This window comes from Ranitomeya variabilis, chromosome 1 (genome assembly GCF_051348905.1).
Source record: "Ranitomeya variabilis isolate aRanVar5 chromosome 1, aRanVar5.hap1, whole genome shotgun sequence".
NCBI classification, from domain to species: Eukaryota; Metazoa; Chordata; class Amphibia; order Anura; family Dendrobatidae; genus Ranitomeya; species Ranitomeya variabilis.
The window spans coordinates 751,135,580-751,278,835 of NC_135232.1; the positions used below are offsets into that span (position 1 = coordinate 751,135,580).

The 143,256-nt window shown below is 45.4% G+C and overlaps 1 protein-coding gene across 1 annotated transcript; it reads left to right on the plus strand.

The window, feature by feature from the left end:
* The first annotated feature begins 44,179 nt into the window (after window positions 1–44,179).
* Window positions 44,180–115,195, plus strand: LOC143782746 (acetylgalactosaminyl-O-glycosyl-glycoprotein beta-1,3-N-acetylglucosaminyltransferase-like). Its single transcript, XM_077270553.1, has 2 exons — window positions 44,180–44,200; window positions 113,604–115,195. The coding sequence occupies exons 1-2, from the start codon at window positions 44,198–44,200 to the stop codon at window positions 114,765–114,767; spliced, it is 1,167 nt and encodes a 388-aa protein (XP_077126668.1). The 5' UTR covers window positions 44,180–44,197; the 3' UTR covers window positions 114,768–115,195.
* Window positions 115,196–143,256: the final 28,061 nt, after the last annotated feature.

Consider the following 143,256-nt stretch of genomic DNA (forward strand, 5'->3'; position numbering starts at 1 on the left):
GAAGCGTCGACCTCAACCTGAAAAGGAAGAGCAACATCAGGCTGACGCAACACTGGGGCGGAAGAAAAGCGGCGCTTGAGCTCCCGAAAGGCCTCCACAGCATCAGGGGACCAATCAGCAACATCAGCACCCTTCTTAGTCAAATCAGTCAATGGTTTTACAACATCAGAAAAACCAGCAATAAATCGACGATAAAAGTTAGCAAAGCCCAAAAATTTCTGAAGACTCTTAAGAGAAGAGGGTTGCGTCCAATCACCAATAGCCTGAACCTTGACAGGATCCATCTCGATGGAAGAGGGGGAAAAAATGTATCCCAAGAAGGAAATCTTTTGAACCCCAAAAACACACTTAGAACCCTTCACACACAAGGAATTAGACCGCAAAACCTGAAAAACCCTCCTGACCTGCTGGACATGAGAGTCCCAGTCATCCGAAAAAATCAGAATATCATCCAGATACACAATCATAAATTTATCCAAATAATCGCGGAAAATGTCATGCATAAAGGACTGGAAGACTGAAGGGGCATTTGAAAGACCAAAAGGCATCACCAAATACTCAAAATGGCCCTCGGGCGTATTAAATGCGGTTTTCCACTCATCCCCCTGCTTGATTCGCACCAAATTATACGCCCCACGGAGATCAATCTTAGAGAACCACTTGGCCCCCTTTATACGAGCAAACAAATCAGTAAGCAGTGGTAACGGATATTGATATTTAACCGTGATTTTATTCAAAAGTCGATAATCAATACACGGCCTCAAAGAGCCGTCTTTCTTAGACACAAAGAAAAAACCGGCTCCTAAGGGAGATGACGAAGGACGAATATGTCCCTTTTCCAAGGACTCCTTTATATATTCTCGCATAGCCGCGTGTTCAGGCACAGACAGATTAAATAAACGACCCTTAGGGTATTTACTACCCGGGATCAAGTCTATGGCACAATCGCACTCCCGGTGCGGAGGTAGTGAACCAACCTTGGGTTCTTCAAAAACGTCACGAAAGTCAGACAAGAATTCAGGAATCTCAGAGGGAATAGATGATGAAATGGAAACCAAAGGTACGTCCCCATGAGTTCCTTTACATCCCCAGCTTAACACAGACATAGCTCTCCAGTCGAGGACTGGGTTATGAGATTGCAGCCATGGCAATCTCAGCACCAAAACATCATGTAGATTATACAGCACCAGAAAGCGAATAACCTCCTGGTGATCCGGATTAACACGCATAGTCACTTGTGTCCAGTATTGTGGTTTATTACTAGCCAATGGGGTGGAGTCAATCCCTTTCAGAGGTATCGGAGCCTCCAATGGCTCCAAATCATACCCACAGCGTTTGGCAAAGGACCAATCCATAAGACTCAAAGCAGCGCCAGAGTCGACATAGGCGTCCGCGGTAATAGATGACAAAGAACAAATCAGGGTCACAGATAGAATAAACTTAGACTGTAAAGTGCTAATTGAAACAGACTTGTCAGGCTTCTTAGTACGCTTAAAGCATGCTGATATAACATGAGTTGAATCACCACAATAGAAGCACAACCCATTTTTTCGTCTAAAATTCTGCCGCTCGCTTCTGGACAGAATTCTATCACATTGCATATTTTCTGGCGTTTTCTCAGTAGACACCGCCAAATGGTGCACAGGTTTGCGCTCCCGCAGACGCCTATCGATCTGAATAGCCATCGTCATGGACTCATTCAGACTCGCAGGCACAGGGAACCCCACCATAACATCCTTAATGGCATCAGAGAGACCTTCTCTGAAAATCGCCGCCAGGGCGCACTCATTCCACTGAGTAAGCACAGACCATTTGCGGAATTTTTGGCAGTATATTTCAGCTTCATCTTGCCCCTGAGACAAGGACATCAAGGCCTTTTCCGCCTGAAGCTCTAAATGAGGTTCCTCATAAAGCAACCCCAAGGCCAGAAAAAACGCATCCACATTGAGCAACGCAGGATCCCCTGGTGCCAATGCAAAAGCCCAGTCTTGAGGGTCGCCCCGGAGCAAGGAAATTACAATCCTGACCTGCTGTGCAGGGTCTCCGGCAGAGCGAGACTTCAGGGACAAAAACAATTTGCAATTATTTTTAAAATTTTGAAAGTGAGATCTATTCCCCGAGAAGAATTCAGGCAAAGGAATTCTAGGCTCAGACATAGGTGCATGAACAACAAAATCTTGCAAATTTTGTACCTTTGTGGCGAGATTATTCAAACCTGTAGCTACACTCTGAAGATCCATTTGAAACAGGTGAACACAGAGCCATTCAAGGATTAGAAGGAGAGAAAGAGAGGAAGGCTGCAGTATAGGCAGACTAGCAAGTGATTCAATTAAGAGCACACTCAGAACTAGAGGAAAAAAAAAAAAATTGTAGCAGACTTCTTTTTTCTCTCCTTTCTCAGCCAGTAATTTAACCCTTTTTTTTGGGCCGGTCAAACTGTCATGATTCTCAATGGCGAGAGAACATAGCCCAGCATATATGAGAACTAGCTCTTGGAAGATGGAAACTATACTGACCATGAACTAAACCTGCCGCACAACTAGAAGTGGCCGGGTAGCATGCCTACGTTTTTTTTATCCCTAGATGCCCAGCGCCAGCCGGAGAACTACCTAATCCTAGCAGAGGAAAAGACAGTCCTGGCTCACCTCTAGAGAAATTTTCCCAAAAGGCAGACAGAGGCCCCCACATATATTGGCGGTGATTTTAGATGAAATGACAAACGTAGTATGAAAATAGGTTTAGCAAAAATCGAGGTCCGCTTACTAGATAGCAAGAAGACAGAAAGGGCACTTTCATGGTCAGCAGAAAACTCTATCAAAACACCATCCAGAAATTACTTTAAGACTCTAGCATTAACTCATAACACCAGAGTGGCAATTTCCGCTCACAAGAGCTTTCCAGACACAGTAACGAAACAGCAGCTGTGAACAGGAACAAAATGCAAAAACACACAAGGACAAAAGTCCAACTTAGCTGGGAGTTGTCTAGTAGCAGGAACATGCACAGAAAGGCTTCTGATTACATTGTTGACCGGCATGAAACTGACAGAGGAGCAAGGTTAAATAGCGACTCCCACATCCTGATAGGAGCAGGTGAACAGAGGGGATGATGCACACAAGTATAATTCCACAAGTGGCCACCGGGGGAGCCCAGAATCCAATTTCACAACAGTTCTTGGTTGGATTTGGTTCTCTCCTTGGATTTCTCATATGGCCTGTCCTTGTCAGCAAAAGATAAGTTTTTGCTAGTTTTGTTTGTCCATTTGCTTGGACTCTATTGCTCTGCAAATATGTCTCTTTTTGTCCAGCTTGTCACTATGTCATATTCAGGCTAGCTGGAAGCTCTGGGAAAGCCGATTTGCCCCTCCACACCGTGAGTCGGTGTGGAGTTCATTTTTGTAAACTCTGCGTGGATTTTGTAGTTTTTCATACTGACCGCACAGTATCCTTTTCTCTCTGTCTATCAAGTTAGTATTGGCCTCCTTTGCTGAAATCTGATTTCATTTCTGTGTACGTCATTTCCCTCTTCACAGTCAATATTTGTGGGAGGCTGTCTTTCCTTTTGGGGTTTTCTCTGAGGCAAGATAGCTTTCTATTTCCTTCTTTAGGGGTAGTTAGTTCTTAGGCTGTGAAGAGGTGTCTAGGGAGAGTCAGGAACATCCCACGGCTATTACTAGTGTTGTTGTTAGGATTAGGGACTGCGGTCAGTAGAGATACCACCTTCTCAGAGCTCGTCCCATGTTGCGTTTTAGCCACCAGGTCATATCAGTGTGGCCTCTTAACCACCAGGTCATAACAGGAAGGGTCCTCTGCGGGTTCTCCCGCAGTGGATTTGATAAATCTGCAGGGCAAAACAGCTGCGGTTATCCCTGCAGATTTATCGCGGTTTGTCTTGCGGTTTCCGCTGCGGGTTTACTCCTGCACTTGTTTTACTATTGATGCTGCATATGCAGCATCAATAGTAATGCTAAAAATAAAAAAATGGTTATACTCACCCTCCGACATCCCGATCTCTTCGGCGCTGCACGCGGCGGTCCGGTTCCAAAGATGTTATGCGAGAAGGACCTTCGTGACGTCACAGTCATGTGACCACGATGTCATCGCAGGTCCTGCTCGCATAGCAACCCTGCGACCGGATGGCCGCGTGCAGCGCTGAGAGGTGAGTATATCATTATTTTTTATTTTAATTCTTTTTTTTTACACAAATATGGTTCCCAGGGCCTGGAGGAGAGTCTCCTCTCCTCCACCCCGGGTACCATCCGCACATGATCCGCTTACTTCCCGCATGGTTGGCATAGCCCAATGCGGGAAGTAAGCGGATCAATGCATTCCTATGTGTGCAGAATCGCCGCAATTCCGCACAAAGAAGTGACATGCTGCGGATTGTAAACCGCTGCGTTCCCGCGCATGTGCACAGCGTTTTCGGTTTCCCATAGGTTTACATTGAACTGTAAACTCATGGGAAACTGCTGCGGACCCGCAGCTGCAGAAACGCTGCAGATCCGCAGCAAAATCCGCAACGTGTGCACATACCCTTAGGCTAGTTTCACATTAGCGTTTAAATCCGCAGCGTTTAATCCGCATACGCAAGTGGTGGAAAAAACGCATATAAACGCGTACAAACGCGGCGTTTTTTAGACGCATGCGTTACCGCATGCGGTTAAAAAAACGCAGCGTTTGTACACGTTTATATGCATTTTTTCATGCGTTTGCGTTTTTGGTGCGCATGATGAGAAATTTCACAAGAGAAAAATCAAGATAACGAGACACCGCCAATGGGACTACAGAGGGCATGTATTATGGGATTTCTTTATATAGACCCCTGAACAGCTGGAATCTTCAGATTTTGCTCCTGTATCCTGTGTCATGATGGATCTTCGCATGGAGAGCTTTTATTTCAACCTGGATTTAAGCATCAAGCTGTTTCTTGCCTGTGCTTTAGCTTGGGAGCAAGACAGAATCGCGAAAGATGGAGAAGGAGACAACGTAGGCGTTTTTGGAGACACCCCATTATCGAACTACGTGAGAGCCGTGGAGCCTATCACACGCTGTATGGCGAGCTTAATGCCAACCCGGAGAAATTCCATGAATATACAAGGATGTCGCAAGACTCGTTCCGGGATTTGCTTGCTCATGTCCAAGGAGCCATACGGAGACAGGACACCCAGCTCTGTAGAGCGATTCCACCAGAGGAACGTCTGCTGGTTACATTAAGGTACGTTCCAAATCTAAAACAATGACAGTCCAAATTTTGTGTTTTCTGACATGTATGTTTTGGGTATTTTCCTTTCTTTCTTTAGCGTAACCACACCATAAATAGAATAGTTTGTAATTTTTGGGGGGTTTCTTTTTCTTACAGATTTCTGGCAACCGGAGAGAGTTTATCATCCCTCCACTTCCAATACCGGCTTGGAATATCCACCCTGTCCGGAATAGTTGCAGACACCTGTCGGGCTTTGTGGAATGTACCCTGGGATGAGTTTATACCCCTACCCACCGTCGACATGTGGCTTGAAATTTCGGAAAAATTCTGGAGTGTGTGTGATTTCCCCAACTGTTTAGGAGCGGTGGATGGAAAGCACATCCGCATTATCAAACCTGCCAGAACAGGATCGGAGTATTTCAACTATAAAAAATATTTTTCTGTTGCGCTCATGGCAATAGCTGATGCGAACTGTCGCTTCATCGCCGTGGACATTGGAGCTTTTGGCCGTGGCAACGATTCCCAGACTTTCAAGAACTCGGATATGGGCCACCGTGTGTATGGCAAAAATTTCAATTTTCCCCCGCCACAACCTTTCCCCAACACTCAAGGTCCACCGATGCCATTTGTTATGGTTGGGGATGAGGCCTTTCAGATGTGTGAAAACCTACTGAAGCCCTATTCCAGTCAGGACTTGAACCACACTAGAAGGATCTTTAACTACAGACTGACCAGGGCCCGAAGAACAGTAGAGTGTACCTTTGGCATTCTGGTCTCTAAATGGCGCATTCTTCCATCAGCCATAAATCTAAAAGTGGAAATAGTTGACGAGGTGGTCAAAGCCTGTGTGGTTCTGCATAATTATATATTGGCTAAGGAGCAACCCAACATTGAACTGGATGAACCAGTTGCACACCCACTGCCCGATTTCCAGCATCACCCGCTGCGGTCAACAGCAGCAGTTGGTCACATGCGGAACCAATTTGCTGCCTTTTTTGATTCAGATATTGGACGTGTGTCATGGCAGGATAATGTTGTGTAAATGTCCTGTTGTAATTCGATCTGTACCAGTAATTTCCTGAAATAATAATATTTCTCATTAATAAACTTTAGTTTTGGTTGTGTTGACCGTGTCTCCTATGTTTTTCCTCTACAAACCAAGGCTGTCCTAAAACTAGCAGTATTTGGTCGGTATTTAATATCAGTATTTGTAATCCAAAACCAGGAGTGGGTGATAAAGGCAGAGGTGCTAGTTATTATGTTAATATCATAATTTACTTATTGTTCCACTCCTTGTTTTGGCTTACAAATACTGATATAAAACACTGGCCACATACTGCTAGTCAGGGCCAGTTTTAGGCAAAGTGGGGCCCTAGGCAAAAGTTTAAAATGGGGCCCCAAATACTAACATATTGCACATCACACAGAAACATTTTGGTTGTAGCTACATGCGCTGATTTCAGGCCACTAAACGAGTGTGATCAACAATATTAAAGTCATTCGCCACTTGTTTCCCAGCCTCTTTACACTGGCTGAGGAATAATGATGGGGACAGAATGATCACTAGTAAATAAATCATCTTAGCAGCATATCTGCAGTTTTCACTGGGCGATGTGCTGATGAGAACAATGATTTTTGTTCCGGCATAACCAATCCAATTACTTGATGAATATCCTGAATTTTGCACTCCCTCTAGTCCTCCATATAGTATAATACACCCCCATAGTCCTCCATATAGTATAGTGCACCCCCATAGTCTTCTATATAGTATAATATACTCCCCCTAGTCCTCCACATAGTATAATACACTCACCATAGTCCTCCATATAGTATAATAGAATCCCCATAGTCCTCCATATAGTATAATGTACTCCCCCTAGTCCTCCATATAGTATAATACACTCGCCATAGTCCTCCATATAGTATAATACACTCACCATAGTCCTCCATATAGTATAATAGACTCCCCCTAGACCTCCATATAGTATAGTATAGTCTCCGCTAAGTCATCTGGGTAATTTCGCAATGCATCACTGGGAACGGAAGCTGGCGGCAGCATCGCACGCATCGGTGGATGTCGGAAGGTGAGAATAGCACAATTTTTTATTTTTTTTAAATTATTTTTAACATTATATCTTTTTACTATTGATGCTGCATAGGCAGCATCAATAGTAAAAAGTTGGTCCGGGATGGGGCGACACACTGGCACTGACTGGAGGGGAGTAGGGAGGGGGCACTGACTGGAGGGGAGTAGGGAGGGGCCAATTCGCGGACTAAGCTTGTCGCTGATTGGTCGCGCCCGGCTGGCCGCGACCCATCAGCGACGTGGGATTTCCGTTACGGAAGTTACAGAGAAAGAGACGGAAGTACCCCTTAGACAATTATATATAGAGATTACATAACCACGATATGTCTGGTATCTGCTCTACATATACTGTACAAACATACACACATATACCGTACATACATACACTGTACATACACACAGATACACATACAAATACAGTATATGCAAACACATACATATACCATACATACACACAGATACACATACATATACCGTCATACATACACATACCGTACATACACACATGCATATACCGTACATTCACACACATGCCGTACATACATATACCGTACATACACAGATACACATACATATACCATACATACATATACATACATATACCTTACATGCATACATACATATACCGTACATACATACAGAAACACATACACGTACTGTACATACACACATACAGTTATATACACATATTGTATACACATACCTTACATACATATACCATACATACACACAAATACACATACATACAGTATACCGTACATACATATACCGTGCATACACACAGATACACACACATACTGTATACCGTACATACATACAGATACACATACACGTACCGTACACACACATACAGTATATACACATATAGTATAAACATACCGCGCACACATATACATACACATATACTGTAGGTACATGCACATAAACATACATACATACACATATACTGTACATACATACACACAGCCATACAAATATACCATACATACACACATATACCGTACATACATACACAGATACACACAGATAGAAACATACACATAGATACACTCATACACAGATGCACACATACGTACATACATAAACATACAAGCATATACATATACAAATCTATGATATCAGGTGATCAGATGAGCCCTGGATGAGGTCACATAGTTCAGCTGCAGAGGGCTGCAGAACTCACTGTGGGGGATGGGGCACAGAGCAGGCAGGACTGATATCAGCCCCCTGGTGCTGCCATGCTGTCCTGTGCAGTGAGCTCCTCCCCCATCTCTTCTCTGTGAGGAGACGCTGCAGCCTGCTCTGAAGAGAACAGTGGAGGGAGCAGAGGACACACTGTAAGTCCTGCTGTTCCTCCACTGATGTCTCTATTTGCTGTGCCCTGGGGCCCCTGACTGTAGATGAGCACTCACCATTGGGATGCGCCATGCAGCAGGACAGATGTCAGCCAGTGAGCGCTCTCCTCAGTCTAGTGAGGAAAGCGCTCATTGGCCAGCGTCTCTCCCTGCATGACGCGCCCCCTTTTTGATCTCCTGCACTTCGCTCCCCGCTCTCTACCCGGCACCCGGTGTTCCATGATTACAGGAGGGAGTGAGAGGGGCCCGATCCTGCATGATACCGGGCCTGCCTGCAGGGGCCCCCCTACACCTCTGGGCCCTGGAGCAGTGCCATCAGCAATATGTCCACCACTGGCTGGGGGCCCCTAGGGCAGCGGGGGCCCTAGGCAGCTGCCTAGTCTGCCTGCCCCTAACGCCGGCCCTGCTGCTAGTGTTATGGCAGCCATGTTGCTTTATTGGTAAGCTTGTTGACGTCATTGCATTCTGATTCTGTTCTGCTGTATCCATTGGACAGAGACTGACGAGACAATGACTGTCACACTAAAGAGATCATCAAGTCTGGTGTCAGAAATAATGAATTCATGATGCACATACAGCTTCATGAATTCCCTACTTCTGACACCTGTGCAGGAGAGCATAGATATGCCATGTGTGATCACCATCGTCCCTTCAATTTGTGTGTAATAGATTATGTACACAGAAGAGAAAATGGAGGTTATACAAGGCAGTTCTCTACTCACCAGGTCAGGTGTCCTAACTAATGAGTTTTTTGACACCTGACCTGTTCAGTAGAGTTCTGCACTGTATGTCCGCCATTTTCTCTTTTGACTGCAACACTAGTCACAGACAAAGTAGAAAGAAGAGATTATGGATATAATACAAGTATACATTTTTTGGCCCACCTCATATCTTTATACTAAAGACACACAAAACTGCAGTCTTTTTTTTTTATAACTACTGGAGATATGATGTGGCCAAAAAATAAAGTGTGTGGCGAAGTTTCTTATTTGGCGCATGGTGTGTGTTGCCGGCGGCGGAAGACACAATAAACCAAACATAATTGGGGCAAATCAATTTTTTTTTATTTTTTAACAACCAAAACATTTATTTAACTGCGCCGGCTTGGGGTAGAGTGATGTAAATGGGGGTGTGAAGCACTGAGGCCTGGCTAACCGTGGACGACACAGAGGTGGCAGGAGAAGGGGCAATGAAACTAGTAGGGTCTGGAAGTTCAGGGATGGGGCTTGACACATGAGAGGCTTGAGACGCACTGGAAGGGTGAGACAAACCTGACATTACAGACACATTGGGAGGTGAAGGGGGAGGAATACTAAGAGTCCTCTGTTTTTTGAGGGGTTTTTTTGGGGGGTTTGCCGGGTTCTGGGAAGCCTTGGTGGGCTCATATGGCGTGGCGTAGTAGTGGGTGACCTGTCAAGGTCCAGCTGCACCATGCCAGAGTCCATAGTGCTCGTAGAGCGTGCAGCCATGCCAGAGTCCATAGTGCTCATAGAGCGTGCAGCAGTGCCAGAGTCCATAGTGCTTGTAGAGCGTAAGGCCATGCCAGAGTCCATAGTGCTCGTAGAGCATAAGGCCATGCCAGAGTCCATAGTGCTCATAGAACTTGCAGCCATGCCAGAGTCCATAGCGCTTGTTGAGCGTAAGGCCATGCCAGGGACCTGCTGCATCGTGGTGGTGGCGGTACGCAAGGCCATGCCAGGGTCCTGCTGCATCGTGGTGGTGGCAGTACAGAAAGCCATGCCAGGGTCCTGCTGCATCGTGGTGGTGGCGGTATGGAAAGCCATGCCAGGGTCCTGCTGCATCGTGGTGTGGCGGTACGGAAGGCCATGCCAGGGTCCTGCTGCATCGTGGTGTCAGTGGAGGAGGTCCAAGCAGGAGCAGCGGTTGTCATAGTGGTGGCGGTGGGATGTCCAACTGCACTCGGCATGTTGGTGGTGCTGTAGTGGTGTCCGGCAATGCTAGGAATTGAGGTGGCCGTGCAGTGGTATGCAGCAGAGGTCGGCATTGAGGTTAATCATGACAGTGAAGGCACAGGTGGATATGCTGACACTGTCTGCTGGAAATACCGACTCTGCTGCATAGCCTGCACATAAGCAGCATTGCAGGCCTGCATGACACTCAGCTAGAGATCAGGAGTAAGGTGTTCCGATATGCCCTGCTCAATTTGGTTAAAAAAATGATGTGCTGGCCTCTGGAGGTTGGCTTTCACTTGGTCAAGGCTTTTGGTGACCTCCTGGATACGTGCATTCAAGAGGTTATGTGAAATATCCATTCGGTCACTCAAAGCCTTGATTGCGTCGTGTAAAACTGAACTCAAGTGCAAAAACTCAGGCATGAGTGACCTGTCCGATGCCCTCTGCCACGAGGAGCCCCCAAAAAAAGGGGCAGTGGAAGAGGACTGTGAAAGGGGAAGACCTGATGGACCAGCTCCCTGGTCTCCAGTTAGTGTGGAAGGCCCACTTGCTGCAGCGCTGCTGGATGGCTGGGACGGGTCTGTGGCTGTCGGATGAAGGACCGCTCCAGAACCTGGGCCAACAGTTGTGCTCCATGTGCTGTGAAAAAAAGGAAAAAGAAAATTAATACCAAAAATTAACCAGACGCAAAATCCTGTGGAATAGAAATATACAGGTTATGGCAATACAATACAACCTAATGCAAGGGAAAAATACTTACGTTCTCTGGGCAAGGACCGGTCTTAAAAATGCCAGAACGCGATGGTATTTGTATTTTCTGATCCTTGCTCCTGAACCACTGGGAACACGGCTCTCTTGACGCAGGTCCTTGTTGAAGCGGTCCTTCATCAAACGCCAACGTGTTTTGACTTTGGCCACTGTTAAAAAAAAAAAAAATGGTCAGAAAATGGACTTTTGGCCGTGCTCACACAACTGTGTGTGATGAGAGAAACTCCTGAGAGTTTTTTTCATCACACACAGTTGTGTGAGCACGGCCAAGGTCTCTGCTGCTTCACACTGCAGTGCAATACTTACCAAATGCATTTTGGACCCGAGTCGGGGCGTTGTCCCAGCCATCCCACATCTCTTTGGCCACCTCATTCTATAGGCACCGGATCGTGACGTTGTTTGAGTGCAGTGGATCCCGGGTGTCCCACAACGGGACTCGCTCCTGGACCAGGGAGATGAGGAGGTCATTTTCAATTAGGTCATCCTCCCGTTGTGGAACCTAAAAATTAAATAAAGTCATTAAAGTTTAGTGAATTAACATAAGGAAAAAAAAGAAAAAAGATGCTGAGAAATGGCATGAATAGGAAAGTCAACATACAAAAGGATTCCAGAAGAAAAAGTTAAGAAATAGGAATGGAAAGAAATCAAGATTCAAGAATATTAGACTGAGGATACAGTAAACAGTCGGCCTTGTATACGTACCCGCTGCCATCTTTCCCCCCGACCTTGAGTCCGCTGCTCCTGCCCAGTTTGTGCCGCAGTTGAAGAAGAGCTCTAAAAAAAATGAAAAATTCAAATTGTCACATGTGTAGATGTGACAGTGAATACTTACCAGGACGAAACTCCTCATCAGAAGAAGCAGAAGACATTCTGATGCGTGCAGAAAGAAAGAAATGCAAGAAATTAGGACATGTAGAGACAGAAAATAGAAAATAAAGGCATTGGATAGGATATACTCACATTGTTCAGGGTCTTGTTTTCCTCCAAGATGTAGCCTGTGTCTCGTCACGAACGCAAGCAAACGCTTGTGCTTGTGAACGCATGCGTTCATATAGACAGCAATGCGTTTTTTTGCCGTAATCCTTGCTCAATCGACCGCATGCGTTTCCAGGCGGCAAATTGATGCCTCTAAAAATTACTACATGTTGCATTTCCGTGCCAAGTCGAAAACGACTAAACGATGCATGCGTCGTCAAATGCGGCAAAACGCGAAACGCGGATATATGCGGTAGAAAAGCTGCAGACACAACCGCAAATGTGAAACCAGCCAGACGTGCGTCTTTGGTAACATATTTTAGTCTAACATGTGCATCTGTTACACAGATCTTCTGACGGGCATGAAACACATTATGGTAATTAGTGGTGGCTAAACGACTAATCATTGGAGGCTGTATCCTGGATCTCATACCTCCCATAGCCACCGCTGTTATTAATCATGTATGTTCCCATTCCTGTCATCACCATGCCCCTTTTCCTGATCACTTCATCTAACGATTCGTCCTCCATATTTTTAGTAAATAGCTGAACCTTCCCAGCAGCAACTGTGTAGGAAACCAACTTACAGTTTTGCAAGGTGTTTATAAATGATGATGCCCGTTAACAAATTTTTGTACAAAATTCACTCCCATGGGGAAATGTTTCACAGCCCATGCACTTAGTCTATGGACATTACAAGTGTAGGAGACCCGCTCCTTTACATTGGGAATAGGTTTTAATGAGGCCTCCCACCACCTCTCATCATTCTCCACCACTACATCACCATGCTTCACATGTTCCGTGCTGCTAAAGACAGTCAATTTTTGGGCAAGGGTGTCTATGATCCCCATGAAATATTTCTTAAACATTTACCCCCCATGAGCAATTGCTTCTCAGGCCATGCACTCCATTACAAGTGTCAGACACCACACCCCTACATTGGGCCTACTTCTTAACCTGTCTCCTGCAATGTCTCCTTTAACTGCCACTAGATGACCATGTTGAACATGCTCTGAACTGTTATAGGCCAGTGAATTTTGGGCAAGGAGGCTGTGATGGCACTATTTTAATAAGTCCAAAAAGGACCCCACATTGGGGAATTGGGCATGGCATTCATTGGGCCTACTTCTTAACGCTGTCTCCTGCAATGTGTCCTTTAACTGCCACTAGATCACCAGTCTTGACGTGCTCTGTACTCTTATAGGCCACAGAATTTTGGCCTAGGGGGGCTGTGATGGCACTATTTTAATAAGTCCAAAAAGGACCCCACATTGGGGAATTGGGCATGGCATTCCATTAGGCCTACTTCTTAACTCTGTCTCCTGCAATGTGTCCTTTAACTGCAACTAGATCACCAGGGTGAACATGCTCTGTACTGTTATAGGCCAGTGAATTTTGGGCAAGGGGCCTGCGATGGCACTAGTATATTTTTAAAAAAGGTACCCCACATTGGTGAAAACACATCCTTGTTGGCAAAGACTTCATAACATTTGTGTACGTTAAAGAGCTCCCTTGCAAAGCTCCTTTTTGTGTTGCTTGGTTGCTCACATTGGACACAATACACTTCATATAAATTTGATAAAGCAATGCTGTTAGTTTGGCTCAGTAGTTCATTACAAATATTTCTTTGTCGACTACATTAGTTTCTCTCCTTGAGAGCCATAACTTTGGCGGCCTGAAATGTACAAATGGCAAATATACAAATGGTGATTTGTAACCAAGATTTAAAGACTGTATACCGAATGCATTTACATTTACAGATGTGACAGACAATGCTCATAGTGACACAATCTTGATAAATATTTGTTTATTCACTTCACAAACGATTCTAAGCCTCTATATGTTTGCTGTTTGTCATTGTAAATCTTAAGGTTTACTGAAACTATACCTGTGGTGGTTTGATCTAAATCCTTGTGGCTTTTATTTTCTAGGGGTTTATGGCCCCTCGTCTGATGACTCCATGATATCTCAGTTTAATCCATCCTTGAAAGTGGCCACTTGAAGGTCTGGGTGAAACTAGAGTTACTACATAGTTTAAATCACTATATAAGACCAGAGAAACATGACTAAGACAGATGCCAAAACTGGGGTACCTTTTCATGTACAGTGTGCTGATACCTGTACAATTGGGGACCCCCATGCAGTGTAGGTAATCTCCCAGGGGTTCTCTGTCTTGGTGGTACTTCTCTGATATTCCAGACGGATGATGTTTAAAAGCCTTTTGGTGATGATCTAACTATACTGTATGTAGTTAATCTTCATATATATGTAATCACTATATTTATTTATTCCTTATATGTACTTATTAATGTTTGTATGTTAACATAGACAAGTGTACACACTCACACTATTCAATCATACTATTCCTTGAATTTTGTTGTTAGCAATAAAATTGTGTTGTATTGCAAGTATTAGCCTTTTTTAAAGCCGTGTCTGAACCTTAGTGTTAACAACATGGCAAATAAAATTGCCAAATTCTCTAGTAAATAATTGTGCAAAGAGGGAACCATCATACCATTACAAAACACAAGTGGATTTTCACGGGCCCGTCCTCTATGTGGGTCCCAAGGCCTAATGGGGTGCATATGACTGACTATGCAGCAGGGCTCGCCTTCCTGCCAATGTGTAAAACAAAGGAGTATGGGAGTACAAAATGAATATTGTGAAGTGGATTTTCATGGGCACATCCACTATGTGGGTTCCAAGGCCTAATGGGGTGCATATGACTATGGAGCAGGGCTCGCCTTCCTGCCAATGTGTAAAACAAAGGAGTATGGGAGTACAAAATGCATATTGTGAAGTGGATTTTCCTGGGCACATCCAATATGTGGGTTCCAAGGCCTAATGGGGTGCATATGACTGACTATGCAGCAGGGCTGACCTTGCCGCCAATGTGTAAAACAAAGGAGTGCGGAGTACAAAATGCATATTGTGAAGAGGATTTTCATGGGCCCATCCACAATGTGAGTTCAAAGGCTTATTGGGGTGCATATTAATTGGTAGCACAGCAGGCCCTGAATTCAATGCAACACTTTTTCAGGAGTCCCCCTGGATATCTTATGACAGAGGTATTGTGGTGCGTTGTAATTCTTGGCAGCCCATCCACACACAGCATAGGCTACAACAGCTTACACACACCACATGGCAAGCTAGGGGTGTTAAATGTTACAATGACATTTCCCAGTGAATACATTTGTAGTGGTTGAAAGCAATGTTAAAGTTGAAAAACGCTTCAAAAACGCTGCGTCTGAACTAAACCTAAGTGGAAGAGGAAATGTTCGGTCTGGGGTTAAATATTTGGCCTTACAGGCAAGTCATTAACCTGCAAAGGATGTACCTTGACATATTTCCAAGCAAAACCCGTTTGGTTTCGTTTTCATGTGTTTTTTGTGGCACCGGGAAAAATGGCATGAATCTCAGAAAAAAATGATTAAGGCTGTGAACTAGGAGTCAGGAATGCTTCCAGGGGCGATCCCCATGAGGTTCATGTGTCATTTGAGCAGTGTTTCTATCATTTTGAGATGTTTTTAGACTTAAAAAGGACCCCCGGGGGGGATCGCAGTAAAAATACTCGGGTCTCCCATAGACTTACATTGGGCTCGTTGTTCTGGCCGAGTACCCGAGTATTCCAATTTGCTCGACCTGAGCAACGAGAACCCGAGCATTTTAGTGCTAGCCCATCACTACTAGCCAATCATCTGGTAATGTATGAGGCACTTGTTCCTGAGTATATTTCCACATACCTTCTCTTATGAGCAGCATATTCACCTTGAATTTCCAAGACTTGTAGTTCTGGTTAGTGAGGCTTGGCACTAAAAACTTGACAGGATTGCTGCTAGTGGACATCTTTTCTGTTGCTCTGTGCTGTTTTTGCTTTGGTCTTCTGTTGCTGTGTTACTCTGGGGTTCTGTGTCACTCTGGGACCATAACCTGTTAGCAGAGGATTATTCAGGATACTCTCCAAGCTTGTGACAACAGACCTTCTTTATTCAGGAACAATCAGGAACAATATTCAGCTCTGGCAAAAATTAAGAGACCACCACATCAAAACCCTGTTATGGGCAACACAATTTCCAGACCTGAACCCCATTGAAAACCTCTGGAATGTAATCAAGAGGATGATGGATAGTCACAAGCCATCAAACAAAGAAGAACTGCTTACATTTTTGCGCCAGAAGCAGTGTGAAAGACTAGTGGAAAGCATGCCAAGACACATGAAAGCTGTGATTAAAAATCATGGTTATTCCACAAAATATTGATTTCTGAACTCTTCCTGAGTTGAAACATTAGTATTGCTGTTTCTAAATGATTATGAACTTGTTTTATTTGCATTATTTGAGGTCTGAAAGCACTGTTTTTTTGTAATTTTGACCACTTTTCAGAAAAAAAATAAAAAATTTATTGCTTGGAAATTCAGAGACATTTTGTTAGCAATTTATAGAATAAATAAAAAATATACATTTTACTCAAAAATACTGATAAAGAGAAAAATCAGACAAACTGAACATCTTGCAGTGGTCTCTTAATTTTTGCCAGAGCTGTTTAAGCTTGAGGGTATGTGCACACGTTGCAGATTTGCCTGCAGAATTTTCTGCACAGAATCTGCACCTCTTGGCAGAAAATGCAGGTAAAAATCCACCCTTTTTTAATTAGTTTTTTTATGCGGATTTGATTTTTCTTGCAGCTTTGTATACGTTTTTGTAACCTAAATAAAGATCTATTATTTAAAAAAAAAAAGAATTGTGATGTAATTTCTTTGTCCAACCTCTTATTTTACATACTCCATGGAAGAATAGTGTTTACACACACACACAGACAGCCAGATAGATAGATAAACAGAGATAGATAGCTAGATAGATAGACAGAAAAAATGGTACATAAATAGTTAAAGACACACACACACAAAAAATCTACACGCAATATCTTTAATTTAAAAAAAAATGGAATGGGCTCCCCCGTAATTTTATGAGCCAGAGAGGGAAAGCCGTTGGCCGATATTTGTAGCCTGGGAAGGGGTTAATACCCATGGAGCTTCCCAGGCTATGAATCTCAGCCCGCAGCTGTATATTTAGTCTTTACTGGCTATTAAAATAGGGGGACCTCCCCCAAAAAATGAAGTGGAGTCCCCCTATAATTTATAGCCAGAAAGGCTACGCAGACAGCTGTGGGCTGATATTCATAGCCTAGAAAGGGGCCATGGATATTGCCCCCCCCCGGCTAAAAATACCAGCACCCAGCCGACCCAGAATTGGTGCACCTGTACGATGCACCAATTCTGGCACTTAGCCTCTCTCTTCCCAAAACCATGTAGCGGTGGCATATGGGGTAATAAGGAGTTAATGTCACCGTTGATTGTAAGGTGACATTAAGCCTGGTTAATAATGGAGAGGTGTCAATAATATCCATTATTAATCCTATAGTTATTAATGGATTAAAAAAAGACACAGACAGAAAAAAGTATTTTAATGAAATAAAACACTGCACGTTTTCATAATTTTTATTCTACGCCTAATCCAATCGAAGCCATCGATCACATTAAAAAAAAAAAATAAATAAACAAACACAATACTCCCTGTTCCGACGTAGTCCCTCTTTAATAACAACAGATGTGACCGCTCTATAGGGCCTCCGATGACACACTGACCAGAGATACCCCTCCCTGTTGTGAAATTGGATTTTGGGCTCCCCCGGTGGCCACTGGTGGAATTGAACTGGTGTGCATCATCCTCTCTGTTCACCTGTTTCCATCAGGATGTGGGAGTCGCTATTTAGCCTTGCTCCTCTGTCACTTCCATGCCGGTCAACATTGTAATCTGAAGCCTTTCTGTGCATGTTCCTGCTGCTAGACAACTCCCAGCTAAGTTGGACTTTTGTCCTTGTTTGTTTTTGCATTTTGTTCCAGTTCACAGCTGTAGTTTCGTTTCTGTGTCTGGAAAGCTCTTGTGATCTGAAATTGCCACTCTGATGTTATGAGTTAATACTAGAGTCTTAAAGTAATTTCAGGATGGAGTTTTGATAGGGTTTTCAGCTGACCATGAAAGTGCCCTTTCTGTCTTTCTGCTATCTAGTAAGCGGACCTCAATTTTGCTAAACCTATTTTCATACTACGTTTGTCATTTCATCTAAAATCACCGCCAATATTTGTGGGGGCCTCTGTCTGCCTTTCGGGGAAATTTCTCTAGAGGTGAGCCAGGACTATATTTTCCTCTGCCAGGATTAGTTAGTCCTCCGGCCGGCGCTGGGCGTCTAGGGATAAAACGCAGGCTACGCTACCCGGCTACTGTTAGTTGTGCGGCAGGTTTAGTTCATGGTCAGTTTAGTTTCCATCCTTCCAAGAGCTAGTTCTTATGTTTGCTGGGCTATGTTCTCTTGCCATTGAGAACCATAACAGTTTGACCGGCCCAAAAGGGTTAAATTAATTACAGAGAAAGGAGAGAAAAGAGAAGTCTGCTGAAGATTTTTTTTTTTTTTTCCCTTCAGTTCTGAGTGTGCTAGTAATTGAATCTCTTGCAGGTCTGCCTATATTGCAGCCTTTCTCTCTCTCTCTCCTTCTAATCCTGGAATGGCTCTGAGTTCACCTGTTTAAAATGGATATTCAGAGTTTAGCTGAAGGTTTGAATAATCTCACCACGAAAGTTCAAAATTTACAAGATTTTGTTGTTCATGTTCCTATATCTGAACCTAGAATTCCTTTGCCTGAATTTTTCTCGGGGAATAGATCTTGCTTTCAAAATTTCAAAAATAATTGCAAGTTGTTTTTGTCCCTGAAATCTCGCTCTGCTGGAGATCCTGCTCAGCAGGTCAGGATTGTGATTTCCTTGCTCCGGGGCGACCCTCAGGATTGGGCTTTTGCATTGGCTCCAGGGGATCCTGCGTTGCTCAATGTGGATGCGTTTTTTCTGGCCTTGGGGTTGCTTTATGAGGAACCTCAGTTAGAACTTCAGGCGGAAAAGGCCTTGATGTCCCTATCTCAGGGGCAAGACGAAGCTGAAATATACTGCCAGAAATTCCGTAAATGGGCTGTGCTTACTCAGTGGAATGAGTGCGCCCTGGCGGCGAATTTCAGAGAGGGTCTCTCTGATGCCATTAAGGATGTTATGGTGGGGTTCCCTGTGCCTGCGGGTCTGAATGAGTCCATGACAATGGCTATCCAGATCGATAGGCGTCTGCGGGAGCGCAAACCTGTGCACCATTTGGCGGTGTCTACTGAGAAGACGCCAGAGAATATGCAATGTGATAGAATTCTGTCCAGAAGTGAACGGCAGAATTTTAGACGAAAAAATGGGTTGTGCTTCTATTGTGGTGATTCAACTCATGTTATATCAGCATGCTCTAAGCGTACTAAGAAGCTTGATAAGTCTGTTTCAATTGGCACTTTACAGTCTAAGTTTATTCTATCTGTGACCCTGATTTGTTCTTTATCATCTATTACCGCGGATGCCTATGTCGACTCTGGCGCTGCTTTGAGTCTTATGGATTGGTCCTTTGCCAAACGCTGTGGGTATGATTTGGAGCCTCTTGAAACTCCTATACCCCTGAAGGGGATTGACTCCACCCCATTGGCTAGCAATAAACCACAATACTGGACACAAGTAACTATGCGGATTAATCCGGATCACCAGGAGATTATTCGCTTTCTTGTGCTGTATAACCTACATGATGTGTTGGTGCTTGGATTGCCATGGCTGCAATCTCATAACCCAGTCCTTGACTGGAAAGCTATGTCTGTGTTAAGCTGGGGATGTAAGGGGACGCATGGGGACGTACCTGTGGTTTCCATTTCATCATCTATTCCCTCTGAGATTCCTGAATTCTTGACTGAATATCGTGACGTTTTTGAAGAACCTAAGCTTGGTTCATTACCTCCGCACCGGGAGTGCGATTGTGCCATAGATTTGATTCCGGGTAGTAAATACCCTAAGGGTCGTTTATTTAATCTGTCTGTGCCTGAACATGCTGCTATGCGAGAATATATAAAGGAGTCCTTGGAAAAGGGACATATTCGTCCTTCGTCATCTCCCTTAGGAGCCGGTTTTTTCTTTGTGGCTAAGAAAGATGGCTCTTTGAGGCCGTGCATTGATTATCGGCTTTTGAATAAAATCACGGTTAAATATCAATATCCGTTGCCACTGCTGACTGATTTGTTTGCTCGCATAAAGGGGGCCAAGTGGTTCTCTAAGATAGATCTCCGTGGGGCGTATAATTTGGTGCGAATTAAGCAGGGGGATGAGTGGAAAACCGCATTTAATACGCCCGAGGGCCACTTTGAGTATTTGGTGATGCCTTTTGGTCTTTCAAATGCCCCTTCAGTCTTTCAGTCCTTTATGCATGACATTTTCCGTGATTATTTGGATAAATTTATGATTGTGTATCTGGATGATATTTTGATTTTTTCGGATGACTGGGACTCTCATGTCCAGCAGGTCAGGAGGGTTTTTCAGGTTTTGCGGTCTAATTCCTTGTGTGTGAAGGGTTCTAAGTGCGTTTTTGGGGTTCAAAAGATTTCCTTTTTGGGATATATTTTTTCCCCCTCTTCCATCGAGATGGATCCTGTCAAGGTTCAGGCTATTTGTGATTGGACGCAACCCTCTTCTCTTAAGAGTCTTCAGAAATTTTTGGGCTTTGCTAACTTTTATCGTCGATTTATTGCTGGTTTTTCTGATGTTGTTAAACCATTGACTGATTTGACTAAGAAGGGTGCTGATGTTGCTGATTGGTCCCCTGCTGCTGTGGAGGCCTTTCGGGAGCTTAAGCGCCGCTTTTCTTCCGCCCCTGTGTTGCGTCAGCCTGATGTTGCTCTTCCTTTTCAGGTTGAGGTCGACGCTTCTGAAATCGGAGCTGGGGCGGTTTTGTCGCAGAGAAGTTCCGATTGCTCCGTGATGAGACCTTGTGCTTTTTTCTCGCGTAAATTTTCGCCCGCCGAGCGGAATTATGATGTTGGGAATCGGGAGCTTTTGGCCATGAAGTGGGCTTTTGAGGAGTGGCGTCATTGGCTTGAGGGGGCTAGACATCAGGTGGTGGTATTGACTGACCACAAAAATCTAATTTATCTTGAGTCCGCCAGACGCCTGAATCCTAGACAGGCGCGCTGGTCGTTGTTTTTCTCTCGGTTTAATTTTGTGGTGTCCTACCTGCCGGGTTCTAAGAATGTTAAGGCGGATGCCCTTTCTAGGAGTTTTGAGCCTGACTCCCCTGGTAATTCTGAACCTACAGGTATCCTTAAGGATGGAGTGATATTGTCTGCCGTTTCTCCAGACCTGCGGCGGGCCTTGCAGGAGTTTCAGGCGGATAGACCTGATCGTTGCCCACCTGGTAGACTGTTTGTTCCTGATGATTGGACCAGTAAAGTCATTTCTGAGGTTCATTCTTCTGCGTTGGCAGGTCATCCTGGAATCTTTGGTACCAGGGATTTGGTGGCAAGGTCCTTCTGGTGGCCTTCCCTGTCTCGAGATGTGCGAGGCTTTGTGCAGTCTTGTGACGTTTGTGCTCGGGCCAAGCCTTGTTGTTCTCGGGCTAGTGGATTGTTGTTGCCCTTGCCTATCCCGAAGAGGCCCTGGACGCACATCTCGATGGATTTTATTTCGGATCTTCCTGTTTCTCAGAAGATGTCTGTCATCTGGGTGGTGTGTGATCGTTTCTCTAAGATGGTCCATTTGGTTCCCCTGCCTAAGTTGCCTTCTTCTTCCGAGTTGGTTCCTCTGTTTTTTCAAAATGTGGTCCGTTTGCATGGTATTCCGGAGAATATCGTTTCTGACAGAGGTACCCAATTCGTGTCTAGATTTTGGCGAGCATTCTGTGCTAGGATGGGCATAGATTTGTCTTTTTCGTCTGCTTTCCATCCTCAGACTAATGGCCAGACCGAGCGGACGAATCAGACCTTGGAGACATATTTGAGGTGTTTTGTGTCTGCAGATCAGGATGATTGGGTTGCTTTTTTGCCTTTAGCGGAGTTTGCCCTCAATAATCGGGCCAGCTCTGCCACCTTGGTGTCTCCCTTTTTCTGTAATTCGGGGTTTCATCCTCGATTTTCTTCTGGTCAGGTGGAATCTTCGGATTGTCCTGGAGTGGATGCTGTGGTGGAGAGGTTGCATCAGATTTGGGGGCAGGTAGTGGACAATTTGAAGTTGTCCCAGGAGAAGACTCAGCTTTTTGCCAACCGCCGGCGTCGGGTTGGTCCTCGGCTTTGTGTTGGGGACTTGGTGTGGTTGTCTTCTCGTTTTGTCCCTATGAGGGTTTCTTCTCCCAAGTTTAAGCCTCGGTTCATCGGCCCGTACAAGATATTGGAGATTCTTAACCCTGTGTCCTTCCGTTTGGACCTCCCTGCATCTTTTTCTATTCATAATGTTTTTCATCGGTCATTATTGCGCAGGTATGAGGTACCGGTTGTGCCTTCCGTTGAGCCTCCTGCTCCGGTGTTGGTTGAGGGCGAGTTGGAGTACGTTGTGGAAAAAATCTTGGACTCCCGTGTTTCCAGACGGAAACTCCAGTATCTGGTCAAATGGAAGGGATACGGTCAGGAGGATAATTCTTGGGTGACTGCCTCTGATGTTCATGCCTCCGATTTGGTCCGTGCCTTTCATAGGGCTCATCCTGATCGCCCTGGTGGTTCTGGTGAGGGTTCGGTGCCCCCTCCTTGAGGGGGGGGTACTGTTGTGAAATTGGATTTTGGGCTCCCCCGGTGGCCACTGGTGGAATTGAACTGGTGTGCATCATCCTCTCTGTTCACCTGTTTCCATCAGGATGTGGGAGTCGCTATTTAGCCTTGCTCCTCTGTCACTTCCATGCCGGTCAACATTGTAATCTGAAGCCTTTCTGTGCATGTTCCTGCTGCTAGACAACTCCCAGCTAAGTTGGACTTTTGTCCTTGTTTGTTTTTGCATTTTGTTCCAGTTCACAGCTGTAGTTTCGTTTCTGTGTCTGGAAAGCTCTTGTGATCTGAAATTGCCACTCTGATGTTATGAGTTAATACTAGAGTCTTAAAGTAATTTCAGGATGGAGTTTTGATAGGGTTTTCAGCTGACCATGAAAGTGCCCTTTCTGTCTTTCTGCTATCTAGTAAGCGGACCTCAATTTTGCTAAACCTATTTTCATACTACGTTTGTCATTTCATCTAAAATCACCGCCAATATTTGTGGGGGCCTCTGTCTGCCTTTCGGGGAAATTTCTCTAGAGGTGAGCCAGGACTATATTTTCCTCTGCCAGGATTAGTTAGTCCTCCGGCCGGCGCTGGGCGTCTAGGGATAAAACGCAGGCTACGCTACCCGGCTACTGTTAGTTGTGCGGCAGGTTTAGTTCATGGTCAGTTTAGTTTCCATCCTTCCAAGAGCTAGTTCTTATGTTTGCTGGGCTATGTTCTCTTGCCATTGAGAACCATAACACCTCCCACAGTGTATCATCAGAGTTCACTTTACGGCACTATAGCCTTGAGAAAATTCTCACGCTGTAGTGCCGCAAACAGGCTCGGACTGGCCCATAGGGTAACAGGGGAATCCCCCGTGAGCCCCTGTGCAGATCTTGGCCCCCAACCCCACTGCTTGGGCAGTACTTGGCATAATTCACATGATTTACCATGCCATGTACAGAAAAAAAGCAGCATCTCATCATTCAGTAACCAAACTACATAGTTTATTATTATGTAGAGATATAGGTAAATTTGTGAATGAGGTTAGTATAATATTTGTATGCAGGTGAAAGTGGGCCCCCAAAGCCAATGTTACTGGAGGGCCCTTGGCACGCCAGTCCAACACTGGCCGCAAGTGACAGGAGAACTCAGGTGACCTGCCGGCGGCGGAGTGATACAGTGAGGAGGATTATCTCCGTCATTATATCACCGGAGCCCCTGGAGAGCGGTCGCATCTGCTGATGTGACAGCTCTCCACGGGAGATCATCGTGGAACAATCGTTATTAATTGGATTACGTCGGACACAGGGAGTATATTGTTTGTTTATTATTTTAATTCTATTTGCAGATGATCGATGGCTTTGGGGATTAGGTGTATATAGTAAGAAGTATGTACTGTATGTGTATTTTTTTTTTTTAACATTCAACACATTTGCCGGATGATGGGACTACTTTCCCATCATTGGCTAATGGTGTCACTGTAGCAGGCATAGTCGGATGGGATTAGTAGTCCCATCGGACGATGCCTGCCTACACACAGACACACACACACAGCCCCACACAGACACAAATTCACGCAGACACCGGCACACACAAATACACGCACATAGCTCCACCCACACACTTCCCTCCTCCCGATCTGCAGCGTTTCTCGCACCCACATCTGCAACAAATCCGCAGATCTTTTTCACACCTGCGGTTTTGCTGCAGATGTGCCTGACTCAATGGACGTCAATGGGTGCAGAAACGCTACAAATCCGCAAAAAGAATTGACATGCTGCAGAAAATAAAACATTGCATGGATTTTTCCACAGCATGTGCACAACAAATCTCCATTTCCCATAGATTAACATTGGCTGTGCACTACACTGTGGAGTTGATGCGAATCCGTGCAGCCAAATACGCTGCGGATCCGCATCTAAATCTGCAACGTGTGCACATAGTCTTAAGGTACCGTTAAGGTACCGTCACACTCTGCGACGCTGCAGCGATATAGACAACGAGCCGATCGCTGGAGCGTCGCTGTTTAGGTCGCTGTAGAGATGTCAAACACAGCAGCTCCAGAACGATGCAGGAGCGATCCTGTGACGTAACGGCGACTCACTTATCGTTCTCACAGGTCGTCACAGGTCGTTAGCTCCATGTAAATCATTGCTGGCATCGTTGCTTTTGCTGTCAAACACGACGATTCACGCCGATCTAACGACCACATAAAGTTCTGAACTTTCAGCTACGACCAACGATATCGCAGCGGGATCCGGATCGCTGCTGCGTGTCAAACACAACGAGATCGCTATCCAGGACGCTGCAACGTCACAGATCGTTGTCGTTCTCGTTGTTAAGTCGCTCAGTGTGAAGGTACCTTTACACTAAGCGACGCTCCAGCGATATAGACAATGATCCGACCTAAACTAGATCGCTGGAGCGTCGCTGTAGAGACGTCAAACACAGCAGCTCCAGAACGATGCAGGAGCGATCCAGTGACGTAACGGCGACTCACTTATCATTCACGCTCCATGTAAAAACATTGCTGACATCGTTGCTTTTGCTGTCAAACATGACGATACACGCCCAAATAAAGTTCTGGACTTCTAGCTCCGACCAGCGATATAACAGCGGGATCCAGATCGCTGCTGCGTGTCAAACTCAACGAAATCGCTATCCAGGACGCTGCAACGTCACGGATCATTGTCGTTCTCGTTGGAAAGTTGTTTAGTGTGAGGGTACCTTAATAGATCAGGAATAAACCATTTGTGTGTCTCTATCTGTGCGGCATCTACAGCAGGCTGCTTCTCTAATACACAGACACAGGAAAAACAGGAAATACAGTCACATGCTCTCCCTGTGTGAGCCTCTGGGAGTTTTTTTTTGTTCTAACTTTATAAACAGCATACAAATCTAGCAACTAAACACTCTATGCAGTGAATGCAAGGGCTGCCAAAAATTTGGACCTAATCCAATGCCCATTGGAAGAGACGTAGAGGAGGGTCTCATGAAAAAAAGGTTCCCATTATTAGGAAGTGGGTCTCCCAGAGTGTTTGCCTATGCAGTAAAGCAACGGCTGCCAAAAATTTGGAGGAACTCCAATGCCCCTTGGAAGAGATGCAGAGGTCAGAGGGCCTCCTGAAAACAATGTTCCCATTATTAGGAAATGGGTCTCCCATAGTGTTTGCCTATGCAATGAATGCAAGGGCTGTCAAAAATTTGGAGGCACTCTAAAGTCCCTTGGAAGAGATGTGGAGGAGGGCCTCATAAAAAAATATTCCCATTAGAAAGGAGCAGGTCTTCTATACTTTATATATATATATATATATATATATATATATATATATATATATATATATATATATATAATGCCCATGCACTAAGTGTATGGGCTGACAAACATTTACCCCTGGGGGTATACATGAACACACTGGAATAACAATTTTTTTGCGGGCATCATAAGCACCCTTTAAAAAAATTATGTGGGTGTTGCACCATGGACCACGGTCACCCTGGTGTATGGTGGTGGAGGATGAGGAGAAGGAGGAGGACAACAGCAAATAGCCAAAATCAAGGTGGGTATGAAGAGGTGCATGGGAATAGACGTCCCAAAAAAAGACACTGGATTTGAGTTTATGTTACGCTGCTGTCATTCGGTAGTGTTGAGAAGTCTGAACCAATCCAGTCCTTGTTCATTTTTATGAGTCAGCCTGTCAGCATTTTCAGTTGACAGGCGGATGCACTTATCAGTTATAATTCCACCAGCAACACTAAAAACCTGCTCTGATAAAACGCTAGCAGCAGGGCAGGTCAGGACCTCCAAGCATCGAGAGCCAGTTCATGCCACGTGTCCAGCTTGGATATCCAATAATTATTAGGCACAGAGGATTCATGGAGAACTGTCAGGACTCTGAACATTTTTTATTACCTTTTTGTGCATTACTGCCCTTTTCCAAGATGGCGTCTTTGGTCTCATGTGCACTGTGTCTTCCTGCTATAAAACTCCACCCCAGCCTTCAGTCTGTGCTAGAGTATTCTGCCTTGCATCCAGCTCCTGACCTCTGGTGACTCCCTGGCTATATACCTGCTCCTGTGAACCTGTGGGGTTATCCTGCTACTCTGCTCTGAGTTCCTGCTGCATACACAAGTTCCAGTAATTCTCCTTCATCTGCTGCTCGTGTTTGCTTCCATCTGCATTTGCTGGACATGTAAGCTGTTTCTGCTCTGCAAGAACCTGAGACTATTACCCAGACCTCCCTGGTTGAGCTAAGATATTATTTGAACTGCCTTATAAGCATATCTATCTGTGTTGTGGACTAAGCAAGGACTTATTCGTGTCAAGTATCCTCAAGAATAATTGTGCTTCATAGACTTTCTGCGTGATTGCATTTTCCTCTGAAGTTTCCTATAGACTGCTGAGCTGCATTTGATATTTGCACCAAGTGTTGTGGACTTGAGTTTCTATCTGCACCTGTTTGAATCACCGTGTGATAATATAGACTTTACCACTTATAAAACTGTGTCCTGTAGTTGTCTTGTTCCACGCATAGAGTCTCCTGAGTTATCCCCTATAATTATTACAAGAACGTTGGTACGGTCAGCAAGGTGCTCCCTCAGCATCAAGGATAATAGAAAAAATTGGAGTCGGTCGGGCTCAAAAGGACTGGATTTTCCTTTTCTTTTTCTTTTTTAAAAGGAAATATGGTGCATACAGAAGAAAAATTTACATGGTCGACATGACCCAGTCAACGCATTTCGACTGCATTAGGCAGTCTTACTCATGAGTAAGCCGGACTCCATTTTTTTCTATTGTCCTTGATATGAGGCCAGGGCGAGGCTGGTGTCTGAGCCCCAGGTGGATGAGCATAGAGCAACTTGATGAGCTGGAATCAAGTTTCTATACTCCCTCAGCATCTTTCCAAACTTTGCACTCCTTGTGAGTAGTGTTGAGCATTCCGATACCGCAAGTATCGGGTATCGGCCGATACTTGCGGGTATCGGAATTCCGATACTGAGATCCGATACTTTTGTGGTATCGGGTATCGGTATCGAAACAACATTAATGTGTAAAATAAAGAATTAAAATAAAAAAAAATTGCTATACTCACCTCTCCGACGCAGCCTGGACCTCACCGAGGGAACCGGCAGCGTTCTTTGCTTAAAATGCGCGCGTTTACTTCCTTCCGTGACGTCACGGCTTGTGATTGGTCGCGTGCCGCCCATGTGGCCGCGACGCGACCAATCACAGCAAGCCGTGACGTAATTTTCAGGTCCTCAATGCCTAATTCTAGGCATTCAGGATTTTAAAATTACGATCCGGCTTGTGATTGGTCGCGTCGCGGTCACATGGGCGACGCGACCAATCACAAGCCATGATGTCGCGGGAGGCAGGAAACGCGCGCATTTTAAAATTACGTCACGGCTTGTGATTGATTGTGTGCCGCCCATGTGACCGCGACGCGACCAATCACAGCAAGCCGTGACGTAATTTCAGGTCCTGAATGCAGAATTAGGCATACAGGACCTGAAATTACGTCACGGCTGGCTGTGATTGGTCGCGTCGCGGTCACATGGGCGGCACGCAACCAATCACAAGCCGTGACGTAATTTTAAAATGCGCGCGTTTCCTGCCTCCCGTGACGTCACGGCTTGTGATTGGTCGCGTCGCCCATGTGACCGCAACGTGACCAATCACAAGCCGGATCGTAATTTTAAAATCCTGAATGCCTAGAATTAGGCATTGAGGACCTGAAAATTACGTCACGGCTTGCTGTGATTGGTCGCGTCGCGGCCACATGGGCGGCACGCGACCAATCACAAGCCGTGACGTCACGGAAGGAAGTAAACGCGCACATTTTAAGCAAAGAACGCTGCCGGTTCCCTCGGTGAGGTCCAGGCTGCGTCGGAGAGGTGAGTATAGCAATATTTTTTATTTTAATTCTTTCTTTTACACATTAATATGGATCCCAGGGCCTGAAGGAGAGTTTCCTCTCCTTCAGACCCTGGGAACCATCAGGGATACCGTCCGATACTTGAGTCCCATTGACTTGTATTGGTATCGGGTATCGGTATCGGATTAGATCCGATACTTTGCCGGTATCGGCCGATACTTTCTGATACCGATACTTTCAAGTATCGGACGGTATCGCTCAACACTACTTGTGAGAGTACCCTGAGAGTACCCTGTGCCTCAGGGCCTGTGCGATGAGAGTGTCTGAGAAAACTCTCCCAGAACTTTGACAGTGTTCCCCTGCCTCTGCAGGATTGGAGTTGTGTCTCTTTCGCCTGTACTCCTTGGTTGTCCAACAAACTGTGACCTCTGCTGCCAGGGTTTTCAGATGGGAATTTTTTTAATAATTTAGCAACAAGGACCATCCACGCTGAATAGACGGCATGACAACTGTGCAGGTAGTACCGTCTATAGCACATGAAACTAGCTCCTGTTCCTCCTCCTCCTCCTCTTCCTCATTGTCACCCAATCCACGTTAGGATGAGGTGACACTAGGCTGTGTGTAATCACCCTGTATGGTTCCTTGCTCCATCTCATTGTGCTCTGCCTTCAATGCATCCTCTTTGATTGTGAGCAGAGAGCATTTCAGGACATAGAGAAGCGGGATGGTGATGCTAATTATGGCATCATCGCCGCTCACCATCTTCTTGGAGTCCTCAAAGTTTTGTAGGATGGTACATATGTCTGACATCCATGTCCACTCCTGAGGACTTATGTGTGGATTCTGAACTGAATACTGATGGCCTTGTTGATGCTGGTAGTCAACAACTGCCCTCTTCTGCTCACAAATCCTTCCCAACATATGCAGTGTAGAGTTCCAACACGTGAAGACATCACACACCAGTTGGGGAGCCGGAAGCTGCAAATGCTGCTGAAACAAGACAAGGGCGGCGGAAGCAGGAGCTGACTTTCTAAAATGGGCACACAGGCTGTGTACTATGACAAGTAGATGCGGCAGCTCTGGGTAGGTTTTGAGAAACTGCTGAACCACGAGATTAAGCACATGGGCCTGGCATGGTACGTGTGTGAGCTCACCTTGCCTCAGAGCCGCCACCAGGTTCTGGCCATTGTCACACACGACCATGACTGGCTGTAAGTTCAGCAGTGTCAGCCACAGATCTGCCTGCTCTTTCAGAGCTGTCTACAACTCTTCAGCATTGTGTGGTTTGTCACCTAAGCATATTAGCTTCAGCACTGCCTGTTGCCGCTTGGCTGAGGCAGTGCTGAAGTGCTTCTACCTTGTGACTGAGGGAGGATGGTTTCCATCCCAAGGTCCGACTGGGTCCCGGCTTCCACTATGTTAACCCAGTGTGCCGTCAGCGAGATGTACCATCCCTGCCCACAAGCACTTGTCCAGGTGTCCGTTGTTAGGTAAACTTTCCCAGTAACTGCATTGTTGAGTTCACGGCTAATGTTGGACACGTGCTTGTGTAATGCGGGGACAGCACACCGGGAGAAATAGTGGCAGCTGGGGACTGAGTACCGAGGGACGGCCGCCGCCATCAGGTTGTGGAAATCTTCCGTTTCCACAAGCCTAAAATGCAACATTTCGATGCAAGCAGTCACGAAATGTGTAAATTTAGTAGTGTGGTCTGTGGGGCGTTGGCTGCGTATTTGAGCTTGAGTTCCAAAGCCTAGGGTATGGACAACTGAACACTGTGCTGGGACAAGGAAGTGGACGTGCTTGCTGATGGTACTAGTTGAGTTTGTGCAACGACAGTTGTAGGGCAAAAGGCATATTCGCATGCACCATGGACAGGGGATTGACTTGAGTGCACAACAGCGGAAGAAGCAGTGGTGTCACCCGCAGACACTGTTCCTGGACCCTGGGGTTCGGCCCACAAAGTTGGGTGCTTTGCTGCCTTGTGCCTGATCATACTGGTGGTGGTCAGTCTGGTAGCTTTGCTACCCCTGCTGATGCTGGCCTGGCAAGTGGTGCAAATTGCCTTTGGGGTTATCCGCAGAGTCTTCAAAAAACAACCAGACTCGGGAAGACCTAACAGTTGTACTGGCAACTTCAGTCGTTATGGTTTTTCGGGGAACGGTTGCCCACATTCTATCTGTCACCACCACACTGCTTCTTCCTGCCTGTTGGGGTGCTACACCTCCCTCCCCTTGTGTGCTGCTCTAGCTCTGCATGTCTTCCTGCCAGGTTGGGTCAGTTACTATATCATCCACCACCTCGTCTTCCACTTCCGCACCCTGGTCCTCTTCCTGACTTTCTGCTAATTGTGTCTCATCATTGTCCATCTCTTCTGACACTTTCCCACCATTGCCTTCGTGTGACCGTGGCTGCTCAAATGTTTGGGAATCACTACATACTATCTCCTCTTGCCCCTCTTAAAGAGGTCTGTGAGAGAGGCCCAAATCTATAAATGGTAAAGTGAACAGCTCTTCGGAGTGTCCAAGGGTGGGATCAGTTGTCTCTGGGCACTCGCCATGGAGGGAGGAAGGAGGATCAGGGTGAGGTCCTGACTTACGGCTACTGAGAATTGACTGTGTGGAAGACAGGGTGGTGGTGGCAAAGTGACTGGAAGCATTATCCGCTATCCAACCAACAAGCTTTTGACACTGCTCTGGGTTCAATAGTGGTGTGCTGCGGTCCCCTAGTAATTGGGACAGGAAGGTTGGGCGACAAGATGTGGGTGTTTGTTGTGGCACAATTTCAGCTTGCCCATGGCCTCTGCATGCACCATCATCATCACGTCTCTTGCCACGCGCCTTGCCCATTTTAAGTGGAGGACAATATTTTCCACAGTCACAGTCACTACAAAAGGCTGAATTTGGAGTGAATTAATATGTAATCTGTGTGACGGAAAACCACAGTTTTAAATAGCTGGCCTGTAGGTAGCTATTTTTAACAGCAAGCTGAAGTCAATAACTTTGCTAGCAAACTGCAACAAAATTTAAATGGAGGCCAGAAATTGAAGAATTTTGAGTGCAGTTATATGTGATCCTTATGACAGACAAACCACAGTTTTAAATAGCTGGCCTGTAGTTAACTATTTTTAACAGCAAACTGGTGTCAATAACTTGGCCAACACACTGCAACAAAATTTAAATGGAGGCCAGAAATTGCAGAATTTTGAGCGCAGTTATATATGATCCGTGTGACGGACAAACCACAGTTTTAAATAGCTGGCCAGTAAGTATCTATTTTTAACAGCAAATTGATGTCAATAACTTCGCTAACACACTGCAGAATTTTGAGCGCACTTATATGTGATCCTTAAGACAGACAAACCACAGTTTTAAATACATGGATTTTTAGCGCTGTAATATGAAAAGGATTTGGCTGTATTCTGCAGTGCCAACAAACAAATGAAGCAGAAAAAGGCGTTCTCTGGATTGCTTTTTAAGCAAATAATCAGGATTAAGATCCAAAAAAATATTTCTTGGCCCCTGAAGGCTATGTGTAGAAATATATGTAAAAGCAGCAGCAGCAGACAGACCTGGACCCTGTTGCTAAATGCACTGCAGTCTGCCACATACACTGCCTGCCTGCCTAGAACTGATATCTATGCAGCTGGATTAGTCCTCAAAGGGACTGTTAGTTGAGATGGATATGTGTATAATATATTGTGGTGTACCTATACTAAGAAACAAGCAAATCTCTCCCAAGCTCAGCAGCACCTCTCCCTACACGGCCTGATTCCAGAGTAGACTGTGACGAGCATGGCGGTGCCAGGTCTGACATAGAACTGATGACTCTGTGCAGCCAGCCAATCACTGTAATGCCGCAACCAACATGGCTGCCATGGCTACGGCATTACAGTGTGTGGCAGACAATCCCTGCATGTCTGTTGTCTCTCTAAAGAGCACCAAACATGCAGGGAGGGGACCCGAGCTGCCACCGAGCAACCCCGGAAATACTCTGCTATCTCTAGCAGTGAGATGCTCAGACGAGTACCGAGTAGTGGCGAGCATGCTCGCTCATCACTAGTACTAACCCTTTTATTATTTATAACATCCACAATATTGCTTCACACAATACACTTGTGTGGGCTATTTAATTATTTAGTCTGCAAGCAGTGTGTAATAATTATAGGGGATATCCCTGCCATCTTATCAGATATCACTCACCACAGGCTGCGGAGGTGGCACAACATGTCCCTGGAAGGTATTAGGAGATACAGGCTTTAGTAAAGATACATGAAAAACTGGGTGTACCTTCATAGTCCTAGGCAGCTCCAGCCGGCGGGCCACAGAGCTCACAATACCGTTGATCTTGAAAGGGCCAATGAATTTCTGTCCAAGTTTTTGTGAAGGAACATTTAACTTCAGATTCTTAGTTGCTAACCACATGGAATCTCCTACCTTGAACATGGGTGCAGGTTTACGGAATCTATCAGCCGATCTCTTATAAAGTTCTTGAGCTGTGGTCAGGGATTCCTTCAGAACCTCCAGATTTTGCCTCATCACAGTCAGCCTTTCCTCCTCTGCTGGAATCAGAGAATTAATTGGAGACCTAGGTAAGATACATGGATGATAACCCAGATTGGCAAAGAAAGGTGTAAATTTAGTGGAGGCGCTCTGAGAATTGTTATATGAAAATTCGGCTAACGGCAGCAACTCCTGGATCACTGTGTTGAGAAACACGTGATGGTGGATGTTTTGATCTCCCCGAGGTCATTCATCCTTATGTTTATAGCCTTTTCACTAGGCACTGTTCCTAATAGCCAGTTTCCTACTCCACCCTGATGAGGGGCAAATACCCCAAAACAGCTGTCTGTGGATGGATACCATGTTTTGGCATGGGTGGTTTTTCTTTATTGGATGCTGCCCTTCCCGTGGTTGTTCCTTCCCAGTGAAAGACCTGGCTATTCATTGCTTGCGTTGAGAAACACGTGATGGTGTCTCCGCGGCTTTTCTACATGCATTTGCATATTTCCCATAAGGGATGGGGGCAGTGTTCTGGATCACTGCGTTGAGAAACACGTGATGGTGTCTCCGCGGTGTTGGATGTTTTGATCTCCCCGAGGTCATTCATCCTTATGTTTATAGCCTTTTCACTAGGCACTGCTCCTAATAGCCAGTTTCCTACTCCACACTGATGAGGGGCAAATACCCCGAAACAGCTCTCTGTGGATGGATACCATGTTTTGGCATAGGTGGTTTTCCTCTATCGGATGCTGCCCGTCCTGTGGTTGTTCCTTCCCGGTGAAACACCTGGCTATTCATTGCTTGCGTTGAGAAACATGTGATGGTGTCTCCGCGGCTTTTCTACATGCATTTGCATATTTCCCATAAGGGATGGGGGCAGTGTTCTGGATCACTGCGTTGAGAAACACGTGATGGTGTCTCCACAGTGCTGGATGTTTTGATCTCCCCGAGGTCATTCATCCTTATGTTTATAGCAACTCCAACCAATCATCCTGGAGATGGCTGACATAGCATCTTAGATATTGTTCCAGCTTCTGGTTGGTACGCTCAGTCTGACCATTTGTCTGGGGATGGTAAGCGGAAGAGAGACAGACATTAATATTGAGTGCAGAGCAAAACCCCTTCCAGAACCTTGAAGTGAACTGCACTCCACGGTCAGAGATGATCTCATCCGGAACCCCATGCAACCGAAAGACATTCTGTATAACCAAGTTCACTGTATCTTTAGCTGAGGGGAGGCCGGTGCACGGAACAAAATGAGCAGCTTTAGTCAGGCGATCAACTACCACCATGATTGTATTCATGCCCCCCGATGTAGGCAGCTCCACAATAAAGTCCATTGATATAGACCCCCAAGGGTGGGACGGAACAGGTAATGGTTGTAGAAGACCCGTAGGTGCCATATGAGGAGTCTTGTAACGAGCACATACCTCGCAAGAGAGAACATAGTCCTTGGTATCCTTCAGGCAAGTTGGCCACCAGAAGAATCGGCTCAGGAACTCTTGTGTCTTCTGTACCCCCCTGTGACCAGCCAACTTGGAGTCATGTACTAACTTGAGGATCTGCAGATGGACAACCTCAGGGACGTAGATATGTCGATCTCTGAACCACATGCCACCCTTAAAGACAAGATTAATATCCACAGGTGGGTTGGCCAGAAATACATCACCGTCATAGGCCTCCCTGCACTCCTTCCACAAGTCCTGATCGTGGATAACTCCGATGAAATTGGCATCAGATAGAATGGTCTTGGACGGGGCTCCAGGTACGGAATCCGCAGCATCGATTCGGGATAAAGCATCAGCCTTCCCATTACGAGAACCTGGATGGTACGAGATAACAAAGTTAAATTGATTTAAAAATAAGTTCCAATGAGCCTGACGAGGAGAAAGACATCTAGCGGATCTAAGGAACTCTAAATTGCGATGGTCAGTTAGCACTATGATCTGTTGTGCAGCTCCTTGCAGATGATGCCTCCATTCTTTGAAAGCCGCAATAATAGCCAGCAATTCCTTGTCTCCCACGTCGTAATTCTTCTCTGCTGAGGATAGTCTACAGGAAAAGAAAGCAAAAGAATGTAGCAGACCCTTCTCTCCAGTTCTTTGGGAGAGAATAGCCCCCAAAGCATTATCAGAAACATCCACCTCCACAATGAAAGAAAGTGTTGGATCTGGGTGTATCAACAGCAGTGCTGATGTGAAACAGATCTTAAGCCGATCAAAAGCTTCTTGAGCCTGTGATGACCACTTAAAGGGCTTTTCCTTCTTTGTCAAGGAAGTAATGGGACGGACAATATCAGAAAAATTTCGAATTGAGCGTCTGTAGAAATTTGCAAAACCAAGACCTCCTTAACATTCTTGGGTACCGGCCCGTCAAGGATAGCCTGAATCTTACCAGATTCCATGTTCAGCCCCTGGGGAGAGATGATATAACCTAAGAACTGTATCTCAGAACGATGGAACTCGCATTTCTCCGGCTTAATATACAGATGGTTCTCTTTCAGATGTCTTAAAACAGTTTTGACATGTTCTTCATGCTCCTGTAGAGAGTCAGAAAAGATTAGTATATCGTCCAAATAGATCACTACAAACTGGTCCAACAAATCTCTTAAAATGTCATTAGCAAGGTGTTGAAACGTTGCAGGGGCGTTACAAAGCCGGAAGGGCATCACAAGAGATTCAAAGTGTCCATACCGGCATCTGAATGCTGTCTTCCACTCATCCCCTGGACGAATACACACCAAATTATAAGCCCCAAGAAGATCCAGTTTAGAGAACACCTTAGCATGGTGGACTCTTTCCAGTAATTCGGGAATCAGAGGCAAAGGGTAACGGTTTTGTACGTTTACCTTATTAAGTTCCCGATAGTCAACACAGGGTCTCAGGGTCCCATCCTTCTTCTTTACAAAAAAGATAGGTGCCCCTGCTGGTGAGGAAGAAGGACGTATGAAGCCTTTGGCCAGATTTTCATCAATATACTCCTTTAAGGCTTGAAGCGCAGTTGCCGCCAAAGGGTATACGTTACAAAAAAGGAATAGCTGCCCCAGGAAGTAACTCAATGGGACAGTCATAATGCCTGTGTGGAGGAAGCTGATCTGCATTTTTCTTGTCACAGATGTCAGAGAACTCTTTATATGCTGGAGGTAAAGAAAATACCTGTACATGTGGTTCCGTAGCCGTGGACTCAGGGACAACTTCTGTTAACGCTGAGTTGCTCCTTGTTGGAAAGATAATCTCCTTGGTCTCCCAGTTGATAATTGGGTTCTGAGAACGCAACCAAGGAATGCCTAAAATCACAGGAAAATGAGGAGAAGAAATTAGCAAGAAAGAAAGTTGCTCCTGATGATTAGGCTCCAACAAAATTTCAAGGGGTATGGTCTCCTGATCTACAGGCCCAGAGATTAAAGGTGACCCATCCACTGTTTCCATGGTAATTGGAGAGTCTCTTTGCTGAATTTCAATACCATGCTCCTTGGCAAATGTGATATCCATGAAATTGCCACCTGCACCAGAGTCAATCATAGCTGCACTGGAAATCCACTGTCCTGAACACAGGATCTTAATAGGGAGAGAACAGTGAGAGTTCTTCTCCTTAAGCTCCTTGGGGGGTGAAGTCATAGAAAGTGAATGGAATACAGCGTTTAAAGGCAGGCTATATTCAGAGATGTCAGATTCATCATCACAGTTGTCATACTCCCCTACCGCTGCTAGCACCTTGTTATGCCATCTGGGACACTTAGGACAATTGATCAGAAAGTGGTCAGACTGGCCACAGTAGAAACATAGACTTTCACGAAGGCGATGCTCCCGGCGCTCATTGATCTCGCGCCTCTGAACGGAATCAATTTGCATGGGCACCTCCTCCACCTCCCGAGATGTTTTACCTGCAGGCTCTTTGGAAGGAAGGGAAAAGTTAGAAATACGGTTACATGCAGCAAACTTCTCCTGCCTACGCTCAGTAAGGCAAATGTCAATGCGCACACAATGCTGTATAAATGTCTCTAGCTCTTGTGGTGACTCAGAACGAGCTAGTTCATCTTTTACAATACTAGACAGACCCATTTTAAAAATAGGCAATTGTGCTTAACTGTCCCAATTGGTATCTACCGCTAATCTCCTGAATTCAGTAGCATACTCAATAACAGAATGTTTTGCCTGGCGTAAAGACATTAAAGAAGATTCAGCGGTTGCACGGCGATTAGGATCATCAAACATTAATGCCATAGCGGCCAAGAAATCATCCAAGTTATTTAACCGTGGGTCACGAGACTCAATCATCAGATTCGCCCAGGCGAGCGCTCGTGAGGTCAGTAGCATTATTACACACAATACTTTGGATCTATCAGTAGGAAAACGGTCAGCATGCAGATCAAAATATGGCATGCATTGATTCACAAAGCCACGAAATTTGTCGCGATCACCATTAAATCTGAAAGGGGGCAACTTAGGTGGGCTAGCTGGTGGCGGCTGCACAGAGGGAAAGTCGCTTGTGCAGCTATTTGCGTGCTTATGTCCTGAAAAGCCCGTCCCGTCGACTCTATGCCAGCAAGTTTGTTTTCCTGGGCTGCCATGCGGGTGCTTAAGTCCTGCAAAGTCTGTCCAAACACTTGTTGATTGTGTTCAAAGCTTCCAAACTTCTTTTGCAGACCTTCCACATCTTTCTGCAGTGATCTAATTATGGAAAACACCTTCTCTAGGCGATGTGCTCACCTTGTACCGAGCGTCTCCTCCCTGCAGGCCCCGGATCCAAAATCCACGTGGCTGCATCCAGGTCCTGCATGCAAGGAGGTGGCTTACAAATGCCTGCTCAGAGCAGGCGCCAGGAAGCCTCCCTGCTGTGCTTGTGTGATCGCTGATCTGACACAGTGCACAGCGATCTGTCAGGGTTAGGGGTGTGGTTAGGGTTATGGTTGGGATTAGGGTTAGGGGTGTGTTGGAGTTGGGGTTAGGGATGTGGTTGGGATTAGGGTTAGGGGTGTGTTTGGGTTAGGGTTTCAGTTAGAATTGGAGGTTTCCACTGTTTAAGCACATCAGGGCTCTCCAAACGCGACATGGCGTCCGATCTCAATGCCAGCCAATTCTGCGTTGAAAAAGTAAAACAGTGCTACTTCCCTTCCGAGCTCTCCCGTGCCCCCAAACAGGGGTTTTCCCCAACATGTGCGGTATCAGCGTACTCAGGACAAATTGTACAACAACTTCTGGGGACCAATTTCTCTTGTTGCCCTTGGGAAAATAAAAATTTGGGGGGCTAAAAAACATTTTTGTACGAAAAAAATGATTTTTTATTTTCACGGCTCTGCGTTATAAACTGTAGTGAAATACTTGGGGATTCAAAGTTCTCACAACACATCTAGATAAGTTTCTTGGGGGTCTAGGTTCCAATATGGGGTCACTTGTGGGGGGTTTATACTGTTTAGGTACATCAGGAGCTCTGCAAATGTATTGTGACGCCTGCAGACCAATCCATCTAAGTCTGCGTTCCAAATGGCGCTCCTTCCCTTCCGAGCTCTGTCATGCGCCCAAACGGTGGTTCCCCCCACATATGGGGTATCAGCATACTCAGGACAAATTGGACAACAACTTTTGGGGACTAATTTCTCCTTTTACCCTTGGGAAAATACAAAACTGGGTGTTAAAAATAATTTTTGTGGAAAAAAAAATGATTTTTTATTTTCACGGCTCTGCGTTATTAACTGTAGTGAAACACTTGGGGGTTCAAAGTTCTCACAACACATCTAGATAAGTTCCTTGGGGGGTCTAGTTTCCAATATGGGGTCACTTGTGGGGGGTTTCTACTGTTTAGGTACATCAGGGGCTCTGCAAATGTATTGTGACGCCTGCAGACCAATCCATCTAAGTCTGCGTTCCAAATGGCACTCCTTCCCTTCCGAGCTCTGTCATGCACCCAAACGGTGGTTCCCCCCACATATGGGGTATCAGCATACTCAGGACAAATTGGACAACAACTTTTGGGGTCCAAGTTCTCCTGTTACCCTTGGGAAAGTACAAAACTGGGGGCTAAAAAATAATTTTTGTGGAAAAAAAAGAATTTTTATTTTCACAGCTCTGCATCATAAACTGTAGTGAAACATTTGGGGGTTCAAAGCTCTCACAACACATCTAGATAAGATCCTTAGAGGGTCTACTTTCCAAAATGGTGTCACTTGTGGGGGGTTTCAATGCTTAGGCACATCAGGAGCTCTCCAAATGCAACATGGCGTCCCATCTTAATTCCAGCCAATTTTGCATTGAAAAGTCAAACGGATCTTCTTCCCTTCCGAGCTCTGCCATGCACCCAAACAGTGGTTTACCCCCACATATGGTGTATCAGCGTACTCAGGACAAATTGCACTACAACGTTTGTGGTACAATTTCTTCTGGTAACCTTGGGAAAATAAAAAATTGGGGGCGAAAATTCATTTTTGTGAAAAAATATTATTTTTTATTTTTACGGCTCTACATTATAAACTTCTGTAATGCACTTGTTGGTTCAAAGTGCTCACCACACATCTAGATAAGTTCCTTAGGGGGTCTACTTTCCAAAATGGTGTCACATGTGGGGGGTTTTACTGTTTAGGCACATCAGGGGCTCCCCAACACAACATGGCATCCCATCTCAATTCCAGCCAATTTTGCATTGAAAAGTCAAACGGCGCTCCTTCGCTTCCGAGCTCTGGCATGCGCCCAAACAGTGGTTTACCCCCACATATGGGGTATCAGGGTACTCAGGACAAATTGTATAACAACTTTTGGGGTTCATTTTCTCCTGTTACCCTTGGTAAAATAAAACAAATTGAAGCTTAAGTAAGTTTTTTGTGAAAAAAAATTAAATGTTCATTTTTTTTTAAACATTCCAAAAATTCCTGTGAAGCACCAGAAGGGTTAATAAACTTCTTGAATGTGTTTTTGAGCACCATGAGGGGTGCAGTTTTTAGAATGGTGTCACACTTGGTTATTTTCTATCATATAGACCCCTCAAAATGACTTCAAATGTGATGTGGTCCCTTAAAAAAATGGTGTTACAAAAATGAGAAATTGCTGGTCAAATTTAACCCTTATAACTCCCTAACAAAAAAAAAATTTGTTTCCAAAATTGTGCTGATGTAAAGTAGACATGTGGGAAATGTTACTTATTAAGTATTTTGTGTGACATATCTCTGTGATTTAAGGGCATAAAAATTCAAAGATGGAAAATTGTGAAATTTTCAAAATTTTCGCCAAATTTCCATTTCTTTCACAAATAAATGCAGGTAATATCAAAGAAATTTTACAACTATCATGAAGTACAATATGTCATGAGAAAACATTGTCAGAATCACCTTGATCCGTTGAAGCGTTCCAGAGTTATAACCTCATAAAGGGACAGTGGTCAGAATTGTAAAAATTGGCCAGGTCATTAACGTGCAAACCACCCTCGGGGCTTAAGGGGTTAATAAAGAATTAATAGTAAAAGAGAAGCAGAAAGCCGCACCAACAGCAGGTAAAATCACCTGCTCACACTCTCTATGTCCTTCTACGATGCGTTAATGCCATGCAGATATCGGGTGCTCACAATGAAAAAATCCAAACATGTAATGTATCAGTCTTAGAAAAAGCGAGCACTCACCATCCGCTTAAAATCCAGTCCCCAGTGACATATAGTCTGAAGCAGGAATAGTCAGGGAGAAACGTGATTCCACAAGACGACAGCCGTTTCGCACTGCTGCGCTTCCACGGGTCTTGATGAACACTGTGGGCAAGAGGAGTCCTTTTTGACTCAGGCCAAGTGTTTTCATGGAACAAAAATAAAAACACGCAAGGTCCTCGTCGAGGCAGGAGGCATATAACCCGACAATCAAAAGAAACGGAAACAAGTATCGTGGAAACGATCAATCCATCAAATGCACTGTTAACTACGATAATCAATTTATCCGCACGTGAACTCAGTACGGCACAATTATCATGGTTGTCAAAAGGACTCAATTATTGTTTACCAGAAGATTTTGACATGGTTGCTTTTAGAGTTGATTTGTTCAAAGCAGTAAGAAAAATTAATTAATTTAAATCCTTTGCCTCCCAAACAGGTGTGAATGAGGCTCATTTCCCAGGAGAGAAGCCGTGTACAGTGGGTCCTCTTGGCTTCATGGTAAACTGTGAAACTGAAAATAGTATAACTAGTGATGCGCAATTACTTTTGAGTCTAGCTAACCCCAAAGTCTCCATGGTGAATTCCTCCTCCAGAGCTACAGCACCTTTTTTAGGTGGTGTACAGTCGACATACATACCCCCGATTAACCCTGGCAGTCAAATAGAGGTATTTGAAAGACAAGTCATACAAGATGTAGAAGCTTTGATTTACCGTAAATCAACCCCTAATTTAACCTTAGTAGAGCAGCGAGCGTTGTCAGATATAAAAAGTTGGCCAGATGTTGTGATACGTATGGCAGATAAAGGGGGTAATACAGTTCTCCTTTCTAAAGAGTTTTATATGGCGGAAGCCAATAGACAGTTGTCTCAATCTGAGACTTATTTGCGATTAAAAACTGATCCTACCACCAAATATAAGAATGAGTTAAGCTCTTTATTAAGAACTCAAGTAGAAAATGGAGTATTATTGAAAAAACAGGCAGAAAAATTATTTCCAGAATTCCCCCAAATGCCGTACTGGTACCACATACCAAAAGTCCATAAATCGCTAGTAGATCCCCCTGGCCGCCCTATTGTGTCAGGGGTTGGATCACTAACAGAACCCCTGTCACGATATCTCGATTGGTTAGGCTAGGGTCACATTGCGTTATGTGACCGCGTTTAACGGACTACGTTACACCGCGGCATAACGCGGTGTTAACGTAGTCTGTTAACGCCGCCATAGCCTGTAATAGTGAGCGCGTCGCTAGCGCCCGCCCACATTGGGCGGGCGCTAGCGATGTCGTGTCATTTGAGTGACGGACCTCGGACGCTGCTTGCAGCGTCCGCGGCGCGCCCGAGGTCCGTTCCTCGCTAGTGCAGATCGGGGATCTGCGCTAGCGGGGACGCCGAACGCGGACCCTAGGGAAGCATTGCGTTAGCGCAACCCGCTAGCGCTATGCGCTTAACGGATTGCCCTAACGCAATGTGACCCTAGCCTTACTCCACCCATTGCTCCCTGATATTCCTTCATATACAGTATTAAGGATACATAACATTTTTTGGAGGTAGTAAGGGGTTTTACATGGCAAGAGAGTTTTGTATTAACCTCTGTAGACGAAGAGAGCCTATATACTCGCATACCGCAGCAGTTGGCAGTGGAAGCAGTAAAAGAAATTCTCACTCACACAGATGAAAAAACTACCGCTTTTATTTGTGACGGTTTGCGTTTTGTATTAACACATAATGCCTTTTGTTTTGACTCCAAATGATATCGCCAAACAGGAGGTACCGCTATGGGTACGCCTGTCGCATGTACTTTAGCCAATTTATTTTTAGCGGTTTTTGAAAATAAATATATTTATGCGGATGAGAACCCATTTTTGTGACATATAAAACTATATCTCAGATTTGTGGACGATGTGTTCATAATCTGGGATGGGGATCAATCTACTTTTCAACAGTTCGTTGAGTATTTAGGACAGATTAATACAATGAACATGAAATTCACTTCAATATTTGGAGGGCTTAATTTGGAGTTTTTAGATGTCAAAGTTAGTGCCGTGAGTGGTATGCTACATACAGAGATTTTTCGGAAAATATATGAGTGCACATCCGCAGTATACCAAGAATTCCCTTCCTTATAGCCAATTTCTGAGAGTGAAACGTGTGAACAGTAGTCAAGCGGGCTATCAAAAGCAGTCTCGAGAGCTCTACAATAGGTTCAGAGATAGGGGTTACCCTCGCCCTATTCTGGATAAGGTTCTAGAAAAGGTTGACGAACTAGTAGATCAGATTCAACAAATCAGACAAAAGCATATAGATAAAGCGCATAAAAGATTCACTTTCAGTTTTACCTTTGGTCCCATGGATTCAGTAATAAGAGCAGCAGTCAGGAAATGCTGGCATATACTAGAAAAAGATCCTGACTTATCACAACTGGCCATTAGGGTTCCCCTTTTTGCATGCCGCCGAGGAAGAAACCTGAAAGACGTGTTGGTTCATAACCACACTAGCACTAAAAGGACTCATTGGCTACAAGCAGGGACACCACAAGGCAACTTTAAGTGTGGCCACTGCAATTACTGTAAGTACCATATGATCAATAAAGTAATAAAGATAGGCCCTATTGTTCACAGAGTACGAGATTTTATATCATGTAGAACTACTCACACAGTTTATGCATTATTTTGCCCTTGTGGTTTTTATTACATCGGGAAAACTATTACGCCCCTTTTCGTGAGAATTAGGGAACATTTTAAATCAATCAGTACCGGGAACGGTGTTCCACGATTAATTACTCAGATGCGTGCACAACATGAGGGTGATGCGTCTGTGTTGCGGTTTGTTGGTTTGGGAAGGGTTCCTTTACCCGAACAGGGAGGGGAACATAATAGGATTCTTTTGAGAAGGGAAGGTACTTGGATTATGCGGGTTAATGTCACGGGTCCTTTAGGGTTAAATGAGAGACTTGATATGTCGGTATTTTTGTGATGTAGTTTTTGTACTTATTCATGTAACTTATATTTTTGTTTATACACATGTTGTCTCTTTCAAGTAATTTTTAATTTTATGTTTTACCATGATGTTTTAATTGGAAAGTAGGATTTGGTGATGACGCTGTTGGAGGGGTGGTAACCAGATATCGCTAAAAGGACTCCTCCTGCCCACAGTGTGCATCAAGACCCATGGAAGTGCAGCAGCGCGAAACGGCCGTCGTCTTGTGGAATCACGTTTCTCTCTGACTATTCCTGCTTCAGACTATATGTCACAATAAAGACTGGATTTTAAGCGGATGGTGAGTGCTCGCTTTTTCTAAGACTGATATGTTAATAAAGAATTGTTTGTTTATTTTTGTTAAGCACTTTCTAACCTTGGACCTTTCTTGAGTTTGATTTTATTATGTAATACGGAGTGTAGTCTTCAGGTGAAAGGCATTTGGACTCAAATGTAAGGATTATTTATCCATTATTTATTTCTATGGTATGCACTGACTTTCCCCAACTCTCTCTGGATCCTGAATGTCTCTGTATATTGCATTGATTTTCTTTGGTATGCAATGACTTTCCCCAACTCTCCCTGGATGCTGAATGTCTCTGTATATTGCATTGATTTTCTATGGTATGCACTGACTTTCCCCAACTCTCCCTGGATCCTTAATGTCTCTGTATATTGCATTGATTTTCGATGGTATGCACTGACTTTCCCCAACTCTCCCTGGATCCGGAATGTCTCTGCATATTGAATTGATTTTCTATGGTAAGCACTGCTCACCCTTCACTTTGGATCCATAATGTATTTCACTTTTTTTGGTGTCTTCCATGCACACTTCTGAGCTGTCAGTCTAACCCCTCTCCCCCTTTTATGACCTTTTGTTTAACTCTGAACATGTATTTTGGCCACACACCCACATCCACTGCTGAGTCCTCTTAGTAGCACATATATTCAAATCCAGGAGTCTGATCCAAACGTAGTCTGATCCATGCATCTTTCAAATTGCATCTTTCAAATTACATATTTTTAATTACTTTGAATTAGACTGAATTGGACTGGAATTGACTGGAAGGTAACAGAATACCAAACCACTAAAATGTTTCGGTTTCTTTTCTCTTTCACCCCGATACTACTTTGCTTCTTACAATCTCCTGCAATCCCTCCACCTAGTAAATAACTACTCATTTCTCCCTCAATACTCCCCAGCCATCTCACCTTCTCAGAACTGTTCCTCCACATACAATCCTTTTTCTCCAGACACACATGGTCCCATCATGTCCTAGCCTGCTCCCACCTTCTAACGCTCTGTCTGCTACTCCTCATCTCTGGTGACGTATCCCCAAATCCCGACCCTCCTCAACACATCCCCACACTCATTTCTAACCCTCTGCACGTTTTCCAAACCATGATAACCACATACCCATTCATCCAGCCCCCACTCCCCCACTCCCCTTACCTGGAGCAATATGGAACGCATGCTCTGTCTGCAACAAACTGCCATTTATCCATGACCTCTTCATCACCAACAAACTATCCTTCCTTGGCACTACTGAAACCTGGCACACCCTCTCTGACTCAGCCTCTCCAGCTGCACTTTCCTATGGCGGATTCCACCTCTCTCACACCCCTCACCCCAGCAACAAATGTGGTGGAGGAGTTGGTTTGCTCCTGTCCGACTCCTGCTACATTACTCCAATCCCAGTACCACCCTCCACTACTCTTCCCTCGTTTGAGGTGCACTCCGTCCGCATCTATTCCCCCTCCAACCTCCAGCTGGCTGTCATCTACCGCCCCCCAGAACTAGCCATCTCCACCTTTCTCGACCACCTCACCACCTGGCTCCTTAATTTCCTCTCTGCTGACATCCCCACTATCATCATGGGTGACTTCAATATCCCCATTGACACTTCCACCTCAGCTGCCACTAAACTTTTATCACTGACTGCCTCCTTTGGCCTCACTCATTGGTCCTCTGAGGCCCTTCACAAAGATGGCCACATGCTGGACCTCATCTTCACCCACCTCTGCTCCCTTCTAATCTCACCAACTCACCCCTCCCCCTGTCTGACCACAGCCTACTGACATTCTCTTCCCTCTCCTCTCCTAGTGTGCAACCCCCACTCCATAAACTCACTCTCCCTCGCAGAAATCTCAAACACCTCAATTTACAATAACTCTCTGAGTCCCTTCTCCCTTACAGACATAGCCTTCCTTCATGACACAGATGCTGCTGCCACTTTTTAGAACACCACAATAATAGCAACACTCGATTTGGCCGCCCCACTCATGCATAGAAAAACTCATACAAGCAACAGGCAGCCCTGGCTGACCAGCCTGACCAAAGAACTGAGACGGGCTTCCAGGATCGCTGAGCGGAGATGGAAGCGATCCCACTCTGCCGACCACTTCAGTGCATAAAAGCACTCCCTCGCCAGCTTCAAGTCCACACTCACTGCTGCAAAACAAACTTACCTCTCATCTCTCATATCCTCCCTGTCTCACAACCCTAAACAGCTTTTCAACACTTTCAATTCTCTACTCCATCCCATCACACACCCTCCTTCCCCTCTCATTTCTGCTGAAGACTTTGCTTCTTTCTTTAAACAGAAGATTGATACGATCAGAGAAAGCTTTGACCCACAGTGCCCAATGCCCCTCTTAGCTGCTCAACCCTGTTCCTCCAAAACCAGCTTCTCCACCATGGCAGAAGATCAGCTCTCCACCCTCCTGTCAAGATCACACCTCACCACTTGCATGGTTGACCCACTCCCATCCCACCTCATCCCTAACCTTGCCATGGTCTTCATCCCAACCCTAACACACCTCTTCAACCTCTAACTCACAACAGGTGTCTTCCCCTCAACCTTCAAACATGCCAAGATCACCCCCATCCTCAAAAAGCCCTCCCTCGACCCATCCTATGTGTCTAGCTATCGCCCAATACCTCTTCTCCCTTATGCCTCAAAATTGCTGGAACAACATGTCCATCTTGAACTATCCTCCCACCTCTCCTCCTGCTCCCTCTTTGACCAGTTACAATCTGGCTTCCGACCCCATCACTTAACTGAAACTGCCCTAACTAAAGTCACCAACAACCTACTAACTCCCAAGAGCAAGCGACACTGTGTCTTCTGCCTTTGACACTGTGGACCACTCCCTTCTGCTACAAATCCTCTCATCTCTTGGCATCACAGACTTGGCCCTATCCTGGATCTCGTCATATCTGACAGACCGAACATTCAGTGTCTCCCTCCCCCACACCATCCCCTCACTCTGCCCCTTGTCTGTTGGTTTTCCACAAGCCTCTGTTCTAGGACCCCTACTCTTCTCCATCTACACCTTCGGCCTGAGACAGCTCATAGAATCCCACGGTATGCAGTATCATGTCTACGCCGATGACATGCAGATCTACCTATCCGGACCTCTCATACATCCGTAAAACTCTCTAGTGTGATGCCGGCCTTAGAAGCTGGACAAGGCTCATACTGCGCCCAGGATTTTGTTAAACCAGGAGGCATTTAAGGTCTACTGTCTAATCTCATAGGTGCCAAAAAGGAACTGCAACTTATCTAAATGTAAAAATGTAAAAAAAAGAACAGCATTAATTATTAGCATTATATTTATGAATATTATATATTCATAAAAAGAGATCACATAATGACCTCTCTACTTGAAGAGGTATCAGGGCTAATAGTATATATTCCTTAACAGGATGTAGATAAAGAAGAAGCACCAGAGGAAGCAATCCAGGCAAAACCTATTTTTGGTCCATTGACTATTCAGCTCAGTTCATGTATATGCAGCTGAAATTTGTAATTAGCGTTACCAATGCAATCATGTTCCTGTAAATTTTGTGCAAAAATGGTGTTTGATTGGAGGTGAATGTGTTCAGAAACTAAGAATGGAAATTTATTTAAGACATATCTAGTAGCTGAAGTGCTTTCCATTGCATTTTGAAGTAATAGTTTGTTTGTTATACCTTTGGGGTTTTTTAAGACCTTGATCTAGTCTATAACCCATCCCACATCTGAGACTGAGTATAAGGAAGTATTACCGAAACCAAAAAATCAGACTTCAGATGCTGGCAGTCCTTCAACAGGAGCAGGTTAATTAGTACATCACAGGACAGAGAGTTCATACTTCTCAAGCAGTTAGAATAGCAGAGGAGCAAGCCTTACAGTATTGGGTAATCTTCCAAAGAAGGGTTTCTACAGCTGCATCCAGGAGAATTCACTGGGAAGATAACTAAAGGTAAATAGCCGGCCCATTGTAATCTAATTATTGCCTTTGTAGTCTACAGGGGTTTTATCATTTTTTTCATCTTTTTGCCATTGCAGTATAAGGCTATGTTCACACGATGCGGTTTTTGCTGCGGATCCGCAGCGGATTTGAAGCTGCGGATCCGCATCCTTTTTCCATGCAGGGTACAGTACAATGTTACCCTATGGAAAAAAAAAACCGCTGTTCCCACGTTCCTTTTTTCCACTGGAAAATCCGCGCTGATTTTCTGCGGAAAAAAAGAAGTACCATGTCAATTCTTTCTGCGGATTCCGCAGCGGGTTTCCACCTGCACCAATAGGAAAATGCAGCTGGAAACCCGCAGTGGAATCCGCAGTAGAAAAAGGACTGAAAACCGCAGTGAAAACCACCGCAGGTTTTGCACTGCGGTTTTCACAAATCAGGACCTGAAAAATCCGCAGCGAAAAAAGGATCGTGTGAACAAGGCCTAAAACTATTGTGTCTTGTCATTGTTTTAGCTTTAGGATTTTCTCTCAAGCAAGTGAACAATCCAGGTAATAATCCTTACATACTGTACACATGAATAAATCAATTTGTTTTGTAGCAGTTTGTTTAAAACCCCTTAATGACCGCCAAAACGTCTTTTAACTGACCTGAGATATAAGAGAATAGCCTCCCCATACAGGTGACAATCCAGCAGCTGTCAGCTGTACACTATAGCTGACAACTTGCTGTATCAGCCACGATCAGTGTTTGCACCATCCAAATCTGTTTAACCACTTAGATGCTGCTGTCAATAGTGACTACATCATTATAAATGGTTAACAGAGTGTGGGGGCTTCCTCTTTATCTAAACTGGTGCCCTCAGATCATGATTTTGTGTTCCTGATGTTTGCCATGGCAATTCACGACCAAATAGCGGCCTTACAGTCTGACAGCTCTAGTAATCTGTTCAGAAGTTAGAGGCATTTAGGTGGTAAAAATACACATTTTCATTTGTCATACCACTTTGCATTGATTCCTGTAAAGCACCTGAAGGGTTAATAAACTACCTGACAGCAGTTTTCAATAGGTCTAGGGGTGCTGTTTTTAAAATGGTATCATGTTTGGGGGTTTCCCAATTTATGGGACCCCTAAAGTCACTTCAAACATGGATAAGTCCCTAAAAAAATAAATTTTGTAAATTTCCTTGAAAAAAATGAAAAATTGCTGCTACATTTTTAAACCTCCTAAAATTCAAATTTAGAAATTTGCTAATTTTTAAACATTTTTCTCATATTTTTTATATTTTTTATAAATGAACACAAAACATATTGACCTAAATTTACCATTATCATAAATTATAATGTGTCACAAAAAAAAATCTCAAAATCACTGGGATTTGTTGAAGCATTGCAGAGTTATTACCACATAAAGTGACACTGGTCAGATTTCAAAAATTTGGCTCCGTCACTAAGGGGTTAAAAGATTTTTTCAGTCTTGAACAATATGTGACAGAGGAAGCCAGCCAGGCAAAACTCATTTTTGGGTCATTGACTGTTTAGCATGATGGCAAAGTCAACACACTATGGTTTAACATCTTCCCTCTGCAGCCAATTTTCCTTTTTACGCTTTTTATCCACTCCCCTTGTTCCTAGAGCCTTAACTTATTTCTTTTTCCCTCTACATAGCTGCTTGTTTTTTACAGCACAAATTGTAGAGCTCAATAAGAAAGTAGATGAGGGCGCTACCAAATAAATCAGGATCAACGTAACCCATATTTAAAAAGCGAGGTATGCCAAAAAAAGGGGGAAAGAAGTAAGCATTTTCATAAAGATCACCGTATAAATTAAGTTATTAAATAATCCATGACGTATAAGCCCCCAAAATCCGCAAGTTATAAGCAGTTATAATGCCATCAGGCAATACCATCCCGTTGTGTCTGTAATAAGGCAACCGCCTGACCTCATCTGCCTGAAGAATAATAATTCATGGAGCACCTAGCAAGATATATTACTGTACTCGTGCGGGAATGCAGGTAGATTGGAACGATGCCATTCATTTTACTATTCAATGTAATTAAAAACAAGGGGAAATTGGGAAAACAATTCAGCCATCGTTTTTTATGTCTTGTTTTTTAAGGCATACATTCTGTGGTAAAAGTTACAGTGATTCATGATTCTCTGAGTCAGTATGATTACAGCTATACCATACTTGTGCAGATTTTCTTTATATTGAAAAGGATACAAAATCTCTGATTTAAAAAAAAAAAAAAAAAAAAAAAAAAAAAAAAGGAGATTTTGTATTGGCGCTTTCTGAGACCCATAACATTTATGGTTTTATATCGATTAAGCTGGGTGAGAGCTTGCTTATTTGCATGAAATAACAGTTTCATTTATGTCATTTCTGCCTATATATAACATTTTGATGTTTTAATTACATTTTTTATGGTTGATTTGTTATAAAAAACACACACTTTTGGTGCTTTGATTTTTCTCGTTACAGCATTGTCAATTAATTTGATATTTTAATCAAACTTTTATTAATGCGGCAATATCAAAATATGTTTTTATATATTTCTTTGTTTTCAATGGCGGAAAAGGAGGATTATTTAAACAAAACATTTTTTAACCCCCTTTCCGACATCGGGCATAATAATATGCCGATGTGAAACACCCTCCCTTTGATGTGGGCTATGGTGCTCAGCCCATATCTTTTCTGGCACATGTCAGCTGTTTTGAACAGCTTATATGTGCCGCTAACAGCCGCGGGAATGTCAGCTGTTTTGAAGAGCTTATATGTGCCGCTAACAGCGATTCTCCCGCGAATGTTAACCCATTAAATGCTGCTGTCAAACTCTGACAGCGGCATTTAACACACGCTTCCAGCTAGCGTGCCGGAAATCCACCCATCAGTGACCCCCCTTTACTTGATCACGACTTGACTTGACGTCACCGATGGGTTGGCATGACAACTAGAGTGTCATGTCGGACGCTGTTCAGACCAGGTCGTTCGACAGACAGCGGTAATTCCGCTTTTGACCACTATGTGCTCATTGGCGTCGGCTAGATTTTATCTAGCTGTTCCGGGGTTAATTTACCTGATGCTCGGATTGGAAGCTGGGCCATGCCCATTGCCTTTAAATAGTTCTCCTGGACATTGGGCGTCGCCGATTATAGCTTCTGTCTTGTGCGTTGTTATCTCGGTCTGGAGAGGTGAGCTGGTAGTTGGAGATTTGTTGCTAGTGGTGTATTTTCCTTTGTCTTATTTACTCCTTCCTATATTTGTATTTATTTTGCCCTGCACATTTATAGTGTAATCCTGAGTGACTGCGGCGTGGTGTATATTTTCCGTTATCCTTGTCTGTGCTAACTGTGGGTATTGGTGTATTACCTCTTCACTGGGTGGTGGGCGGAGGTTTCAGCCTAGGGTTGAAACAGGAGACAGGGTGAGGTTCGAGGCCTGGACATGCACACCATCAGTGTAAACTCCAGGTAGAGGGTCAGACAGGATTTCCCTAGTCTAAGGGAAATTGCAGGGGCCCGGGTTATTAGCTCTTGCTCACCTAGTCTCCCCGTGACATTATAATCGGCCCAACAACAAAAAAAAAAAAGAAAAGAGGGGTTTCCTTTTTTTTTTTTTGTTTTGTCATGGATCCCATGACTTCCATAACCCGCCAGTTGGAGGCGCTGTCCCTACAGGTCACTGAGTTGAGGGGGGCAGTACAGCAACAGGGACTAGCAGTATCTAATGTGCAAGCTGGAGCGACAGATAGAGTTGCTGAGCCTAAATTTCCTTTGTCTGAAAAATTTGCTTTGGAACGCAGTAAATGTGTTTCTTTTCGTGAAGCTTGCAAACTATATTTCCGTATGCGCCCGGTAATGAGGCTCAGCGTGTGGGCCTGGTGTTGTCATTGTTAAGCGGGGATCCCCAAGCATGGGCGTTTTCTTTGCCATCTGATTCTGCTGCATTTGACTCTGTGGAGTTTTGTTTTCTCTCTTGGAAAAATTTACGATGAACCTGACAGAATGGCTCTAGCAGAATCTAAGATACGCACTATTCGCCAGGGGGAGCGAGTTGCAGAGGATTACTGTTCTGAATTTCGTCGCTGGGCAATTGATACACAATGGAATGATCCAGCATTGCGGAGTCAGTTTATTCATGGGATTTCTGGAAGGGTTAAAAAAGCCCTTCTGATGTACGAGACTCCTGCTTCTCTAGATTCCGCTATGAGTCTGGTTGTCCGCATTGATCGCCGTTTGCGTCAGGGGGAGTGTAGCGCCCCCATTGCCGCAGGGCCAAGGCCTCTTTACTGAAGGCTTCTGGGTCCTCAGTCCGGAATACGGTTAGCCGGGCTGCGCAAGTCCGGCCGGTCCGATGGCACCTCCAGAGTTCCCTTCGCAGGTGGAAATCTGTGCCTTCCTTCTAGCGCTTATGTGTTGTGGTCCTCCCCTGCTGTGCTTACGGGATAGTCCCCACAACTGTTGTGTCTGTTTCTCGTGTTCCCTCACAACTCGATTCTGATGTTCTTCTTCTTCTTCTCGTCCCCCAGATCTTATGGTAGGACGCACCCGTATGACGGGAAGGCTCAGAGCTCTTCCGGGACCCTAGAGTCGCCCCTCTCCACAAGTTGCCCCCTATGTCTGCGTAGGTGATGTAGGTGAGACTGCCAGCCTATAGCTCTCTGCCCTGCCGTTGGTTTGAAGTAATGCTTAGAGCCCTGTACTTCCTCGGCGTTCCGGCCACCGGTTATTTACGCCTCAGTAGGATGTTGCCTCGGTCTAACAGCACGACTCCTACTGGTATTCTCCCTGTTGCGTTGATCTCGTTTATCACTCAGCACAATAAATCTCGCTTCTTGTCCTTTCTTAGGGCACCGCCGCTATGAAGTGCAGGCGCGGTCCCGTAGCTTTCTCTCTGTTTGCCAGGCCTCTGTCAGGATCCCACCCCTGACAGGGACCCTACCGAATCTTCCCCTACAACACCCTCTGCCACAAGGTGTTGCCTGGTTCCAACCCAGTCAGTGTTCTCTCTAACTTCCTGCCTAACCCCCAGTTTTACCAGACTGTGAGGAGTGGCCTAATGAATAGTACCCTTAGCTCCCCCTGGAGGCCAGACTGTGAAATGTATTGGTGTCTGTGATACCTGGTCAGATGAACTCCTTCAGTGCCATCAGACGTACCATAGCCCCCCTTAGCGGCGGAGCCACAGTATTGCAACGACCAGGACTCTGGGGCGCTGCACTCCCCCCCGGTTAAATCCAGTACTCCTGGACTGGGAAGAAAACAACAATACATGTCAGCAAAAAGACATACAATTTTGAAAATGCAAGTACAAGTCAACTTTTTAACAGAGCTTCTCTTTATGGGAGGTGAGGACACTTGAACGTTACAAACATGGTTAAGTACTTTCAATAACAGACTATAAATAACTTCTCTTACCCAACCGGGTATTCTACTAAGTGCAAAATCTTTGAACAATAATTTAACTTTGCCTTTAAGGACGTACTCGCTAAATCCACTAAAGACCTTCTTATATCACATATAAGGCTAATTAACTTTTATGCATTCTCCTACTTTACGTCTGCAGGACCGCCTGTCCTAACTGCTCCAGACCTACTGCCTCTCCTTTCTGTTACAGGACCGCTCCTTTCCGCCCGTGTTATGACCCCAATGGCAGAGGGTCTCAGGAATAAATACCAAGTCTGCAAACACAAAAAACCAGCTCATAGGGCAGTGGTAACTGGGCTGACCATATATCTAATCCTAGCACCACAAATAGAAGTAGCCGGGGAACGTGCCTACGTTGGTTCTAGATGTCTCGCGCCAGCCGGAGAACTAACTAACCCTAGAAGGGAAAAGAAAGACCTTTCTTGCCTCCAGAGAAAAGACCCCAAAAGTTGGATACAAGCCCCCAACAAATAATAACGGTGAGGTAAGAGGAAAAGTCAAACATAAGAATGAGCTAGGTATTTAGCAAAGAGAGGCCCACTAGCTAATAGCAGAATATAGTAAGATGACTTATATGGTCAGCAAAAACCCTATTAAAATATCCACGCTGGATATTCAAGAACCCCCGAACCGTCTAACGGCCGGGGGGAGAACACCAGCCCCCTAGAGCTTCCAGCAAGGTCAGAAATCACATTTAGTACAAGCTGGACAAAAATAGTAGCAAAGCAAGTAACTCAAAAAACAAAGAAGCAAGACTTAGCTTAATTTTGCAAGAGCCAGGACCAGCAGACAGGAGCAACAGAAGGATCTGATTACAACGATGCCAGGCACTGGACTAAGGATCCAGGAAGTTAATATAACGACACCCCTGGACTAACGACCCAGGTGAGTGCCAAACAGAAAAAAGACAATCCCAGAGTCATACCACTAGTGACCACAAGAGGGAGCCAAAAAGTCTAATTCACAACAGTACCCCCCCTTAAGGAGGGGTCACCGAACCCTCACCAAGACCACCAGGGCAATCAGGATGAGCAGCGTGAAAGGCACGAACTAAATCGGCCGCATGCACATCAGAGGCAACCACCCAGGAATTATCCTCCTGACCATAGCCCTTCCACTTGACCTGATACTGAAGCCTCCGCCTGGAGAGAAGAGAATCCAAGATCTTCTCCACCACGTACTCCAACTCGCCCTCAACCAACACCGGAGCAGGAGGCTCAACAGAAGGAACCACAGGTACAACGTACCGCCGCAACAAAGACCTATGGAACACGTTGTGAATGGCAAACGACACAGGAAGATCCAAGCGAAAGGACACAGGATTAAGGATTTCCAATATCTTGTAAGGACCGATGAAGCGAGGCTTAAATTTAGGAGAGGAGACCTTCATAGGAACAAATCGAGAAGACAGCCATACCAAATCCCCAACACGAAGTCGGGGACCCACACCGCGGCGGCAGTTGGCAAAACGCTGAGCCTTCTCTTGTGACAACTTTAAGTTGTCCACCACATGATTCCAGATCTGCTGCAACTTATCCACCACAGAATCTATCCCAGGACAGTCAGAAGGCTCCACATGTCCCGAGGAAAAACGAGGATGGAAACCAGAGTTGCAGAAAAATGGCGAAACCAATGTAGCGGAACTAGCCCGATTATTAAGGGCAAACTCAGCCAACGGCAAGAAGGTCACCCAATCATCCTGATCCGCAGAAACAAAACACCTCAAATAAGCCTCCAGAGTCTGATTAGTTCGCTCCGTTTGTCCATTAGTCTGAGGATGAAAGGCAGACGAAAACGACAACTCAATGCCCATCCTAGCACAAAAGGATCGCCAGAACCTGGAAACAAACTGGGATCCTCTGTCAGACACAATATTCTCAGGAATGCCGTGTAAACAAACCACATTCTGAAAGAACACAGGAACCAGATCGGAAGAGGAAGGCAGCTTAGGCAAAGGTACCAAATGGACCATCTTAGAAAAGCGATCACATACCACCCAGATGACAGACATGCCCTGAGACACCGGGAGATCTGAAATGAAATCCATGGAAATGTGTGTCCAAGGCCTCTTCGGGACAGGCAAGGGCAAGAGCAACCTGCTGGCACGCGAACAGCAATGCTTAGCTCGAGCACAAGTCCCACAGGACTGCACAAACGACCGCACATCCCGTGACAAGGAAGGCCACCAAAAGGACCTAGCCACCAGATCTCTGGTGCCAAAAATTCCCGGATGCCCTGCCAACACCGAGGAATGAACCTCGGAAATGACTCTGCTGGTCCACTTATCAGGAACAAACAGTCTGTCAGGTGGACAAGAGTCAGGTCTACCAGCCTGAAATCTCTGCAACACACGTCGCAAATCCGGAGAAATGGCTGACAAGATAACTCCCTCTTTAAGAATACCAACTGTTTCTGCGACTCCCGGAGAGTCAGGCACAAAGCTCCTTGAAAGAGCATCAGCCTTCACATTCTTTGAACCTGGTAAATATGAGACCACAAAGTCAAAACGGGAGAAAAACAATGACCAGCGGGCCTGTCTAGGATTCAGGCGTTTAGCAGACTCGAGATACATCAAATTTTTGTGATCAGTCAAGACCACCACACGATGCTTAGCACCCTCGAGCCAATGACGCCACTCCTCAAATGCCCACTTCATGGCCAACAACTCCCGATTGCCAACATCATAATTCCGCTCAGCAGGCGAAAACTTCCTAGAGAAAAAGGCACAAGGTCTCATCACAGAGCAACCAGGGCCTCTCTGCGACAAAACGGCCCCTGCCCCAATCTCAGAAGCATCCACTTCAACCTGAAAGGGAAGTGAGACATCAGGCTGGCACAAAACAGGCGCCGAAGTAAACCGGCGCTTCAACTCCTGGAAAGCCTCCACGGCTGCAGGAGCCCAGTTAGCAACATCAGAACCTTTCTTGGTCATATCCGTCAAAGGTTTAGCAATGCTAGAAAAATTAGCAATAAAACGACGGTAGAAGTTAGCAAAACCCAAGAACTTCTGAAGACTCTTAACTGACGTGGGTTGAGTCCAATCATGAATAGCACGGACCTTGACTGGGTCCATCTCCACCGCAGAAGGGGAAAAAATAAACCCCAAAAAGGGAACCTTCTGTACTCCAAAGAGACACTTTGAGCCCTTAACAAATAAAGCATTCTCACGCAAAACCTGAAACACCATCCTGACCTGCTCTACATGCAAGTCCCAGTCATCAGAAAAAAACAGAATATCATCCAGATAAACGATCATAAATTTATCCAGATACTTCCGGAAAATATCATGCATAAAGGACTGAAACACTGAAGGAGCATTAGAGAGCCCAAAAGGCATCACCAAGTACTCAAAATGACCTTCGGGCGTATTAAACGCGGTTTTCCATTCATCTCCTCGCTTAATGCACACAAGGTTGTACGCACCACGAAGATCTATCTTGGTGAACCACTTGGCACCTTTAATTCGGGCAAACAAGTCTGAGAACAGAGGCAAAGGATACTGAAATTTAACAGTGATTTTATTCAAAAGCCGATAGTCAATACAAGGTCTCAAAGATCCGTCCTTCTTGGCCACAAAAAAGAATCCCGCACCAAGAGGGGAAGAGGAAGGACGGATATGCCCCTTCTCCAGAGATTCCTTGATATACGAACGCATTGCGGTATGCTCAGGTACAGACAGATTAAATAGTCTTCCCTTAGGAAATTTGCTACCTGGAATCAAATCTATGGCACAGTCATAGTCCCTATGAGGAGGCAGAACACTGGACCTGGACTCGCTGAACACATCCTGATAATCAGACAAATACTCAGGAACTTCCGAAGGAGTAGAGGAAGCAATAGACACCGGCGGGGAATCACCATGAATACCCTGACAGCCCCAACTTGACACAGACATTGCCTTCCAATCCAAGACTGGATTATGAGTCTGTAACCATGGCAACCCCAAAACGACCAAATCATGCATTTTATGCAGAACAAGAAAACGAATCACCTCCCGATGTTCAGGAGTCATGCACATGGTTACCTGTGTCCAAAACTGCGGTTTATTTTCCGCCAATGGCGTAGCATCAATACCCCTCAGAGGGATAGGATTAACCAACGGCTCAAGAACAAAACCACAGCGCTTGGCAAATGACAGATCCATAAGACTCAGGGCAGCACCTGAATCCACAAACGCCATAACAGGGTAGGAGGACAATGAGCAAATTAAAGTCACAGACAAAATAAATTTAGGTTGCAAATTACCAATGGCGACAGGACTAACAACCCTTGTTAGGCGTTTAGAGCATGCTGATATAACATGTGTAGAATCACCACAGTAAAAACACAACCCATTCTGATGTCTATGATTTTTCCGCTCATTTCTGGTCTGAATTCTATCACATTGCATCAAATCAGGTGTTTGTTTAGACAACACCACCAGAGGATTAGCGGTTTTGCGCTCCCGCAAACACCGGTCAAGTTGAATAGCCAGCGCCATGGAATCATTCAGACTTGTAGGAATGGAGAAACCCACCATCACATTCTTAATGGCTTCAGAAAGGCCATTTCTGAAGTTTGCGGCCAGAGCACACTCATTCCACTGAGTAAGCACGGACCATTTCCGAAATTTTTGGCAATACACTTCAGCTTCATCCTGGCCCTGAAAAATAGCCAGCAAGGCTTTTTCTGCCTGAACCTCAAGATTGGGTTCCTCGTAAAGCAATCCGAGCGCCAGAAAAAACGCATCAATATTTGCCAATGCCGGATCTCCTGGCGCTAGCGAGAAGGCCCAATCCTGAGGGTCGCCCCGTAAAAAAGAGATAACAATTTTAACTTGCTGAACTGAGTCTCCAGATGAACGGGGTCTCAGGGATAGAAACAATTTACAATTATCCCTGAAATTCCTAAACTTAAATCGGTCTCCAGAAAACAGTTCAGGAATAGGTATTTTAGGTTCAGACATAGGACTACTGGTAACAAAATCTTGTATGCTTTGCACACGAGCAGCAAGCTGGTCCACACTTGTAATCAAGGTCTGGACATTCATGTCTGCAGCAAGCTCAAGCCACTCAGAGGTAAAGGGGAGGAAGAGAGGGAAAAAAAAAATTCAGAATTTCCTTTCTTATATCCCACTTCTGCAATGCATTAAACATTCAATGTAGGCCTGGCATACTGTTATGACCCCAATGGCAGAGGGTCTCAGGAATAAATACCAAGTCTGCAAACACAAAAAACCAGCTCATAGGGCAGTGGTAACTGGGCTGACCATATATCTAATCCTAGCACCACAAATAGAAGTAGCCGGGGAACGTGCCTACGTTGGTTCTAGACGTCTCGCGCCAGCCGGAGAACTAACTAACCCTAGAAGGGAAAAGAAAGACCTTTCTTGCCTCCAGAGAAAAGACCCCAAAAGTTGGATACAAGCCCCCAACAAATAATAACGGTGAGGTAAGAGGAAAAGTCAAACATAAGAATGAGCTAGGTATTTAGCAAAGAGAGGCCCACTAGCTAATAGCAGAATATAGTAAGATGACTTATAAGGTCAGCAAAAACCCTATTAAAATATCCATGCTGGATATTCAAGAACCCCCGAACCGTCTAACGGCCGGGGGGAGAACACCAGCCCCCTAGAGCTTCCAGCAAGGTCAGAAATCACATTTAGTACAAGCTGGACAAAAATAGTAGCAAAGCAAGTAACTCAAAAAACAAAGAAGCAAGACTTAGCTTAATTTTGCAAGAGCCAGGACCAGCAGACAGGAGCAACAGAAGGATCTGATTACAACGATGCCAGGCACTGGACTAAGGATCCAGGAAGTTAATATAGCGACACCCCTGGACTAACGACCCAGGTGAGTGCCAAACAGAAAAAAGACAATCCCAGAGTCATACCACTAGTGACCACAAGAGGGAGCCAAAAAGTCTAATTCACAACAGCCCGAGCCTACTGCCCTTCCACTACTATACACAGTATAGAACATATTTTTCTTTCAGTTCAAGATCACTGAGCCATCCCTATATGGCTCCTAAGAGGACTCACCACTAACCCCTACGGGTTCACTTCCTGTCCTCATTCTTCTATTAACATTATTGAACATTTCTTACAATCAACTAGTTAGTTACATTTAACTTTCACATATCAACATCATCAATACTTTCTTTTCAAGACATTATTGACATTCAACCATCCCAAGGCAACACCGTTCATAAGTGCAGGATGTGAACATCCCCTTTAAGAGGGGACCAAGTCTCTATGAAGTAGTGCAACTTCTCAAGCCGCAAGTCCGTATGCAGCAAGGACTCCAGTGCAAGTTCCAAGAACTGTATCTTCGCAAAGAGTCCGTCTTTTATGTAAAACCAGTAGAGAGCACCTTTAAGAAGGTGCAAACTATATACAAGGAGTTTGTATCATGCATTGTTCATGATTCAGCAATTCTTTGATAACTTGTGCAAAACGTAGAAAACAAACAAAAACAATAGGGATCCCGGGTCAACAAAGGGATCCCTTTAAGAGTTAACCTTGGACGGGTTTTAGCAGCAAAAAGCAGGGAAACAAACAGTTAACTATTTACATGTTCAGGTTTCCGAGGTTTAGTTGGACGGCTTCCAGGGCTGCACCTGGCACTTAACCCTTCTTGGCCTGGGAAAAGTGAGGTCCAGGGTTACACCCAGTGCTGGACAAACGCCATTAATCCGTCTTTCATGTACGGTTAAATCATATGCAGCGATGGAGGTCTGCGCAGCTTGAGTATGGGCATTTACTGCAGCAGAGGTAGCGGCTGCTGCAAGATCAGTCACTGGAACGGAGTCAGCAGCTGTGGCACTAGCAGTCACTGGAGTGGTGTCGGTCATCAGGGCAGGGTCGTCCTTCATACCTGCTTCAGATGCGGTCCCTCCGGTGCCGGTCTGCTCCGTCTCCACTGGTGTCTGGAACGCTGGTTGCAGGGCCTTGCGCTGCGGCGTCGTCATCTCCGTTTGCAGCATTTCGCTTTCCGGCAGAGCCTTGCTTTCTGGCTTCGGAGCGCTGGAACTTCTTTCTTGCTCCAGACCAGACGAGGCTGCCGACAGACGTCTGGTGAGGCTCCTGATGAAGGTCTTCTTCCACCCGGCCTCAGTGCTCAGCTGCGTCTGCAGGAGTTGGTGGATCTGCTCGTCCGCTCCGGTCTGCAGGAGGTCAGCGTCAACTGTGGAGGACTGGCTGCGGTGCCTCTCTGGGTAGCTGGGGGAGTCCTCGGCTCTGACCCCACGCTCCGGCTCCGGGCGGCTGGCCATGGCGTCCTCCATGTCACTGACTTCTTCTTCCTGATCCTTTTACCGCTCTCTCCTTCGTGGGCGGCTTCGTTTTCGTTGTCTCCGCCCTCCATTGAGGATTAGGAGGCGGATCTCGGCTGCTGACGGACACGTCCTCACGGTGCAGAAATATTTAGACTGGGCGGCCATTGTCTTTCGCGCTCTCCAGCTCGTCTACGCCCACTCCATGCCCCTCTTCTTCTCCTGCGCTCTCTTCAGCGCTGTAATGGCGGCGGATTTTGGCGGCAAGTGGCACAGCACAGTCTTTGCAATAAGTCACAGTCCAAGTATAATAAATCACAGTTCCAAGGCACACATGACCCGATTCTTCAGGCTTAAGTAGATACTGTTCGTGACGCCAAGTTGTAGCGCCCCCACTGCCGCAGGGCCGAGGGGTACCCAGTACCGGGCCTCTGGGTCTCTGCTCTGGGGTTGTCACGGTGGCTAGACCCGGTCCGTGACCCTGCTGAGGGGCGTACAGTGATAGATGTGGATGGTGGTGGTGGTGCGGTGCAGTAAATAACGAGGACACCAGGTTGCAGTCTCTTTACCTCTTTACTGAAGGCTTCTGGGTCCTCAGTCCGGAATACGGTTAGCCGGGCTGCGCAAGTCCGGCCGGTCCGATGGCACCTCCAGAGTTCCCTTCGCAGGTGGAAATCTGTGCCTTCCTTCTAGCGCTTATGTGTTGTGGTCCTCCCCTGCTGTGCTTACGGGATAGTCCCCACAACTGTTGTGTCTGTTTCTCGTGTTCCCTCACAACTCGATTCTGATGTTCTTCTTCTTCTTCTCGTCCCCCAGATCTTATGGTAGGACGCACCCGTATGACGGGAAGGCTCGGAGCTCTACCGGGACCCTAGAGTCGCCCCTCTCCACAAGTTGCCCCCTATGTCTGCGTAGGTGATGTAGGTGAGACAGCCAGCCTATAGCTCTCTGCCCTGCCGTTGGTTTGAAGTAATGCTTAGAGCCCTGTACTTCCTCGGCGTTCCGGCCACCGGTTATTTACGCCTCAGTAGGATGTTGCCTCGGTCTAACAGCACGACTCCTACTGGTATTCTCCCTGTTGCGTTGATCTCATTTCTCACTCAGCACAATAAATCTCGCTTCTTGTCCTTTCTTAGGGCACCGCCGCTATGAAGTGCAGGTGCGGTCCCGTAGCTTTCTCTCTGTTTGCCAGGCCTCTGTCAGGATCCCACCCCTGACAGGGACCCTACCGAATCTTCCCCTACAACACCCTCTGCCACAAGGCAGCGTTCTCTCTAACTTCCTGCCTAACCCCCAGTTTTACCAGACTGTGAGGAGTGGCCTAATGAATAGTACCCTTAGCTCCCCCTGGAGGCCAGACTGTGAAATGTATTGGTGTCTGTGATACCTGGTCAGATGAACTCCTTCAGTGCCATCAGACGTACCATAGCCCCCCTTAGCGGCGGAGCCACAGTACTGCAACGACCAGGACTCTGGGGCGCTGCAGGAGCATGAGACACCGCCTATGGGAGAGGGTTTAGGTTCACGTGAGGTTGCTGCAGGTGAGCCCACAGAGCCTATGCAAATCGCAGGGGTGTCACATGTGAAGCGTCGAGCCCCTGAGCTCAGGAAGCAGGGAGCCTGTTTTTACTGCGGTAAAACTGGTCATTTTATTAACATCTGTCCTCTGCTGTCTAAGAAAAACGCAACGGCGGAAAACTTCTAAGCTCAGAGGGTGTGGGGGAGACCAATCTGAGCTTATGTATATCCTCCATGGTGGTTTCTCAATGCATGCTCCCTGCTAAGGTTTTTATCGCTGGCAGTGAGCTACCAATTACTGTTTTTGTGTATAGTGGTTCTGCCACAAATCTCTTTGATGAGGAGTTTGCGCGCACAGCAGGTTTTAGGATTGAAAAGCTGCCTCATCCTATCCGCGTGGTCACCATCAATGCTGCTCCTCTCTCTCAGGGGGAGATTACTGAATTTGTGGCCGAGGTGAAACTCCACATTGGGGTTCTACATTCCGAGCGGGTTACATGTAAGGTGCTCAGGAATCTTCCTGCTCAGGTGGTTTTGGGTTTTCTTTGGTTGTCTATGCACAACCCGGTAATTGACTGGAAAACTCAGGACATAATTCAGTGGAGCGAGTTCTGCCAGGAGAATTGCCTGGCCACATGTGTGGCTGCTGTGACTTCAAGCGTTCCGGAGTCACTTCTGGATTTTGTGGATGTGTTCTCTGAGAAGGGTTGTTCAGAGTTGCCGCCACATCGTCCCTATGACTGTTCTATCAGGTTTAAACCAGGGGCCAAATTGCCTAAAACAAGGATGTTTAACATCTCCGGTCCGGAGAGACAAGGGTTAAAAGATTACATTGCTGAAAGTTTGAGCAAAGGTCACATCAGGCCGTCATCCTCGCCTGTGGCAGCAGGGTTCTTCTTCGTGGAGAAGAAAGATGGCGGATTACGCCCGTGTTTGGATTTCAGGGAGTTGAACCAGATTACGGTTCGTGATCCATACCCTATGCCACTGATACCAGATTTGTTTAACCAGGTGGCAGGTGCTAAGTGGTTTACCAAGCTTGACCTCAGGGGGGCGTACAACCTCATAAGAGTCCGTCAAGGTGATGAGTGGAAGACGGCTTTTAATACCCCTGAGGGTCATTTTGAAAATTTGGTGATGCCATTTGGGTTGACTAACGCACCTGCAGTGTTCCAACATTTCTTAAATGATGTGTTCTCGCATGTTTTGGGGAAATTCGTTATCGTGTACCTAGATGACATTCTCATATATTCTTGTGACCGTGATGCTCATTTAGATCATGTCAGGCAGGTGTTACAGCTTCTCAGAGAGAATAAGCTGTATGCTAAACTTGAGAAATGTGTATTTTCTGTTCAAGAGTTGCCTTTCTTGGGTTATATTGTGTCTGCTTCTGGTTTTAAAATGGACGCCGCTAAGGTGCAAGCGGTGCTGCATTGGGAACGTCCTGATAACCTGAAAGCACTTCAGCAGTTCCTTGGGTTTTCTAACTACTATAGGAAATTTATCAAGGATTTTTCCATCATTGCTAAACCGCTAACTGACATGACTAAAAAGGGTACCAATTTCTCCGTTTGGCCTGAGGCTGCTGTGCGCGCATTTGAATTTCTTAAGAACAGTTTTGTTTCAGCCCCCATTCTTGTGCAGCCAGACGTATCAAAACCTTTTGTTGTGGAAGTCGATGTGTCTGAAGTTGGTGTGGGGGCGGTACTATCTCAAGGCTCATCTTTGAGTGGTTTGCGTCCCTGCGCCTATTTCTCCAAGAAACTGTCGTCCGCCGAACGTAACTACGATATTGGCAACAGGGAGTTGTTGGCAATTAAGTTGGCCTTTGAGGAATGGCGACACTTCTTGGAGGGGTCGGTACATCAGGTTACTGTTATTACCGATCATAAGAATCTGCTGTATTTGGAGGCTCGCTGGGCATTGTTTTTCACGCGGTTAAATTTTGTTGTCACTTACAGACTGGGGTCTAAAAACACTAAGTCGGATGCTCTGTCCAGGTGTTTTCCGGGGGGAGAACCTCGGGAGGATCCAGTACCCATCCTCCAAAAGGGTGTTGTGGTTTCGGCTCTCACTACCGAGGTTGAGGCTGAGATTGCCGAGGCTCAGGAGGAGGTACCATCTGAGCTTCCCATCAACAAATCTTTTGTACCGCTTCATCTCCGCTTAAAGGTTTTGGCGGAGCATCATGATGCTGTCCTGGCTGGCCACCCAGGGGTTAGAGGTACCTTGGAGTTGGTGTAACGTCGGTTTTGGTGGCCCAAGATCTGACAGGACGTGGTCTCATACGTGTCAGCTTGTACCACGTGCACTAGGGCTAAGACGCCCCGCTCCCGTCCTGTTGGCACACTACTTCCTCTTGAGGTACCTAGTAAGCCATGGACGGAAATCTCCATGGATTTCATCACTGATTTGCCCTCATCAGCTGGGAACACGGTCATCTTGGTGATTGTTGATCGGTTTTCAAAAATGTCGCACTTTGTGTCTTTGCCTTCGTTGCCTAACGCTAAGACTCTGGCTCAGGTATTTGTGCAGGAGGTGGTCAGACTTCATGGGGTTCCGTCTGACATCGTGTCTGATAGGGGGTCTCAGTTTGTGGCAAAATTTTGGAAAGCATTTTGCTCACGGCTGGGGATCAAGTTGTCTCATTCTTCGGCGTTTCATCCTCAGTCAAATGGTCAGACTGAGCATATGAACCAAAATTTGGAACAGTACCTATGCTGCTTTGTCTCTGATAACCAGGAGGAGTGGTCTACCTTTCTTCCTTTGGCTGAGTTTGCCATCAATAATCACCGCCAGGAGTCGTCTGGGGAGTCTCCGTTTTTTTGTGTTTACGGGCTACATCCTCAATTTTGTACTTTGAGTCAGAGGGGCTCCTCCGGCGTTCCGGAGGAGGACCAGTTAGGAGCACAATTGTCATCAGTCTGGAGGAGAGGTAAACAGCGCCTGTTGAGTGTGGTTGCTAGGTACAAACGTGTGGCTGACAGTAGGCGTGTGCCAGGTCCGGACCTGAGTGAGGATGATTGGGTGTGGTTATCCACAAAAAACATAAAACTCAAAATACCATCCCTTAAATTGGGTCCACGGTTTATTGGTCCATTTAGGGTCACCGCCGTCATTAACCCAGTAGCGTACCGATTGGAGCTCCCTACGGTGTATAAGATACACAACGTGTTCCACAGGTCTCTTCTAAAGAAGGTGGTGGGTTCTGTGGACGCGGTGCCTATGCCACCTCCAGTCTTGGTGGATGGTAATTTGGAATTTGAGTCTCCAAGGTGGTTGACTCTCGTGTAGTGCGCCGCACTTTACAGTACTTGGTACACTGGCGTGGTTATGGGCCTGAGGAGAGGTCCTGGGTACCAGCCTCGGACATTCATGCGGATCGGCTGGTCACGTTTTTTCATCGTCGCCATCCAGACAAGCCGGGTCCTATAAGCCGTGAGGGCCCTGGGGTCCCTCGTAGAAGGCGGGGTACTGTCATGTCGGACACTGTTCAGACCAGGTCGTTCGACAGACAGTGGTAATTCCGCTTTTGACCACTATGTGCTCATTGGCGTCGGCTAGATTTTATCTAGCTGTTCCGGGGTTAATTTACCTGATGCTCGGATTGGAAGCTGGGCCATGCCCATTGCCTTTAAATAGTTCTCCTGGACATTGGGCGTCGCCGATTATAGCTTCTGTCTTGTGCGTTGTTATCTCGGTCTGGAGTGGTGAGCTGGTAGTTGGAGATTCGTTGCTGGTGGTGTATTTTCCTTTGTCTTATTTACTCCTTCCAATATTTGTATTTATTTTGCCCTGCACATTTATAGTGTAATCCTGAGTGACTGCGGCGTGGTGTATATTTTCCGTTATCCTTGTCTGTGCTAACTGTGCGTATTGGTGTATTACCTCTTCACTGGGTGGTGGGCAGAGGTTTCAGCCTAGGGTTGAAACAGGAGACAGGGTGAGGTTCGAGGCCTGGACATGCACACCATCAGTGTAAACTCCAGGTAGAGGGTCAGACAGGATTTCCCTAGTCTGAGGGAAATTGCAGGGGCCCGGGTTATTAGCTCTTGCCCACCTAGTCTCCCCGTGACATAGAGGTCTCCTTCAGACCTCTATGGTTGTCACTGCCGGATTGTTATAAGCCCCTCCCTGTGATCGGCGATCGACCAATCACCGGGCGGCGCTCATAGCAATCTGGCAGTGACAACCATAGAGGCCTGCAGGAGATCGGTGATCGGCCTTCAGTGGGCCCCAACTGCCATAGAAACCCACCAGCGATCCCCAATCATGTCATCGTGCCCTAACAGGAGTCGGCAAGCATAAGCGGCATCGCGCGTTCCATTTAAAGGCCGCAATGAGAGATTGACAGGTGTGTTTAACCTCTTTTGACATCAGCTGTTGGTGGGGCATTTTTGATGGCAACATATTTTTATGAAAAGGGTATCATAGAGGGTGGCAAAATTAAGAAGCTTTTATAGGAGCACAATTATGGTGTACGTGCCGTAATGCATGTCCCTCTCCGTGTCTTTAGAAGTTGGGACATATGTCTTTCTATAACTCCATCTGTTTTGCCAAAAAAATTATTTTTTTTGGGGGGTGGAGAAGGGGTGCCATGATTTCTATATACGCCCCTGCCTGCTGCAATGAAGATATAATGCATGTGCCCTAATCTAATTAATAGGACACATGAAGGTTACCAAGTGAGTGATAGTTATCTGCCTAAGTAAATATCTCATTAATGGCTCCCAATTGTCAAGGATCCAGAGGGACTGTTCCGATTTGGGGAAGCTGCCCAATGAGGTCAAGTCTGTTTCCCGACTTCCACTATGCAATGTCTTCTGTCCTGCCGTTTTCATTGCTCCATAGCTCCTCCTCATGGGGTCAAGAGTGGGGTCAGGCATCTCTGCTCTCTACATATTTACATTCAAATTAGTTAACAATTCTTCACTTTTCTTTTGATCCGGTCTCAACTGCATTCGAACACTCAACCTGTATCAGTGTAGGCAGTAGCATGAGGCACAGTGAGCACCAACAGACAAGGGAACATTTTCTCTACTTGAATGTGCATTGGTAGGCTCTGAGATTACAAGCAGATTACCGTATACTCGTGCCTAGTGATACATCTCTATGTACCAGTGCAATTCTATGTCTCCGTATTCTAAAGGAAAAAAGTCAAAGATTTTTCTTCCTATAAAATTACTAAAAAAAATAATAAAATAATGAAAAACAATTACAATAATGACATTTTTAATGCACTTTTTGAAAGAACTAATAAACATCACAAATCAAAAAATAGCGTGGACATATTTGGTGTCCCTGTAAGTAGCAACCCGTGCAATAAAGATTATTTATGGAGATGATTTATGGTGATGAATAAATGGCGTAAAAAATATGATTGTTTTTTTTTTCCTTCACTAAACCTATACAAATTTAATACAAATGTTACACTGGGGCTGCATTCATTTTTTTTGCTGCTGCTTTTTATCTGCATGTGTCCACACCACACTATGCACAACAGTTGTCTCTGTTTATTGCAGTTTTGCTGCATTTTTTAAGTCTTTTGCCCGATATTTGATGCATTTTTTTGGTAAAGATTTGAAACATTTTAATAGTACAGAAAAGCTTTGATTCTGCACTTAAAAGCGCAACAACATTTTTTTTACATGTGTTTTTTTCAGGCTTCATATAGAAGCCTATAGAGAAAAAAGCACCAAAACAGCACAGACGCCCACTGGACAGGAGTTTTCATGAAATCAAATGGACTTTGCTTGGACATTTAGTCTGTGTTGACATGTAGCGTAAATGCTGTGCTTTTTCTGCTGCGTTTATTTTTGCAGAAATTCTGCATTCTTAACTGACCAAGCAAAGTGGATTTGATTTCATGAAAACTGCTTCCACTGAGCATCTAAGGCCGGAGTCACACTAGCGGAGAGCATTGGATGCGATATGCTAATGACCCTCGGCTTTTGCTCTGCTGCGAGCGTGATCAGAGTGTCCATGCTCTGTGCTCCGATCCTCTCACATGGGAGATCACAGCATCGGTGCGGAGGAGACGGAGAAAGTAATTTCTCCATCTCCCCCGCTTCCGGCATCAGCGTATATCGCTCTGCACTCAGGTTATATCTGACTGCAGGGCGATGTTTCACTTGCACCCATAGACTAAAGGCCCCGTCACACATAGCGATTTACCAACGATCACGACCAGCGATACGACCTGGCCGTGATCGTTGGTAAGTCGTTGTGTGGTCGCTGGGGAGCTGTCACACAGACCGCTCTCTCCAGCGACCAACGATCAGGGGAACGACTTCGGCATCGTTGAAACTGTCTTCAACGATGCCGAAGTCCCCCTGCAGCACCCGGGTAACCAGGGTAAACATCGGGTTACTAAGCGCAGGGCCGCGCTTAGTAACCCGATGTTTACCCTGGTTACCAAAAAAAACAAACAGTACATACTCACCATCTGATGTCCGTCAGGTCCCTTGCCGTCTGCTTCCTGCTCTGACTGAGATCCGGCCGTACATTGAGAGCAGAGCGCAGCGGTGACGTCACTGCCGTGTTGTGCTCTCACTGTACGGCGGCACTCAGTCAGAGCAGGAAGCAGACGGCAAGGGACCTGACGGACATCAGATGGTGAGTATGTACTGTTTGGTTTTTTTTTGGTAACCAGGGTAAACATCGGGTTACTAAGCGCGGCCCTGCGCTTAGTAACCCGATGTTTACCCTGGTTACCAGTGAAGACATCGCTGGATCGGTGTCACACACACCGATTCAGCGATGTCAGCGGGACCTCAACGACCAAAAAAAGGTCCAGGTCATTCCGACACGACCAGCAATCTCGCAGCAGGGGCCGGGTCGCTGGTACGTGTCACACATAGCGAGATCTATCTACTGAGGTCGCTGTTGCGTCACAAAACTTGTGATTCAGCAGCGATCTCGCTAGCGATCTCGCTATGTGAGACGGGGCCTTTATATAGGTGTGAGTGAGCCGAGTCTTGCTGCTATTGTTCTCTCATGCAAATCAGCAAGAGAAAATAATGGCAGATCCGAGCTGCCCCGTAGTATAACACTGGGCAGAGGGCTATCCGATGTTTTATCACATAGCACTCAGTCGTGCTGTACAGTATCGTGACTCCGGCCTAAAGATGCTGCTGCACTGTGCAATTTGGGGGCTTTTTTCTCTATAGGCTTTTATGGGGATCCTGAAAATAACACATGTAAGGCCGTGCTAACACTTGCGAGTGTGATGCGAGAAACTCACGCGAGTCTCTCGCATCAATACCCGGCACTGTCGCCGGCACTCAGGACCAGAGTGTGTGGCTGCATGTATTTCTATGCAGCTGCACGCTCCGATTCCGAGTGCTGGCGGCAGTGCCGGGTATTGACTCGCACGAGTTTCTCACATCAGACTCGCAAGTGTGACCCCGGCCTAAAAAATCATGTTGCTTTCTTTTCAGAATCAAAGTTTTTTTGTGCTTTAAAAAAAAAATTTTGAAAACACTGCTTCAGATCTGCACCAAAAACGCATCAAATCAAGGGAAATGGGCAAAAAAAAAACCAGTATAAGGGTATATCTCCACGGTACGGATGGGGGCCGGTTTCGCCGCAGCGGCGAAGCCGCTCGGCGCTAAGCCCCGCCCCCTTAATGGGACGCGATCATGCCGGATGTGTTAACTCTTCACATCCGGGATGATCGCTCTCTCCCATAGGGCCCTGTGATATGCCTTGCGGGGACGCTGCGTCCCCGCAAGGTGTACGGGCATGCTGCGATCTGAAAAGATGCGCAGCATGTCCGTAGTCGCAGGGCCGCCGCGTGCGGGTTTCCACGCATAGTGGACACGGGATTTCATAAAATCCCCTCCACTATGCAGGAACATCTGGACGCTGCTTGTTTGACGCTGCAGCGCTGCGCAGCGTCAAACAAGCAGCGTTTCCTGAACGTGGAAACATACCCTAAGAGCAATTTTGAGAGAAGATTGTTATTGCATTTTGTGATGTAGACACCTGCAGAAAATATGAAGAAAACAATAAAACACAGTATTTACTATACTTATAAAGATAACCAAATCAATCAAGTCAAAAATATTAGACTGTGCCATTTTTTATTGAAGAAAATTATTCAATATCATATGTCGTCTGTGAATGACAGAATTATGTGCGACTCTCTGGTGTAGCAATAACTGCATCACTAAAGACATATTGATAGGGAATGTAGATTGTGAGCCCCAATGGGGACAGTGATGATAATGTGTGCAAAGCGCTGTGGAATTAATGGTGCTATATAAGGGAGTAAAATAAATAAATAAATAAATCGAAACCTCTTTGTAAGATTAGTTCAACAAGTAGGTCACAAAATATTATATATTTTCATAGAGTCCATGTCCTGCTAAGCCCCAGTTCCTCACATTTTCTTAAATACTAATATCTTAGTAATACCACAGTGGTGGTAAAGTATGGATTACAAGCCACTGGAAACTGCTCCTGTCTCAAAGAATAGGAATCCAGTTCATCAGGACTGTCAATAGTCACACATTCGCAATAAACTTGACTCAAAAACCCTGAGAAATGGAGACATAGGCAATTAGATCAAATTGTTGATTAAGGCCCTACAGGCTAAAATCTGTACATTAGGTATCCAAAAATACTCCAGGTCTTTGAAAAGTTTATTATTATTACTTCTTTATTTTGAGTGTGACACCTTTTCACTTGCATGGAACTTTAATGGTGAAATGGATTCTTTTGCTGTGTGGAAATGCTGTCTACACATTAGTCCTCTTGCACAATAAAATAAACTTACACAAATACCACCTAGGAGAGGTAGATGGTCAATGTCTGATGTGCTGCACAACCAGGGATAAATGCCTAAACAAAATCTCATTTAAAGACAGTTCCTGTTTCAGGAAGCTTTCTCTTCTTCCGTAGGACAGGGGTCTCAAACTCGGCTGGGTATATGGGCCGCATATAGAAAAAATTTTAATGTTGGGGGCCACATTCTTTGAAGGACAAAGTTACATTTTTAGTGATACCATTTTGTTTTCTATACACCTTTTGAACATTTTTGCAGTGTTTATTTTATTTTTTTAGAGCTTGGGTCGTTAACAATGTGCACATATTGTACTTATGTCCCCATTCAAGTCCTCATATTGTAGTTATGTCCCCATATTGTAGTTATGTCCCCATCCAGGTCCTCATATTGTAGTTATGTCCCCATATTGTAGTTATGTCCCCATCCAGGTCCTCAAATTGTAGTTATGTCCCCATATTGTAGTTACAGAATATACTCATGTATAAGTCGACCCGAGGCACCTAATTTTGCCACGAAAAACTGGGAAAACGTATTGACCCTATAGCTATATGCAATTATCTGTAAGTCGTTATGCCCACTATAGTGGAGCATCAACTGTAAAACATGGGGTTATCCTGCACATCTAGGGATGTATAATTACGGTATTTTACATTAAGGCTATGTGCACACATTGCGGCGTCCTCTGCCGGTTCTCCCGCAGCGGATTTGATAAATCTGCAGGGCAAAACCGCTGCGGTTATCCCTGAAGATTTATCGCGGTTTGTTTTGCGGTTTCCGCTGCGGGTTTACCCATATACTATTGATGCTGCATATGCAGCAATATGCAGCATCAATAGTAATGGTAAAAATAATAAAACATGGTTATATACTCACCCTCTGATGTCCCGATCTCCTCGGCGCTGCACGCGGCGGTCCGGTTCCAAAGATGCTGTGCCGAGAAGGACCTTCGTGACGTCACGGTCATGTGACCGCGACGTCACGGTCATGTGACCGCGACGTCATCTCAGGCCCTGCTCACACAGCAACCCACACCGGACTGCCGCGTGCAGCGCTGAGAGGTGAGTATATCATTATTTTTTATTTTAATTCTTTTTTTCACACACAAATATGGTTCCCAGGGCCTGGAGGAGAGTCTCCTCTCCTCCACCCCGGGTACCATCTGCACATTATCCGCTTACTTCCCGCATTGTGGGCACAGCCCCATGTGGGAAGTAAGCGGTTCAATGCATTCCTATGTGTGCAGAATCGCAGCGATTCTGCACAAAGAAGTGACATGCTGCGGGTTGTAAACTGCTGCGTTTCTGCGCGGTTTTTCCCGCAGCATGTGCACAGCGGTTTGCGGTTTCCATAGGGTTTACATGTAAATGTAAACGCAATGGAAACTGCTGCGGACCCGCAGCATCAAAATCGCCGCGGATCCGCGGTAAAACCCGCAAAGTGTGAACATGGCCTAAAGGTTCTATGGTAAAACAAGTTATCACCAATCCATGGGCTCCACAGGATAGGTGATCACTTAGGTCCGACCATTAGAAACTGCACCGATCGGAAGAATGGGGAAGTTTTATCCATGACAGGACACTTATCCCCATTTTAAAATGCAGCAGTAGTTCAGATGTCTGACTGCAGCTCCATTCATTCTCTTTGGGGCTTCCAGAAAAAAACAAGAGTCACAGAGTGAATGAATGGATCAGTGGTCAAATCGGACATACTGCTCCAGTCTAATGGGGATAAAAAGTTCCACATTTTGCTGAATGGGTCCAAGCAGTAAGACCCCCCCACACCACCAATTAATACGTTATCACTAATCCTGTGGAGAGGTGATTACTTTTTTCACAGGAGAACCCCTGTAAGTGCATCTCTGATGCTGTGATCCAAGTATCTAATCTCTAATAGGAATAAAGAATCTTCTCCTAATTAATATCAGAGAGAACAAATGACCGCCATACACAACACAATCCACTATACCAAGACCAACAATACCACATACAGGAAGAAATACCACCACACCATGACCAGATCACATATTACAACCACATACAGTAGTGACCGAATAATACTACATCCAAGGAACAAATACCGCCACACCATGACCAGACCACATATTACCATCACATAGTAACTGAATAACACCACATATTACCAGGATATAGGGACCAAACAATACCACATACAAGGAGAAATACCGCCACACCATAACTAGACTACACATTCCACCACATAGTGACCGAATAACACCACATATTACCAGAATATAGCGACCAAATAATACCAGATACAAGGAGAAATACCTCCACACCATAACTAGACTACATACCATCACATAGTGACCGAATAATACCACATATAGGTGATAAATACCTCCATACCATGACCAGACCACAAATTACCACCACATAGTAACTGAATACTACAATACTGATCATTAATACAAACCACAATACTAACAACAATGTTATTACCACCAGTGACATTATACAGAGGAGCTCTGTATATAGTGTCAGTGTACAGGTAATACAGTGATTACCAGTGACATTATACACAGGAGCTCTGTATATAGTGTCAGTGTACAGGTAATACAGTGATCACCAGTGACATTATACACAGGAGCTCTGTATATAGTGTCAGTGTATAGGTAACAGTGACCACCAGTGACATTACACACAGAAGCTCTGTATATAATGTCAGTATACAGGTAATACAGTGACCACCAGTGACATTATAAACAGGAGCTCTGTATATTGTGTCGGTGTATAGGTAACAGTGACCACTAGTGATGTGCGAATATACTCGTTACTCGAGATTTCCCGAGCACGCTCGGTGTCCTCCGAGTATTTTTTAGTGCTCGGAAATTTCGTTTTTATTGCCGCAGCTGAATGATGTACATCTGTTAGCCAGCATAAGTACATGTGGGGGTTGCCTGGTTGCTAGGGAATCCCCACATGTACTTATGCTGGCTAACAGATATAAAACATTCAGCTGCGGCAATAAAAACTAAATTTCCGAGCACTTAAATATACTCAGAGGACACCCTAGCGTGCTTGGGAAATCTCGAGTAACGAGTATATTCGCTCATCACTAGTGACCACCAGTGACATTATAAACAGAAGCTCTGTATATAGTGTTGGTGTACAGGTAATACAGTTATCGCTAGTGACATTATAAACAGGAGCTCTGTATATCGTGTCAGTGTACAGCTAATACAGTGACCACCAGTGACATTATACATGGGAGCTTTGTATATAGTGTATAGGGTACAGGTAATACAGTGATCACCAGTGACATTATACACAGGAGCTCTGTACACAGGAGCTCTGTACACAGTATATAGTGTATAGTGTGCATGTACATGTAATACACTGACTCACCGGTGACGTCTCTAGTTGAAGTCCTTCTTCTTCAGCCAGCACAGACCGCCATCACTTCTTCCAGCCAGGACTCATCTCTGCAAAAAATAACACACAGTCATCAATAGCTGATCAGTTCCAGAGCACTTTCCCCACTACGGCAGATGAATAAAAAAAAAGCGCCGTAGTGCTGCCCTGCACATAACAGGACCCCCCTTTTGTTCCCTCCATGGAAAACAGTTTCCTAAAAAGTACATTATATTACTGTAGTAACAATGTCCCTAATTGGACCCTAAATAAATTATGCTCCCCACTTGTCACCATAAACTAATATAGCATGTTCCTCATTCTGGCCCCAAAACAGTAATTAAGTCCCTCATCCTGGCCCCCTTTATTTAATAATCTCGCCCAGCCTGGCCCCCTTTATTTTATAATATACCCCAGCCTGGTCCCCTATGTCTCTTGTGCAAACTGGCCCCCAGATATCCATCCTGTCCCCAGCTATCCATACTGGCCCCCATATGTCCCTTGTCCTGCCTCCCCCATATATCTCTCCTGGACCCAGGATCCATCCTGGCTCCCTCCATATAGCCATCCTGGCTCCCCCATATATAACTATCCTGGTTTCCCCATATATAACCATCCTGGCTGCCTCATGTATATATGCATCCTGGCCTCCCAATTTATATCCATGGTGGCTCCCCCATATATATCTATCTTGGCTCCCCATATACGCATCCTGGACCCCCCAAATATATGCATCCTGGTCCCTTGTCCTGCCTCCCATATATCCATTCTGGCACCCCATATATCCATATATATCCATCCTTGTGCTGCCCCCCATATATATCCATTCTGATCCCCCATATATATGCATCCTGTTGTCTTGTCCTGCCCCCCCATAAATCCACCCTGGCCCCCCATATATCGATCCTGCCCCCACCATATATATGCATCCTGGCTCTACCATATATCCATCCTGGCTCCCCATATATTTGCATACTAGCTCCCCCATATATCTGCATCCTGGCCCTCCATATATATGCATCCTGTTCCCTTGTCCTGTCTCCCCATAAATCCACCTTGGCCCCCTATATATCGATCCTGGCGCCCTCATATAGTTGTAGCGCCCCCACTGCCGCAGGGCCGAGGGGTACCCGGTGCCGGGCCTCTGAGTCTCTGCTCCGGGGTTGTCACGGTGGCTAGGCCCGGTCCATGACCCTGTCGTGGGGCGCACAGTGTAATAGGTATAACGGATGATAGTGATGAGGCTGTAGTGGTGCAGTGCAGTAAATAACGAGGACACCAGGTTGCAGTCTCTTTACCTCTTTACTGAAGTACTCTGGGTCCTCAGTCCAGAATATGGTTCACCAGGCTGCGCAAGTCCAGCCGGTCCAATGGCACCTCCAGAGTTCCCTTCACAGGTGGAAATCGGTGCCTTCCTTCTAGCGCTATGTGTTGCGGTCCTTCCCTGCTGTGCTTACGGAAAGTCCCCACAACTGTTGTGTCTGTTTCTTAAGTTCCCTCACAACTCAATTAGATGATGTTCTGCTAATTCTCCGTCCCTCCCTGGTGTTCTGGTTGGGACGGCACCCGTTTGACGGGTAGGCTCGGAGCTCTTCCGGGACCCTAGAGTCGCCCCTCTCCACAAGTTGCCCCCCAAGACTGCATAGGTGATTTAGGTTAGACAGCCCGCCTCAGACTGACTGTCCTGCCGCTGTTTAGAGTATTGCTTGAAGCTGAATGTTATTATACTCCCTCGGCGTTCCGGCCACCGGTAGTGCGCCTCAGTAGGATGTTGCCTCGGTCTTGCAGCACGACCCCTACTGGTATTTCTCCTTTTGCGTGATCTCGTTTCTCACTCAGCACAATCTATCTCTCTTCTAGTCCTTCCTTGGGCACCGCCGCTACCCGGAGCAGGCACGGCCCCGTTACGTTCGTTCAAGTTGCCAAGCCTCTGTCAGGATCCCACCCCTGACAGAGACCCTACTGTATCTTCCCCCACAACACCCTCTGCCACAAGGTGTTGCCTGGTTCCAACCCAGTCAGCCTTCTGATCTAACTTCCTGCCTGACCCCCAGTTTACCCACTATGGTGGGGAGTGGCCTAATGAATAGAACCCTTAGCTCCCCCCGGAGGCCCGACTGTGAAATGTATTGGTGTCTGTGATACCTGATCAGATGAACTCCTTCAGTGCCATCAGACGCACCATAGCTCCCCTTAGTGGCGGAGCCACAGTACTGCAACGACCAGGACTCTGGGGCGCTGCACATATGCTTCCTGGCTCTACCATATATCCATCCTGGTCGCCCATATATCTGCATTCTGCCCCCCCCCCCATATATATATCCTGGCCTTCTCATGTATCCATCCTGGATCCCCGCATCCCATATGTATCCATCCTGGCTTCCTGCGCCCCATATGTATCCATCCTGGCCCCTCATATGTATCCATCTTGGTCCTTTTTCCCTGCTCCCCATATATCCATCCTGGTCCTTTTTTCCTGCTACCCATATATCCATCCTGCCACCCCTTATATCCAGCCTGGTTCTTTTTTCCTGTCCCCCATATATCCATCCTGCTGCCCCCCTTATATCCATCCTGGTCCTTTTTTCCTGCCCCCATATATCCATCCTGGTCCTTTTTTCTTGCCCCCATATATCCATCCTGGTCCTTTTTTCCTGCTCCCCATATAACCATCCTAGTCCTTTTTTCCTGTTCCACATAGAGTGCCTTGCAAAAGTATTCGGCTCCCTGGAACTTTTCAAACTTTTCCCACATATCTTGCTTCAAACATAAAGATACCAAATGTTAATTTTTGGTGAAGAATCAACAACAAGTGGAACACAATTGTGAAGTTGAACGAAATTTATTGGTTATTTTATATTTTTGTGGAAATTCAAAAACTGAAAAGTGTGGCGTGCAATATTATTCAGTCCCTTTACTTTCAGTGCAGCAAACTCATTCCAGAAGTTCATTGTAGATCTCTGATCTGTGGATTAAGGATTGGGAGTATCGGACAAAATATAGGCACGTACATCAATAGTGTCTTAAGACCTTTTGTCACCTCACTTCCATCCTATATTAGAGACACGATGGACCTCCTCCGGAGGCTGGAAGGGATTTCACTGGAACCAAATACCCTATTGGCAAGTATTGACGTCGAGGCCCTTTACTCCTCAATCCCACATGATTGGGGGATTCAAAGAGTTCAACACTTCCTTGGTACTAGGGGTCATCAATACCTGGTCCATAACAAGTTGATTGTAACCCTCCTCAATTTTGTACTCAGGAATAACTACTTCTGCTTTTATGGCAAAGTCCTCCACCAGCTCAGGGGCACCGCCATGGGTACCCCATGTGTGTCAACTTATGCCAACTTGTTCCTGGGCTGGTGGGAGGACAAGATTGCCTTTTCAGAAATCCATGAGGAGTTCACAGCCTCTGTTGACCTATGGGTCAGATATATTGATGACATCTTTGTATTATGAAGAGGCACCAAGGAGGCTTTTGGTAAATGTGTTGCTTCTTTGAATCATAATGAGATTGGATTGAGATTCACCTTCGAGATACAGGAGGTTGAATTACCCTTTTTGGATATCATGATTACGAAAACAGAGGGTGGTGGAAATTTACAACCAACTCGTTACTTAGATGGCACAGTCAGCATCCCCACCCCCTTAGGAAGGGTATTCCTAAGGGGCAGTACCTTAGATTGAGAAGGAACTGTTTCAACCAGGGGGACTTTAAAAGGAAGGTGGATGACCTTAGACAGAGATTTTTATGTAAAGGTTACCCGGATTGGGTACTGAGGAGAGCTTATCAATTTGCCAACAGACAATGTAGGGGATCACTTTTAACACCTTCTATAAGGGAACACAGAAAAAAGAAAGTGAGGTTGATTTATGCTTTCAATAATGGGGCATCTTCAGTGAAACAAATTCTGAAACGCCATTGGGGGATCTTGAGGATGGATGAGGACCTCAGGGATGCTGTGGGGGAGGAGCCACAGATTACCTACTGCAGATGTAATTTTTTAGGTGATAGACTCATACACAGCCATTTTAGTACCCCTGGAAAGGAGACCTGGCTCCCGAAAAAAAACAGCAGGATGTTTTAAATGTGGTACTTGTACTGCCTGTGCATTTATCCAAGGGGGGAAAGAATTTTTCAATTAATACACACGGGAAACGTTTACAATAAAGGAGTTCATCAACTGAGCCATTTGTGTATGTGGTATGACCTATATTGGGAAGACCATTAGGGAATTTAGGAGACGGGTAGGAGAACATTTGGGGGACGTACGTAATCATAGGGATACACCCATTGCCAGGCATGTCAGTGGTACGAATGGGGGAGACATGAAAGTGATGCACTTCATGGGTATAGATAAAATCAATATACCCCCGAGGTGAGAAGATTTGGACAGGTTGCTCCTTCAAAGAGAGGTAAAATGGATATTCACCCTGGACTCCTGTCACCCTCAGGGGCTAAATGATCAGCTCAATTTTGCACGTTTCCTCTAACAACACTTCCTTGCCCCTCCATTTAAACCCATTGGGTATGATATCTGACCCAATCCCCTGTGTACTTATGGCCATTTAGGACATGCCCCCCCCCCCCCGTCTCTTCCCCCCTCCCATTTTGTAATTTGAATTCCTCCGGTTGTACACCTCTTCCCCCCCTCACATTGGGCAAGATGCCCTATTTACAAATAGGTAGTTAATTGATATTTTACCACTGTAGATATCTGTGTTTATATACTTCTTTGGTAAGGTATGGACCTGTGAATGGGGGACCACTAAGGAAAATAAGACATGATGTGTCAATTTTGGCATTGAGAAGGGGTTCACCTTCCTCCCTTCTTTGTATAGCAACCCCTATATTATTATTGATCCCGTTACCCCTTGTGGGTGTAAAATTAATAGAAACTCTGGGATTGCTATCTTTTATGGACTCAACTTCTATATCATCTTTTATGTCTCTCACAAAATCAGTTTTGTTATGCTAAAGGCCTCCTTTATCCCACCCCCTCTTCTATGTGGGTGGTTAAACATGCATGTATATACCTTTAGCCCCGTCCCTTTGCCAGTTTAGGACTATGAGTATTGTGCTGTTGTACAGGGTTGACACGTATATGTAATGATGTGGATATATATCCCCAATTTGGAGGTATATCTTTATAATATCTCGTAATTAACAGGGCACTTCCTGTATCTAGTGGTACCACGTTGTTTTGTATATGCGTCCATTCTTTAGCAGCAACAGGTGCAGCACTCCAGGGTTGGAACGCATAAGAGGAGATGCGATAGAGGGTTAAACATGACCGGAAGTGACGCATAAAAGATGGCGGTGACACTTCCGGTTGGTAAGCGTTCCAGGGTTTGGAGAGCAAGCCGCGGACACGTGAGCTGGGCGGTGAAACATGGCGCCGACGTGATGTATGAGTATAATGGCTCTCTGTGGCAACCTCCTCCTTAATTTAGACCAATGCTGGGGATACATGGAGGAGCTACGCAATTGTGAGCCCCCAGGTATAGGAGCGGAGCACAATTTGGGATGTATTATAAAAGGGTACACCCACAGAGTGGGGCTAAGGATTTTCACCGTCAACACAGACGGCTGAGTGTTATTTATGGGCACCTAGCCACTGTAGGGCCATTGCCTATTAACGGACTTTTTATTGGACTGTTATCAATGCCTTAATGGCATTTGCGCTCCCCTGATGAGTCTCCGCTACTGGATATGAAACTCGTTGGGAGAAATCTCGAGTTTGTCCATTTGTTGGTGGTGTCCATAGTTAGGGATCACTTGGTGCCTGTCCTTGTGAGGACAGGAGTTTGAATGGGTATAACAGGGAAGGAGAGAAATAACCCTACCCCCAGTCCCTATCCCTATGTCTGAACTGCGGACCCTCAATTGAGGATACAGAAAGACATACCATTGTGACTATACGTCCGCTACTATTGGAGAGGCATACTACTCTGCTACTATTGGTGAGATCCAACCAATTTTTATTTTTTTATTATAGCTATATTCCATAGATAACCTCGAGGGTATTGTTAGAGTGTTGACTAGATCGCACTATAGCTGATTGTACTTGTGCAGCACATCCCCACATGATGCCCTTAAAGATAGCAGTAACATCTATATATATGAGGCATCCTGATTACTCGCTAATCCCGCCCCCTGCACAGTAGCTCCGCCCCCCACATCACCACACACAATCCTGCCCCCCACCCCATTACCACACACAATCCCGCCCCCACCACATTACCACACACAATCCGCACCACATTACCACACACAATCCCGCCCCCCCACAAATCCCACCCCCCCACATCACCACACATAATCCCGCCCCTTCAACACATCACCACACAATCCTGCCCCCCAACACATCACCACACATAATCCCACCCCCCCACCCCATTACCACACACAATCCCGCCCCCCCACCACATCGCTACACATAATCCCGCCCCCCCACAACATTACCACACATAATCCCGCCACCCCACCACATTACTACACATAATCCCGCCCCCCACCACATTACCACACATAATCCTGCCCCCCACCACATTACTACAGATAATCCCAACCCCCACCCCAATACTACAGATAATCCCAACCCCCACCACATTACCACACATAATCCCGCACCCCACCACATTACCACACATAATCCCGCCCCCTCACCACATTACCACACATAATCCCGCCCCCCCACCACATTACCAAACATAATCCCGCCCCCACCACATTACCACACATAATCCCACCCCCCACCACATTACCACACATAATCCCGCCCCCCACCACATCACCACACATAATCCCTCCCACCACATCACCACACATAATCCTGCCCCCCACCACGCATAATCCCGCCCCCAACACATCACCACACATAATCCCGCCCCCCACCACATTATCACAGATAATCCCACCCCCTACCACATTACCACACATAATCCTGCCCCCAACACATTACCACACATAATCCCACCCCCACCACATTACTACAGATAATCCCACCCCCCCACCACATTACCACACATAATCCCGCCACCCACCACAATACCACAGATAATCCCGCCCCCACCACGTTACCACACATAATCCCGCCCCCCCACCACATTACTACACATAATCCCGCCCCTCACCACATTACCACACATAATCCCGCCCCCACCACATTACCACACATAATCCCGCCCCCCCACCACATTACTACAGATAATCCTGCCCCCCACCACATTACCACGCATAATCCCGCCCCCACATTACCACACATAATCCCGCCCCCCCATCCCATTACCACACATAATCCCGGCCCCACCACATCACCACACATAATCCCGCCCCACAACACATCACCACACATAATCCCGCCCCCACCCCATTACCATACATAATCCCGTCCCCATCCCATTACCACACATAATCCCACCCCCACCCCATTACTATACATAATCCCGCTCCCCCATCCCATTACCACACATAACCCCCCACCACATCACCACACATAATCCCGCCCCCAACACATCACCACACTATTGTTATTAAATTCATTTTAAGTTAATTTACCACCTGTGTAAGTGCTATTGAATGTTGTCATTATTTACTTTAGTTTAATCACCAGCAGCGTTAATTAGATAGCAATGAGCGTGCTGAGCGTTAGCTGGCTGGAAACATCTAGTAGTAACCACGAAGTAAATCCATCTGAAGGGGTTAAATCATTTTACACCCAGGAGCTCTGCTAAAGCAGTGCTTGTGCCTGTAAAAACCACCATGGAATGAATGGAAAGCAGGGTGACCTGTAGTTACCTTGAGTCGCGGTGAGGCGCCCTCTGCTGGATGTCCTCATATGAACTCGAGCGTGGGAACTTTTACCAGGCTCCAGTTCATGAGGACATCCAGCAGAGGGCGCATCACCGCAACTCAAGGTAACTACAGGTCATTCCCCTGCAATCCATTCATTCTTGGGGGTTTTACAGCCACGAGCACTGCTTTAGCACAGCTCCTGGCTGTAAAATGATTTAACCCCTTCAGATGGATTTACTTCGTGGGACTTGACCTGAGCGACGAAAGGTATGAGATATTGTTGAGTTTTTATTTTTCCTTTGTTACAGGACGAGGGTCATCAGGTGGATTACCAGTATAATAAAATATTACAACAACCTGTGTCTTTATTTCATTAAAATACTTTTAAAAAATGTGTGTGTGTTTTATTAACCATTTCGTACTATTGGATTAATAATGGATAGGTGTCATAATTGACGCCTCTCCATTATTAATCTGGCTTAATGTCACCTTACAAGTGCCAGAATAGGCGCATCTTCCAGATGTGCCTTTTCTGGGGTGGCTGGGGGCAGATGTTTGTAGCCAGGGGGGGCCAATAACCATGGACCCTCTCTAGGCTATTAATATCTGCCCTCAGTCACTGGCTTTACCGCTCTGGTGGAGAAAATTGCGCGGGAGCCCACGCTAATTTTTTCTGCCATTTAACCCTTTATTTTACAAGCTACAGCGCCCAAATTTTGCACATACACACTACTAACAGTAGTGTGGAATATGCAAAAAAAAAAGGGATATGAGATGGTTTACTGTATGTAAACCATGTCTCATATCCTGTCGGGTTTGGGAAGGAGAAATGAAAAGCCGGCAATTGAATTACTGGCTTTTCACATATCTCGCGCTGAATTAAATATAAATACAATATATATATATACTCTGCTCCTAGCATTTTCATGGTATGTTCATCCACCCAGCTCTCCTGCTATGAAGTGCACATAGTACATCACCCAGCTTTGCACACAGACTTCCCCCTGCTCCTTGCTTTCACATTGTATGCCTTTCAGTTAACCCCAACGTACCCTGTGATATTTATGACCTTGTTTACTTAGGCTTGATTGTATGCATCTGGTCCACCCTTAATTCTCTGACCAAGATGAGCAGAGACCACTCCTCTCTGCTTCACACCTGAACGCACTTAGTTTTCCATATATTGCATAGCACAAGTCTGCATGACTTTAGTCTGCAGTGTGATTTCTAGAAGTGTGTTCTAAAAGTGTGGATTACATTAGAATTAAAACCTGAATTGAACCTGAAGGGAACTGAAGGTAACTGGCCAGTCACTGTAAACAATGTTTCTGTTTGTTTTCACTCTCACCCCTATAATCCTTCACTTTATGCTACCTCCCCTAATCCCTACACCAAGTAAGGAACTGTTCATCTCCTCTTCAATCCTCCCCATCCATCTCACCTCCTCCTCAGAACTGTTCCTTAACATACAATCCTCTGTCTCAAAGCACAGGCAGCCCCCTCATGCCCTCTCCTGCTCCCACCTGCTAACACTATCTCTGCTCCTTCCAACTGCTGGTGATATCTCTCCAAATCCTGGTCCTCCTCACCATATTCCCACAGTCATTTCTACCTCCCATCCACGCTCCATCACAAACTTCCGTAACCTCTCTAACCTTATACCCATTCGCCCAGCCCCCACTTCCCCAGTCCCACTAACAGGAGCTCTATGGAATGCTCGCTGTTATGATCCGGTGACTTTGGAGCCGCATGAACTTTCTCTGGAGGAGGTGGAAACTGTACTGACCGCAAAACCTGAACTAACTCCGCAACTAGAAGTAGTCATGGGGTGTGCCTAACAAACCCTAGACACCTCGACACAGCTGGAGCACTAAATACCCCTATAGATGGAAATAGGAATACTACCTTGCCTCAGAGCAGAACCCCAAAGGATAGGCAGCCCCCCACGAATATTGACTGTGAGTAGGAGAGGAAAGACACACGCAGGCAGAAAACAGGATTCAGCAAAAGAGGCCACTCTAGCTAAATAGGGAAAGATAGGACAGAATACTAAGCGGTCAGTATTAAAACCCTTCCAAAAATATCCACAGCAGATAATACAAAAAGTTCCACAATCTAACTAAAGACATGGAATGTATATCTGTCACTCCAGAGAATCCAACAAGACTGAGAAAATACTGACACAATCTAAGCTGGACAAAAAAACACTGAATAGCACAGAATTATTAAGCACACAGCATGTGTGCCACAGAAACAAAACCAGACACTTATCTTTGCTGATTTGGCAGAAGGCAGAAGGAACCAAACCAGGACCAAAACCTCCCAACAACCATGGACAACTGGCAAGGACTAATGAATCCTGCACGCCTAAATACCCCAGTCAGAACTGCAATCAGCAGATACACCTGACCAGGACTGCAACTCAGGGACAACTGCATTACCACCTACAACCACCGGAGGGAGCCCAAAAGCAGAATTCACAACAGTACCCCTCCCTTGAGGAGGGGTCACCGAACCCTCACCAGAGCCCCCAGGCCGATCAGGATGAGCCAGATGAAAAGCATGAACCAAATCAGAAACATGGACATCAGAGGCAAAAACCCAAGAATTATCCTCCTGGCCATAACCCTTCCATTTGACAAGATACTGAAGCCTCCGCCTCGAAAAACGAGAATCCAAAATCTTCTCAACCACATAATCCAACTCCCCATCAACCAACACGGGCCGGAGGATCAACAGAGGGAACAACGGGTACCACATATTTCCGCAATAAAGATCTATGGAAGACATTATGGATAGCAAAAGAGGCCGGAAGCACCAATCGAAAAGACACCGGATTAATAATCCCAGAAATCCTATAAGGACCAATAAACCGAGGCTTAAACTTAGGAGAAGAAACCTTCATAGGAACATGACGGGAAGACAACCAGACCAGATCCCCAACCTGAAGCCTGGAACCAACACACCGACGACGGTTAGCAAAACGTTGAGCCTCCTCCTGAGACAACACCAAATTGTCCACCACATGAGCCCAAATCTGCTGCAACCTGTCAACCACCGAATCCACACCAGGACAGTCAGAAGGCTCAATCTGCCCAGAAGAAAAACGAGGATGAAAACCAAAATTACAAAAAAAAGGCGAAACCAAAGTAGCCGAACTAGCCCGATTATTAAGGGCAAACTCGGCCAATGGCAAAAAGGCCACCCAATCATCCTGATCAGCAGACACAAAGCATCTCAAATAAGTCTCCAAGGTCTGATTAGTTCGCTCGGTTTGGCCATTTGTCTGAGGATGAAATGCAGAGGAAAAAGATAAATCAATGCCCAGCCTAGCACAAAAAGCCCGCCAAAACCTAGAAACAAACTGGGAACCTCTGTCAGACACAATATTCTCCGGAATACCATGCAAACGAACCACATGCTGAAAAAACAACGAAACTAAATCTGAAGAGGAAGGCAATTTAGGCAAAGGCACCAAATGAACCGTCTTAGAAAACCGGTCACAAACAACCCAGATAACCGACATCCTCTGGGAAACCGGAAGATCAGAAATAAAATCCATAGAAATATGCGTCCAGGGCCTCTCAGGGACCGGCAATGGCAAAAGCAACCCACTAGCACGGGAACAACAAGGCTTGGCCCGCGCACAAGTCCCACAGGACTGCACAAAAAACGCACATCACGTGATAAAGAAGGCCACCAAAAGGACCTACCAACCAAGTCTCTGGTACCAAAAATACCAGGATGACCAGCCAACACAGAACAGTGAACCTCAGAAATCACTCTACTAGTCTATCTGTCAGGAACAAACAGTTTCCCCACTGGACAACGATCAGGTCTGTCAGCCTGAAATTCCTGCAGAACCCGTCGTAAATCAGGGGAAATAGCAGAACGAACCACCCCTTCTTTCAGAATGCCGACCGGTTCAAGGACCTCAGGAGAATCAGGCAAAAAACTCCTAGAAAGGGCATCAGCCTTAATATTCTTGGAACCCGGAAGATACGAGACCACAAAATCAAAATGGGAAAAAAACAAGGACCATCGAGCCTGTCTAGAATTCAGCCGCTTGGCAGACTCGAGGTAAATCAAATTCTTATAATCGGTCAAGACCACAATACGGTGCTTAGCTCCCTCAACCCAATGTCGCCACTCCTCAAATGCCCACTTCATAGCCAACAACTCCCGATTGCCGACATCATAATTGCGTTCAGCAGGCGAAAATTTACGGGAAAAGAATGCACACGGTTTCGTCAAGGAACCAACATGATCCCTCTGGGACAAAACGGCCCTTGCGCCAATCTCAGAAGCGTCAATCTCAACCTGAAACGGAAGGGAAACATCCGGTTGCGCCAACCAGAAGTAAATCGACGTTTAAGCTCCTGAAAGGCAGAAACAGCTGCAGAGGACCAATTCGCCACATCAGCGCCTTTTTTCGTCAAATTGGTCAAGGGTTTAACCACGCTGGAAAAGTTAGCAATGAAACGGCGATAAAAATTTGCAAAACCCAAAAATTTCTGAAGGCTCTTTACGGATGTGGGTTGAATCCAATCATGAATGGCCTGAACCTCAACCAGATCCATCTCAATAGATGAAGGAGAAAAAATAAAACCCAAAAGAAGAAACCTTCTGCACCCCAAAGAGATAATTAGACCCCTTCACAAACAAAGTATTGTCACGAAGGATCTGAAATACCATCCTGACGTGTTCCACATGAGACTCCCAATCATCAGAAAAAATCAAAATATCGTCCAAATATACAATCAAGAATTTATCAATATAAGGCCGGAAGATATCATGCATGAAAGATTGAAAAACAGATGGAGCATTAGTGAGCCCGAACGGCATCACAAGGTATTCAAAATGGCCTTCGGGCGTATTGAATGCAGTTTTCCATTCATCACCCTGCTTAATACGAACAAGATTATTCGCCCCCGAAGGTCAATCTTCGTAAACCAACTAGCCCCCTTAATCCTAGCAAACAAATCGGAAAGCAAAGGTAAAGGGTATTGAAACTTGACCGTGATCTTATTCAAGAGGCGATAATCAATACAGGGTCTCAAGGAGCCATCCTTCTTAGCAACAAAAAAAAATCCCGCTCCCATCGGTGAAGAAGATGGCCGAATATGCCCTTTCTCCAAAGACTCCATAACATAACTCCCCATAGCGGTATGTTCAGGCACAGACAGGTTGAAGAGTCGGCCCTTAGGAAACTTACAGCCTGGAATCAAATCAATAGCACAATCACAGTCCCTGTGCGGTGGAAGAGAACTGGACTTGGGCTCATCGAATACATCCTGAAAATCAGACAAAAACTCTGGAATTTCGGAAGAGGAAGAAGAGGAGATGGACATTAAAGGAACATCATTATGAACCCCCTGACAACCCCAACTAGTCACAGACATAGACTTCCAATCCAACACAGGATTATGTACCTGCAACCACGGAAAACCCAACACGATAGCATCATGTAAATTATGCAATACCAGAAATCGACAATCTTCCTGATGGGCTGGCGCCATGCGCATGGTCACCTGTGTCCAAAACTGGGGCTTATTTTTAGCCAAAGGTGTAGCATCAATGCCCCTTAAAGAAATAAGGTTCTGCAAGGGCTGCAAGGGGAAACCACAATGCCTGGCAAACTCAAGGTCCATTAAGTTCAAAGCGGCGCCTGAATCCACAAACGCCAAGACAGAAAATGATGACAATGAGCAGATCAGGGACACCGATAACAGAAATTTAGGTTGTACAGTACTGATGGTAAATGAACTAGCGATCCTCTTTGTCCGTTTAGGGCAGACTGAAATGACATGAGAAGCGTCGCCACAATAATAACACAACCTATTCTGACGTCTGAGTCCTTGTCGTTCTGTCCTAGACAGAATCCTATCACACTGCATTGACTCAGGACTCTGCTCTGAGGACAACGCCACAGCGCGCACAGTTCTGCGCTCCCGCAAGCGCCGATCAATCTGAATGGCCAAAGACATAGAATCACTCAGACCGACGGGCGTGGGAAACCCCACCATAACATCTTTAACGGATTCAGAAAGACCCTTTCTGAAAATTGCAGCCAAAGCAGCATCATTCCATTTAGTCAACACAGACCATTTTCTAAATTTCTGACAATACAATTCTGCCGCCTCTTGACCCTGAGACAGGGCCAATAAGGTCTTCTCCGCTTGATCCACAGAATTAGGTTCATCATATAATAGTCCTAAAGTCTGAAAAAAGGAATCTACATTAAGCAAAGCCGGATTCCCAGATTCCAGGGAAAATGCCCAATCCTGTGGATCACCACGCAGCAGGGAAATGACGATTTTAACCTGCTGAATAGAATCCCCAGAGGATCGAGGTCTCAAAGCAAAAAACAGTTTACAGTTGTTTTTAAAACGCAAAAATTTGGACCTGTCACCAAAAAACAAATCAGGAGTAGGAATCTTCGGCTCTAAAACAGGAGTCTGAACAATATAATCAGAAATTCCCTGTACCCTAGCAGCAAGCTGGTCTACACGAGAAGCTAATTCCTGAACATCCATGCTAACACAAGACTCCTTAGCCACCCAGAGAAAAAGAGGGAAGAAAAGGTAAAGCAAACTGTAGAAAAAAAAATAACTCAACAGTCAACACCTTTCTTCCCTTCTTCTGAGATGCATTTAACTCATAGTAGGCCAGTTGTACTGTTATGATCCGGTGACTTTGGAGCCGCATGAACTTTCTCTGGAGGAGGTGGAAACTGTACTGACCACAAAACCTGAACTAACACCGCAACTAGAAGTAGCCGTGGGGTGTGCCTAACAAACCCTAGACACCTCGACACAGCCGGAGGACTAAATACCCCTATAGATGGAAATAGGAATACTACCTTGCCTCAGAGCAGAACCCCAAAGGATAGGCAGCCCCCCACGAATATTGACTGTGAGTAGGAGAGGAAAGACACACGCAGGCAGAAAACAGGACTCAGCAAAAGAGGCCACTCTAGCTAAATAGGGAAAGATAGGACAGAATACTAGGCGGTCAGTATTAAAACCCTTCCAAAAATATCCACAGCAGATAATACAAAAAGTTCCACAATCTAACTAAAGACATGGAATGTATATCTGCCACTCCAGAGAATCCAACAAGACTGAGAAAATACTGACACAATCTAAGCTGGACAAAAAAACACTGAATAGCACAGAATTATTAAGCACACAGCATGTGTGCCACAGAAACAAAACCAGACACTTATCTTTGCTGATTTGGCAGAAGGCAGAAGGAACCAAACCAGGACCAAAACCTCCCAACAACCATGGACAACTGGCAAGGACTAATGAATCCTGCACGCCTAAATACCCCAGTCAGAACTGCAATCAGCAGATACACCTGACCAGGACTGCAACTCAGGGACAACTGCATTACCACCTACAACCACCGGAGGGAGCCCAAAAGCAGAATTCACAACAGCTCGCTCTGTCTGTAACAAGCTTTCCTACATCCATGATCTCTTTGTTACTACCAAACTTTTCTTCCTCGCCATCACCGAAACCTGGCTCACCCCTTCTGACACAGCCTTCCCCTGCTGCACTCTCTTACGGTGGCTTCCACCTTTCTCACACACCCCACCCCAGCAGCAAGCATGGCGGAGGAGTTGGCTTTCTCCTGTCAGATAACTGCTCCCTCACCCCAATCCCACTGCCAGCTTGTTACTCTCCCTTCCTTTGAGGTGCACTCTGTGCGCATCTACTCCCCCTCCAACCTCCAACTGGCTGCCATTTACCGCCCCCCAGGGCCAGCCACCACCTTCTTTGACCACTTCACCACCTGGCTACTTCATTTCCTTTCTGCGGACATCCCCAGTATCATCATGGGCGATTTCAACATCCCCAATGACACTTCCCTCTCAGCTGCCACTAAACTTCTATCTCTCACTTCCTCCTTCGGCCTCACTCAATGGTCTTCTGCAGCCACTCACAAAGATGGTCACACACTGGACCTCATCTTCACCCGCCTCTGCTCCCTATCTAACCTCTCTAACTCACCTCTTCCTCTCTCTGACCACAACCTTCTCACATTCTCATCTCTCTCCATTCCATGTCTACAATCCCCACCCCACAAACTTTCACTCCCTCGCAGAAATCTTAAACATCTTGATCTACATTCATTCTCCGAATCCCTCCTCCCTCTCACAGACATAAGTTCCATACACAATGCGGATGACGCTGCCGCTCTATATAACACCATAATAGCTGTAGCTTTGGAATCTGCTGCCCCACTTACACATACCAAAGCTCGCAAAATCAACAGACAGCCCTGGCACACCAGCCTGACCAAAAAACTGAGGCGAGCTTCCAGGGCTGCTGAGCGCAGATGGAAAAGATCCCACTTCAACGAGCACTTCCTCACATTCAAACAGTCCCTCACTACTTTTAAGACCACACTCGCCACAGCTAAACAAACCTACTTCTCATCTCTCATATCCTCCCTGTCTCACAACCCTAAACAGTTATTCAACACCTTCAACTCTCTCCTCCGTCCCCCAGCACCTCCTCCCTTCCCACTTATCTCAGCTGAAGACTTTGCCTCATTTTTCAAGCAGAAGATTGATAGCATCAGAGACAGTTTTGGTCAACAAGCCCCAGAGCCCTTCCTCCCGACTTCCCAGCCCTCCACCTCCAAAGCCAACTTCTCCACCATTACAGAAGATCAACTCTTCACTCTACTCTCAAGATCGTATCTCACCACCTGTGCACTTGACCCGCTCCCATCCCACCTCATCCCAACCCTCACCACAGTCTTCATCCCAACCCTAACCCATCTCTTCAACCTATCACTAACAACTGGTGTTTTCCCCTCAAGCTTTAAACATGCCTCCATCACACCTATTCTCAAAAAGCCCTCTCTTGACCCATCCTCTGTATCTAGCTATCGCCCTATATCACTTCTCCCTTATGCCTCCAAACTACTGGAACAACACGTCTACCTTGAACATCTCTCTTCTTGCTCCTTCTTTGACCGCTTACAATCTGGCTTCCGGTCACACCACTCCACTAAAACTGCAAGAGCAACTCCAAGAGCAAGCGACACTACTCTGTTCTCCTCCTCCTCGACCTGTCGGCTGCCTTTGACACAGTGGACCATTCCCTATTATTACAGACCCTCTCATCCCTTGGCATCACAGACTTGGCCCTATCCTGGATCTCATCATACCTAACAGACCGGACATTCAGCGTCTCCCACTCACACACCACCTCCTCACCTCGCCCCCTATCTGTCGGAGTCCCGCAAGGTTCAGTCCTTGGGCCCCTGCTCTTCTCCATTTACACCTTTGGCCTGGGACAGCTCATAGAATCTCATGGCTTCCAGTATCACATCTATGCTGATGACACACAGATCTACATCTCTGGACCAGATATCACCACCCTACTAACTAGAATCCCTCAATGTCTGTCCACTATTTCATCCTTCTTCTCCGCTAGATTTCTGAAACTTAACATGGACAAAACAGAATTCATCATCTTTCCCCCATCTCACGCGACCCCCCCAACGAACCTAACCATTACAGTAAATGGCTGCCCACTCTCCCCAGTCCCACAAGCTCGCTGCCTCGGGGTAATCCTTGACGCTGATCTCTCCTTCAAACCACATATCCAAGCCCTTTCCACTTCCTGCCGACTTCAACTCAAAAATATTTCACGAATCCGTTCATTCATCAACCAAGAATCTGCAAACACCCTCATCATCTCTCGCCTTGACTACTGCAACCTCCTGCTCTGTGGCCTCCCCTTGAACACTCTCGCACCCCTCCAATCTATTCTAAACTCTGCTGCCCGACTAATCCACCTGTCCCCCCGCTATTCCCCTGCCTCTCCCCTCTGTCAATCCCTCCACTGGCTCCCCATTGCCCAGACAGAGACTCCAGTACAAAACCCTAACCATGACATACAAAGCCATCCACAACCTGTCTCCTCCATACATCTGTGACCTCGTCTCCCGGTACTTACCTACACGCAACCTCCGATCCTCACAAGATCTCCTTCTCTACTCCCCTCTTATCTCCTCTTCCCACAATCACATACAAGATTTCTCTCGCATATCACCCCTACTCTGGAACCCTCTACCACAACACATCAGACTCTCGCCTACCATCGAAATCTTCAAAAAGAACCTGAAGACCCACCTCTTCCGACAAGCCTACAACCTGCAGTAACCACCGATCAACCAAACCGCTGCATGACCAGCTCTATCCTCACCTACTGTATTCTCACCCATCCCTTGTAGATTGTGAGCCTTCGCGGGCAGGGTCCTCACTCCTCCTGTACCAGTTATGACTTGTATTGTTTAAGATTATTGTACTTGTTTTTATTATATATACCCCTCCTCACATGTAAAGCGCCATGGAATAAATGGCGCTATGACAATAAATAATAATAATAATAATACATACTGTATATATGTTTTAACGAACATTTGAGCACATAAATCCATTAGATGTCGGTTTTGCAAGCCTGCGAGAAAATATCGCAGTATGGATGCCATACGGATTACATACGGAGGATGCCATGCGCAAAATACGCTGCCACACCCTGCCTACGGATGACATACGGATCACTATTTTGGGAACATTTCTGCGTATTACTGCCGTAATAAACGGACCGTATTTACATACGCTGAGTGTGACGCCGGCCTTAATGGGGAATTTTTGTTATCACTGATCATATTGTCTGCCATGATATTTTCTTGTGTAAATACTGATGAAAAAAAGTAATTTAGCATATTGGCTTGTTCCTCATCCACCATTTCACCCAGACTATTTTTAAGGGGGCCAACACTATCATTTCTTAGTTTCTTACCATTTATGTAGTTAAAGAATACTTTGGGATTATTTTTACTCTCTCTGGCAATGAGTCTCTCTGTCTCAATTTTTGCTGCCTTGATTTGCTTTTTACAGAATTTATTTAATTTTCTGTATTTATTTAATGCCTCATCACTACCTACTTCCTTTAATTCTCTAAATGCTTTCTTTTTGTCACTTATTGCACCCCTTACAGCTCTATTTAGCCATATTGGTTTCCTCCCATTTCTAGTATGTTTATTCCCATACGGTATATACGGTGCACAGGTCCTATCCAGGATGCTAATAAACGTCTCCCAAAATTTGCCCTCCTGAAGTTTAGTGTCCTTGTAACCCCTCTACTACACATCTTATTAAAGGATACATGAAAACTTATTATTTTGTGATCACTATTCCCCAAGTGACTCCCAACCCTTATATTTGATATGCGGTCTGGCCTGTTGGTTAATATTAGGTCTAGCAGTGCCCCCCTTCTTGTTGGGTCCTGAACCAGTTGTGAAAGGTAATTGTCTCTCATAGTTGTCAAAAACCGATTACCTTTGCTGGAACTGCAGATTTCCATTCCCCAATCTATTTGATATAATAATTACTTCTCCTTGAGTTGCAGCTTCATCTATTTGCTTTACGAGGATATTCTCCATTGCTTCCATTATTTTTGGAGACTTATAACAAACCCCTATCAGTAATTTATTATTTTCTCCCCGTCCCCTTATCTCCACCCACAGGGACTCTACATTTTCATTAGATTCACCTATATTATCACGCAGTATTGGTTTTAAGGATGATTTTACATATAGACACCTCCCCCTCGCTTATCTGTACGGTCATTTCTGAACAGGCTATAGCCCTGCAAGTTAACAGCCCAGTCATGGCTCTCATCCAGCCATGTTTCAGATATCCCCACCATGTCATAATTATGTTCCAACACCATTAATTCGAATTCGTCTATTTTGTTGGCGAGGCTTCTGGCATTAGTATACATGCACTTTATGTATCTCTCTGTACCTCTATTCTTTCTTAAATTATTAATTGTTCTAACCCCACCTCCCAGTGTCATTATAATACTCCTGAATATAATAATAAAATAAAATATCCGCCATATGCTGTGACCCTGAATAAATAATTACCCTTCATTATATTCCCTGCACAAAATATTACCCCCACACTGTCCCTCTTATGGTACATGCTCTCCACACTGCCACCTCCTTTCCATACTGGAGCCCCTCTTCACATTGTGTCCCCCCTATAGGGCCCAGTCTCTAAACGGTGCCTCCTCACCACACTCCCCCCTCCTTGGCTTACTATCCCTTCCTGGCTGTGCCCTTACACTGTTCCACAATGCTATTTCCCCCACCCCACGCACACACTACTCAGTCTTTATTCTCCCACACAGTAAATACCCCTCACACAGGAAATACCCCCAACACACAATAAATCTCTCTCGTTATACTAAATCTCCCTTCCATACACAGTAAATCTTGCCCACACAATAAATCTCCCACAGACCTGTTACACTAAATCTCACTCACACAGTAAATATAACCCAACACAGCAAATCTCCAGTCTCATTACAATAAATCTCCCCCACACAGTAAATACCCCTCACACGGGAAATATCACCCCCACACAATAAATCTCTCCCAGTCCTGTTACACTAAATCTCCCCTACACATACAGATCTCCCACACACAGTAAATCTCCCCCAGCCCCGTTGCACTACATTCTATCCACATAAAGTAAATCTCCCCCAGCCCTGTTACACTAAATCTTACTCACACAGTAAATGCCACCCAACTCAGTAAATCTCTTCCAGTCTCATTACACTAAATCTCCCACACACGCTAAATATCCCTCACACAGGGAGTATCCCCCACACACATAAAAGCCCTGTTACACTAAATCTCACTCACACAGTAAATACCACCCAACACAGTAAATCTCCTCTAGTCTCATTACACTACAGTAAATCTCCCCCACACACAGTAAACACCCCTCACACAGGAAATAATCCCACACACACAATAAATCTCTCCCAGCCCCGTTACCCTAACACACACAGTAAATTTCCCCCACGTAGTAAATCTCCCCCAGCCCCTTTACACTAAATCACACCCACACAGGAAATACCCCCCCACACACACACAGTAAATCTCCCCCAGCCCAGTTACTATAAATCTCCCCATGCAGTAAATACCCCTATATAGTAAATACCTCCACACACGCAGTAAATACCCCCCACATAGAGTAAATATCCCCCACACAGAGTACACCTCCACACACAGAGTATATAACCGTGCAGAGGGAAAAGCTCCCCTTTCCCCTGTTACAATCTTCTGTGTCTTCAGCTCCAGTGTGGAGTACTTACCACCGATGCTCTTCGAGCTTCTGGGAGCCGGCGAGTGACATCAGCAGCATGATCACATGACCTGATCACGCTGCTGGCGTCACTCTGACCACATAGCTTTAATTTAACTCGCGTCTTTGAGACACAAGTAAAATTGTTCACTGGACTCTGTAAGCCAGCATGCTTGACAGGAGGCTCAGAGAACAGCTGGCTCCCAGTCCGGGGGAGGCAGAATGCAACCACTGGGGTAGACACTTCGGACCACTACATTAGGCCTCCCGACTGCATTTCCCTGCCAGCTGAGTCCCCCTAGATACACCACTGCTTTATGTAAGCCCCCAACCCAACCTGCAAGACAAGAAAAATACCTTTTATTATACTCACCTGCAAGGTGGTCCGGTCCAAGGGGTGTCGCTGGTTTTGGTCCGGTGTTTCCTTCTTCTTGCAATGCTGTCCTCCTTCTTGCTTTGTGTGGATGACATGTCCCTACATCATCAACACAGTCTCCCCAGCATCACACTTCTGGCCTAGGGGTATTTGAAGTGGGGTTCGGTGGTCGTTAAAGGGGTAGTCACGGTGGTGGTGACCCGGTCTGTGGCCCTGGAGGTCCAAGTCAAAGTAAAGGTCTTTAAAGGTTTTTTTTGGAAAGAAAATAAAGAATTTTCATGACGCCACCTGTGGTATTCGGTCAGGGATGACCGACGCTGCTTTAAGGGGTCCATTGGGGATGATGTTATTGCAGCATGGATAGTATGGCTTCCCACAGGTGAAGCTTAGTCTCCAGGGCTCTTTATGAAGTGGCAAAGATGATAGATGGTGTAGTGCCAGAAAGAAGTGGAGGACACAAGGTTGCAGTCTCTTTACCTTTACCGGTAGTATGCAAGCACAGCCCAGGGTACCGGAAGCGACTGGAAGCGATTTGGAGTCCCCTTAGCCAGGTGGGGTTGGAAGCCTTCCTTACTGCACTGTAGTGCGGGTCCCTTGCTGCCTGAGGCTTCACATGAGGTCCTCTCTCTCTCTCTCTGTCCTATTTGTAGGACAGTACCCGTATGGCAGGCAACTTGAGTCTTTTTACAGGTGTCCCTTCTTGTGGTGACTCTGGGCTCTATATGCTGCTGTGCCTTCGGGTCTAATGGTGGCCAGGAGACTTGAAATCTCCTGCCCGCCGGTTTCTGCTGTGGGGCATTCAGTTACCCCCACAACCATGGAATTCTGGCCTACGGTTTCTTGCGCTAATTCTGGAGTGAGCCCTCTCACAGCTCCACTCCCAGTATCTTTCCTCTCCTTTGCCTCTTCTCTCCTCGCAATCTCCTACAGACTGCTCTGTCAGGAGCTGCAGAACTGCATGTCTGCTTAGCTCCAACTCTCTTCTTGACTGTCTAGCTAACTCCTCCTCCAGCCAGAATATATCTAGGGAAGCTACCCTGAAAACGGGTTCAGACCTCCCTCTTCTGGCCTGGAGTCAGAACCGTGTTGTATGTACATGTTACCTGTTAAAGGGATCCTTGTTGCTTCCAGGCATGGTATCACCCTCCCCGAGAGGAAGGCAATACCACTGTGGTACCTGAACTCCTGGGGTGCCACACAATCCACCCACGGCTGTTAACCTGTTAAATGCCATTGTTAATCTCTGACAGCTGCATTTAACACGATCGCTCCAGAAGCGCATCACTAATCCTGCCCATTGGCACCTGTGTCACATGACCACGGGTCGCCAATGGGCTGGAATGACAACCTGGGGTCTGCAGCAGACCCCTGTGGTTGTCATTGCCGGATTGCTATGAGCGCAGCCCAGCGGTGGGCACTAATAGCAAGTGAGCATTTCTGAAGCCCTGCTGTGTGTAACACAAGCGATCAGATGATCGCAGCATCTAGTCTCCTATGGAAGCAAGTGAAAAGTTAAAAAAAATGCTTTTAAAAATATAAAAAAATTTAAAATATGAAAGTTTAAATCACCCCCATTTACCCCATTCAATATAAAACAATTAAAAATAAATAAAAAATACACATATTTGGTATTGCCGAGTACAGAATCGCCCGATCTATCAATATATAAAAAGAATTAATCCGTTCGGTAAACGGCTTAGCAAGAAAAAAAAGTCAAAACGCCAGAATTAGGTTTTGTTAGTTGCCGCAGCATTTCAGCAAAATGTAATAACAGACGATCAAAACATCGTATCTACACCAAAATGGTATCAATAAAAATGTCATCTTGGTATAAATAAAAATGTCATCTCAGCACACAAAAAATAAGCCCTAACCCAGCCCCAGATCATGAAAAATCGAGATGCTACAAGTCTCGGAAAATGACGCAATTTTTTTTCACCACTTACATAAAAAAGAACCTAGACACGTTTGGTGCCTATGAACTCATATTGTCCTGGAGAATCATATTGGCAGGTCAGTTATAGTATTTGGTGAACATGTTAAGTAAATCAAAAAGGATCAGCTCATAAGGTCAAAATATAAAAACTAGCAAAGAAAGTATAACCTTATATCCCATTGATGTATCCGATAAAAATGTACTTTTAATAATACCTATAAAAACAGACAATGAAACAATCACCACATGACCAACTGTGCTGGCTACCTTCACACTGCATTTGTATGCCTGATATGTAAGCCTACCTACCAGCGGAGGTTGGCACCCTGAACAAAAACACGAGAGACGGCACCCCCGATCCTCGGCGGCTGTCCCTAGATCTCCTAAATGACCCTGTAGTGGTGAATCATACGATCATCCATTTATACCGGAACAGGAAAAGGAGTGAATAATAGTGCAGGGGTGGGAAATCTTTTTTCTGCAAAGGGCCATTTGGATATTTATACCATCCTTCGGGGCCGTACAAACTCCTCCCACAAAGTACATCCTGACTCTGGCACTGGTTTCTGAACTCAATCTTTCATTGCATGCCCTTCAATGTTCAGTAGTGAACACTGCGTGTGTGTGCTAACAGAGCAAGAAGAAATTAATGAGCTTGTGGCAGTCAAAATACAGCTCCCTGCCCAAGAATGCAGCCCCTGAGAATTTGCTGGGGCTGAGGTTCCCCACCACTGGTATAGGGATTGGCCATTGAGGACTATTCAAATAAGGTAGATGCATAGGTGTAGCTAGTGGTTCAGCTCAGGGGGTGTGAAACATCTGAGTGGGCCCCCAACCCCTGATTACTACTACGGTGGCGCACTCTAATCATGGGTATAGAAGAATCTGAGTAAATGATCCTGCTGTATCTAAAAAAAATCTCCACAAAGACCAACACTGATATTACCACCATATTGTGACCATATAGTAGTAGATACCAGTCCTACAAAGCATACAAGAGATTACAGCACAGTTACAGATAGTGACTTACAGCTGACATTCTTTCTGATGGAATCTTTCACTTTTCCCAGCTTTTCCATGTGGCCCAGAATGACACAACTTCTCCAGCCAGGACTCTTCTGCAGAGATTACAATAAAGACACATCTGACTTCTCATATTCCAGCCATCACCTTATATTCCCAACCTGCACAAACTCCTCATCCTGCGGATACCCCAATACTGAGCCGCTGCTGCTGTATGTGCCCCAATCACTGCACCTACTGTGTGGTACACAAGCAATGCTCCTCATATTGCATCACTGAGCCCCTTACATTGTAAAATGTCTCCTTTGTGTCCTCACAGTAGCATCAAACTCTTTACAGGCCCTCACAGTAGCTCCCACACTGTATATAAGCCCCTACACTGTATGATGGTGAGACAGCAACCTTCAAACTGTATAACGGCCCTCGCATTATCTCCCACACTGTATAATGACCCCCGCATCAGCTCCCACATTGTATAATGCCCCTTGCATTATCTCCCAAGCTGTATAATGACCCCCACATTAGCTCCCACACTGTATAATGACCCCCACAGTAGTTCCAACACTGTATAATTCCCCTCTCATTAGCTCCCACGCTGTATAATGACCCCCACAATGGCTCCCATGCTGTTTAATGACCCCCGCATTAGCTCCCACACTGTATAATGACCCCCGCATTAGCTCCCACACTGTATAATGACCCCCGCATTAGTTCCCACACTGTATAATGCGAGGGGCATTATCTTCCATGCTGTATAATGACCCCCACATTAGCTCCCACACTGTATAATGACCCCCACATTAGCTCCCACAATGTATAATGTCCCTCTTATTAGCTCCCATGCTGTATAATGACCACTTTAGCTCCCACACTGTATAATGACCCCACATTAGTTCCCACACTGTATAATGCAGGTGGCATTATCTCCCACGCTGTATAATGACCCCCACATTAGCTCCCATACTGTATAATAACTCCTACATTAGCTCCAACAATGTATAATGTCCCTCTCATTAGCTCCCACACTGTATAATGACCCCATATTAGTTCCCACTCCTTAGATTCTGGTCTCTGTCCGTTCCTTTCTGTGGGCTGCTATTTGCACAGCTCTGATATATACTGTATGACAAAGAGCTAAGTAGAATAAAATAGAAACAGATAGTGGGTGTGTATAGAGGCCGGTTTATGGGTATAGTTCCCTGAATGGACAAGACCCCAAAGAGGGAAACAGAAAGGAGGGAACTAGAAGAAAGAGAGGGAGGTAGAATATTACCACTCTAAAGAAAAAAGTGTGCCCCGTGGCTCATCTGTTCCTCTCTTTTTCCTTTCTCCTCCTTTGGGGTGTTGTTGTCTAGACTTGAGTATATGTTCAGGAGCCTGCACCCATATGTAACTTTCTATATACACCTACTGGCTGTTTCTATTTTCTTCTGTGTGTCTATTTATCATAGATATACAGCCTCATTTCTTTTTTTTTTTTAATAAAAGGTTTTCTAATGGGTTTTCTTGTTTACCATCTTGGATTGACTGAGATGAGATCATACAGACAATGGACTGATATGACCATGACAATGGACTGATATGACCCGGCTAAAGGACTGCATCACATTATATATATATATATATATATATATATATATATATATATATATATATACTCAAAAAAAGGAAAAGCAGCACAAAATAATTGAAAAAAAGTGTACTTTAATGCCTGAACGGCGTGGCAACGTTTCGGATGTGTTATCCTTTGTCAAGCTTGACAAAGCATAACACATCCGAAACGTTGCCACACCGTTCAGGCATTAAAGTCCACTTTTTTTCAATTACTTTGTGCTGCTTTTCCTTTTTTTGAGTTTATTACTTTTTGACCATTGGATTGCTGGTCGGAAGAGCTCTGCATGCCTTGTAAGGTAGTAATTTGATGCTGTTCCAATTTTTTCACTTTATATATATATATATATATATATATATATATATATATACCGTATTTTCCGGCGTATAAGACGACTGGGCGTATAAGACGACCCCCCAACTTTACCAGTTAAAAAATAAAATCTTCTTAAAAGTTGGGGGTCTTCTTATACACCGTATGTCGTCTTATAGGGCCAGTGAATATGTGCCTTTTGGGGGGGGGGGGGAGTGATCCTGATGAGGACGAGGGGGCGTCTCACAGGAAAGTGAGTATCCCCCATTACCTTATCATAGCGCTGCAGCGTGGGGTCTCTGTGCTGGGAGCGGCGGCTGCTGTGCTGTGGCGGCTCCTCTTCTGCAGTGTGGGGCCTCTGGTGCTGTGGGGCAGTGGCGGCGGCGTATCTTCATGCAGTCGGGGCTCCTCCGGCATCTCAGCCTGGAAGCCCCGCCGGCAACTCCATCGGTACAATGCGGTCAGGTGGCCTCCGGGAAAATGGCCGCTGCTCAGATTCAGATCTCGTCCCGAGATCTCGGGAGACGAGATCTGAATCTGAGCAGCGGCCATTTTCCCGGAGGCAGCTCAATAGGTGCGATGCGGTGGCCCGGCCGCTGGGGGCTGTGCATGCTCAGATTCAGATCTCGTCCCGAAATCTCGGGACACGAGATCTGAATCTAAGCAGCGGCCATTTTCCCGGAGGCCAGCGCATTACACCGATGGAGTTGCCGGCGGGGCTTCTAGGCTTTGAGATGCCGGAGGAGCCCCGACTGCATGAAGATACGCCACCGCTGCCACCGCCCCACAGCACCAGAGGCCCCACACTGCAGAAGAGGAGCCGCCACAGCACAGCACAGCACAGCAGCCGCCGCTCCCAGCACAGAGACCCCACGCTGCAGCGCTATGATAAGGTAATGGGGGATACTCACTTTCCTGTGAGACGCCCCCTCGTCGTCATCAGGATCACTCCCCCCCCCACCCACCATATACACCCGGCGTACAAGGCGATTCCCGGCGTACAAGACGACCCCCGACTTTTAAGAAGATTTTCAGGGGTTAAAAAGTCGTCTTGTACGCCGGAAAATACGGTATATATACACACACTGTGTGCAGAATTATTAGGCAAGTTGTATTTTAGAGCATTATTTTTATTATTGATCAACAACTATGTTCTCAATCAACCCAAAAGACTCATAAATATAAAAGCTTAATATTTTTGGAAGTTAGAGCGGGTTTTTTTTTAGGTTTGGCTATCTTAGGAGGGTATCTGTTTGTGCAGGTAACTATTACTGTGCAGAATTATTAGGAAACTTAATAAAGACCAAATATATTCCCATCTCACTTGTTTATTTTCATCAGGTAAACCAATATAACTGCACAAAATTGAGAAATAAACATTTCTGACATGCAAAAACAAAATTCCAAAAAATTAGTGACCAATATAGCCACCTTTCTTTATGATGACACTAACAGCCTTCCATCCATAGATTCTGTCAGTTGCTTGATCTGTTTACGATCAACATTGCGTGCAGCAGCCACCACAGCCTCCCAGACACTGTTCCGAGAGGTGCACTGTTTTCCCTCCCTGTAGATCTCACATTTTATGAGGGACCACAGGTTCTCTATGGGGTCAGATCAGGTGAACAAGGGGCCATGTCATTATTTTTTCTTCTTTGAGACCTGAGCTTCACTCCATCTTCAACCCGAAAAGGTCCCACAAGTTCATCTTTGATGATACCAGCCCATACCAGTACCCCACCTCCACCTTGCTGGTGTCTGAGTCGGAGTGGAGCTCTCTGCCCTTTACTGATCCAGCCTCTGGCCCATCAAGAGTCACTCTCATTTCATCAGTCCATAAAACCTTTGAAAAGTCAGTCTTAAGATATTTCTTGGCCCAGTCTTGACGTTTTATCTTATGTTTCTTGTTCAAAGGTGGTCGTTTTTCAGCCTTCCTTACCTTGGCCATGTCCCTGAGTATCGCACACCTTGTGCTTTTTGTTACTCCAGTAACGTTGCAGCACTGAAATATGGCAAATCTGGTGGCAAATGACATCTTGGCAGCTTCACGCTTGATTTTCCTCAATTCATGAGCAGTTATTTTGCTCCTTTTTTGCCCAACACGCTTCTTGTGACCCGACCCTGTTGGCTATTTGCCATGAAACGCTTGATTGTTTGGTGATCATGCTTCAAAAGTTTGGCAATTTCAAGACTGCTGCATCCCTCTGCAAGACATCTCACAATTTTGGACTTTTCGAAGCCCATCAAATCTTTCTTCTGACCCATTTTGGCAAAGGAAAGTTAGTTGCCTAATAATTAAGCACACCTTATATAGGGTTTTGACTTCATTAGACAACACCCTTCCACATTACAGAGATGCACATCACCTGATTCACTTAATTGGTAGTTGGCTCTGAAGCCTGAACAGACTGTGTGTGTATATGTATGTATATATATATATATTTAATAGAAAAAAAAGGGGAAATAGCCACGCCATCGGGCATTAAAGATCACCTTTTTTTGAACTTTTTGTGCTGTTTCCCCTATTTTTGCTATTATCAAAAGAAGCCTCCTGATTGCTGATTGGGGATGTGTGCTCACTGTTAACGCATTATTTGGTGCTGTTCTAATTTTACGAGGGAGAGACATGTATCCTCATCTGTGGGGTTCTGCAGCCGGGGTCACATCTATCAGTGCACAATACTGACCAGTCTTGTCTCTCTATCTGAGGCACCATGAGATTTTTGGCAGCTGCTCTGAAGTATTTTACAGATCGGCTGTTGTCGGCGCTCATAGCAATCCAGTAATTCTGCTACATAGGGGCGATCTGAGCATTGTCTCTATGTAGCAGAGCCAATCGAGTCGTGCCAGCTTCTAGCCTCCCATGGAGGCTATTGAAGCATGGCAAAAGTAAAACAAAATGTTTTTAAAAATATGAAAAAAGTATAAAAGTTTAAATCACCCCCCTTTCAACCCATTCAAAATAAAAAAATCAAACATACACATATTTGGTATCGCCGCATTCAGAATCGCCCGATCTATCAATAAAAAAAAGGATTAACCTAATCGCTAAACGGCGTAGCAAGAAAAAAATTCAAAGTGTCAGAATTACGTTTTTTTGGTCTCCGCGACATTGCATTAAAATGCAATACCGGGCAATCAAAAGATTGTATCTGCATCAAAATGATATAATTAAAAATGGCAGCTCTGCATGCAAAAAATAAGCCCTTACCCAACCCCAAAATTGAGCTGCTACGGGTATTGGCAAACTGCGCAATTTTTTTTTTCTAGCAAAGTTTGGAATTTTTTTCACCACTTAGATAAAAAAGAACCTAGATATGTTTGGTGTCTATGAACTCATAATGACCTGGAGAATCATAATGGCAGGTCAGTTTTAGCATTTAGTGAACCTGGCAAAAAAGCCAAACAAAAAGCAATTGTGGGACTGCACTTTTTTTGGAATTTCACCGCACTTGGAATTTTTTTCCCGTTTTCTAGTACATGACATGGTAAAATCAATGATGTAGTTAAAAAGCACAACTTATCCCGCAATAAATCAGCCCTCACATGGCCATATTGACAGACAAATAAAAAAGTTATGGCTCTGGGAAGGAGGGGAGCAAAAAACGAAAACGCAAAACCGAAAAGCCCCATATCACGAAAAATGGAGACTCTAAGAGTCTCGGGAAATGAAGCATTTTTTTTCACCACTTACAGTGGGTACGGAAAGTATTCATAGCCCTTTAAATTTTTCACTCTTTGTTTCATTGCAGCCATTTGGTAAATTCAAAAAAGTTCACTTTTTTCTCATTAATGTACACTATGCACCCCATCTTTACTGAGAAAAAACCAGAAATGTAGTAGTTTTTGCAAATTTACTAAAAAAGAAAAACTGAAATATCACATGGTCATAAGTATTCAGACCCTTTGCACAGTATTGAGTAGAAGCCCCCTTTGGAGCTAGTACAGCCATGAGTCTTCTTGGGAATGATGCAACACGTTTTTCACACCTGAATGTGGGGATCCTCTGCCATTCTTCCTTGCAGATCCTCTCCAGTTCTGTTAGGTTGGATGGTGAACGTTGGTGGACAGCCATTTTCAGGTCTCTCCAGACATGCTCAATTGGGTTTAGGTCAGGGCTCTGGCTGGGCCAGTCAAGAATGGTCACAGAGTAGTACTGAAGCCACTCCTTTGTTATTTTAGCAGTGTGCTTAGGGTCATTGTGTTGGGATGGTGATGAGCAGTGCCTGGTTTTCTCCACACATACTGCTTAGAATTATCACCATAAAGGACTATCTTCATCTCATCAGACCAGAGAATCTTATTTCTCATAGTCTTGGAGTCCTTCATGTGTTTTTTTGCAAACTCTATGCGGGCTTTCATATGTCTTGCACTGAGGAGAGGCTTCCGTCGGGTAGATTCCCGCTTAGAATTATCACCAAAAAGGTCTATTTTCATCTCATCAGACCAGAGAATCTTATTTCTCATAATCTGGGAGTCCCTCATGTGTTTTTTTTAGCAAACTCTATGCTGTACCCACTGTAAATAAAAAATAACATAAACATGTTTGGTATCTACGAACTTGTAATGACCTGGAGAATCATAATGGCATGTTATCTTTAGCATTTAGTGAACATGGTAAAAACGAAAAACATATTTCAGAATTGCACTTTTTTTGCCCTTTCACCACACTTGGAATTTTTTCCCTGTTTTCCAGTACATGGTAAAATTAATTGTGTCATTCAAAAGTACAACTTGTCCCACAAAAACAAGCCCTCATGGCCATATTGATGGAAAAAAGTTATGACTTTGGAAACAAGGGGAGCAAAATCCATAAACGCAAAAGTGGAAAATGGCCCTGGCTAATGTTAATGACTAAGGTCATTAAGGTTAATTACTTTGTGGATGGAATTGAGAGTAGGTTAAAAAAAAAAAAAGACGCCACAGAGGCAATCTCATTGTTGTGTATTAACCCCTTCACCCCAGAGTCTGTTTTCACTTTACTGACAAGGCCAAATTTTACAATTCTGACCACTGTCACTTTATGAAGTTATAGCTCTGGAACGCTTCAACGGATCCCGGTCATTCTGAGATTGTTTATTGCGACACATTGTACTTCATGTTAGGCCCCTTTCACACGTCAGTGTCTCCGGTACGTGTGGTGACAGTTTTCTCACGTACCCGAGACACTGACACATATAGACCCATTCAAGTGAATGGATCTGTGCACGTCAGTGTGTTTCTACGGACCGTGTGTCCGTGTTTGAAACACGCAGACATGTCTGTTTTCACCCATGCACGCGGGCCACAAAACATGCCACACACATGCACACGGAGAACAGTGCACTGTCCTCCGTGTGCACGGATGGCTGCCGGGGAAATAGCGCTACTGGAAGCCGCTGTTCCCCAGCGGCTGGCGCTGAACGCAGCTTTCATCCATTCTCCCCTGCTCTGCAGGCGAGCAGGGGAGAATCAATAAATGAAAAACCCGACGTGGGGTCCCAATATGTTTTTAAACCAACCCAGCAGAATTCACAGGTGTGGGTTGCTATTCTCAGGTTGGTAAGGGGCCATGGATATGGGCCCCCCCAAGCCTAAAAACAGCAGCGCGCAGCTGCCCAGAAAAGGTGCATCTATTAGATGTGCCAATTCTGGAGCTTTGCCCTGTAGTGGTGGCAAGTGGGGGGTTAATGTAACCTTCCTATTGCAAGGTGACATTAAGCCCGGCTTAGTAATGGAGAGGTGTCAATAAGACACCTATCCATTTCTAATCCTATAGTTTGTAGAGGGTTAAATAAACACCACACAGTTAGTATAAAGTATTTTAATGAAATCATACACCACACAGTTTTGCCATCTTTATTATACTGCTAATCCAAGTGACACCCTCGATCTCCTGTAAAAAAATAAAAATAATAAACCAACAATATACCATACCTGTCTGGCGTTCAGGCCCACGCAGTAATCCATATCTGGGGAATGTACAGTTTACAACTGGAGCGGTGCTAAGATGCGACTGCTCTGGCTGTAAACTACTGGGGAATAAATGAGAAGACGTCACTGAGTCTGTGCTCACTGCTGGCATGAACTCCTGTGACCACAGGTCCATGGGAGAATGCAAGTGATGAGGTCATGGCAGTTCAAGCTCTGTCGCAGTGACCACAGTGGAAAATCCCACCAAGTGACCTCCTTTTAGAAACTACAACACTCAAAAAACTTATTTTATAATGCTGAACCGTGAAAATGAAAAAAAATTTCCCCCAAAAAAATGTTGGTTTTGCCCCAAATTAAAGGGTAACAGTAAAAAATGGACCGTACAATTTGTTGCACAATTCCTCCTGAGTACACTGACACATGTGGAGGAAAACTACTGTTCGGGCACAAGGCAGGGCTCGGAAGGAAAGGAGCACCAACTAAATTCTGGAGCTCAGTTTTGGCTGAGCTATTCTTTCACAAATGTTTGTAAAGGCAGACTGAATGGCGAGGGGCTGGATTTTATATAACTCTGGAAATGGGACTGAATGAAACATCTCAATTCCTTGATTAATTGGTGTGCCCTAATACCTTAGTGCATATAGTGTAAATCTAGCTGTGATAAGAAAAATTATCATTTAACCCCTTCCCGACATGAGCCGTACATGTACTGCTTTGTGGGAGCTGTTTTCCCGCAAACAGTACATGTACGGCACACTGATTGCGCGGCCTCACGCTGAGCTCCATGGCGATCGGTGCGGGTGTCAGTTCTGTATGAGAGTTGACAACCCGCAATACCCACCATCGGTGCTAATACCGATTGTGGGCATTTAACTCCTCTGATGCGGTTGTCAGTAGTGACAGCGACATAGAGGAGCATCGTGCAGGGAATGAGTTCCCTGCACGCTTCCATCAGGACAACGCAATGCGATTGCACTGTCCTGATGGTCTCCATGGAGACCCCCGGCCGCAAGATGAGCAATCTGACACTATACAGTGATGTCCCAGGACAAGACAATGTAAAAAAGTGAAAAAATATATAAAAAAATATATTAAAAAGTGCAAAAATATTTTTCAATGAACACCATCAAACAAAAAGTGGAATAAAATGTTATCAAAATTCAAGAATTAAGTTTAAAGGAACATTTTTTTAACCCATAACATGAAAGTAGCATAACTTTCTTTACAAGTTATTCAATTTAATTATAAATGACTCAAATTAAAAACAATTTCATTCTTCAAGAATGACTTCTTTTACAGCCTGTATGCTGGATAGAGAGTGATGCTCAACTTGTCTCTTCAGAATTCACCATAGGCAGGGCCAGGACGAAAGGTAGGCACTTGCTTAGAGCTCTAGTACTTGTCTCCCTAGAGGGTGCAATTAAAAACAAAACAATGTACTCTTTGCGCCTATGGTCACCCAGTTCTTCTCTCTGGTTGTCGGCATTCAGCACAGTGACTCCCTGGCAGAGGCACACAGGGAAGCAGTGCCAGTGAAGCATTAACACCGCTCTCTCTGCCTGTTACCAGCATTTCTTCTATCAGACGCGAATACAATTGATGATGTGAGCATCGGAACAGGGGCAGAGGAGCAAAAATCAGACTGATTGCATATGGGCAGTTGGTAAGGAGTTGGGGATTTTGCCTTCTTCTGGATCAACATGTTTGGTCATATGTTGAACTTGATGAACTTGTGTCTTCTTTTAACCTTGCTGGACAAAATTATTAAAAGAAAAGGCTTAATTACTCTTTAAGTGTTACATTTCTTCATAGGGTTAGTTCAAAAGTAGTTAAAGGGGAGTGTTCAGGCTTGTGGTTCTAGTCTGCAGTCACTCTATGTCGGGTACCTGGAAAATGTTCATGCACTGTAGAATGTAAATGTGACTGTAATAAATGTTTTCATTTCTCCTTTAGTTGTCCCTATAATTATAGCTACTGCCGTTGCCTCAAGACCTCACCTTCTTCATTCTTCTGTACTTGAGTATGCTGCTGCTCTTTGACTGCTTGGGTTAGAATGAATGGACATGCAGCACAGCATAGCTACATACGAATTTGATGCAGAAACTGACCTAAAAACAGCTACTTGTTTGTGGACACCATCTGTATTTCTGTAACAACTGAAAGTATACAATATTAGATTCATTAATCTGTACAGTTATAACAAATAATGCAGCCTTTATGAAAATTGGTAAGAACAAAAAAATAATTTTTTACCTACAGACCATGCATTGTTTGTGTACTGTGAGAAGCTATCTTGTCGATGTGGTAAGCACAGGGCAAGTAAGCCAGTTTTCATGTTCATGTACTGTATGTCAGGGATCCCAAATATTTGTCAAGACTTTCTTAATCCCTGATATCACAGGCCAGGAAGGTCACGAGTACCACCCGCTGTGATCTTTGGAGCAAAAAACTCTCTGCTGCCTCCTATCGTCCAGACAATTACAGAATTGACTGACGATCAAAGGAGACGGGCGCAGCCTGTTCGCACCATTAGGCCGGCTATCGGAAAATTAGCGCTGAGCATACGGCATATACACCTCCAGATTCCAACACATGGAATATGTGTACACACCCCGGTACGGTCACAGCTAACTCTCTGATAACCCCAGACTACTCGCCGCCACCACCGCTAATCTGTTTCGGTTGATTAGACACCATTAACAGTAGCTATCATTTCGAGGTGTAGTTTACCGAACAGAAGGACCAGAACTATTAAATTTGATATTTAATCCAAAGGAAGGCAGTGTTTATGAAAAATATACTAAATATTTTACAAGAAACCTCCCCTGTGACCTGTTCTGGGTCAATCACAGGTCCTGTTACCCAACTAGATGATGAGAGTCCAGAAGACAGGATGTTTCCTGTGTTCTGGGCTCTCGGGCCGAGGGTGACAGGGCCCCTGGATAGGCTGTCTTCCCGGGGGATAACATTCTCCTATTTGGCCGACAGACCGTGGGACACACCTGCCCACCACTGACAGACTCTGGGTGCAATTTTACCACCACTCTGACAGGCTAGGGGTGTCGTTTCCCCATCCTCCTGACAGACAATGAGACACACATTTACCTCACCCTGCCCTGCTCTAGGACATACCTTCCCACACCCCGGATGTGCTGGAGGTAACACCTTCTCTGGCCTCCTTTTTACCTTAAGGTACCTTCACACGAAACGACATCGCTAGCGATCCGTGACGTTGCAGCGTCCTGGCTAGCGATATCGTTTCGTTTGACACGCAGCAGCGATCAGGATCCTGCTGTGATGTCGCTGGTCGCTGAATAAAGTCCAGAACTTTATTTGGTCGTCCGATCGCTGTGTATCGTTGTGTTTGAAAGCAAAAGCAACGATACCAGTGATGTTTTACACTGGTAACCAGGGTAAACATCGGGTTACCAAGCGCAGGGCTGCGCTTAGTAACCCGATGTTTACCCTGGTTACCAGCGTAAAAGTAAAAAAAACAAACAGTACATGCTCACCTGCGCGTCCCCCAGCCTCTGCTTCCTGACACTTACTGAGCGCCGGCCCTAAAGTGAAAGTGAAAGCACAGCGGTGACGTCACCGCTGTGCTGTTAGGGCCGGAGCTCAGTCAGTGTCAGGAAGCAGACGCTGGGGGACGCGCAGGTGAGTATGTACTGTTTGTTTTTTTTACTTTTACGCTGGTAACCAGGGTAAACATCGGGTTACTAAGCGCGGCTCTGCGCTTAGCAACCCGATGTTTACCCTGGTTACCCGGGGACCTCGGCATCGTTTGGTCGCTGGAGAGCGGTCTGTGTGACAGCTCTCCAGCGATCAAACAGCGACGCTGCAGCGATCGGCATCGTTGTCGCTATCGCTGCAGCGTCGCTTCGTGTGAAGGTACCTTTAGAGGCTTTGCTAACTGTGAGGCAGCTACCACTGGCCACATCATGTTCCATCGTGCCATTGATCAGCTGATCGAGATCACCTTCCTTATGATCCCCGTGCTTCTCCCCATCCCTTCACATTACCTCAAGAGATGTGCCAATCATGGGGCAGCTACCATCGGCCATGTCACAATCCGTCGTGACACTGGCCAGCTGCACGGGATCACCTGATTCATGATCTCCAGGCCTGCTCCCATCGCCCTTAGCACTTATGCTGGCTCCTTTTAGGGTATCCTCAGCAGTATCACCCCGCAGAGTGAATGTGGCTGAGTTCTGCTGTACCACAACACACATTTTTATTATGCATCACATTCACATTATGGACACTTCCTTGACATGACATATCAGATCTTGGAGGGTTGTCAGGGATGTATCAGGCTAGCAGAAGTCCCAGATCAGGTCCCAATAAAACATTTGTTTGGAGATTCTCAGACACCCCCTCTTCTCTTATCCCCCTCCCCTTTTCAATCCAGAAAAACCCAGGCCATCAGTATGAGACAGCGAACACCCCCAAAACCGGTGACAGTCAGGGTCTTCCCAGGAATGAGTTCCTCCGGTAACACAAACTCAGGGTGCACTAGAATATGTTCTGCGCCTGTGTCCTTAAGCCCAACAGTAATGGTGCTGCCCACAGTAATTGGTTGCAAATTCTCACGGGCTCTCCCAACTGCCCCACCCAAAAAAAGAATGGCTGCACTAGGCCCTGGTGGGGGGTTCATCTTCTGATTTTACAATTGACAAAACAATACATCATAAGCAATTACATAAAATAAAAGGAATAAACAGGAGAACTTACTACACCGATCGCAGAGACGATTCAGTTTAGCCGAAGGAGAGCGCTTCGATTTGGCCGTCAAGACGGGGTCCCTACATACACAGGATATGTAACTCTCTTGTACGAACACTGATGATAAATGGGAATGATCTTTTATCAGATCCTGAGTCCCACCCACACACCCCTCTACTATGACCCCACAAGGTCCCGGTTTTAGGCTGGACTCAGCCATTCATAATTTTAGGAAATCCAAATTTATCTAATAACTCCACATAAGATGACTGCAAAAGTTTGAGACTGTTGTCATCTTTTCTATCGGGATTTTATCTACTCTCAGAGACCAAACATGGCCTAGCTTCTGGTAGTTTTATGGTCCCTCTGGATTTGGGACCTTTTGGAAGGGGTTATGATTATGATAAAATATGTGTATGATTGCCTAGTTATCCCGGTGCCAACAATATACATCTCATTAATATCGGATGGATATAAATTCCAATATTCCATATTTCCTCCCACAGCTATGTGTAAAGGTGTCATATTTTCTTTGATCCACTTCAATCTAGTAGTCTTTTCTTTTCTCTCCCTGTGGGGACAATACACATGGTCTTCAGTCACTAAAGGTACCTTCACACGAAGCGACGCTGCAGCGATAGCGACAACGATGTCGATCGCTGCAGCGTCGCTGTTTGATCGCTGGGGAGCTGTCACACAGACCGCTCTCCAGCGACCAACGATGCCGAGGTCCCCGGGTAACCAGGGTAAACATCGGGTTGCTAAGCGCAGGGCCGCGCTTAGTAACCCGATGTTTACCCTGGTTACCAGCGTAAAAGTAAAAAAAACAAACAGTACATGCTCACCTGCGCGTCCCCCAGCGTCTGCTTCCTGACACTGACTGAGCTCCGGCCCTAACAGCACAGCGGTGACGTCACCGCTGTGCTTTCACTTTCGGGCCGGCGCTCAGTAAGTGTCAGGAAGCAGACGCTGGGGGACACGCAGGTGAGTATGTACTGTTTGGTTTTTTTACTTTTACGCTGGTAACCAGGGTAAACATCGGGTTACTAAGCGCGGCCCTGCGCTTGGTAACCCGATGTTTACCCTGGTTACCAGCGTAAAAGTAAAAAAAACAAACAGTACATGCTCACCTGCGCGTCCCCCAGCGTCTGCTTCCTGACACTGACTGAGCTCCGGCCCTAACAGCACAGCGGTGACGTCACCGCTGTGCTTTCACTTTCACTTTAGGGCCGGCGCTCAGTAAGTGTCAGGAAGCAGACGCTGGGGGACGCGCAGGTGAGTATGTACTGTTTGTTTTTTTTACTTTTACGCTGGTAACCAGGGTAAACATCGGGTTACTAAGCGCGGCCCTGCGCTTGGTAACCCGATGTTTACCCTGGTTACCAGTGTAAAACATCGCTGGTATTGTTGCTTTTGCTTTCAAACACAACGATACACGGCGATCGGACGACCAAATAAAGTTCTGGACTTTATTCAGCGACCAGCGACATCACAGCAGGATCCTGATCGCTGCTGCGTGTCAAACTAAACGATATCGCTAGCGAGGACGCTGCAACGTCACGGATCGCTAGCGATATCGTTACAAAGTCGTTTCGTGTGAAGGTACCTTTAGACATCAGAAGGATCCTCGCATTTTAATTAAGTGGCTTCACAGCTTTGTAAACTGCCATTTTACATAAACACAGCATGGAGGGCACACTCCTATCTTGTCATGACAAATGGTACATGAAAGAAAAAGAAGGAAGGGGAGGCATGATGTACCTCAAAGACTTTTAATATTTTCTATGACAATGTAGTCGTAAATCTAATATTTACTGGTGAACATGCCTACTGCACCACCAGACAATCCAGAATATTTAGGATGTTGTATAAAGGTGGATCTTTCAGCAATTTATATTATAAGTGTTTTTTTAGTGAAACTTTCTGCCTTTGGGTCTGTATTATCTCTGCAATAATTTGACCTCCTATATTTCAGTTTAGCACACCCACAAAAAATCTAATTATTGTAACTGTCTCCATATTTTGAGGCTGTAATACCGGTGCTAGAATGTCACCCCACTATGGCAAATATGAAATAGGGCTTACTGCATTGTACAACATGGATCTAAGAGGAATGACCACAACACCATAATATTGTGGACACTCATGATCCTAATTTAGTACAATAGATCATATCACAGATAATGTTATTATACTAATGTATTTTTTTTTCTGCATAATTTCAGATGCCAAGCCTTTCCAAAAAAATCAGGAAAAAACAATGTTGCCAACTACTTTTTGGATTAACAGTTGGTGTCCTTCTACTGCACTTCCTTTTCGTATCAAACAACCCTAAAGTTCCTAATGAAAGAGATCCAGAAGATGTGCCTATTCCTTACCAGTATCCAGCCCCTACAGAATTACAAACGGTCATATGTACAGAAAACATTTCTGCTTACATCATGCCAACTTTTAATAGCGAAACACAAAATTTTAAAGATTTTCTGGTTTATCGTCATTGTAGAGCCTTTCCATTGCTGCTGGACTCTCCCATGAAGTGTGGTGGACCTGATAATGAAGATGTTTTTCTTTTGCTAGCCATTAAAACTGCCCCTGGAAATTTTGAGCGTCGTGAGGCTATCAGGAGAACTTGGGGAGAAGAAAAGACTTATAATGGGGCAAAAGTGAAAAGAATCTTTCTTAGTGGTGTCCCAAGGGATAAAGAGCAAACAAAACGGATGTTGCAGTTGCTGTCCACAGAGAGTGAAATATTTGAAGATATTGTGCAGTGGAATTTTGAAGATTCTTTCTATAATTTAACCTTAAAGCAAATCCTTTTCCACCATTGGCTTGAACAAAAGTGTCCAAGTGCTCAGTTTATATTTAATGGAGATGATGATGTGTTTGTCCATACATTAAATGTTGTAACGTATCTGCAAAGTACAAAAATAACAGGCATGAAGAGCCATCTCTTTGTTGGGGCACTGAATGAAGGGATGCCCCTAATCTTTGAGAAGCACAGCAAATATTATGTCTCAAAAGAAATTTTTCCTGCTGACTCATATGACCCCTACTGTGGTGGTGGAGGAATTCTTATGTCCAGCTTCACAGCCTTCTCTATACATAAGGAATCTCTGTACATCCCATTAATTCCAATTGATGATGCTTATCTTGGAATGTGCCTGAAGAAAGCAGGGCTAACACCAGAAAATCATGGAGGAATACGCACCTTTGGGATCACAGTACCAAATAATATTGATTCTTTTGATCCCTGTTTTTATCAGCATATACTCATGGTCCATCGATTTATGCCTTATGAAATGTTAATTATGTGGAAATCATTACAGATCACAAAACATTCGTGTTTAAGTCATTCAAAGACAGTGATAAACGTGACTAAGTTTAACTGAATGCCCATAAATGTGAAGTTATTAGCTTTAATGCAGAGTTGTCTTAAAAGAATAAAGTAGCAGATTTTTACATTGTATCTGTTCAGTTATCCAGTATAACCGGTTGTCTGGGATTAGGAAAATGTTTGCCTTTCTATTAAAATTATTGATGCTGATTTAGTAAGCAAAATGTGCCAGAATTCTGCTTCAAATGTTCCAAAAACTTCTCTGTAAAGTAAATTAGCCAAGAGGTGGTGTAAGCAGAATAAAAGTGCCCAATGCCCTAAAGTTGCACGAAACGTTTGGCGCAAAATATTGGTAGCGCGACCAAGAGGTCACATACAATGCCTAGCATATCACACAGAGTAAGCTACTTGCATGATATAAACCATTATACCAACAAACGGGGCAAACAGTACAAACGCTCAGCCATATATATATATCATGCAAAACCAAAAAAGAACCGCTAGGCCCAGTAACAATATAAGTAGAAATAAATTTTATTGTACACAAATTTAAAAAATCGCATAAAAATATTAAGTAATGTAACAACACAATTTTAGAAAAGATAAGACAACAAACTAGTACCGCAGGATATTGTACAAAAATGATAACCACTGGAGGAATATACAGTAACCAAATAAATCAATACATATAAAGCTCAATACATGTCTATGGAAGATACAATATATATTACTACCCAGTTGGTCAAGACTCAAATAATCCCATAAAAATATCTAAAGTGCATAGTGCCAAAGTGCAATTAATCCAAAAATTAGCATAGCCTATCAGTAACTGCAAACATATGTAAGTCGAATCATATCCCAAATGGAAACATAACCCAGCGTAATAAACTAAGAAGAGTGCCTAATAAGCAGATATATATACGTATATGTAGTATAATAATGCACTCAAATCAGTTAAAGTGGGGACACAGTAAGGTAAGGTTACCTAACATAATAGGCACTATATTCAAGTAGTGATAAAAACGAGATAAGAAGAGTCATCGTGTACCTGAGTGCGGGAAGAGAAACTCCAACGTACGTTTCGCACAATTGCTTCCTCGGGGGGGGGGGGGTGTCATGACCAACTGGGTAGTAATATATATTGTATCTTCCATAGACATGTATTGAGCTTTATATGTATTGATTTATTTGGTTACTGTATATTCCTCCAGTGGTTATCATTTTTGTGCAATATCCTGTCTCCTTTTTTTGCGGTACTAGTTTGTTGTCTTATCTTTTCTAAAATTGTGTTGTTACATTAATTAATATTTTTATGCGATTTTTTAAAATATGTGTACAATAAAATTTATTTCTACGTATATTGCTCCTGGGCCTAGTGGTTCTTTTTTGGTTTTACATGATATAAACCAGCAATATAAATCTCTACTTTATTGTTTTTTCACATTATATGTCACTGTGTACTGACAATTGCTAATTTTGCCTTTCTACCCAGTTAATTCTTCTCTTTTCTATTAGGTCTGTGACATCATGTGTCACTGTGTACTGACAATTGCTAATTTTGCCTTTCTAACCAGTTAATTCTTCTCTTTTCTATTAGGTCTGTGACATCATGTGATTAAAAACAGACTAGCTGAATCTTTCTAAGTGCTATGTAGAAGCAGGAGGTCTATTTCCCTTGCACGAATCATCATTAGAACTACAATTCTACTTCACTGCAAAGTCTCTGGCAGTGGGGAGGAGTGGAACAGTTGGGTCAGGAGTTGAAGAGGGGGATAACTCACACAGGAAAGAGACTTTCTTTTTCTACATAGAGCTAGCCTGTTTTTAACCACGTAATATCATAGACCTAATAGAAAATTGAAGAATTAACTGGATAGAAAGATAAAATGAGCAATTGTACGTACACAGTGCTATATAATAGAATGATTTCAATATATTAAAAAGATGAAAACTTTGATGGGAGTGCTTCTATAAGGATAATGGGACTGAGTTCACTTTTTGGTCTATGCTCTGTTTTTATGCAAAAACAAACCACACACGGACAGCACTCTGATCAATGTTTATCAACGTGGTAGCTCACATCAGGTTCTTTTTCCATGGACTGTGTGTAAGAAAATAAAATGCAGCAGGTGCTAGTCTTATCTGTTGTTGGATGAGACTTTTGTTTGAATTTCAATGCATACACAAAAAAAATGAATGTCATACACACACCAGCTATACGGCATCCACTTTTAATAAATGCATTACAAAGATTCCATAGGAAACTCTATTAGATATTTTATATTTTTTAATTGTGAATGTAAAAATGGATGTCATAAAGTTGTCAAAACCAGACAAAATACACCACCATTCTTAACCCCTTAACCCCCGGGGCTTTTTTCGGTTTTGCGTTTTCTTTTTCACTCACCTTCTTCCCAGAGCCATAACTTTTTTCAGTCAATATGGCCGTGTGAGGGCTTGTTTTTTGTGGGACGAGTTGTACTTTTGAACAACATCATTGTTTTACGATGTCCTGTAATAGAAAACAGGAAAAAAATTCGAAGTGCGGTGAAATTGCAAAAAAAGTGCAGTCCCACACTTGTTTTTTGTTTGGCTTTTTTGCTAGGTTCACTAAAGACTAAAACTTACCTGCCATTATGATTTTCCAGGCCATTACGAGTTCATAGACACCAAACATGTCTAGGTTCTTTTTTTTATCTACGTGGTGAAAAAAAATTCCAAACTTTGTTAAAAAAAAAAAAATGCGCCATTTACCGATACCCGTAGCGTCTCCATTTTTCGTGATCTGGGGTTGGGTGAGGGCTTATTTTTTGCATGCCTAGCTGACGTTTTTAGTGATACCATTTTGGTGCAGTTATGATCTTTTGATTGCCCGTTATTGCATTTTAATGCAATGTCGCGGCAACAAAAAAACCTTAATTATGGCGTTTTGACTATTTTTTTCGCTACGCCGTTTAACGATCAGGTTAATCCTTTTTTTTTTATTGCTAGATCTGACGATTCTGAAAGCTGCGATACTAAATATGTGCATGTTTGATTTTATTTTGATTGTTTTATTTTGAATGGAGCGAAAGGGGGGTGATTTGAACTTTTATGTTTTTTTATATTTTTAAAAACATTTTCTTTTTACTTTTGTCATGCTTCGATAGTGTCCATGGGAGACTAGAAGCTGTCTTAGCCCGATCGACTCTTACATAGAGGCGATGATCAGATCGCCTTTATATAGCAAATTTAATCACTTGCTATGAGCGCCGACCACTGGGTGGCGCTCACATCAAGCCAGCACTGATAACTATAGAGGTCTCCAGGTGACCTCCGGTTGTCATGTCAACACGCGGGTGACCCATGATGGATCACAGCCTGTGAGGGGTCTTCATGTGGTGCTCTGCTTGCACAGTATTGGACAGGAGTATGGCGCCATACTCACTGCACAGTTGTGCATATCCACAGTGCCTTGACACACTCATTCTATAAAGGTCCCACTTTCATCTATATACTACACCACACGGAAAACATCCTCTATATACTACACCACACGGAACACATCCTCTATATACTACACCACATGGGACACATCCTCTATACACTACGCCACACGGGACACATCCTCTATACATTACGCCACACGGGACACATCCTCTATACACTACGCCACACGGAACACATCCTCTATATACTACACCACACGGGACACATCCTCTATATACTACACCACACGGGACACATCCTCTCCTTTATATTCTACACCACACGGGACACATCCTCTATACACTACGCCACACGGGACACATCCTCTATACACTACGCCACACAGGACACATCCTCTATACACTACGCCACACGGGACACATCCTCTATACACTACGCCACACGGGACACATCCTCTATATAATACGCCACACGGGACACATCCTCTATATACTACACCACACGGGACACATCCTCTCCTTTATATTCTACACCACATGGGACACATCCTCTATATACTACGCCACACGGGACACATCCTCTATATACTACGCCACACGGGACACATCCTCTATATACTACGCCACACGGGACACATCCTCTATACACTACGCCACACGGGACACATCCTCTATACACTACGCCACACGGGACACATCCTCTATACACTACGCCACACGGGACACATCCTCTATATAATACGCCACACGGGACACATCCTCTATATACGCCACACGGGACACATCCTCTATATACTACACCACACGGGACACATCCTCTATATACTACGCCTCCCGGGACACATCCTCTATACACTACGCCACACGGGACACATCCTCTATACACTACGCCACACGGGACACATCCTCTATCAGGGGCGTAACTACCGCGGTCGCAGGGGTCGCAATTGCGACGGGGCCCGCAGTGCTTAGGGGCCCTCTCAGTCCAGCAGACTGGGCGGGCCCCTAATAACTCTGAGCTACAAAATGGGCCGCCGGCCCTTTAAATAAATCTTCTTTACAGGCCCTGGTGCGCGTGCACTCTCTCGGTGCATGCCCGATCACGGGTGGGAGTGGGACTGCACTTGTCCCGCAGCAGAGCCCCTCCACCGCAGAGAGCCGCACACCACAACTATGGCTGCAGCTGCTCTGTGCGCACAGGACCTGTGATGAGGTCACAGGAGGGGAGGAGTCGGAGTCACATGATCAAGGGCTTCAAGTTCCGTGTAGTGCAGGACAGTAGTTCAGTGCTGGTTGTCATCATGCTGGAGGAGGGTAAGCTTTTGTGTGAGGTCAGGAGGGGTTTGTGTGGATGTAGCAGAGGCAGAGCAGTGTGTGTTTGGCTACGTTCACATTTGCGTTGTGCGCCGCAGCGCCGGCGCCGCAACGCTCAACGCAAACAAAAACGCGGCAAAACGCATGCACAACGCTGCGTTTTTCGCCGCATGCGTCCTATTTTCTATTGATTTTGGACGCAGCAAAAATGCAACTTGCTGCATCCTCTGCGCCCGGACGCGTGCGCCGCAGTGACGCATGCGGCGCAAAACGCAAGTGCACCGCATGTCCATGCGCCCCCATGTTAAATATAGGGGCGCATGACGCATGCGGCGCCGCTGCGGCGCCCGACGCTGCGGCGCGGACCGCAAATGTGAACTTTGCCTATGAGGTGTACGGAGCAGAGCAGTGTGTGTATGAGGTGTACGGAGCGGAGCCGGGTGTGTACGGAGAGGAGTCGGGTGTGTACGAGGTGTACGGAGCGGAGCTGGGTGTGTACAAGGTGTACGGAGCGGAGCTGGGTGTGTACGAGGTGTACGGAGCAGAGCCGTGTGTGTACGAGGTGTACGGAGCGGAGCCGTGTGTGTACGAGGTGTACGGAGCGGAGCCGTGTGTGTACGAGGTGTACGGAGCGGAGCCGTGTGTGTACGAGGTGTACGGAGCGGAGCCGTGTGTGTACGAGGTGTACGGAGCGGAGCCGTGTGTGTACGAGGTGTACGGAGCGGAGCCGTGTGTGCAAGGTGTACGGAGCGGAGCCGGGTGTGTACGAGGTGTACGGAGGGGAGCCGCATGTGCAATGTGTACGGAGCTCAGCCGTGTGTGTAGGAGTAACTATGTGTGGCCATTATACTGTAGGCAATATCATGTGTGGCCATTGTACAGTATAGAGCACTATGTGTGGCCATTGTACAGTATGGAGCACTATGTGTGGCCATTGTACAGTATGGAGCACTATGTGTGGCCATTGTACAGTATGGACAGGGGCGTAACTACCGCGGTTGCAGCGGTCGCCATTTCGCCGGGCCCAGCAGGTCAGGGGCCCGGGGACGGCAGGTCAGAGCAGGGCCGGACTGGCCATCGGGCACTTCTGGCAAATGCCAGAAGAGCCGGTGCCAGTCATGGGCCGCTCGATCCGCCTCCCCCCACCGCCGCCGACTCACCCCCCCTGCCGTCGCATTCAACTATACCGGCGTCTATGACGGAGGAGAGAGCATCTAAAGACGCTCCCTCTCCCATCATTCCCCACTCTGCCTCTGACACTGCGGGTGCGCGATGACGTCATATCATCGCGCACCTGCTGTGTCCCAGGCAGACTGCAGCCGAGCCTGAGACCAGAGCAGGAAGCAACGCTGGCAAGAGGAAAGGTAAGGAGAGTGTTGTTTTTTTTTACTGGACTGTGGAGGCATTCTCGGTGGGGGGGGCGAGAGATGCGGGCTGTATATACCACTGTGCGGGCTGTGCTGGATAGACTGCTGTGCTGGATAGACCACTGTGCGGGCTGTGCTGGATAGACTGCTGTGCGGGCTGTGCTGGATAGACCGCTGTGCGGGCTGTGCTGGATAGACCACTGTGCTGGATAGACCACTGTGCGGGCTGTGCTGGATAGACCACTGTGCGGGCTGTGCTGGATAGACCACTGTGCGGGCTGTGCTGGCACCCAACACCATGTTGCAGTGCAGGAGATTCCTCCTGCACGGCAACAGTCTGAGGCATATCTAGGGGAAGGGGGCAGCCGGGGCACGTGAGAGACAGGAAGCAGCTCCAGTCATCACGATGAGACAGCTTCTCAGTCTGTATTTTTCCCCCCTCATACATCTCATGTACGTCTGAATGAGATCATATTTAAGAGAAAGCCAAAATAACCCCGGGACAGAAGGCGAGAGCAGGGGGGAGGTGCGGGACAGAGCCGCTTTAGTCAGGAGAAGCTGAGGAGCTGCAGCCGGTTTACATCAGCCACCCCTGTACCAGAGAGGAGATTGTGAGTTGTGTATATGAGCTGGTATCTCTGGTGTGTGTGTGTGATATCTGTAGTGTGTGTGTGATAACTGTAGTATGTGTGTGTGTGTGTGATATCTGTAGTGTGTGTGTGATAACTGTAGTATGTGTGTGTGTGTGTGATATCTGTAGTGTGTGTGTGTGTGTGTGTGTGTGTGTGTGTGTGATATCTGTAGTATGTCTGTGTGTGTGATATCTGTACTGTGTGTGTGATATCTGTACTGTGTGTGTGATATCTGTAGTGTGTGTGTGTGTGTGTGTGTGTGTGTGATATCTGTAGTTTGTGTGTGATATCTGTAGTATGTGTGTGTGTGAGGCAGCGGCGTAACTACCACGGTCGCAGCTGCAAGCGGCTCTGGCAGGTCAGGGGGCCGTGTGTCCCCTTGAGCCTGTCTCCCTTATGCTTGTGTCCCCATGTGCCAGTCTCCCTTGCCCATTAGTCCCTGTGTGTCCCCATGTGTCAGTCTCCTTTGTCCCCTTGTGCTTGTGTCAGTCTTCTTTGTCCCCTTGTGCTTGTGTCAGTCTCCTTTGCCCACTAGTCCCTGTGTCAGTCTCCCTTTCCCACTTGTCCCTGTGTGTCCCCTTGTGCTTGTCCCTTGTCCCCGTGTGTCCCCTTGTGTCAGTCTCCATTGCCCACTAGTCCCCGTGTGTCAGTCTCCCTTGCCCACTAGTCCGTGTCCCCGTGTGCCAGTGTCCCTTGTCCACTAGTCCCCGTGTGCCCTTTGTGTCAGTCTCCCTTGCCCACTTGTCCCTGTGTGCCCCTTGTGTCAGTCTCCATTGTCCCCTTGTGTCAGTCTCCCTTGCCCACTAGTCCCCTTGTAACCTTCTCCCCTGCCTCCTAGCCCCCATGTGTCCCCTTGTGCCTGTCTTCCTTGCCCCCTTGTGCCCTCTCCCCTGCCCCCTCGTCACCATTTGCTCGTGTCTTTGTCACTGCCCCTATATGGAGGGGCTGCATTATACTATGAGGGGGGCTGCATTGTATTCTATGGGGGTTACATTGAATTTTATGGCGGGGGGGGGGGGCCCCATTTGGAAGTTCGCACCGGGGCCCATAACTTTGTAGTTACGCCACTGTCCTCTATATAATACACCACACGGGACACATCCTCTATATACTGCACCACACGGGACACATCCTCTATATATTTTTGTGGAACATCGAGACCACAGTCTGGGGGGTTCTGAAGGGGGCGTGACTAAATGTACATGAGCCCCAGGCACCCGTGGTAAGTCCCCTCGAACAGGGTTGGAATGGAATGCCTTTGGGACACAGGTGCTACCTCCAGTTAGACCCTGGACACGTGACAGCTGTCCCAGCGGGACAGATGGACAAGCAGAGTTAACAGATGTCGTGGAGCTGACATAGTTGGTATTGACGTCGTCCAGAGGTACTGATGGCTGAATGGCAGGATGTGACAGAACAGGCGTAGACAGAACGGTCGTCGTCCAGGATAGCCAAGTAACGGGTAGCTGATAGTCTGTGGAGACAAACAGAGTAAACAGAGCAGTGGCAGAACACTTCAAAAGATAAGCACACACGAGCCAAAACCGGAAGCTAGCAACAGAGGATACTTGTTGCTTCAGAGGGGCTAGAAATAGTAATTACTAACATGCCATTGGTCAGAAGTACTTTTTGAAAAATGTGCACTATCTCTTTAAGAGACCGGGAGTGCGCACGCGCAACCTAAGCACTCTACCTGAGAACCTGCTGGCCACGTGCCAGGAAGCAGGGGAAGAGAGGAAGCAGAGGCTGCAGCAGGATGGCAAAGAGTGGGAGTCCCAACAGGGACCCCGCGAAGGTACACAACTGGAACTGGGTGCAACATGAGAGTCACCAATCTAACCCAAGAAGAGGTGCGAAACCGGCTAAATAAGATTAAAATAGATAGTTCTCTGCGTCCGGATGGCATACACCCACGAGTTCTAAGAGAACTTAGTAATGTAATAGACAAACCATTATTTCTTATGTTTTTATGGACTCTATAGCGACGGGATCTGTTCCACAGGTTTGGCGCATAGCAAATGTGGTACCAATATTAAAAAAGGCCTCTAAATGTGAACCTGGAAATTATAGGCCAGTAAGTCTAACCTTTATTGTTGGTAAAATATTTGAAGGGTTTATGAAAGATGTTATTCTGGATTATCTCAATGAGAATAACTGTCTAACTCCATATCAGCATGGGTTTATGAAGAATTGCTCCTGTCAAACCAATCTAATCAGTTTTTATGAAAAGGTAAGCTAAAGACTGGACCAAGGTGAGTCACTGGACGTGGTATTTCTTGATTTTTCAAAAGCGTTTGATACCATGCCACACAAGAGGTTTGTTCACAAAATGAGAATGCTGGGTCTGGGGGAAAATGTGTGAAAATGGGTAAGTAACTGGCTTAGTGATAGAAAGCAGACGGTGGTTATAAATGGTAAATTCTCTAACTGGGTCACTGTGACCAGTGGGGTACCGCAGGGGTCGGTGTTGGGACCTATTCTCTTCAACATATTTATTAACGATCTGGTAGAAGGTTTACACAGTAAAATATCGATATTTGCAGATGATACAAAACTATGTAAAGCAGTCAATACAAGAGAAGATAGTATTCTGCTACATATGGATCTGGATAAGTTGGAATCTTGGGCCGAGAGGTGGCAGATGCGGTTTAACAATGGTAAATGTAAGGTTATACACATGGGAAGAAGGAACGGGAAATCATTGGGTAAATCTGACATGCAGAAGAACTTGGGGATCCTAGTTAATGATAAACTTACCTGGAGCAGCCACTGCTAGGCAGCGGTTGCCAAGGCAAACAGGATCATGAGGTGCATTAAAAGAGGTCTGGATACACATGTTGAGAGCATTATACTGCCTCTGTACAAATCCCTGGTTAAACCGCACAGTAGTGTACAGTTTTGGGCACCGGTGCTCAGGAAGGATATAATGGAACTAGAGCGAGAACAAAGGAGGGCAACAAAACTAATAAAGTGGATAGGGGAACTACAATACCCACAGAGATTAGCAAAGTTAGGATTATTTAGTCTAGAAAAAAGACGACTGAGGGGCAATCTAATAACCATGTATAAGTATAAAAGGGGACAATACAAATATCTCACCAAGGATCTGTTTATACCAAGGAAGGTGACGGTTACAAGGGGGCAGTCTCTGCGTCTGGAGGAGAGAAAGTTTTTCCGCCAAAGTAGAAGAGGATTCTTTACTGTTAGGGCAGGGAGAATCTGGAATTCTTTTCCTGAGGTGTTGGTGATGGCAAACTCAGTTGAGGGGTTCAAGAGAGGCCTGGATGTCTTCCTGGAGCATAACACATGGGCGGACATACCGCCGGTTCAACCGGTGCAACCGCACCGGGGCCCAGAGCGGGAGGGAGACCCCGACAGACATACAAGGCATTGTTGTGAATGACAGCCGGCGGCAGTATTACTGCTAACAGGAGAAGCAGGGGGGCCCGCTCTGCTGCACGTATGTGATATGACAGTCAAACAGGCCTCCCTTCCTCTCCTGTTAGCATTCATTATGCTGCTGTCCGGCCGGCTGTCACTCGTGCGGTCTGCGGTGAGGTGACGGGTGGCAGACGCTGAAACAGGAAGAGAGGACGGAGTGAGGGAGGGGGAGGGCCTCTCAGTGAGTCACTGAAGCAGGGTCTGCTTGTGACTCACTGCTTTGCTGTGCACGTGCGCACTCTTCCCAGAACCTCAATGATCCACGGGACTGTGTTATGATCCGGTGACCTTGGAGCCGCATGAGACTTTCTCAGGAGTAGGTGGAACCTGTACTGACCACAAACCCTAAACTGTCACCGCAACTAGAAGTAGCCGTGGGGTGTACCTAACACATCCTAGACACCTTGACACAGCCGGAGGACTAAATACCCCTATAGATGGAAATGGGAATTCTATCTTGCCTCAGAGCAGAACCCCAAAGGATAGGCAGCCCCCCACAAATATTGACTGTGAGTATTAGAGGAAAGACACACGCAGGCAGAAATCAGGATTTAGCAAAAGAGGCCACGCTAGCTAAATAGAAAAGGATAGGACAGAATACTAAGCGGTCAGTATTAAAACCCTAAAAATATCCACAGCAGATGATACAAAAATTCCACCATCTAACTAAAGACATGGAATGTATATCTGCATCTCCTGAGAATCCAACTTGACTGAAATACCCAAACACAGTCTAAGCTGGACAAGAAAAAACATTGAATAGTACTGAATTGTAAAGCACACAGCATGCAGAAACAAAACCAGACACTTATCTTTGCTGATTTGGAAGCAGGGCAGGAGGAACCAGACAGAGATGCAAAACCTCCAAGAACAATGGACAACTGGCAAGGGCTAATGAATCCTGCACACCTAAATATCCCAGTCAGAGCTGCAATCAGCAGGGACACCTGCCCAGGATTGCAACCCAGGGACAACTGTATTACTACCAACAATCACCGGAGGGAACCCAAGAGCAGAATTCACAACAGTACCCCCCCTTGAGGAGGGGTCACCGAACCCTCACCAGAGCCCCCAGGCCGATCAGGACGAGCCAGATGAAAGGCACGGACCAAATCAGCAGCATGGACATCAGAGGCAAAAACCCAAGAATTATCCTCCTGGCCATAACCCTTCCATTTAACAAGGTACTGAAGCCTCCGCCTCGAAAAACGAGAATCCAAAATCTTCTCAACCACATACTCCAACTCCCCATCAACCAACACAGGGGCCGGAGGATCAACAGAGGGAACATCGGGCACCACATATTTCCACAATAAAGATCTATGGAAGACATTATGGATAGCAAAAGAAGCCGGAAGGGCCAATCGAAAAGACACCGGATTAATAATCTCAGAAATCCTATAAGGACCAATAAAGCGAGGCTTAAACTTAGGGGAAGAAACCTTCATAGGAACATGACGGGAAGACAACCAGACCAGATCCCCAACCCGAAGCCGGGAACCAACACACCGACGACGGTTAGCAAAACGTTGAGCCTCCTCCTGAGACAATACCAAATTGTCCACCACATGAGCCCAAATCTGCTGCAACCTGTCAACCACAGAATCCACACCAGGACAGTCAGAAGGCTCAACCTGCCCAGAAGAAAAACGAGGATGAAAACCAAAATTACAAAAAGAATTAATAAAAAGAAGGGCGAAACCACGGTAGCCGAACTAGCCCGATTATTAAGGGCAAACTCGGCCAATGGCAAGAAAGCCACCCAATCATCCTGATCAGCAGACACAAAGCATCTCAGATAAGTTTCTAAAGTCTGATTAGTTCGCTCGGTCTGGCCATTTGTCTGAGGATGAAATGCGGAAGAAAAAGACAAATCAATGCCCAACTTAGCACAAAAGGCCCGACAAAACCGAGAAACAAACTGGGAACCTCTGTCAGACACAATATTCTCCGGAATACCATGCAAACGAACCACATGCTGAAAAAACAATGGAACCAAATCAGAAGAGGAAGGCAATTTAGGCAAAGGCACCAAATGGACCATCTTAGAGAACCGGTCACAAACAACCCAGATGACAGACATCTTCTGGGAAACCGGAAGATCAGAAATAAAATCCATAGAAATATGCGTCCAGGGCCTCTCAGGGACCGGCAAAGGCAAAAGCAACCCACTAGCACGGGAACAACAAGGCTTGGCCCGCGCACAAGTCCCACAGGACTGCACAAAAGAACACACATCACGTGACAAAGAAGGCCACCAACCAACCAAATCTCTGGTACCAAAAATACCAGGATGGCCAGCCAACACAGAACAATGAACCTCAGAAATCACTCTACTAGTCCATCTATCAGGAACAAACAGTTTCCCCACTGGACAGCGGTCAGGTTTGTCAGCCTGAAATTCCTGAAGAACCCGTCGTAAATCAAGGGAGATGGCAGAAAGGACCACCCCTTCTTTCAGAATGCCGACCAGTTCAAGGACCTCAGGAGAATCAGGCAAAAAACTCCTAGAGAGGGCATCAGCCTTAATATTATTAGAACCCGGAAGATACGAGACCACGAAATCAAAACGGGAAAAAAACAAGGACCATCGAGCCTGTCTAGGATTCAGCCGCCTGGCAGACTCGAGGTAAATCAGATTTTTATGATCGGTCAAGACCACAATACGGTGCTTAGCTCCCTCAAGCCAATGTCACCACTCATCAAACGCCCACTTCATAGCCAACAACTCCCGATTGCCGACATCATAATTGCGTTCAGTGGGTGAAAACTTACGGGAAAAGAAGGCACACGGTTTCATCAAGGAACCAACAGGATCCCTCTGAGACAAAACGGCTCCTGCGCCAATCTCAGAAGCGTCAACCTCAACCTGAAACGGAAGAGAAGCATCCGGTTGACGCAACACCAGGGCAGAAGTAAATCGGCGTTTAAGCTCCTGAAAGGCAGAGACAGCCGCAGAGGACCAATTCGTCACATCAGCGCCTTTCTTCGTCAAATCGGTCAGGGGTTTAACCACACTGGAGAAGTTAGCAATGAAACGGCGATAAAAATTAGCAAAGCCCCAAAATTTCTGAAGGCTCTTCACAGATGCGGGTTGAATCCAATCATGGATGGCCTGATCCTTAACCGGATCCATCTCTATAGATGAGGGAGAAAAAATGAAGCCCAAAAAAGAAATCTTCTGCACTCCAAAGAGACACTTAGACCCCTTCACAAACAAAGCATTATCACGAAGGATCTGAAATACCATCCTGACCTGTTTCACATGAGACTCCCAATCATCGGAAAAAATTTAAATGTCATCCAAATATACAATCATGAATTTATCAAGATAAGTCCGGAAGATATCGTGCATGAAGGACTGAAAAACAGATGGAGCATTAGAGAGCCCGAATGGCATCACAAGGTATTCAAAATGGCCTTCGGCCGTATTAAACGCAGTTTTCCATTCATCACACTGCTTAATACAAACAAGATTATATGCCCCCCGAAGGTCAATCTTCGTAAACCAACTAGCCCCCTTAATCCTAGCAAACAAATCGGAAAGCAGAGATAAAGGGTATTGAAACTTGACCGTGATCTTATTCAAGAGGCGATAATCAATACAGGGTCTCAAGGAGCCATCCTTCTTAGCAACAAAAAAAAAATCCCGCTCCCAACGGTGAAGAAGATGGCCGAATATGTCCTTTCTCCAAAGACTCCTTAACATAACTCCGCATGACGGTATGTTCAGGCACAGACAGGTTGAAAAGTCGGCCCTTAGGAAACTTACAGCCTGGAATCAAGTCAATCGCACAATCACAGTCCCTATGCGGTGGAAGGGAACTGGACTTGGGCTCATCGAATACATCCTGAAAATCAGACAAAAACTCTGGAATTTCAGAAGTGGAAGAAGAGGAGATTGACATCAAAGGAACATCATTATGAACCCCCTGACATCCCCAACTAGTCACAGACATAGACCTCCAATCCAACACAGGATTATGTAACAATTCCTACAAAAAGGCTACGGAGTAAAAATGACCCAAACAATCATAATACTATAAAAAGGTAACAAATTTTATTGAATATAGTCATAGACAAAACATAACAGACAAGGTACACGTTTAGTACATGTACGGCGGACCAACCACACTGCAAATAGCACCTAGGGCTCAGAAAAGGCAAGAACTAATCTCTATTGGGCACATGTTCCTCTAACAATAACTCATACCTGTGAATATAAAGTGCATAGTGCTCCACATGAGTATCAAGTGCCCAATACCATCATGCTTGTTAGCTCATAAATACATTATAAGGGTAAAAAACAGTTCTGCCAATCTTACCCAAATCAGGTTAGTGCCAGTGTGTGTCCGGCGGCCCCGACGCGCGTTTCGCGTAAGCTTCCTCGGGGGGACATGCTTGTGTGTCTAACTGGGGTTGTATTTAAGGATACACTGTCAGCTGTAGCGGCCATCGCGCACCGTAATTGGCGCATGCGCACCGCCATATCCGGAACGCCGCACACACCATCCCCGGCATCTACGGCGTTGTGAGTAGGCAGAGGGAAAACCCTCCAGACGTCATTTCCTGCTCCACCGCAACTGAATGCCAGAGATGATGATATGCGAGCACCAGTGTGGCGCGCATGCGCGCGTGCAACCGCGGCCATCTTACCTATGGGATGAACTAAGGGCAGCAGCAAAAAAACTGATCGCATCAGGTATGAAATGATGAGACTATCATAAAAATGGCCGTGAAAGTGAACGCACACTCCCATATATATAAGAGGATGTGGAGTAGGTCCCAATATACATTAATGAAAAAATACAGTGCAAAAATTACGTATATACGTATCTAATGGTGTCAAATGTCCAAATTTAAACCAAGCGCTAAAATCACTGATGATGTAAGAGTAAAAAAGTGAGACTGTCACAAAAAGTGGCAGTCATATAAAGGTATCCCCCACACATATAAGTGAGATGAGGGAAGAATCTCAATACACGTGATCTGTGAATAAAAGTGCAAAAAGTGCATATGTGAGCATATCTATACTATTATCAGATGTCCTGATATACACCAGACAGGGCACGATCTATTAATAAGTGCCTAAACTACATTCAAGACACCAACTATACCCACATTGTAAGATGGGGAGTATGGGTATACCAACTATCCACCCATACTGTCCCACTCATACCATATCCTAGTACATGAACATATAACAAAAAATGAAACATAAGCACAAAATAAATAAAAAATGGAAGACAACACAAATATATAGACTAAAGTGGTGCAAAATACAAGGTTTACAATACATAACACGTCCATATTATTGCTGCCTTGAAACGCTCTCTTATTATGTTAATTAGAAGACGAATAACATATTCAGATGACAAATTATATTTTCTTCCGGTCTCTTCATCTGTCCAAATATACGGCCGACAGGATATCCAGATATCATACATACGCCCAGAAGAACAAACAATGATGACGATGAATACGTGCAAAGGTACTACAAATAAACATAAAGACACACATAATTAAAATCCAGAAACAAGATAAGACCAACCCTGAACCTAACGAGCTTATAAAAAGGACGCAAAACTTAGCTGTTCATTCAGACCGTGTGGGGCCATAGTGCCCAAAACACTAATCCATCGACATTCAAGTTGTGTGAGTTTTTTCTTATTCCCTCCCTGACATGATCAATCCCACAGATCCTTAAATCCTTCGGATTACATTTATGATACTGCCTAAAGTGTCTAGGTATAGACTTGAGAGGTACATCATCATTTGCCTCCTTAGCCGCCATGATGTCCCTGACATGCTCAAGGGTTCTGACTCGCCGTTCCCGTGAGGTCAGTCCAACATAGGATAAATTACATGTGCATGTTGCCATGTAGACCACAAAAGTGGTACTACAGGAGATGTAATCTGTAATTTTGAACTGTTTACCGTCCACAGAGGCAAATGATAGTGTCCTAACATGATTGCGACATGCCAGGCAGTCCCCACATGGGTAAAAACCCCATTTTCTTTTTCCACTACCAAAAATAGGAGGAGTCTTAGTGACGTAGTGGCTCTTAACCAGAATATCTCTTAGATTTTTCGCCCTCCTTGCTGTCATAAGGGGTTCTTCCGAGAGATATTCCACCAAGACTGGTTCTGTTCTCAGTATGGGCCAGTGCCTCCTCAAGATGTTCCTCATTTTTCCCCACTGATGATTAAATGTGGATATATACCTAATTTTCTCATCCTCCTTTTTTATTTTAGGTACATGTGATAAGAGGTCACATCTTTTTTGATTTTTGGCCCGGACATAGCCTCTTTTTATGCTCCTATTACTATACCCACGTGACCTAAATCTCTCCCCAAGGTCCACAGACTGTTTCGCAAATGCCTCCTCAGTAGAACATATCCTCCTCATCCTTAAAAACTGTCCTATGGGAATTGCTCCAATAGTTGAGCCAGTATGGGATGAGGAGGCATGAAGGAGTGCATTCACTGAGGTTTCTTTCCTAAAAACGTCCGTACCAATGGAGCCATCAGGTTGGATATACAGCATGATGTCAAGAAAAGAGATACTCACCCTGCTAAAGTTGTAAGTGAGCCTAATGTTGAGGCTGTTGCGGTTCAAATCCTGCATAAACTGGTGAAGGTGTTCCACAGGCCCTTGCCAAATAAACAAAATATCATCAATGTACCGATACAACCCCAGCACTTGGGGGGCGGAGTGTGCGCCCCCAAATATGGCTCTCTCCCAGTATCCCAAAAACAGGTTGGCATAAGAGGGCGCACACGCCGCCCCCATCGCGGTCCCGCGACTCTGGAGGTAGTATCGGTCCTTAAAAGTAAAACAATTATGAGTCAGGATGAACCGCAAGAGCCTCAACACCAGGCCCACCACATCTGAGTCAATGCTACTTGACTCAAGAAAGAAAGTCACAGCCTCCATCCCATCTTCATGATGGATGGAGGTATAGAGTGTTTCAATATCTGCTGTGACCAATACCATGTCTGGCTCCAAGGATAGACCATCCAGTCTCCTCAGGACGTCCGTAGTGTCCCTGACATAGGAGGGTAGAGTTTCTACCTGTGACCTAAGGTAATAATCTATGTATTTGCATACTGGGTCACAGAGCCCTCCTATGCCAGAGACAATCGGACGTCCCGGGGGGTTCACAGAGTCCTTGTGGACCTTGGGGAGAAGATAAAATGTGGGCATAATAGGGCATTCCACTACCAGCCCATCAAATGTTTTTTTATTGATGGTTTCCTGATATAAGGACTCCTCCAAAATCTCAGTAAGTTCCCTCTCAAATTTCGGTAGAGGGTTGTGGGGAAGCAAAGTGTAAGTCTCCTTATTACGTAACTGTTTGAATGCCTCTTTTTCATATTTATCCGTCGGCCATACAACCACGTTCCCCCCCTTATCAGATGGCTTTATCACCACATCCTGCAATTCATGTATTTCTTGCAGTGCTCTTCTCTGACCACAGTGCAAGATTGTCTTTCTTATTTCTGTTGCTAATGGTTTTTAAATCAGCAGCCACTAAATTGGTGAATATCTCTACCTGAGGGCACAGTGACAGAGGGGGGAACGTGGTTGACTTGGCGTAAATAGATGGAGGAGGCATACCTGTGGGGGGGTTAGCAGATTCATTTTCCAGTTCTTCCAAAATGGCGATAACCTCTTGTTCAGAAACCAAGGTCCCCTCCGATGGAGAGCGAGAATGAAGTTTTTTCAAAATAAGTTTTCGCGAAAATAAATTCAAGTCTTTAAGTGCTGTAAAGTAATCATAATTATTGCATGGGGAAAATGAAAGGCCGAGACCAAGAACTTCACATTGAGTCTCTGTGAGGGTATGTTGTGATAGATTTATTACCTCAAGTGTGGCGTTCTTAGGTCTCTTGTCTTTCTGAGGGGATGTAGGTGTTTTTCTTTTATTGCCATATCTGGTTACTTTCTGCCAGCGATCCTTATGTGTATCGCTCCTCTCTGATCCTATGCCTCCCTTTTCCTCTCTTTTCTCATCAATAGACGATACTGACGAGAAGGAGACGGATCTGTTTCTTGAGACTGATCTCCTATTGAGTACATTACTCCTCCACCTATATACTCTGTTGTTTTTCGCATCTGAGACATCACGCTGGTATTTTTTAGTTTTTAGGGATACGATTTCTTTCTCCCATTTTTGAATATCAATATCAAGTTCATTTTTAAAGGAGACATTATTCTCTGGGGTAAGAGTCTTATTAATTTCCTCCTGAATATTTTCTAGTTCTTTGTCCAGGTCATAGATAGTTGATTCATTATTTTTAATCAGGAGGGTCATAAAGCCTTTAGAGCATGTTGATGCGATTTCCTCCCACTCATTCTTAAAGGATTCATTATCTATATTAAAGGAAGGAAATACTTGGATGCGTAATCCTCTCGGGATTAGTCCACAGGCTATATACCGTTCTAAAAAGGATTTATTCCACCACAACCAGGTTTTTTTCTGTAGTAGCTCCTTGAATCTATTCGTCAGGTCAGTCAAATCCTTGGATCTGGAATCTAAAACCGTACATGTGCTATCGTTGAACACCTTGTCTAATTGCACAAGCCACGTCTTTTCACGTGCTTTAAAGTCCATTTCACCAGTGCGGACAGCTGTGAATACACAGAGAAATACTAAATACACATACCACTGATGCATGTCAGATCTGAAATTCCTAAAAGGGGAACACCCTATAATGGACATGGGATATAACAGGGACAACTCCACTACTGAACAATTCCTACAAAAAGGCTACGGAGTATAAATGACCCAAACAATCATAATACTATAAAAAGGTAACAAATTTTATTGAATATAGTCATAGACAAAACATAACAGACAAGGTACACGTTTAGTACATGTACGGCGGACCAACCACACTGCAAATAGCACCTAGGGCTCAGAAAAGGCAAGAACTAATCTCTATTGGGCACATGTTCCTCTAACAATAACTCATACCTGTGAATATAAAGTGCATAGTGCTCCACATGAGTATCAAGTGCCCAATACCATCATGCTTGTTAGCTCATAAATACATTATAAGGGTAAAAAACAGTTCTGCCAATCTTACCCAAATCAGGTTAGTGCCAGTGTGTGTCCGGCGGCCCCGACGCGCGTTTCGCGTAAGCTTCCTCGGGGGGACATGCTTGTGTGTCTAACTGGGGTTGTATTTAAGGATACACTGTCAGCTGTAGCGGCCATCGCGCACCGTAATTGGCGCATGCGCACCGCCATATCCGGAACGCCGCACACACCATCCCCGGCATCTACGGCGTTGTGAGCAGGCAGAGGGAAAACCCTCCAGACGTCATTTCCTGCTCCACCGCAACTGAATGCCAGAGATGATGATATGCGAGCACCAGTGTGGCGCGCATGCACGCGTGCAACCGCGGCCATCTTACCTATGGGATGAACTGTTATGAACTCTGTTTTCAGGCTCCCTCTTGTGGTCACTGGTGGTATGGTTTGACTTTTGCTTTGGGCTCCCCCTGGTGGCTTTGTTTGTTATCCTGCTGGTCTCTGGCTATCAGCTGGTTCGTTATCCTCTGGGAGGTTCCTATATAGCTCTGTTTTGCTTTCACTTGTTGCCGGCTGTCGATGTAATCAGTGCTACTCAGATTCCTTCTGACTACCTTGCTCCCAGTCCATCCAGGACAAGCTAAGTTTTGTTTGCTCATTTTTTGATCAGCAGTGTTTATCATGTTTTCTTGTCCAGCTTGCTAAAATGTGATTCCCTCGCTTGCTGGATGCTCTAGTGGGCTGAGTTTCTCCCCACACACCATTAGTTGGTGCGTGGGTTCTTGAAATCTCAGGATGGATATTTTGTAAGGGTTTTTTATTGATCGCATAGACCCCTGCTCTATTTTCTGCTTTCTAGTACTAGTGGGCCTCTTTTGCTGAATCTGATTTCATCCCTACGTATGTGCCTTCTTCTTACTTCACCGTCAATATTTGTTGGGGGCTTCTATATCTTTGGGGATTATTTCTCTGGAGGCAAGCGAGGACTTTCTTTCTCTTTAGGGGTAGCTAGTTCCTCAGGCTGGCTCGAGACGTCTAGGAATTTTTTAGGCACGTTCACCGGCTACCTCTATTTGTGTTGGATAGGTTCAGATTTGCGATCAGTCCAGTTACCATCTCCCTAGAGCTTGTCCTTAGTTTATTCACTTGCTGGTCTATTCGTGATCCTCAGCCACTAAGGATCATAACAGTACAGCCGGCCTATAAAGTGTTAATTGCATGGCAGAAGCAGGAGAAAAGAAGCCTTGAGAATTTTTTTTGTTTGTTTTTGCCGTGTGTCTAGCTGCTGTGGCTGGCTTCTCTCCTTCTCTTAATCTTGGTGTGGCTCTGAGTTCAGCTACTGACATGGATGTCCAGAGCTTGGCTTCCAGTCTGGATCATCTTGCTGCTAGGGTTCAAAGTATTCAGGATTTTGTTGTTCACAGTCCTATGTCAGAGCCTAGGATACCTATTCCAGAGTTGTTTTCTGGAGATAGATCTAGGTTCCTGAATTTTAGGAACAATTGTAAGTTGTTTCTTTCTTTGAAACCTCGTTCCTCTGGTGATGCCGTTCAGCAAGTTAAGATTATCATTTCCTTTTTGCGTGGTGACCCCCAAGATTGGGCCTTCGCATTGGCGCCAGGGGATCCTGCAGTGCTTAGTGTAGATGCGTTTTTTCTAGCCCTTGGATTGCTCTATGAGGAACCTAATCTTGAGAACCAGGCTGAAAAAACGTTATTGGCCCTCTCGCAGGGGCAAGATGAAGCAGAGGTGTACTGCCAGAAATTTCGGAAATGGTCGGTGCTTACTCAGTGGAATGAGTGTGCCCTGGCTGCAAATTTCAGAGAAGGTCTTTCTGAAGCCATTAAGAATGTCATGGTGGGGTTCCCTACGCCTGCAGGTCTGAATGAGTCAATGACTCTGGCCATTCAGATTGATCGGCGTTTGCGGGAGCGCAAACCTGTGCACCATTTGGCGGTGTCTTCTGAACAGACACCTGAATCTATGCAATGTGACAGAATTCTGACCAGAAGTGAACGGCAAAATTATAGACGGCAAAATGGGTTGTGCTTTTACTGTGGTGACTCAGCTCATGTTATCTCAGCATGCTCTAAGCGCAAAAAAAAGGTTGATAAATCTGTCACCATTGGTACTTTACAGCCTAAGTTCATTTTGTCTGTTACCCTGATTTGTTCCCTGTCATCTTACCCGGTTAATGCTTTTGTAGATTCAGGTGCCGCCCTGAGTCTGATGGATTGGTCATTTGCCAGGCGCTGTGGTTTTCATTTGGAGCCTTTAAAATTCCCTATTCCACTAAGGGGAATTGATTCTACACCATTGGCTACGAATAGACCTCAGTACTGGACACAAGTGACCATGTGCATGACTCCTGTTCATCAGGAGGTGATTCGCTTTCTTGTATTGCATAATTTGCATGATGTCGTCGTGTTGGGTCTGCCATGGTTGCAGACTCATAATCCAGTCCTGGATTGGAAAGCTATGTCGGTGTCAAGTTGGGGTTGTCAGGGAATTCATGGTGACGCTCCTGTGGTGTCAATTGCTTCGTCCACTCCTTTGGAAGTCCCTACGTTTTTGTCAGACTACCAGGATGTATTTGAGGAGCCCAAACTCAATTCTCTACCTCCTCATAGGGACTGTGATTGTGCTATAGATTTGATTCCTGGTAGTAAGTTTCCTAAGGGACGACTTTTCAATTTATCTGTGCCGGAGCATGATGCCATGCAGAGTTATATAAAGGAGTCTTTAGAGAAGGGACATATTCGCCCGTCCTCATCCCCTCTTGGTGCAGGATTCTTTTTTGTGGCTAAAAAGGATGGTTCCCTGAGACCCTGTATTGATTATCGCCTTTTGAATAAAATCACGGTCAAATTTCAGTATCCTTTGCCATTGTTAACTGATTTGTTTGCTCGCATTAGGGGGTCTAGTTGGTTCACCAAGATAGATCTTCGTGGTGCGTATAACCTTGTGCGTATAAAACAGGGTGATGAATGGAAAACTGCATTTAATACGCCTGAAGGCCATTTTGAGTACTTGGTGATGCCTTTTGGACTTTCTAATGCTCCTTCAGTCTTTCAGTTCTTTATGCATGACATCTTCCGTGAATATCTGGATAAGTTTATGATTGTGTATCTGGATGATATTCTGTTTTTTTCGAATGATTGGGAGTCTCATGTTAAGCAGGTTAGGATGGTCTTTCAGGTCCTGCGTGACAATGCTTTATTTGTGAAGGGCTCAAAATGTCTTTTTGGAGTCCAGAAGATTTCTTTTTTGGGTTTCATTTTTTCTCCTTCTACTATTGAGATGGACCCAGTCAAGGTTCAGGCTATTCATGACTGGACGCAGCCTACATCTGTTAAGAGTCTTCAGAAGTTCTTGGGTTTTGCTAATTTTTACCGTCGCTTCATAGCTAATTTTTCTGGCATTGTTAAGCCTTTGACGGATTTGACCAAGAAGGGTTCTGATGTGACTAATTGGTCTTCTGCGGCTGTGGAGGCCTTTCGGGAGCTGAAGCGTTGGTTTTCTTCGGCTCCGGTCTTATGTCAGCCAGATGTCTCACTTCCCTTCCAGGTGGAGGTTGATGCTTCTGAGATTGGAGCGGGGGCTGTTTTGTCGCAGAGAAGCCCCGATGGCTCTGTGATGAAGCCATGTGCTTTCTTTTCAAGAAAGTTTTCGCCTGCCGAGCGGAATTATGATGTCGGTAATCGGGAGCTGTTGGCTATGAAGTGGGCATTTGAGGAGTGGCGACATTGGCTCGAGGGAGCTAAACATCGTGTGGTGGTCTTGACTGATCACAAGAATTTAATTTATCTCGAGTCGGCCAAGCGGCTGAATCCCAGACAGGCTCATTGGTCGTTGTTTTTCTCTCGTTTTGATTTCATGGTCTCGTACCTGCCGGGTTCGAAGAATGTGAAGGCTGATGCTCTTTCTAGGAATTTTGTGCCTGACTCTCCTGGAGATTCAGAGCTGGCTGGTATCCTTAGAGAAGGGGTGATTTTGTCTGCCATCTCCCCAGATTTGCGACGTGTGCTGCAAGAGTTTCAGGCGGATAGACCTGACCGCTGTCCACCGGAGAGACTGTTTGTCCCGGATAGATGGACCAACAGAGTCATCTCCGAGGTTCATTCTTCGGTGTTGGCGGGCCATCCTGGAATATTTGGTACCAGAGACTTGGTGGCCAGGTCTTTTTGGTGGCCTTCCTTGTCGCGGGATGTGCGTTCCTTTGTGCAGTCTTGTGGAATTTGTGCTCGGGCGAAGCCTTGCTGTTCTCGTGCCAGTGGTTTGCTGTTACCTTTGCCTGTCCCGAAGAGGCCTTGGACGCACATTTCCATGGATTTTATTTCAGATCTCCCTGTCTCTCAGAGAATGTCTGTCATCTGGGTGGTGTGTGATCGTTTTTCTAAGATGGTCCATTTGGTGCCCTTGCCTAAGTTGCCTTCCTCCTCCGAGTTGGTTCCACTGTTTTTTCAAAATGTGGTTCGTTTGCACGGGATTCCTGAGAACATTGTTTCTGACAGAGGATCCCAGTTTGAGTCTAGATTTTGGCGGACCTTTTGTGCTAAGTTGGGCATTGAATTGTCTTTTTCGTCGGCCTTCCATCCTCAGACGAATGGCCAAACCGAGCGAACTAATCAGACCTTGGAGACTTATTTAAGATGTTTTGTTTCTGCTGACCAGGACGACTGGGTTACTTTTTTGCCGTTGGCCGAGTTTGCCCTTAATAATCGGGCTAGTTCTGCTACTTTGGTTTCTCCTTTTTTTTGCAATTCGGGGTTTCATCCTCGTTTTTCCTCGGGTCAGGTGGAGCCTTCTGACTGTCCTGGAGTGGATGTTGTGGTGGATAGGTTGCATCAGATTTGGAATCATGTGGTGGACAATTTGAAGTTGTCACAAGAGAAGGCTCAGCTCTTTGCCAACCGCCGTCGCTGTGTGGGTCCCCGACTTTGCGTTGGGGACTTGGTGTGGTTGTCTTCTCGCTTCGTTCCTATGAAGGTCTCCTCTCCTAAGTTCAAGCCTCGGTTTATCGGTCCTTATAAGATTCTGGAAGTCCTTGGCCCTGTGTCATTCCGTCTGGACCTCCCGGCATCATTTGCTATTCATAATTTGTTGCATCGCTCGTTGTTGCGGAGGTATGTGATACCTGTGGTTCCTCCGGTTGAGCCTCCTGCCCCGGTGCTGGTTGAGGGAGAATTGGAATACGTGGTGGAGAAGATCTTGGATTCTCGTGTTTCTAGACGGAGGCTCCAGTATTTGGTCAAGTGGAATGGCTATGGTCAGGAGGATAATTCTTGGGTTGTCGCCTCTGATGTTCATGCGGCCGATTTGGTTCGTGCCTTCCATGTGGCTCATCCTGATCGCCCTGGGGGTTTTCATGAGGGTTCGGTGACCCCTCCTTAAGGGGGGGGTACTGTTATGAACTCTGTTTTCAGGCTCCCTCTTGTGGTCACTGGTGGTATGGTTTGACTTTTGCTTTGGGCTCCCCCTGGTGGCTTTGTTTGTTATCCTGCTGGTCTCTGGCTATCAGCTGGTTCGTTATCCTCTGGGAGGTTCCTATATAGCTCTGTTTTGCTTTCACTTGTTGCCGGCTGTCGATGTAATCAGTGCTACTCAGATTCCTTCTGACTACCTTGCTCCCAGTCCATCCAGGACAAGCTAAGTTTTGTTTGCTCATTTTTTGATCAGCAGTGTTTATCATGTTTTCTTGTCCAGCTTGCTAAAATGTGATTCCCTTGCTTGCTGGATGCTCTAGTGGACTGAGTTTCTCCCCACACACCATTAGTTGGTGCGTGGGTTCTTGAAATCTCAGGATGGATATTTTGTAAGGGTTTTTTATTGATCGCATAGACCCCTGCTCTATTTTCTGCTTTCTAGTACTAGTGGGCCTCTTTTGCTGAATCTGATTTCATCCCTACGTATGTGCCTTCTTCTTACTTCACCGTCAATATTTGTTGGGGGCTTCTATATCTTTGGGGATTATTTCTCTGGAGGCAAGCGAGGACTTTCTTTCTCTTTAGGGGTAGCTAGTTCCTCAGGCTGGCTCGAGACGTCTAGGAATTTTTTAGGCACGTTCACCGGCTACCTCTATTTGTGTTGGATAGGTTCAGATTTGCGATCAGTCCAGTTACCATCTCCCTAGAGCTTGTCCTTAGTTTATTCACTTGCTGGTCTATTCGTGATCCTCAGCCACTAAGGATCATAACAATGAACTAAGGGCAGCAGCAAAAAAACTGATCGCATCAGGTATGAAATGATGAGACTATCATAAAAATGGCCGTGAAAGTGAACGCACACTCCCATATATATAAGAGGATGTGGAGTAGGTCCCAATATACATTAATGAAAAAATACAGTGCAAAAATTACGTATATACGTATCTAATGGTGTCAAATGTCCAAATTTAAACCAAGCGCTAAAATCACTGATGATGTAAGAGCAAAAAAGGGAGACTGTCACAAAAAGTGGCAGTCATATAAAGGTATCCCCCACACATATAAGTGAGATGAGGGAAGAATCTCAATACACGTGATCTGTGAATAAAAGTGCAAAAAGTGCATATGTGAGCATATCTATACGATTATCAGATGTCCTGATATACACCAGACAGGGCAATAAAAAAACATTTGATGGGCTGGTAGTGGAATGCCCTATTATGCCCACATTTTATCTTCTCCCCAAGGTCCACAAGGACTCTGTGAACCCCCCGGGACGTCCGATTGTCTCTGGCATAGGAGGGCTCTGTGACCCAGTATGCAAATACATAGATTATTACCTTAGGTCACAGGTAGAAACTCTACCCTCCTATGTCAGGGACACTACGGACGTCCTGAGGAGACTGGATGGTCTCTCCTTGGAGCCAGACATGGTATTGGTCACAGCAGATATTGAAACACTCTATACCTCCATCCATCATGAAGATGGGATGGAGGCTGTGACTTTCTTTCTTGAGTCAAGTAGCATTGACTCAGATGTGGTGGGCCTGGTGTTGAGGCTCTTGCGGTTCATCCTGACTCATAATTGTTTTACTTTTAAGGACCGATACTACCTCCAGAGTCGCGGGACCGTGATGGGGGTGGCGTGTGCACCCTCTTATGCCAACCTGTTTTTGGGATACTGGGAGAGAGCCATATTTGGGGGCGCACACTCCGCCCCCCAAGTGCTGGGGTGGTATCGGTACATTGATGATATTTTGTTTATTTGGCAAGGGCCTGTGGAACACCTTCACCAGTTTATGCAGGATTTGAACCGCAACAGCCTCAACATTAGGCTCACTTACAACTTTAGCAGGGTGAGTATCTCTTTTCTTGACATTATGCTGTATATCCAACCTGATGGCTCCATTGGTACGGACGTTTTTAGGAAAGAAACCTCAGCGAATGCACTCCTTCATGCCTCCTCATCCCATACTGGCTCAACTATTGGAGCAATTCCCATAGGACAGTTTTTAAGGATGAGGAGGATATGTTCTACTGAGAAGGCATTTGCGAAACAGTCTGTGGACCTTGGGGAGAGATTTAGGTCAAGTGGGTATAGTAATAGGAGCATAAAAAGAGGCTATGTCCGGGCCAAAAATCAAAAAAGATGTGACCTCTTATCACATGTACCTAAAATAAAAAAGAAGGATGAGAAAATTAGGTATATATCCACATTTAATCATCAGTGGGGAAAAATGAGGAACATCTTGAGGAGGCACTGGCCCATACTGAGAACAGAACCAGTCTTGGCGGAATATCTCTCGGAAGAACCCCTTATGACAGCAAGGAGGGCGAAAAATCTAAGAGATATTCTGGTTAAGAGCCACTACGTCACTAAGACTCCTCCTATTTTTGGTAGTGGAAAAAGAAAATGGGGTTTTTACCCATGTGGGGACTGCCTGTTGTGTCGCAATCATGTTAGGACACTATCATTTGCCTCTGTGGACGGTAAACAGTTCAAAATTACAGATTACATCTCCTGTAGTACCACTTTTGTGGTCTACATGGCAACATGCACATGTAATTTATCCTATGTTGGACTGACCTCACGGGAACTGCGAGTCAGAACCCGTGAGCATGTCAGGGACATCATGTCGGCTAAGGAGGCAAATGATGATATACCTCTCAAGTCTATACCTAGACACTTTAGGCAGTATCATAGATGTAATCCGAAGGATTTAAGGATCTGTGGGATTGATCATGTCAGGGGGGAATAAGAGGCGGGGATTATAAGAAAAAACTCACACAACTTGAATGTCGATGGATTAGTGTTTTGGGCACTATGGCCCCACACGGTCTGAATGAACAGCTAAGTTTTGCGTCCTTTTTATAAGATCGTTAGGTTCAGGGTCGGTCTTATCTTGTTTCTGGATTTTAATTATGTGTGCCTTTATGTTTATTTGTAGTACCTTTGCACGTATTCATCGTCATCATTGTTTGTTCTTCTGGGCGTATGTATGATGTCTGGATATCCTGTCGGCCGTATATTTGGACAGATGAAGAGACTGGAAGAAAATATAATTTGTCATCTGAATATGTTATTCGTCTTCTAATTAACATAATAAGAGAGCGTTTCAAGGCAGCAATAATATGGTCGTGTTATGTATTGTAAACCTTGTATTTTGCACCACTTTAGTCTATATATTTGTGTTGTCTTCCATTTTTTATTTATTTTGTGCTTATGTTTCATTTTTTGTTATATGTTCATGTACTAGGATATGGTATGAGTGGGACAGTATGGGTGGATAGTTGGTATACCCATACTCCCCATCTTACAATGTGGGTATAGTTGGTGTCTTGAATGTAGTTTAGGCACTTATTAATAGATCGTGCCCTGTCTGGTGTATATCAGGACATCTGATAATAGTATAGATATGCTCACATATGCACTTTTTGCACTTTTATTCACAGATCACGTGTATTGAGATTCTTCCCTCATCTCACTTATATGTGTGGGGGATACCTTTATATGACTGCCACTTTTTGTGACAGTCTCACTTTTTTACTCTTACATCATCAGTGATTTTAGCGCTTGGTTTAAATTTGGACATTTGACTCCATTAGATACGTATATACGTAATTTTTGCACTGTATTTTTTCATTAATGTATATTGGGACCTACTCCACATCCTCTTATATATATGGGAGTGTGCGTTCACTTTCACGGCCATTTTTATGATAGTCTCATCATTTCATACCTGATGCGATCAGTTTTTTTGCTGCTGCCCTTAGTTCATCCCATAGGTAAGATGGCCGCGGTTGCACGCGCGCATGCGCGCCACACTGGTGCTCGCATATCATCATCTCTGGCATTCAGTTGCGGTGGAGCAGGAAATGACGTCTGGAGGGTTTT